The 133,316-nt window shown below is 40.2% G+C and overlaps 2 protein-coding genes across 3 annotated transcripts; one reads left to right on the top strand and one right to left on the bottom strand.

Moving 5' to 3' along the window:
• Positions 1-33,045: 33,045 nt before the first annotated feature.
• LOC126161787 (signal recognition particle 19 kDa protein) lies at positions 33,046-110,628 on the bottom strand. Its single transcript, XM_049917860.1, has 4 exons — positions 110,381-110,628; positions 76,214-76,289; positions 49,609-49,789; positions 33,046-33,256 (listed from the first exon to the last, which is right to left on the bottom strand). The coding sequence occupies exons 1-4, from the start codon at positions 110,431-110,433 to the stop codon at positions 33,123-33,125; spliced, it is 444 nt and encodes a 147-aa protein (XP_049773817.1). The 5' UTR covers positions 110,434-110,628; the 3' UTR covers positions 33,046-33,122.
• Positions 42,500-128,511, top strand: LOC126161784 (DNA-directed RNA polymerase II subunit RPB3). 2 transcript variants are annotated; one of them, XM_049917858.1, is made up of 6 exons: positions 42,500-42,514; positions 110,836-110,968; positions 115,620-115,791; positions 117,242-117,422; positions 127,050-127,256; positions 127,343-128,511. In XM_049917858.1, the coding sequence occupies exons 2-6, from the start codon at positions 110,883-110,885 to the stop codon at positions 127,522-127,524; spliced, it is 828 nt and encodes a 275-aa protein (XP_049773815.1). In that variant the 5' UTR covers positions 42,500-42,514; positions 110,836-110,882; the 3' UTR covers positions 127,525-128,511. The 2 variants fall into 2 exon arrangements, with proteins under 2 accessions (XP_049773815.1, XP_049773814.1); XM_049917857.1 differs by lacking the exon at positions 42,500-42,514 and having other exon boundaries at positions 110,744-110,968.
• Positions 128,512-133,316: the final 4,805 nt, after the last annotated feature.

Here is a 133,316-nt window from a genome sequence, read left to right as displayed (position 1 = left end):
TTTGCAACCCCCTCCCCATGAACCATGGACCTTGTCGTTGGTGGGGAGGCTTGTGTGCCTCAGCGATACACATAGCCTTACCGTAGGTGCAACCATAACGGAGGGGTACCTGTTGAGAGGCCAGACAAGAGGGGCAGCAACCTTTTCAGTAGTTTCAGGGGCAACAGTCTGGATGATTGACTGATCTGGACTTGTAACACTAACCAAAACGACCTCGCTGTGCTGGTAGTGCGAACAGCTGAAAGTAAGGGGAAACTACAGCCGTAATTTTTCCTGAGGGCATGCAGCTTTACTGTATGATTAAATGATGATGGCGTCCTCTTGGGTAAAATATTCCGGAGGTAAAATAGTCCGCCATTTGGGTCTCCAGGTGGGGACTACTCAAGAGGACGTAGTTATCAGGAGAAAGAAAACTGGCGTTCTACGGATCGGAGCGTGGAATGTCAGATCACTTAATCGAACAGGTAGGTTAGAAAATTTAAAAAGGGAAATGGATAGGTTAAAGTTAGATATAGCGGGAATTAGTGAAGTTCGGTGGCAGGAGGAACAAGACTTTTGGTCACGTGAATAAAGGTTATAAATACAAAATCAAATAGGGGTAATGCAGGAGTATGTTTAATAATGAATAAAAAAAAGTAGGAGTGCAGGTAAGCTACTACAAGCAGCATAGTGAACGCATTATTCTGGCCAAGATAGACACGAAGGCCATGCCTACTACAGTAGTACAAATTTATATGCCAACTAGCTGTGAAGATGATGAAGAATTGATGAAATCTAAGATGAGATAAAAGAAATTATTCAGGTAGTGAAGGGAAACGAAAATTTATTAGTCATGGGTGACTGGAATTCAATAGTAGGAAAAGGGAGAGAAGGAAACCTAGTAGGTGAATATGGATTGGGGGGAAGAAATGAAAGAGGAAGCCGCCTGGTAGAATTTTACGCAGAGCAATAACTTAATCATATCTAACACATGCTTCAAGAATTATAAAAAAAGGTTGTATACATGGAAGAAGCCTGGAGATACTGACAGGTTTCAGATTGATTATATAACGGTAAGACAGAGATGTAGGAACCAGGTTTTAAATTGTAAGACATTTCCAGGGGCAGATGTGGACTCTGACCACAATCTATTGGTTATGAACTGTAGATTAAAACTGCAAAAAAGTGGGAATTTACGGTGATGGGACCTGGATAAACTGACTAAACCAGAGGTTGTACAGAGTTTCAGGGAGATCATAAGGGAACAATTGACAGGAATGGGGGAAAGAAATACAGCAGAAGAAGAATGGGTAGCTTTGAGGAATGAAGCAGTGAAGGCAGCAGAGGACCGAGTAGGTAAAAAGACGAAGGCTAGTAGAACTCCTTGGGTAACAGAAGAAATATTGAATTTAATTGATGAAAGGAGAAAATATAAAAATGAAGCAGGCAAAAAGGAATACAAATGTCTCAAAAATGAGATTGACAGGAAGTGCAAAATGGCTAAGCAGGGATGGCTAGAGGACAAATGTAAGGATGTAGAGGCACATCTCACTATGGGTAAGATAGATACTGACTGCAGGAAAATTAAAGAGACCTTTGGAGATAAGAGAACCACTTGTATGAATATCAAGAGCTCAGATGGAAACCCAGTTCTAAGTAAAGAAGGGAAAGCAGAAAGGTGGAAGGAGTATATAGAGGGTCTATACGAGGGCGATGTACATGAGGACAATATTATGGAAATGGAAAAGCATATAGATGAAGATGAAATGGGAGATATGATACTGCATGAAGAGTTTGACAGAGCACTGAAAGACCTGAGTCGAAACAAGGCCCCGGAAGTAGACAACATTCCATTAGAACTACTGACAGCCTTGGGAGAGCCAGTCCTGACAAAACTCTACCATCTGGTGAGCAAGATGTATGAGACAGGCGAAATACCCTCAGACTTCAAGAAGAATATAATAATTCCAATCCCAAAGAAAGCAGGTGTTGACAAATGTGAAAATTACCGAACTGTTAGTTTAATAAGTCACAGCTGCAAAGTACTAACGCGAATTCTTTACAGACGAATGGAAAAACTGATAGAAGCTGACCTCAGGGAAGATCACTTTGGATTCCACAGAAATGTTCGAACACGTGAGGCAATACTGACCCTACGACTTATCTTAGATGAAAGATTAAGGAGAGGCAAACCTACGTTTCTAGCATTTGTAGACTTAGAGAAAACTTTCGTCAATGTTGACTGGAATACTCTCTTTCAAATTCTAAAGGTGGCAGGGGTGAAATACAGGGAGTGAAAGGCTATTTACAATTTGTACAGAAAGCAGATGGCAGTTATAACAGTCGAGGGCCATGAAAGGGAAGCAATGGTTGGGAAGGGAGTGAGACAGGGTTGTAACCTCTCCCCGATGTTATGCTATCTGTATATTGAGCAAGCAGTAAAGAAAACAAAAGAAAAATTCAGAGTAGGTATCAAAATCCATGGAGAAGAAATAAAAACTTAAAGGTTCACCAATGACATTGTAATTCTGTCAGAGACAGCAAAGAACTTGGAAGAGCCGCTGAACGGAATGGACAGTTGTCTTGAAAGGAGAATATAAGATGAACACCAACAAAAGCAAAATGAGGATAATGGAATGTAGTTGAATTAAGTCAGGTGATGCTGAGGGAATTAGATTAGGAAATGAGACACTTAAAGTAGTAAAGGGGTTTTGCTATTTGGGAGGCAAAATAACTGATGTTGGTCGAAGTAGAGAGGATATAAAATGTAGACTGGCAGTGGCAAGGAAAGCCTTTCTGAAGAAGAGAAATTTGTTAACATCGAGTATATATTTATGTCAGAAAGTCATTTCTGAAAGTATTTGTATGGAGTTTAGCCATGTACGGAAGTGAAACATGGACGGTAAATAGTTTGGACAAGAAGAGAATAGAAGCTTATGAAATGTGGTGCTACAGAAGAATGCTGAAGATTAGATGGGTAGATCACATAACTAATGAGGAGGTATTAAATAGAATTGGGGAGAAGAAGAGTTTGTGGCACAACTTGACTAGAAGAAGGGATCGGTTGGTAGGACATGTTCTGAGGCATCAAGGGATCACCAATTTAGTATTGGAGGGCAGAGTGGAGGGTAAAAATTGTAGAAGGAGACCAAGAGATGAGTGCACTAAGCAGATTTAGAAGGATGTAGGTTGCAGTAGGTACTGGGAGATGAAGAAGCTTGCACAGGATAGAGTAGCATGGGGAGCAGCATCAAACCAGTCTCAGGACTGAAGACCACAACAACAAAGAACGTATTTGCAACTGATGGGTCAGGTTGGGAAATTTTCAAATGTGTCATGTCTAGGAACCATTTCCTAATGTTGTTGAACTGCTTACGGTTTGACAACTTTCGAACTAGAAAAGTGTGTCTCAAAAGTTGACAAAATGGCAGCAGCCTCTTTTGTCTTTAGAAAAATTGTGGAAAATTCCCAAAAGTATTCCAATTTAGGCATATGTGCTACTGTATATGAGCAACTAGTATCCTTCCATGGTAAATGCTCATTTGTGGTCTAAATACCAAAGAAGCCTGGTAAATACAGGTATGCCTATCTAGCTGAAGCAACTTACTGATGGTTGGATCCTGCAGAGTAACCAAACTGTGGGGATGCCAGTTATTGCTTTTCACCCAGTGTTCCAAACAATCCGAGCTCCCTTTATGGAATTAACATCAGGTGATTTAGTGGGTCAGGAGAGATGCAACTGGGGGGCCTGAGTGTTTGTCAGAAGAGAAACACAAGCATGCAGTGTTATGGAGGTGGCTGTTGCCACATTGAGAGACATGAATATCCACAGCACACTCATCATGAAGATGTAGACGAAAGGGAAACACTTGGTCACAGAGAATGATTAAATAAACATCGTAGTTCACATTTATGGTAACCTGAACAAATGGGCCCAAAACTACATGGAACCACCTTCACACATTGTAGGTTAAATGCCTGCTCAGACCACTGGTGCACTCAGCATCTCATATCGATTGAAAAAGAGGCAAAATCACAACTCGTCGGACCATGCAATATGCTCCCTGTCAGCTCTTGTTCAGTTTCTTTGTACTTTGGCACACTGAAAACATGCAGCTGTGTGCCACTGTGAGCAACAGCTTTTTGCTTTGTCCTTGGCACATTCTCTCATGTACCATTATGGATGACATATAAATCTAGAACCGTAGGACCTGCAGTAACATTCATGTTTAATTTTATGTCAACAAGTTATTGTAATAATGTGATTAAGTTGTTGACTTGCAAAATAAAAGGATTAGAATCAAATGAATATTTTTATTCTATAATTACATCTTTGGAAAAGTAAATATCATCACAAAAGGACAAAACAAAACAATTGTTACAGGAAGAAAATATATTTCGGAAAAAAAGCAGAATCTGCATACCAACCACAGCAGTTAATGACTGTCTGGTATTTACTCAAAATTTGCGGTCATTTTGGAATCAGGAAGTGTACCAAACATATAATCAATCATTTCTTCCAAGCGCTGAATACACACAACACGAAGTTTAACTTCACAAAATGTAGTAAAAATGAACTAACTATACAAAGTACATATGCATGTGTTACAAGGCATTCAAAAGCTCTCTGTTTATGTGTTTATATTTCACATTTTAATCTAACAGTTCATGAAAAACAGAACCATAATTGAAAACATGTTTTTTTCAACATTTTTCAATAATTTATTTTAAGTGTTAAAATGTACTTAATAAAAAAAAAAACTATATGGTTTCCAAGACATTTTCATGTCTCAAACATCTATGATGGATATGTGCAGACTGAAGTGACAAATCAAAATCTGTACAAAGGTCGGGATTCGAACCCGGGTCCCCTGCTCACTGGGCACATATGCTAATGACTATGCTGCCCTGGCACATTGGCTTTGCACAAGTGCACAAACTACCCTAGCACGTCTTCCTCCTCAATCAAAATTTCCTTTCATGCCTTAGCCCACTTGGTATTTCCTCAAACTCATACAGTATTGCAGAGGCTCTCCAACTGTATTGGAATAGCATCTCAGCATTGAATGAATTGTATGATTCTGCATGAAACCCAGGCATAGGTGCTTTAATCAAATTAAACTATATGGTTCCCACTGTTCAAGGGTGGGCATGTATACATCATACATGTTTGAGACTTGAAAAGATCTCTGGAACCATAGAGCTTCATTTGATTAAAGCACCTACACCTGTGTTTCAGGAAGGATCCCCTGTTTCATTCAATTCTGAAATGCTGCAGTCGGAGAGCCTCTACAATGCTGTTTGAGTTTAGGGGGAATCCCAAGTGGGCTGAGGCATGAATGCCAATTTGAACTGAGTAGACACATGCTACAGTAGTTGATGCAGTTGTGCAGAGCCAGTGTACCAGGGTGGTGTAGTGGTTGGTGCATCTGCCTAATGAGTAGGAGAACCAAGTTTGAATCCCAGCCTTGGTACAAAGTTTCAATCATCTCTTCAGTCTGCATACGTACATCAAAATATATTTAGTTCAACTTTTCTGTTCATATTTGTGAATGCTATTATGTGGGGTACAAATGGATATCTATTTTCATAAACATCTTAGACATGTGACACAGTAGTAAATGCTTTACAAGGGCTACTGGAAAGCAATGTCCAATCAGTTGCGAAATGGAAACCACAGCAAAAATCAAAACTACCTTCCAGGTAATTCTCTGGATAAACTTGGACATCTGTTGTAGTGTTGTACCAACTTTCCAATACCCTTGTCACAGAAGGTAGCCGCATGTGCTTTCTGCCATTTCTCTATATTGGTCTGTAGCTCACTGCTTATGCCAAAATGTTGTCTTCATAGCCAAGGGTTCATGTGAGCAGAGATGCAAATCGGAGGAAACCATGTCTGGATTGAATGGTGAGTGATCAAACACTTCCAATTGAGGAGGAGGTGGAGATTAACATTTAACGTCCCATACAAGGAGGTCATTTAGAGATGGAGCACAAGCTCAGATGAAGGAAGGATGCAGAAGGAAAGTGGCCTTGTCATTTTCAAAGGAACCATCCCAGCATTTGCCTTAAGTGATTTAGGGAAATTATGGAACACCCAAATCAGGATGGCCAGAAGCAGGTTTAAACCATCATCCTCCCAAATGTGAGTCCATTGTGCTAATCATTGTACTACCTCACTCGGTCACTTCCAATCGAAAACACCACATTACCCCTGCAATGTGTGATCGAGAACTATCATGAAGAAGAAAATGCATGACAGTTATATTAGGTGTGGTTGCATGAAATCAGACGAAATCTCTCACCCAGCTTGCAAACTTGGTGGGAGACACTATTTTCTAGGCATCTTCCGTGCTCATTGTGCATCCAGAACAAAAAAAGAGTGACACGTTGCAATTGACGGTGATACTAGAGAGACTGCCCAACACAGCTGTGCAAAACTTCATCAGATTTTTGCAGTGGTTTCTGTTTTGCGACCAATCAGACCTTACTTTCCAAATAACCCTCTTTTGTATCCATTGTGCTGACACAATTTTGGAAATTACTCATCTCATGTTTGCTTGTCAAAGATAAGATCTGCAATTGAGTGTTTGGTGCTAATGAAGCAGAATGCAGTCAAAAATCTTGGAATTTGTAATAATTATATCTGGCTCTGTCTATTAACGTGAATACCTTTCAAGCAATAAACTTGTACCAAATGGTTATAATTAAACTGATGGTGTTCCAAATGCTGCAGTGTGGGCAGAAGACATCGCAGGATACTAAAACATTGTAGGTATGTTCATTAATTGGTGAATGAGGAAAAAAAGAATCGTTCCACTTCCTGCAGATACATGAAAAAATGGTGCTGTAAGCAGTCAGAATATTTTGTGGATGCAGGAGATAGGGAGGAAGAGTCAAACATGATAACCATGATTCTGGCACGTTTATTAAGATATGGTCACAAGTTACAACACATGTTCAACATGGTTTCCTGTCTCAGCAACATGCTGCACCCATAACACAACATGGTCAATAGTTGTTTGCAGCATGTCCAGTATAATCAGCGTTATGAAGTCATTTGCTAGTCTTCAGACCAGAAAGAATCTGGATACATCCCTGATAGATGCAATCTTTCAGATATCCCCTCAACCAGAAGTCACATTGAGTTAGGTCTGGGTATCTGGAAGGCCACATATCTTGAAAATGCATAGAGATGATGCAGTCATTACCAAAGGTTTCTTGAAGCAAATCTTTACTCTGGCAAGTGACATGTGACATCACCCCATCTTGCATGAAAATAGTGGTGTGGGCACAGTTGTGTTTTTGTAAAGTTGAAATCATATGCTGAACAAGGAAGTCCTTATAATGCACAGATGTCACTTTACACTAACACACCTGTGAGGTGTCACTCCCTAAAGAAAAACAGAGAGAGAATGAAGGAGCTTGTGGAAACACACAATCAAATAAGCCAAGTGCTGTGGACGTTACTGCACAAATATGATGGAGTAGAATCTCATTATGTGACAGTTCTGTGCATTCATGGCACTGTGCAGAGTCCAAAGAATACTTGTGGATACATGTCATCCATTAACATGCATGCCAAGACTGAAGGGCAAAGCCACAGTGTTGCAGCATATATTAGGGCTCCATCTGGCGCACATTCTTACTCTTGTAAGAATATCAGTGTAAAATGCGCCGCAAAATCTTTTGAACTGTTGACCACACAAGACAGCAATCTCTATGACACAATTTGAGCACTGGCTGCAGAATCTGAGGCATGTGTTGTTGCACAGTCGGCTATAGCTACAGCAGTTTCATCAACAATTGCCATGGGAATGAACTGCCTCCTTCTGCCTGCAACACTACCCAATTCATTGAGGCCTCTTTACAGCTCTTTCTGTTGGCGATATTTCTGCAAAGCACCACTGCAATTGTAGCCATTTTGATAAAATACTTTACAAGCAGTACGTGGTCTTCCTTCACAAAAGCCACTGCATTTCATATGGAGAAGTTAAACCTTCTGAATTCTTTACTCCAACAGTTACTTCACAAAAGAAATCAACATGCATCACCAAGTGACAAACAGTACGTTACTATCAAAAAGGAAATATACCAAATTTTGACTGCTTACAGTGCCACATTTTCACCTGACAGCAGACAGTGGAACACACTATTTTTTTCAGCATACTCCATGAGCGCACCAATGAATGGACATACCTACATTTCAGGGTTCTGTGACGTATACAGCCTGCACTGCAGCATCATACATACATACGTTAATCCATGTTCCACAGATCATGAATACAACATTTCGTAATGATGTGGAATCTGTCACTTTAATATAAGTTTTCTTTACACAAAATAATTAAATTAATTAATTACTTTTTTTACAGTTACTACTTCATATCTAAGGTTGGTTTGTGGGATTGAAGGGACCAGACTGCTAGGGTCATCGGTCCCTCGTATCTAAGAATTCATGTGTTGAGTAGGAGTTGCCATTCAGAAATTCTTTTAATTTGCTTTTAAATGTTGGTTGGCTATCTGTCAGACTTTTAATATTATTTGGCAAATAACCAAAAATTTTTGTGGCAGCATAATTCACCCTTTTCTGTGCCAAAGTGAGATTTAATCCAGAATAGTGAATATCATCCTTTCTTTTAGTGTTGTAGCTATGTACTTCACTGTTATTTTTGAATTGGGGTGAGTTATTAACGACAAATTTCATAACTGAATATACGTATTGCAAAGGTATTGTTAATATCCCGAGTTCCTTAAAAAATGTCTGCAAGGTGATCTTGGGTGTGCTCCAGCTATTATTCTGATTACACACTTTTGTGCATTGAATACTTTCTCTCTTAATAACGAATTGCCCCAAAATATGATGCCACATTAAAGCAGTTAATGAAAATAGGCATAGCAGGCTAATTTAATGATATATTTATTACCAAAATTTGCAATAACTCTAATAGCATAAGTAGCAGAACCTAACCATTTCAGCAGATCATTGAAGCGTTTCTTCCAATTCAATTCCTCATCAGTGCACCCACCTAGAAATTTTGAGTATTCTGCCTTAGCAACAGACTTCCATTCATAGTCTATATTTATCAATGTTGTTATGCCATTTACGGTACAGAATTGTCTAAACTGTGTTTTCTCAAAATTTAGTGAGAGTCCATTTGCAGAGAATCACTTAATAATTTTCTGAAAGACATTATTTGCAATTTTCTCAGATGATCCTTCCTTGCTGGGTGTGATTACTATATTTTTATCATCAGCAAAAAGAACTAGCTTTGCATCTTCATGAATACAGAGTGGTAAGTCGTTAACACATATTAAGAACAATAAGGGACCCAAGACTGAACCCTGTGGGACACCATTCTTGGTACTTCCCCAGTTAGAGGACTTTGCTGATTTTTGCTGACTATCTGTACTGTTAATGCCAACCTTCTGCATTCTTACAGATAAGTATGAACTAAACCATTTGTGCACTGTCTCACTAATACCACAATACTTAAGCTTATCTAGAAGAATTTCATTATTCACACAATCAAAAGCCTTTGAGAGATCACAAAGTATCCCCATGGGTGACGTTCGGTTATTCAACGCATGTAATATTTGATCAGTGAAAGCATATATAGCATTTTCTGTTGAAAAGCCTTTCTGAAAACCAAACTGACATTTTGTTAATACTTCATTTTTAAAAATGTGTGATGCTACTCTTGAATACATTACTTTTTCAAGCATTTTGGATAAAGCTGTCAGAAGTGAGATTGGGTGGTAGTTGTTAGCAACAGATCCATCCCATTTTTTATGCAGTGGTTTAACAATAGCATATTTCAGTCTATCTGGAAAAATGCCGTGTTTCAGTGAGCTACTACATATGTGGCTGAGAATCCTACTTTTTTGTTGGGAACAAGCTGTTAGTACTCTGTTGGACATGCCATCAATTCCAAGTGAGCTTTTACTTTTGAGTGAATTTATTATTTTCCTAATTTCAGTAGGAGATGTGGGTTGAATTTCAATTTTATCAAATTGCACACGTACTGCCTCTTCCATATATTGCCTTGCATGTTCTAATGAATAGCTGGATCCTATTTTCTCTACAACACTTAAAAAATGATTATTAAAAATGTTTTCTACTTCTGACTTCTTGTTAACAAACTTTTCATTGTGTTTGATAGAAATACAGTCTTCCTGTGCTCCCAGTTGCCCTGTTTCCCTTTTCACGATATTCCAAATTGTTTTAATTTCATTATGCTAATCTCAAACATAATACCCATACTTCTGGACTTTTTAATAACTTTTCTTAATACAGTGCAGTAGTTTTTATAATGTTTCACCATTTCGGGATCATTACTCCTCCTAGCTATAGGATACATTTCCCTCTTCTGTGTACAAGACATTTTTATCCCATTAGTAAGCTATGGCTTTTTACATGGTTTCTTACAATTATGTTCACTGTTTTCTAAGGGAAACTGTTTTCAAATATACTCGCAAAGGCATCATGAGATAGGTTAAATTTTAAATTAGCACCTGTATGGAGCTGTGTCATATACTGTAACTAGCTGTGCATCATGATCAGACAGACCAGGAAAAGTTTTTATTTGATTAAATTTATCTTGGTCTATGAAAACATTATCTATCAGTGTGCTGCTTTCCTGTACCACCAGATCTGGAAAATCAATAACTGATGTCACATTGAAAGAACCAAGTAATACTTCAAGGTCAAGCTTTATATCGGACCCTTTCAGAAAATCTACACTGAAATCTTCTATCGGACCCTTTCAGAAAATCTACATTGAAATCTCCACAAACAATAATTTGCTTTCCTCTGTCTGACAGATAGCACAACAAAGAATCCAAGTTTTTCAAAAATAGTTGAAAATTTCCCAATGGGAACCTACATACAGCTACAATTGTAAAAGTGCCATTATTTAGTTTAAGCTCACATGCACATGCTTCTACATGTTGCTCTACGCAAAATTTTGTATTTTCCAAATTTTTCACACTATGACTGATTTTAATATACATGGCAACTCATCCTCTGAACCTCTTCAGTTTAATTATAACCACCTGGTATTATAATATTCTGTTATGACTTTCATATTACTTATGATAATTAGTTTCTGGTAACAAAACGCAAATGAATTTTTAAATACATTATCTGCCATATTGTTCAATTATAGAACTTAAATATGAGGAAATTATAACTCTTTTTGAGGAATTAAGGGTAAAAGAAGTCATTGATGCAGTGATTACACTTTGTGATGAAGTAAAAATAGAAGATGGGTGTATGACTATCAATGGCAGGGGTGATGGATTACCAGTAGATGTAATGAATACATTTGAAATGCATGTTGCTTTGGAGAGCAAAACAGATATACTAGTACCAGGGAAACGACATAAAATACTAATCAAGGATCAAGACGTAAAAACAAAAAATACATAAAAATGGCTGAAAAAAGGAATAAAGAATAAGTTTAATATGAAGGAAGCTGGTAAAGTTTGTATTCAAACTGGGGCATATAGCCTCAGCTGGAGGGTATGTGTCAGGTTGATTCTTGTGGTGGAACTTCACAGAAGACTAATTAAAACCTGAGTTTAGGTGCGAGGGCTGTAACTAACTTGTTGAAAGTTGTTCAGGATACTGAAAATCATATCACATTTTTTGGTACAATGAAATTTTCTACAGCTGCTACAGAGAGAGAGAGAGAGAGAGAGAGAGAGAGAGAGAGAGAGTTGAAGGGTGTCCTGTCCTCTTCAAACAACAAAAGCCTTAGTGAAAGGACCAAAAGGGAACTTCAATTGTGTTACAAGTTTTATGGCAACAACAATGTATTCGCTGTTAGGGGGTATGACAAACCTGTTTAACAATTGTTACCAACTTTGTTACCCTTCAGCCAATAATGAATGTAAAGAAACTGGAAGGAAAATAAGCACAACTCAGTCCTTCCATCAAAAGTTATCTACCAGTACAACCAAGGGATAGGAGGTACAGATTTACACAGCATAAATGCAAACTACAGAACCAGAAATAAAAGCAAGAAATGGTTGTGCCTATTATTCTCCAATGGAATTGACAGTGCTATTGTCAGTGCTTGGAAAATGTACTAACTGGCAATAATTCTACCACCAGTCAAACTGATTTCAGATCCCAGATTATACAACCTCTTTTGAAAATTGACAAAAAATCTGAACTGGAGATAAACCAACAACCTCAGAGAAAAAACATCAACTTTTGCTGCTCCACCAGAAACAGATTGCCAGGGGCATGGGGAAGGACAGAGTTGACCATATTATAATCTACGAGGAAAATGCAAGGAGATGCAGGATTTCCAACAGCCGAACGATTTACATACGCAATATGCAAGAAATGTTAAGTTCTCTTTCATAAGAGTGTGTTTCAAAATTTCATGAGTGACACTATCAACTTTGGTCAGTACTTTCCTATAATGAACAGTGCAGTACATTTTGAGCAAATAAAAGTGTGTGTTTAACCATGAATCTCTCGACATTGTGCCAGCACAACATTATATATGATGCCAATGACACCAAATACTGCTAGTTTTTAATATTTACAATGTTACTTCAACTACTTTAAAGTCGAGTTGATGACAAAATGCCATATTTTCCCAATTTTCATTTTTGGGAAGAAATGGGTTAAGTACTACTATTTTAAAAAGGTAAGTAGAAAAGTAAGAGAGATTTTACATACCTATGAATTATGTCAGAGTGTAAAGGAAGGGAGTGACCACTTGAATTACAAAATGTATCAAAAATATCTAGGTGATTAAATCATTTAGCAGCAGTAGATTTGGGCCACTGCCAAGAGGAAGAGTAGGAGTGGTTTATATTTTTGTAGCTATACAGTGTTAATCAAATGTATACAATTGTATCCCTTTAAGTTAGCAGATAATGCAACAGTAATTAATTATTTAAAAAATTAGTTTACAGATGCTGGAAAACCTAAAAGATAACTTACTGTTAATGGTGTACTGTTTTCTAGCAACACTTTTAAAGAATTTCTAGCTTGGGACGAGGTGTGTCATGTTACAATTTCTGAAAAACAGCCCCAATCAAATGCTTCTGAAAGAACTGTGAAAGAAATGGGACCCCCTTCTCACACATACTGTGCAATTAAACATACTATCTGAGCACAACTTGTACTCGAATTCCAAGTATTTGAAATGAGTTACCTCATTTAACAACTGGGCTTTCACCTGTAGAAGATTTAAACATGAAGTTTAAAAGAGACACTTCATTAAAAATGTTCAAATGGCCGGATGATGTAACTAAACAGATAGATAATATTCATGCCTTGGTAAAAATGGCACCCAACAGAGTGATACTTTCTAGCATTGCAGTGATCTACAGATATCAGGTAATGTGAATGAATGTTTCATGTTGACACTGCATTAACTACAACAGTGCACCACGTCTGAACATGAGATTCGAAATAAATGTTGTCATCCAAGAACACATTCACTGGCTGTGAAGATAACATTCTGTTGCAAAGCTTTCCTCTGAATTTGACAAAAGTAATGGACAATACACAATACCACTTGGTTGTGATGGAAAAGCTCCGACAATACGGTGGAGGAAGGTGGCTATTTTTCTCTGGATACCACAAACCATGAACCTAGCCACTGGTGGGGACACTTGTGTGCCTCGGCGATACATATAGTCGTACTGTAGATGCAACCACAACAGAGGGGTAACTGTTGAGAGTCCAGATAAATGTGTGGTTCTTGAAGAGTGCAGCAGCCGTTTCAGTAGTTGCAGAGCAGCAGTCTGGATGAATGATTAAACTGGCCTTGTGACATCAACCAAAACAGCATAGCTGTGCTGGTACTGTATCGTAATCTGAGGGAAGATCAGTTTGGATTCCATACAAATGCAGGAACACACAAGGCAATACTGACCCGAAGACTTATCTTAGGAGGCAGGTTAAGGAAAGGCAAAACTATGTTTATAGCATTTGTAGATTTAGAGAAGCTTTTGACAATGTAGACTGCTATAATCCCTTTCAAATCCTGAAGGCAGCAGGGGTAAAATACAGGGAGCAAAAGGCTATTTACAATTTGTACAGAAAACAGATGGCAGTTATAAAAATCGAGGAGCACGAAAGGGAAGCAGTGATTGAGAAGGGAGTGAGACAGGGTTGTAGCCTATCAGTGTTATTCTATCTGTGTATTGAGCAAGCAGGGAAAGAAACAAAAGAAAAAATTGGAGTAGGAATTAAAATACAGGGAGAAGAAATTAAAAACTTGAGTTTTGCCAATGACCAATGGAAGAACATTTGAACGGAATGGTCAGTGTTTTGAGAGGAGGATATAAGATGAACATCAACAAAAGCAAAACAACGATAATGGAATGTCGTCGAATTAAATCAGGTTATTCTGAGGGAATTAGATTAGGAAATGAGGCACTTAAAATTGTAGATGAGTTTTGCTGTCTGGGCAGCAAAATAATTGATGATGGCTGAAGTAGACAGGATATAAAATGTAGGCTGGCAATGGCAAGGAAAACGTTTCTGAAGAAGAGAAATTTGTTAACACTAAGTATAGATTTAAGAGTCAGGAAGTCTTTTCTGAAAGTATTTGTATGGAGTGTAGCCATGTATGGAAGTGAAACATGGAAGATAGTGTAGACAAGAAGAGAATAAAAGGTTTTGAAATCTGGTGCTACAGAAGAATCCTGAAGATTAGATGGGTGGGTAATGTAACTAATGAGAAGGTACTGAATAGAATTGGGGAAAAGAGGAATTTGTGACATAATGTGACTAAAATAAGGGATCGGCTGGTAGGACACATTCTGAAGCATCAAGGGACCACCAATTTAGTATTGTAGGGAAGCATGGAGGGTAAAAATTGTACAGGCAGACAAAGAGATTGATACACAAAGCACTTTCAGAAGGATGTTACTCAGAAATGCAGAGGCTTGCACAGGATAGAGTAGCATGGAGAGCTTTATCAAACCAGTCTTTGGACTGAAGACCACCACCACCACCACCACCACCACCACCATAACAACAACAACAACAACAACAACAACAACAAAGAAACGTTTGACTCGATAAAGTTCAACATAGCTTGTGTAAGGCGAAGTTAATGAAACATGTAGGACTGTACAAGCTAAAAACTCCATGTTACCAGGTCGTCAAAATGGCTAACGCTAAAGGGCATAGTTTAATCAGGCTTCTTCCATATCATGCTCATTTAAATCTAACTGAGAATATATGGGCCTGGATGAAAAGTAATGTGGCAAAAAACAAACAGAAATTTACGCTCAGTGAGGTTGAAATTCTGACAAAAGAAGTTATTGCAAGTGTTACATCACAGGACTGGTCTCAAGCTGTCAACTATATACCAAGAATGTAGTTGAGGAGACATGGGTTCATGAAGGACTGTGTCGAGTTTTGAGCAATTCGTTACTTGTCTTGTTGCTGCTTCTTTTTGCCTAAGAATAGCAGAGTTTACAGGTATACATCTCACTAGCATTGTAATGCAGTTGAAATTGTGGCAGTGTCCTAAAACAGTGTATTATTAAACTAGCAACTGAGGGCGAGACATATCAATAGTTATGAGAAACTCCATTCTCAATATAAAAATAAATGTGCAGCTTCTTCACTTACATTGCTGCAAAACCCACAGTAATTCTCATTCCACAGGCTATTGATGGTCCTTAAAGATACATTATTTCATTTTTAAAACATTCAGTAATTGCTTTAATATCATGGTAGATACGGAGGCTTTGCATGTTAATCATATGGTAGAATTACTCTTCTCTTTGTGTGCTATCGTTTGCCAAAATCTTGTTTCGATATCTCATACCATTTGTGAGATATGAGGTATTTAAGAAAATTTCATTCTAACTTTTTCAGTGACAAATGCATTCGTGATGGAGCCCTTTATGTATATTCCATTTTATCAACATTGGAGACAGATAGTGACATCCTTTGAGGTTTAAAGTAGTAGTAGTAGTAGTAGTAGTAGTAGTAGTAGTAGCAGGAGCTTTATTCATCTATAGATCTCTTTTTCAAGGATATAGGACACGTCAAAGTATTTACATGTATAGACCCATTTAAAAAATGCTAATTCATACATACACACACACACACACACACACACACACACACACACACACACACACATATACACACAAGCAGACATATGCAAAGGCCTTTACAATAGAAGCAATTATGAAAGACAGATTAATGAATTACCTGAATAAATACAAACTTTTAAGCAAATCACAGTTTGTTTTTCGAAGTGGCAAAAATACAGTCACCCGTAGTAGAATTCACAAAAGTTGTACTTGATGCTCTTGATAAAGATGAGTGTCACAGGCATATTTTTGGATCTTTCTAAGGCCTTTAATACAGTCGACCACAAGATTCTATTAAATAAATTAGAAGTATTAGGAATAAGATGGGTAGCTAATGACTGGTTTCAATCATATCTAGCAGATAGGGTACAAAGAGTAGAAATAATATATACTTCAAATAGGTCTAAACATGTAGTAAAACACTTATCAGAACCAAAATACATTAATATAGGGGTCCGGCAAGGTAGTGTATTAGGACCAATACTATTCCTGATACACATCAATGACTTTCCCAGTAGTGTTACTCATGGTGAAAAAATTATCTTCGCTGATGACAGCAGTATTATAGTCACTGAGAAAAGAAGAGAACTCCTTGCTGAGGAAGCAAATGAAATTCTCAAGGAGGTTTGTGACTGGTTAATAAGTACTAAAGTGACATTGAACATAAAGATAACTAATGCCATGAATTTCAGTTTGAAGAGTAAAAAAGTCAATGTTAAATTAAATGTGGATGGCACCTCTGGAGACTGTGTAACAAATGTAAAATTTCTAGGAATGAATATTGATTCTCAGTTGAAGTGGTATGAACACACAAAGGTACTTCCACACAGAATGTCATCAGCATGTTATGCCCTTAGAATCCTATCATCAGTGTGTAACATGCAGTGTCTTTTAGTTACATATATTCATATGTACACTCAGTTCTTGGCTATGGCATTCTGTTTTGGGGAACAAACGCACAAAACATGAACACAATTTTCAAACTCCAGAAAAGAGCCATAAGAGTAATATCCAAATATACTAGTCGAGCTCATTGTAAAGATCTGTTCAAAACACTGGGAATTTTAACTGCTCCATGTGAATACATTTACTTTGAGAATGGTGACAGCAGGGAAATGGAAAGGTAATTTTCTGTGTTTTCTGCATTACCTTTCTTAAGCAAAGGTACAACTCTTGCCTGTTTTAAGTGCTCTGGAAACGTCCCTGATGTGAAGGATTCATTTATTATATTTGTTAAGGGGCCTTGTATAATCCCTATGCATTGTTTCAGTACACACAGTGGTACTTCATCTAAGCCTACTGACTTTATTTTTTAGTTTTTGAACAGTTTTATTGACTTCATTCTCTGTGGTTGGAAGTAACATCATTGTATTTAGTGCTACATTATTTACAGGTGTTATATTTGTTTTGGGGAATTTTTGCTGTAATTTCTCTCCAATACTAGAAAAATGCTCATTTACATAGTTTGCTAAGTGTTGTGGATCATTTATTACCGTATCCCTCTCCCTTAGCGGTATGTTTTTCTGTGTTTGTTTGCCTCTCCCCTTTTCCTTTTTTATAACATCCCAGACTGCTTTGCTTTTATTCTCTGCATTATATATTATTTTGTCATTAAATGACTTTTTTGCAGAAATCAGCACCTTCCTATAGATCTTTTTGTATCTATGATAGAAATTTAAGAATTCTGGATCATTGTGGAATCTTTCTCATGGAACTAAGGTGTTTAAGTGTTTGGGAGGACTTCTTAATACCTGCTATTATCCATCTGTTTTTGTGAGATGTTGATACAGACATGCATACTTTTGGAAATGCCTTTTCAAAGTTCAATTTAAACAATGTGGAGAATTTAGAAAATTTCATATTCACATTGGTTTCCTTATACACTTCATCCCAGCTTTGTTTTTCTAGTTATTTTCAAAAATCTTTTATTTTCATTTCTGATAGATGTCGTTTGAAGGCTTGTTGTTTAGGGAATGATTCAATGCCTGATTTTACTGTTGTTATTTGACAGAGATAGTCTGGTAGTCCAAGATCTTTTACAGCTACATCACATTTTTCCCTGTCCATATTTGTGGCCAAATGGTCAGTTACTGACGCAGTCATTGTAGTAACCCTTGTTGCACTATTGACCGACAGGGACATGCCAAAACTCTGAAGGATGTTTATGAAGGTGCTGCTGGTTTCATTTATGATATCAGTGTTGATGTTAATGTCCCCACACTGAATTATGTTAACCTTTGTACTTGAGACTTTATCTAGAACTTCTGTTAATTCATTGAAAAAAGTGTCCACATTACCACTGGGAGATCTACATACACAAAATGATTAATTTCTTGGTGATATCAAGCCCTGTTAATTCAATAGCTGATATTTCAAAGTGTTTGTCTTCACTTACTGTACTGAGGTCATGTCCTCATTTGAACTGTGTTCCTTTTCTGATATAAATGCATGATCCTCCACCCCTTGAAATAGCTCTGAGCACTATGGGACTTAACATCTGAGGTCATCAGTCCCTTGAAGTAGTTCTGCAGTAAGAGTTTGCCCTTTCATATAATGATAATAATACATGTTGGATTTCTGTGTCTCTACAACCTACTGTGCACTTCAAAGATTGGAGCTCAACTTCTAATAGTTTTATTTTATTTTTTATTGATTGCATGTTTTGATGGAGGATTGTTAGGTCTGTGAAATGCCCCATGTTATTCTTTCCAATGGTTTGTTTTTCTTCATGACATCTGGTATGTGTGATATTTGAAGTGTTAAAATCTGTCTTGTGAGTGACTGTCTCAGTATTTTTTAAACTGCTGGAGATACTCTTTAAGCAGGGGAACCTGTTGTCTGGATTTATCCTAAAAAAGACCTACTTTTCCTACCTATGACAACAGGTATTTGACCATGTGTGGCCCGAGATCCACCCCGTGTACTTTCATGAATCAGCTGTACCAATCTTCCCTTCCCAGTCCTGTTTAGGTGTAGGCCATGCCTAGTGAAATCCCATCTGTTGATAGTCCCGACGGGCACCAGAGAGACATGAGCACAGTTGGCTATCCTCAGAACCATCCCTAAGCCCACATTGATTCACCTCACAGCTCCATCAAGGTGTGGTCAATCATGACACCGGAACACCTCAACAACGTGTATGTTGGTGTCATGAGTCAGGGAAGCTACCTTGTCCAGGTCACCACCTATGTCATATGCCCCATCCCTGTCCAAACTGTTTCCCGCCCCACCCACTATCACTACATGGTCCTCTTTTGTAAAGTTCTTACATAAAGCCCTAGGTCCTCTATCACATGACTTAGCCCTGCATTTGGCTTGAAGGTACTGGTGGCCTGGTATGCTGCCCCTAAACTTTCCCGTAACTGAGGGCCTAGCCTCGCCCATGGCAACTACCTAGCAGCAGCACTTTCTTCTTCCTAACACTTTGTACATTCCTAGGCTTCTTGGCCTCGTTTGAAGTGTGCTGCACATTTCCTGCTCCTTGTTCCACCTGAGGCTCTTCTCCACTTAACTTCGACAGTGGTAGATACCTGTTTTTGGTGTTAACGATAAAACTGTCAGATTGTGTTCTCTTCCTTCCTATCCTCCTACCAGGTGCCAGTTCCCAGTCACCCTCCTCCCCGCTATCTCCCTTGATCCTTACGAGTTCCTTCCTTGCTTTCTCCAACTGTGTCTGAAGGGCACAGATTTTCCTTTCCTGATACCCAATCAAAATGTTCCTACTGCATACTCTGCACTTCCAGGAGAGAGCCTCTTCTGTTCTCCCAACAAACAATAATTTAACATATTATCTAAATTTCTTAAGCAGCAACATATGACCCTACACATAAGAAACGTAAATTCATAGCCTCCCCCTATTTTTCACTGGAAACTTTAAGAACTTCTTGCAGTAGTTTAGCTAACACCAAAATGTCGTAATTATTACTGTACAGTTTCTTTAAAATCGTTTGAAAAAGATTGCAGATACGGCAGCTGGCATGGCTGACAGATTACGCAATGTGTTCAGCACACAATGGCAACTATGCTTCCCTCCACTTGGTCCAGATCAAACTGTCAAAAGTTGCAAATAAATTTAAATGCACTGTAGTGTCATCACACCGACGTGGGGAAGAAACCAAATAGTTGACCACTAAAATAAGATATGATGTGTTAACATGACCAATAAAATAAAATTTATGATATGTCCACATTAACTATCAAATCCATGAAATGATAATATGACAAGGTTTTCTGGCTACAATGGTACAGGTGTGTACTTAGAGGGCTGATACTACCAGGTTGTTAATTTTTCTGTTTACAAGGTAAGAGTATCAGTGTCTCAAGTATAAAAAAGGGTCAGAAGGGACAGGATAAGGAGGTAATTGTAGAATTGTAGTATGTTCCTCGAGCCATCATTTAAAGCCAGTTCTTGTAACTTTGTAAGTAGAGTTCCTCAAGATAGTTTATGTCTATCTTCAAGAGTCTTCCAGTTCAGTTTCTTCCATATCTCTGTGACACACTCCCTCACATTACACAAACCTATGACCATTCGTGCTGCCCTACTCTGTATAAGTTCAATATCCCCTGTTAGTCCTACCTGGTATGGGTCCCACACACGTCAGCAATATTATACAGCTGGTCACGTGAGTGATTTGCAAGCAATCTCCTTTGTCGACTGATTGCACTTCCACATTATTCTACCAATACATCAAAGTCTACAACCCACTTTACTCACGACTCAACATATGTGATCATTCCATTTCATATTCCTACAAAGTGTTACATCCAGGTATTTGTATGAGTTGGCTGATTCCAACTGTGATTCACTGATATTATCGTCTTAGGATATTACATTTTTTTTCATTTTGTGAAGAGCACAATTTTATGTTTCTGAACATTTAAAGCAAGTTACCAATCTCTGCATCACTTTGAAATCTTATCAAGATATGACCGAATATTTATGCAGCTTCTTTCAGAAAATACTTCATTATAGATAACTGCATCATCTGCAAAAAGCCTGTTTTTATTATTAATATTGTCTGCAAGGTCATTAATATGAAACATGAACAGCAAGGGTCCCAACACACTTCTGTGGGGCACACCTTGAAGTTACTTTTACATCTGACAATGGCTCTCCATCCACAATAACATGCTGTGTCCTCCCTACCAAAAAGTCCTCTATCCAGTCATAAATTTCACTTGATACCCCATATGATTGTACTTTTGACAATTGTTTTGTTTGTTTGGTTATGTTTGAGGGAGCAAAAAACAACTGAGGTCATACGCGCCCAAGTCAAAACTATAGAACGCAAACACAGAGACAAGGGAAATGACTTTATGTCAGTTTCAATAGAAAGAATAGGAGCCATCTAAACAAGACATGTGGACAAAAAGACTAAAAAAAACACCATACAAAAATGGAGGTCCAAAACTAAAAATTAAATGGCCTTTATCATATTGCTTCAGCAGATAAAAAGTAAAACGCAGGCAACTGCCTGCGCGTGATTTGCTAAAACAGATGATAAATCAGATGGAAAGCCCAAGATGGAACGTAAATTAGTAATAAAAGGGCATTCCAGCAGGTAGTGGCAGACAGTTAAAATCTGGGTGCAATGCGTACAAAGTGGTGGGGCAGCGCGCCACTGAGCAAATGACGATGGCTAAAAAGGCAGTGCCCAATACGCAGCCGAGTTAAAATAATCTCCTCTCGGCGGGAGAGCTGAGAAGAGGTCATCAAAGGTGCCAGGAGAGGCTTAATATCCCAGAGCTTATTCCCGTGAAGGAAGGACCATTGGCGATGCCAAAGGGACACCACCTCCTGACAGCCGGCAATGCAGAGATCATCGGAGGGAATAGAGGTACTCGCGGGCTGAGGTAAAAGGACTGCAGCCTTGACAGCAGCCTCGTTTCCTGGCAGACCAACATGACCAGGGATGCAAAGAAACATGACATTGGCTCCAACAAGAGTGAGCAAGTGACAGTTTTCCTGTACCCGCTGCGCTAAGGGATTAGCAGTGTACAGCGCACAGAGACTTTGGAGGGCGCTGAGTGAGTCGGAGCAGAGGACACAATTGGGAAGGCTGTGTTGCCGGATGTAATCCGCAGCCTGATATATGAGTCGAAAAGCTCGGCTGTAAATATTGCGGAGTGGGCCGGAAGCTGATATCGAAAGACACTGGTGCCAATGGCGAACGCACATCCAACCCCACGGTCAGTCCGAGAGCCAACAGTGTATATAAAGGTACTATCGCTAAATTCCATGTGAAGGTCATGAAACTGGAGGCAATAGACCGAGGTTGGAGTAGTGTCCTTAGGAGGCAAATGAAGGCCAAGGTTAACATGGGCCACTTCACGAAGCCAAGGTTGTGAAGGGTTCACACCCATGAGTAAAGTTGCAGGTAACGTGAAGTTAAGCCGCCATAGCAAGTGGCGAAAGTAGACTCCAGGAGGTAACAGAGAAGAAGGACAAGCCCCAAAGTGATGATCGAAGGAATCATCAAAGGAGGCGACATAGGGAGGGTGGCCACGCAAGGCAAACAAACGGCATGCATACCTGCTGAGGAAAAAGTCATGGCGGTAGGACATTGGTAGTTCAACAGCTTCAGCATGCAGACTGTCAACCAGGCTGGTGTAAAAGCGCCTGTCACCAAACGGATGCCACAATGATGGGTAGTGTTAAGACAGCATAAAAGGGATGGGTGTGCAGATGCATAAAGCACCCATAGTCAAGTTTCGAATGGACAAGGAGGGTGGTTCGAGTGGCACCCAAGAAGTACCATTGAGGACACATAGGACATTGAGGGACTGTGTACAGTGGGCTCCCAGGTAAGACACATGGGAGGACCAAGAGTGTTTCCTATCGAGCATGAGCCTCAGGAATTTTGTAGTGTCAACGAACGGAAGGGCAACAGGCCCAAAAGATGTAGAGATGGTGGGAGAAACCATTTGTGCCGCCAGAAATTCATAGACGGTTTTGTCAGTGGAAAAGTGAAAGCCATTGGCGATGCTCCAGGAGTGAAAATGATCAAGAAAGTGCTGAAGACGGCGCTCAGTGAGACAGGTCTGTGGAGAAGTGCAATAGATGGCAAAATCATCAACAAAAAGGGAGCCGGAGACACCCGGCGGGTGACAGGCCATGATAGGGTTAATGGCGATAGCAAAGAGGATGATACTCAGGACGGAACCCTGAGGCACACCATTTGTTTGAATAAAGGTGTCCAACAAAGCAGAACCCACACGCAAGTTGAAAACTCGGTCTTGTAAAAATGCCTAAAGAAAACAGGGCAGGCGCCCACGGAATCCCCACATGTAAAGAGTACGGAGCATACCAGTTCACCAGCAGGTGTCGTAGGCCTTCTCCAATTCGTAAAACACGGCCACAGTCTGGGATTTCCGCAGACAGCCATTCATGACATGAGTGGACAAAGTAACGAGATGGTCAACTGCAGAATGCCACGTTTGAAATCCACACTGTGCATTCGTGAGTAAATGGTGAAATTCGAGCCACCACACCAGCTGGGCATGAATCATACATTCCATCACCTTGCAAACACAGCTGGAAAGAGAGATGAGGCGGTAGGTAGAAGGAAGGTTTTTATCCTTACTGGGCTTAGGTATGGGTATGACTGTGGCTTCACGCCAGCGTCCAGGAAATGCGCCCTCAGCCCAGATACGGTTGTATGTGTTAAGCAGAAAGTGCTTGCCCGCAAGAGAGAGGTGCTGCAACATCTGAATGTGGATAGCGTCTGGCCCTGGGGCGGAGGACCGGGATGAACTGAGAGCATGATCTAGCTCCCTCATAGTGAAGGCAGCATTGTAGCACTCACAATTCGGAAAAGATAGGGGTATCAAAGTGGCAGCCCATGGTGTTGGAGATAGCAACAGGATCCACGATGACAGCGGCACCTACTGTCAGGCTGGAAATGGAGGAATGGATCTTGGTTCCAGAGAGCTGTCAGAGGTCGGCCCACACAACAGAGGAAGGTGTGAAACTGTTAAAAGAACTAGTGAACAAAATCCAACTAGCTCTTTTGTTATCCCGAAGAACTTGACGACACTTTGCACACATCTGTTTATAATGAATGCAGTTTTCCAGCATAGGGTGGCAGTTAAAAACGCGGAGAGCACGTCTCCGTGCACGAATTGCATCATGGCACACCTCAGTCCACCAAGTGACTGGGACACAACATGGTAAAAAGGAAGTGCGAGGAATGGAACGTTCTGCAGCAGTAAGGATAACGTTTGTAAGATAGTCCACCTGGTCATCACAATTGAGGAAATCTTGTTCTGTGAAGGTCACCAGGAAGGAGTAAAGCTGCCAGTCAACCTTATTAAGCTGCCATTGGAAGTGGTCGCTCAAGTAAGCATCAGAAAGAATGGACTACTCAAGACGATGGGCCAGCTGGGCAGTGCAAAAGGGTAGGTCCAAATGGGAATAGGTGTGCGAGGAGTCAGAAAGAAAAGTGAGTGCACCAGTGTTAAGGCAGAAGAGGTTGAGTTGGTTAAGAATGTCAGTCAAGAGGGCACCTCTCTGACAGGTCCTGGGAGAACCCCTAAAGGGATGATGCGCATTAAAGTCTCCGAGTAGCAAAAATGGTGGAGGTATCTGCCCAATAAGCTGAAGGAAGTCGGCCCTGGTGACATCGAAGGATGGAGGTACATAAATGGTACAGAGAGAGAAAGTCAGGTGGGGAAGGAAGAGGCGAACAGCAACAACTTGAAGACGGGTAGTCAGGGAGATGGGTTGACTATGAAGGTCATCCCGTATAAGTAGCATGACGCTCCCATGAGATGAGATGCTGACCTCAGGGGGAAGGTCAAAACGAATTGGTAAGTAATGTGGAAGCTCAAAGCGGTCTTGAGGGCACAATTTTGTTTCCTGAAGGCAAAGTACAGGGGGATGCTCCAATGGTAGAAGCAGTCACGAATCCTCTTTGTGGGACAGGAGGCCACAAACAGTCCATTGGAGGACAGTCATAAGGAGGAAGAGATGTAGGGGTGTCAACGCAGTGGTGGAGAGTCGCTACTACAGGGCACAGAAGCAGGAGGATCGTGCTCCATGGGGTCCACACAAGCATCGGCGTGCTTGTGCGGTCGGTCAGAGGAGTCCAACGCCAAAAAACAGTTGGTGGTGCGCACTGACAGAGGCCAGCCGGGATATGTGACAATGTAGCGACACCATTGAGCAGGATCTTCTAGTTGGTGAAGGGGAAGAAGGTTTGTCTTTAGCAGACTTCTTTGAGCCCTTCAGGTTGAGGAAGGCTTGGGTGGTGTTTAGCTGGAGGGATGGAGGAAGTCTTCTCGGGAGTACTCCTTCTGGCATTTCCTGCCTGCCGGTTGTGTAGTAGGTAGCTCCACCCCTTTAGGCGAGAGTTTGACAGTTTGTTGCACAGTGGGACGGGGGGATGGTGATGCTACCTTGACACTGGGCAACTCCACAACTTCAAAGCCAAATCTGAGGTCGCACGTCAGTGTAGCCATGTCCTTCATGGAGCGAGGGGTAACAAGAACTGAACTATAAGTGCCAGACTGAAGAACACAGGGTTTGCGACTAGCCAGTAACTTGCGAGCTACTGGGTAGGGCACTTTTTCCTTGACCCAAATCTCTTGAACAGTCCAGTCATCTAGATACATGGGACAATCCCAGGAGGCAGCGGAATGGCTGACATTGCAGTTGATACAGTGGGGAGAAGGAGGTGGACATTTGCCCTTGTGTGCATCCTTGCCACAGGTTATGCATTTGGCTGGGTGTCGACATGATGTTCTAGTGTGATTGAACCGATGAGACTGGTAACAGCACATCGGATTCGGAATGTACGGCCGGACTGTGATGATTTCGTAGCCTGCTTTAATCTTGGACGGCAGCAACACCCTATCAAAGGTGAGGAAAAGAGTGCAGGTGGGCACCAAGGAGGAATCGATCTTTTCCATTAAACGATGAATGGCAATGACACCCTTATCAGAGAGGTAAGATTGTATTTCAGACTGTCAAGCAACCTGGTGTAAATTACACCATAGGAAGACTTCAAATTTCTATGTGCCTCGACACAAACAGGGTAGCCATGGAGAAGCGAGGCAGCAAGTAGTTGTTGTGCTTGAGCATTAGAAGCCGTCTCCAAAAGCAAGGTGTCATTCCATAAATAAGAGCAGGATTTCACGGCTAGCAACTGCATGAACACTTTTCTGAATAACAGACAGATTGACCGTGGCGAAGGACTGATCGTCTTCAGTACACGATACCACAAGGAACCGCGGTGCAGTGGGAAGTGTCTTCGAATCAGTAGCCTCATTACGTTTACGTTTCATCAACATCAATGGAGAGGATGAGTGATTCATCACTAGGAAATTCACCATGATTGCCAGCATCTCCGATGGCACTGTCCTTCCAACTAGGGGCCCCCTACAAAAGGGGGCGCACCTGCCTTAGGTGACTGTTCACACCTCAGGTCACACCGTCCGAACACCTGATGGAGGGATCAATGGGAAATCTCTGAAGGTTACAGCACAGGCAATCACCCCTCCATGGGCCTGGCCTGTACCAGGGGGTATGTGCGAACCCTACCTGTCGACCCCGGGCTGGGAATTACGAGTTACTCAGTCATCTTTTACGCATCAGACATGTGGGTTGGCCTTCAGGAGCGCACAGGGAGGAAGAAGATAAAAGAGGACCCTCAAACACCGAAGCGGAGGAACAAGAGGAGGGGGGAAACAAAGAAAGGAAAAAGATGCCGAAAAGAAAGTTGAAACTGTTTGTAGGTCAGCAACAGAATGCAGAACATTCCCAATAATACCCCAGACATGTTCCCCAAGGGAGGGGAAAAAGAATAGCAAGAGGATAGACATGCAGCACAGAAGGGAAAAAGTGCTGCGAAAGCTGGGGGCCCATGGTAGCCAAGCACAAACCTGCCAAAGAGTGATGAGCTCCCTGGGGGGACTTTTGAAAATAGGGGTAGGTGTGGCGCTGAGTCAAATGCTTTTTGTAAATTAAGAAATACTGCATCTACTGATTGCCTTGATCCAAAGCTTTCAGTGTGTCATGTGGGACAAGTGTGAACTGGGTTTCACAAGATCGATTCTTTTTTTTAAATCCATGCTGGTCGGCACTGAGGAGGTCATTCTGTTCAAGATACCTCATTATAGAACTTACATGAAAGTTTAAGATTTCTATGAGGGTGATCCCAAAAGTAAGGTCTCCTATTTTTTTATAAGTATATAGACCTGTTTATTTCTATGGTTTACAACAGTTTACAGCTTGAACATTTAGCTATTTTTTGACATAATCACCATTTCTATCGATGCACTTTTGTAGACGCTGTGGCAGTTTTTGTATGCCTATGTCATACCAGCTCCCCGCCATGCAGTCTCCCGCCCCTTTGTTCATCGTGAATTTCGGTCTGACCAGCTGCAAACTCTCTACACCACTTACGAACATTTTTGACATCCATGCACGACTCCCCATACACTTCCGTCAAATGGTGATGGATTTCAATCGGCACAGTGCCCTTTGCATTCAAAAACTGAATAACTGCACACAATTCACACTTGGTGGTAACATCCAACGGAAGATCCATTCTCAATGGCTGCCAAGCCAAGACTGAGCGCCTCAGCACGGCGTGCACATGTTTACACACAGCGCGTGAAGCACTCTTCATAACAGTGTAACCAACTGTCACACAAACAGAGTTCTGTACTTATAAAAAAAATAGGAGACCTTACTTTTGGGATTACCCTCGTAAGTAGTCAGAATGTAATTTCACTAAGATTAACTTTAAGGTAAAAATAAACCAAAAGCAGCCTTATCATACTGGTTGTTTTTAAGACATTATAGTCGCCAATAACTGTGGAATTTATTTATTTTCACTATTGAAATTTAAACTTTTCAAGTGGTATACTGCGAAAGACTGTGCTTTAGCACTTGCCATACCTTAAAAACATTATGAAAAAATCAAATTTCATCCCTGTATCTGAATCTTTGAACAATGTTAGCATCTTTAACAAAAATCTCAACAAACCACTGTTTCCATACACTGTTTACATGTCAGAAGATTTAAAAAATTTGACATGTTCTAGAGCACAGTCCTTTGCAGCATGCCACTTGAAAATGGCTTTAAATCAAAATTGCAATAGTGAAAATTAGTAATTTATACAGTCAGTGACAAGTATGTCTTTTAAGAAGTTTTATATGACTGTACCCCAACCATGAGGAGTTAATCATATTGGTTATGTTATGGGTATATTACCTAAGGAAATGCATCAAAAGCTTTTATTATTCATAATTGAAGAGTATAAACATTACATATTACATACAACATGTAGATATATTTAAAGTAAGATCATTTGAAAAGTGGGAGATTAAGAGGTTATGCATATCACTGTGAAAGACTGTGCTTTAGCACATGCCATACCTTAAAACATTATGAAAAAACATTGTGAAAAAATGTGTATCACTCCTTACCAACATATGACACTAAAACTTATAAAACAAGATGTCAAATGGAAGAGTACAGATATAGCATGGGAATATTATTTTTATTTTGCATGCATTGAGCTATATCGAGAGACGGTGCACATCTTCAACGTGGGATGGCGATCGCAACAACTTCACAAAGGAAACACACACTCGGATGCAGGAATAAATATTTGATACATTGTTTACCCGCCTTGGAGATGTGCAGACATCCAAAGCATAGATAAACACACAATGGAAGCTGGTTACCATAAATGTTAAATGATACTGAGTTTCATTCATAGTCTGGATATTGAACCAAGATGTTAATGTAATTTGGTTCATGTCTGTGTTGGTGAAGAGGATATACAAACTGTTAACTCAATATGATTATTACAAGTTATTGCACAAATGTGATGTAGCAATTCTGAGTTTTAAAGCAATTATAATTGGAGAAGCCTCAGAAAAAACCAAGAGCACAACAGTCACACATAGAGATAAATTAAGATCATTAGCACACTGAATGTTACGCCTCAACTGCTATTCAAAAATATATATCTACTGAAGAGCAGACAGGAGAACATGAAAAACTCTAATTTCAAATTGAATGTGCACCCGAATTGACACACAAACTATCACACTTCCACCTTCCAGCAGAATCCAAAACAGAGTATCCACTCTAGCCTCTGGCTGGCTCTTATATACCCTCCTGGACTCCTCATAATTACCTGTTGTTAGGCTCAGAATTTGCATCAGTTTAAATTTACTATATCCATATCCTCAGTGCTAACTAATATCTAATCACATAGGAAGATGTATGCTTTTGGGTTGGTTGATTTTAGATATTGAAGTAATCTATAAAATAAGGGAAAGGCATCCACTCACCTATAGCGGACTGAAGCATGCCACACGGAAGCAGGTAGCAGAAAACAGTACTCACTCTGGCTTTCAACTATACTGACATTTAAAATATTTCTAATACATTGCTTATCTTTTCAGTCTCTCAGTTGCACATTTTTTAAATACATGACTAGTTTCGAGCTCTCTGGGTCACCTTCAGATCTACACTGATGTGTGGTTCTGACACAGACACAACAGGGAGAACTAAATGTATCATATATTTTTAAAAAAAATGTATAACTGGGACAGAAAAATAAACGATACATTAAAATTACTCTTGCTCTTTCTCTAGTAAAAGTCACACACACACACACACACACACACACACACACACAACACCTGAGCACAGTCTCCCCCACTTGAAGTGTGTCTATGTTTGTGAATGTGTGTATCGTTACTAGTAAAAGAGCAAGAACTCGAACGCTAGTGTGAATACTGTTTTCTGTTACGTGTTTCTGTGTGCGATGCGTCAGTCCACAATGCGTGAGTGGTCGCCTTTCTCTTATTTTATATACTTTTAATTCAGATATTTCCAGATGTTGAAGTAAGTTGTACTATGGATAGTCCGTCAACAATTTACAAAAAGAATTGCATAATTTTACTAAATTATTAACAATCTCCAAAATGTATTATTAAAAAAAGTGGCAATCATTCCTACAGAAAATTTCCTGCTCTTTCTGTTGGTGCAATCAGTTTTCTCATAAGTTTATTAAAATTTTAAATACAGGTGATATTTATTACAAAACCATTAAACAGCTGAATATAGCATAATAAAGCAGACAAAACATGCCTCATAAAAATAGTGTATGGCATGTATGATAATATCCTTAGCACATGCCACAGTGCTGTTTTGTGGAGCATCTTACTTGATTAAACAGTTTTCTATCAAATTTATGTAATAAACGTGTTGTATCAGTGACTTGTGATATTGCCAACAAAAATTGGTACATCACATCAGCTAATGTGTATCGCCAAGATTTTTAATCTGACAAAGTAATAGTTACTGTATCATCGTAGGTTAAGTAGTTAGTAACTTTACAATATTTGACTGTTACTCCATTCCTCACCCTAATGAACCTTAATTGTATTTTTGGTAGCAGTAGAAAAGTGGTCTCAAATTGTTCAGCATGTCATTGTCTTCAAAGTGATGAATTGTGCTTCTCTATACCTCACATGGTTGACGCAATACAATCAGATAAGTGCTATGCCGCAAAAACCATCATAACATGAGCTCAGATGAACAACACACTGGAACTTTTAGTAATATCGAAGTTCAACAGAGACACATGGACACCTTTTGCTTCCAAGTGGCCAGTGTGGGATGGCAATGACAGCTGCAAGGGCACACGACAAAGAAAGATCATAGAGGAAGACTTCACACCAGGTACAAGTGGTGGCACTGCAAACAATACTGAACAGTGCACACAAATGGATGCAGAGAGGGTCACCTCAATATCATCCATGTCATTACCGTGATGCAATCTAGCCAATCAGATGCTGTCCTCTGGGCATACATGAGGGAACTTACCACCTTCACAACAGTCAAACATAGTCCCTAATTGATGGAGGCAGTGGCTTGGGATTTTTTCCAGATTTGATGCAGCAAGTTTTTATCCGAGGACTCCAATGATAAAGCCTCATAGCCTACTTTACATCACTTTAGTTTTACAGGGCTTCTGTAGCACCAATGACCACTGAGCTAACTTCAGCAAGCTGCTGGTGCAGCATTTTGTGTTACCAAAATCCAAGACACGCGTGCGACGTTGTGATGGGAGCTATGTGATGTTTACGCCATTCGCACGTCAACATATCTGACTGTAGCACATATATATATAATGGCTGCCCAGCTGGCAAGAGGCATCAGATTGGTGACCACTGTAAAGCAGGCTACTGTCATGTGGCCTAGAGATCCTGTACTGGTGTCTGCTGGTGCAGACATCATCCTTTATCGTCCTACAGGTCTGCCTCCTGTATGGTCCAGCATCAGCTCCGATGGGCCTAAAGTCGAACTAGGACTCTTTGAGATGCTGGCATGCCTAGTGTCTACCATCTACAAGCATGTGCCCAAAAAGCCATTTTGCAATGTTTACAAGCTGTGGCCAGGATACTGACAATGCATAGCTGCTTGGGACTGCAGGTTCGATGCCCACTCCCTGCCTGCTGTAGCATTGGATTTCCAATTTATGCTGAACCTAAGAAATAAGTCAACTAGTTCTAACCTGAGTGTGACTGTATATGCATCTGCTTCCACTAGAGAACATGCAACATCAGGGATGAGGAAGTTGAACTGGGTGCCTCAGGATTACAACTTTCAATGTGATCAACCTATCAAGCACTGTTCACACCATTACAGCCCCATAATTTACTATCATATACCTACTCATGGGTCAAATGAAAAGTAGTTGCTATTGCAAGATCAGAAAATGCAAGTAGAATCTGTCCATACCAATGGGCTCAAAAACTCAGACAAAACACAGATAGTTAAGGCCTTTCTGTCTGCTGAAAGTATAAGCTGAACTTGCCATCCACCTATTCACACTGAAAATGTCTTTCACTATAACTTACACTGGAATGCTGACTTACTGGTGACTGCTGTTAGTGAAACAGTATGATAATTTACACAGAAAGAGCTAGTCTTCGGATGAAGCGCAAAACTGGATATGATTACACACAATTTCACTTCATCCGTTAACATTCACATACACTGTGACAGCAGTAAACAACAGCATTCTTTGCAGAATTCTCATGGCAGTGACACAGATGTTGAGGTGAGATGAAACTGTAATGAAAAACTACATCCACAACAAAATTATAAACGCACACCATTTATGTTATCAAATAAGCTAGCTCCACAAATAGTGCAAAAAACAAAAGCAAAGAGAAATAAGTAAAATAAACACAGAGGGATTACAAAGTACTGGGCATATTAATGTTGTCACGATGTATTATCAAGCATATCAATGTTATCATGATGTGTTATCAGCTATTATGTGATCTGTGTACCTTTACACAAAAAATTTTTATCATTATATGTACCAGCTATTTAATAAGGTACTAACCGAAAGCAATGTGCACTAAATGCCAATAAAAAATAAAATACTAAACACCACTAGTAAACTATTATGAAGGTTAAATTTCTTTAAGTTTGTGAATTACGTTTATTTGAACATCAAGCATCGGAAAGCAGTGTCATAAAAAGAATCTACTTCAGATCTTCAGTGCATAGCGATTGTGATGTGAACGAAACAGTAAGAGATTGGAGAGCTGCTGAAATATGCAGGACGCCTACAGTCCTTACTGGACAAGTCAATGTTATGATGAAGTGTGTTAAAAGCAGTCCTTTCAGTAATATTTTCAAGTATGTACCACAATTTTCTATTTTGCTTCAAATCACTTAAAAGGGAAGTTAACAGAGGACTTACTAAAAAAAAAAAAAAAAATGCCAACAAAGGCTTCTGACACATTTCTGAAAATTCACTCATTCTATTAGGATATCATAAAATTAGTAATGTATTAATCTTCAATGTTCTGATAGTGTTATATTATTGTACACCTTCTTCACCGTCTCTATAACATTACCTCCAAACAAGCACAGGAATTTTAAACAAGTTATACTACACATTTGTAAACGCACATAACATTAAAATAAAAGCTATAATATATTAATTTTTATTTGTGTAGCCATAATATTAATTTATACAGCTGTAGAAAACATACAGGATGTGAAACATTATCTTCTTCCCTTTGACTTCTTTTTTGCACCACCAGAAGACTGTGCCTGATTTGTATCAGCAGCAGACTGTTTCCCAGAGCGTGATTTCAATTTTGGAATCATCTGCCCCAAGTAAAGCATGATAGAGTCTCCTAAAAAATTAAAAAAATTGTATGAGTCTAGTTCTTTTGTGTGATAAGAACGTATAACAAAAGGTGAAAACTAATTTCAGGCCAATCTTCTTAATAAACTAAAAATTATTCCACTATCTTAACAAGAGTTCAGTGAAGTTATTTTGTCTATTCACACAAGAGAACTGGACAGGAAATGCTGGGGAGGTACAGAACATCTGTAAACTGAAAAGCAAGCAGTGCTTGTGATGAGAGAAGTTGTATTTCACAAAAGAACTTTACAATTGCCAATAATGATAACTAAGAACAATTTCCCCTCAAGCAGTGTGAATAGTGTGCAGAGAATTACATAGATTCTGTCCATGTGTGTTTCTTGCATTAGTACTGTTAGTAACACAATCTGTATTCCACGTAGTATTGATGCATTTTATGGAAAATAAACACCCCCGTGCAAGTCTGCACACTGCATTACCAGCAATTCGTAAGGCGAGTCATGACGGATCAGTATAACATTATGAAGCATCCTGTAGTTGCTTCTTGAGGTGTAGTGTGGTAGACAGAGGGGGCAATTGTCTGCTCACTCTTCAGTTTGCAGAGCTAGGAAAGAGGGAAGTGCATGACCACAATTTGGCACCCTACCTTCCCTCATGGTTCTACCTCTCACCTCTTCCTCTCCAGCCTATTACACCCCTTTTTCATAGGAAATTTAATATAGTTTATGTTTTACTGAGAAACATTTTTGCTACAAATTGCAGTTTTCAATTTATTCAAGAAAATGTAAAATGTGACATTTAAATGCCCGACTCCCACACTCACCCTCTACTGGACAAGATTTTTAATGTGTTGTTCATGGCACTCCCTCCTACTACTGTACAAAAATTTGCTACAAATCAATTTTTTTTCCTCCTAAGTTTTCTTCATCGACTGGACTAATATCTGCCCCACTGCCAGTATCACTCTTCCCAAGGTGGTATTTTCCTGCTCACAGAAGTTACACAATTTCATCATACATCCCTATCCCACTTCTGTTTCTAATATCCTACCTCATGGATTAAGTCCCTACGAAAACGATTCCATATGGCTGCCCACCACATATGCAACAGTCCTGTGATTGGCATCTTCTGTCCCATCAGAAGAAGGGCTGTCTATGAAAGCATACACATCATTCACCCACACTGGATGAGTGGACACTTTTTGATTACGGTCAGCTGGTAACTGGATCTTACAATTGCTCAGCACACTGTTCAACATAATGGTTACAATATATATAAATAATCTAGTGGATAAATCTTCACAGTTAGTGCAGGGACTGACAGCTGATGAAGTATACTAAGAAATGTAATGGATGCACATTAACAGGAAAAGGGATCCATTCCTCTTTGATTATAATGTTCGCGATAAATTGCTGACTTGATGACAAAAGTAAAATACAAGTACCTAGGAGTAACTGCCCAGAGTGACTGCATAAAAGTAATTTTAAGAAAAGTGAATGCTAGGCTGAGATTAAATAAACAAATCATAAGGAAGCATAATTTATCAACAAAAGAAGTGGCTTACAAAATACACTTTTGACTAATTATTACGAATTGTTCATCAATTTTCCAGCGTTAGCAGAGCAATGTGTTTCATCACAGGATCGTTTTGTAAGTACAAGTGCATTATGGAGATGCTCAATAATCTCAGTGACAGACACTGAAACAAACGTGTTGTGCATCATGGAAACATTTACTGTTGAAATTCTAATCATGTGCTTTCCACGAAGAGTGAGGCAACATATTGTTTCTATCCATATATGTCTAACGAAACAATGATGATGAGAAAATCAGATAAATTTGAACTCGTGCACAGGCTTGTCAACAGTCATTCTTCCTGTGGTGCACCACTTACAAATGGAAGAGGATATGAGGAAAATGATAGTAGTACCAGACGTATCCTCTGCCACACATTGGAAGATGGCTTGTGGAGTATACATACATATGTGGTTGTCTTAAAATTTTCATTCCTACTTCAGGACATTAATGCCTACCATAGCACTTGATATTCTTTTGTGCTGACTGTGAAAACCTCGGTGCCTGCAGGCAATTACAATACTTTTGCTCCACAAAACGATGGGGATCTGCAAAACTGATCTTACATTGTGAGACTTCATAGCCAGATAGCAAGTGGTGTTAACTCTATAGCATCATCACTTCCTATGTTTCTCTCCACTTCATACTGCACCAACTTTCTTGCACATTAGATAACAATCCACATCTCCTCATCCCAGCTCATTATAACTTGTTGCAGACTGTAACAATGTGACATCTAAAATTTTCATGCTTGTTCTCTAATCCCAGTGATCACTGTCTGTCTATAGGTTATGGTTTGGCCTAAGGGTGGAATAAAATCTAACAACTGCACACTTTTTAAATAACATCCTGTATTTTTTCCCACAATCAGAATCTGTGTGTTGTTAAGTGATATTGCACTTGTCACTGAGTTCAAAAGATATGAGGAATAATGAATGTGCAATGCTATCGTAACCTATTATAATTAAAGATTTTGAATTTCTTAGGAAATAAGCCCAACTATATTTTAAGTTCCCTACATCAACTTGTTTACTTTTGGCTATGGCTGATTAATTTTGATAAAAAAATTCTTCTGATGCTTGACTTCATCACTGCACTTGGGAAATTACTAGTTCTGGTGTCTTCAGTTACAATAATTGTTCAGTGATACCATCAGTCAGCTACATGGATTTACACAGTTGTCAAGAAATACTGTTTCACAATAATCATTAGTTTTTTCACAAAATTGCCAAGATAAGCTTTCCATGCTTTCCATGAAGACTCAACTCATTCTGATACTACTTTTACCATTCATCTGACATACTCTTGATTTCAGTCAGTTCTATAAAGAAATGTTTCTCACCACCTGCCAAAACTAATGCTGTGTGATTTACAGGCAATACCCTCAATCTGGAGGACAGTATGTGTAGTAGTTAATGGGTCTCTAATACTTCAAATACTCTCAATCTGGAGGACAATACACTCCTGGAAATTGAAATAAGAACACCGTGAATTCATTGTCCCAGGAAGGGGAAACTTTATTGACACATTCCTGGGGTCAGATACATCACATGATCACACTGACAGAACCACAGGCACATAGACACAGGCAACAGAGCATGCACAATGTCGGCACTAGTACAGTGTATATCCACCTTTCGCAGCAATGCAGGCTGCTATTCTCCCATGGAGACGATCGTAGAGATGCTGGATGTAGTCCTGTGGAACGGCTTGCCATGCCATTTCCACCTGGCGCCTCAGTTGGACAAGCGTTCGTGCTGGACGTGCAGACCGCGTGAGACGACGCTTCATCCAGTCCCAAACATGCTCAATGGGGGACAGATCCGGAGATCTTGCTGGCCAGGGTAGTTGACTTACACCTTCTAGAGCACGTTGGGTGGCACGGGAGACATGCAGACGTGCATTGTCCTGTTGGAACAGCAAGTTCCCTTGCCGGTCTAGGAATGGTAGAACGATGGGTTCGATGACGGTTTGGATGTACCGTGCACTATTCAGTGTCCCCTCAACGATCACCAGTGGTGTACGGCCAGTGTAGAGATCGCTCCCCACACCATGATGCCGGGTGTTGGCCCTGTGTGCCTCGGTCGTATGCAGTCCTGATTGTGGCGCTCACCTGCACGGCGCCAAACACGCATACGACCATCATTGGCACCAAGGCAGAAGCGAATCTCATCGCTGAAGATGACACGTCTCCATTCGTCCCTCCATTCACGCCTGTCGCGACACCGCTGGAGGTGGGCTGCACGATGTTGGGGCGTGAGCGGAAGACGGCCTAACGGTGTGCGGGACCGTAGCCCAGCTTCATGGAGACGGTTGCGAATGGTCCTCGCCGATACCCCAGGAGCAACAGTGTCCCTAATTTGCTGGGAAGTGGCGGTGCGGTCCCCTACGGCACTGCGTAGGATCCTACGGTCTTGGCGTGCATCCGTGCGTCGCTGCGGTCCGGTCCCAGGTCGACGGGCACGTGCACCTTCCGCCGACCACTGGCGACAACATCGATGTACTGTGGAGACCTCACGCCCCACATGTTGAGCAATTCGGCGGTACGTCCACCCGGCCTCCCGTATGCCCACTATACGCTCTCGCTCAAAGTCCATCAACTGCACATACGGTTCACGTCCACGCTGTCGCGGCATGCTACCAGTGTTAAAGGCTGCGATGGAGCTCCGTATGCCACGGCAAACTGGCTGACACTGACGGCAGCGGTGCACAAATGCTGCGCAGCTAGCACCATTCGACGGCCAACACCGCGGTTCCTGGTGTGTCCGCTGTGCCGTGCGTGTGATCATTCTTGTACAGCCCTCTCGCAGTGTCTGGAGCAAGTATGGTGGGTCTGACACAGCGGTGTCAATGTGTTCTTTTTTCCATTTCCAGGAGTGTATGTGTAGTAGTTAACAGATCTCTAATACTTCAAATTTCAGTGAGAGGTCTACTTTTAGAGCAAAGGGTTGTAGGCTGGCAATTTTTATTATTTATTTGTATCAACAAATAGCATAAACTGATTTATTAATCCTAATACAATATAGTATTTACAATATAAGGAAAAGGATTGATTGCTATTCACTGCAAAGATAACACGTTGAAGTTGCGGACAGGTACAATGAAAAGACTGTAATACATTTAGCTTTCGACCAAAGTGTTCTTCAGAAAAGGAAACACACACACACACACACACACACACACATTCATTTACATGAGCAAGCACATCTACGTGGAACTAAAGCAGCACCCTGGAGGGAGTGGGGAAGGTGAAGGGATAGCAGAGTACCAATGGAGTGAGAGAAGAGTGCTCTTGGCTGAGTGTGCAGGGACTAGATGGAGACATGACAAGACTGCCATCAGGTGCAGCATCCAGAGATTGTGGAGCACGGAGTGAGGGAGAGGGGAAGAGGGAGGGGATGCAGCAAAAAAGGAAAGGATGTACTAATATAGAGGAAGAAAGTATCAGCCTTCATGCAGCCTTCGAACTTAACCTAACCTAACCTACTGTTATCCTTTAGACTGCTGCGGAGAGTGCCGCCTTTAAATACATTCTGTGTAGATCCCAAAGGTCACTTGAGAGTGTGTTATGATTTGGTAAGTCACATAGATTTCCACTGCTTTTATTTCTGTGAACACCAACCAAATTTAGGTTGGCAACAATATGTAAACATGCTGGATGACAGTCATATAATAAATGTTTTATTTATCAGAAGTTACCTTACACATAGTGTTAGAGCCTGTCAGAACTTCACGGCCAGAGACCTGGAATCAACTGCAGCTATCAAAGTCATCATATTTCACTGATAAGTTGAATTTGTGGAGTATTAGTGCTATATTGAGCAGGGGCTACAATTTATTAATTGATCTCAAGCCTAGGGAACACCATAAAGTCTAGTTTGTGACATGACTTCGATTTCTTATGACTTCCTTTTGTAGAAGTTTGTTCCAATTACTGTGGAAATTTGTCTGTAAAAAATAGTTACTTCCCTTGGAATTAGAAATAGCACAACTTGTTCTAGCATTTCTTATATTCACATAATGCTTTCTCATTAAATATCACTCTTTTGATGTACTGTATGTAATTTCTCTCTTATATTCTCAATATATCAAAAACTTTTGGATGTAATCTTCCCTAGCCAACTACCATCAGTACCCACTGATCTTCACACTCTGCAACCATGTTACTGTTCTATTTATTGTAAATAAAGAACTTCTTTTACTTCATTTTTGCATTGATTCCGCCTACTCTTATTTATTTGCCATTACACTACACTTTTCTCTCAACTCAACAACTAACTGTTTTCAAAATCCAAAATTCCAACACTGGTTTTTCACTTTTCATTTACCTGTGGAAAAAATTCTCTTGTATCAAAAGACATTCTTTACTTACTTTTTAGTTGGTCAAAATTCAATACCATTTTTTTCACTTGTTAAAAAATACACTGACTTAGCAATGAAAAATGTAACACACCTTTTGGTAGTTCTGTCACGAAATACAACAAATATTGCAAGAGAAGAAAAACATCTCAAAAAAACAATAAATGAAGCCAATAATAATGTCAGGAAAAATTCTTGGACATATTAAAAACAATCATTTTATGACAACAGTAACTGTAACAAACAAAGGAAAAGTCTGTGTGCACTGCCCCCCCCCCCCCACACACACACACAGAGAGATTTGCAAGAACAAGTGAAGAAGTCAAAACATGAAATATGAGAGCATGCTGAAAAATAATGCCTCCGAATTTCTCATTCCAATCCCAATACCAGTCGCACATCAGTACACATGCGAAAGCACATGCTACGTATTATGTTCGAAAATGCTGCACATAAAAAGGGATTGTTCCAGGGCTCATACCTTAGGTTCTGTTGTAACATAAAGGTGGGATCAAGTGTTTTGGTCAGCCCTTAGGCTAGGGACTATTTGGGTACTCAACAGAAGAATCATCCTAGTGTCACTATCCAACAGTACTGGCCAAAGTATGTAGATTACATACTTCCTCCTGCTTAGGCAAATATAGCAAATCAGTTGATTCTTTTTGCATTTGATGTGGTCTAAGGTGGGCCATAAGTGGCTTATGGAGGCACCATTAGTTCATGGGCAGATCCTTAGAAAATCCAAAAAAAGATTTTTTTACCATTTTTTGTACCAAAACTGAGCCGTGCATTCCAAGACATCCATGCACAGCAAATTGCGGAAACTTTTATGATATATTTCTAAGATCCCGAACTTGAACAACCTTGAAAATTTTCTTGATATATTTATCTGTTTCCAGTATACAGAGTTTCCAAGTTATTAGCTAATGGGCAGTTCCTCAGAGAAACTCCCCCCCCCCCAAAAAAAATGTTTTTTAACCAATTTTTCATACCAAAACCATAGCCCAGATTCCAGGAAGCCTATACACAGTAAATGACTGAAATTTTTACAACATATTGCTAAGGTCCCAATTCAGAACAACCTCGAAAATTTTATTGACTTTGTTATCAATTTCTTAGACACAAAGGTTAAAAGTTACCTTACATGTACGTGTAAAATATGCACAAATTCCAGTGTGCAGCCAAATTTAAAGAATAAATAACCACAGCAAATCACTCAAATTTTAACATTATACTCTCTATTGCTATGCATGTATCTTTCCATTTTCAAAACTCTTTACTCTTTATTGAGAAACACCCCAAAAATATGTTTTTTTGGATATCAAAACTGAGCCACGGATTCCAAGATGGCTATACTCAGTAAATGGTTGTAAATTTTACGATATATTCCTAAGGCCTCAATCTTGAACAACCTGGAAGATTTTCTTGATATTTTTATCCTTGTTTGAGATACAGAGTTTCAAAGTTACCCTACTTGTACACACAAAATTTGGTATGTAGCAAAAATATAGTTTATAAAGTGACACAGCACAGAGAAATATGCTGTAAAATGTTTCCATTATCATCCAGAGGGTTCAAGGAAACTCAATGTTGCAGTACTGAATAATATGCAAGAGTTTTGTGCACATAAAATCTGGTGTGAGTAGTTTTGCATTATTTCAATATCGCGTAAGTAAACTAACAAAATTTTATTGATTTGTAAAGTTCTTTTCACATGAGTGACATGCCCTGCTGTGGCAGGGAAAAGAAGGGTACCAGCAGAAAAATGCTCATATTGAAGCACAAAAAGGCGAATGTGCTCCTGTTTCAAACACTCTGACTGAAAAGTGCAGTACCAGCTGCTCATTCTACCTTCTTCAGCACTTTTAAAAATTATCTAAAAAATTTTAGCATGTAAACATATTCGCAATTTTTTATGCTCAGAAATGAGGAGGCAGTGGCAGTGGCAAAGAGATGTAGAACTGGATGACAGTAGACACTATTTGTGATATAAAAAAGCAAAGAAGACTGACAGTGTGAGAGAAAGAGGGCAGTGGCAAAGGAACATGGCTGACAGTGACTGAACAGTGCTAGGGAAACAGTGATGGAGACAGTGCCAGTGGGAGAGGGATGAAGAGAAGGAGAAAGTGGAAGTGGGCGAGAGCCACTGACAATGACGGACAGGCCCTATGACAACGAGGAAGAGAGAGAGAGTGACAGCAGCAGTGCAAAGGAATGAATGAAATAGCAATAAGAGGAGACAGTGACAGTGAGAGGAGACAGCAGTAGTAGGGCAGAAAAAAGAAGATTGTGGATGTGAGACATTAGACAGTGACAGAGAGATACAAAGAGATAATGACAATGAGTTGGGCTGAATGAGTGAGAATGAGCAAGTGAGAGTGGATGGATACGAGTGACTTAGAACAATAAACTAATGGGTGAGAGCAAGTTACATTAGGGGAGCTTATGGGAGTGAGACGTGGGTTGCAAGTTAAAAAGGCTGAGGAAGGTTGAGTGAGGCAGCTGGCACCCCCCTTTTCAGTCAGAGTCTTTAAAATCGGAGCATATTTGCCCCTTTTGTGCTCTGATATCAGCATTTTTCTGCTGGTCACATATATCATGCATTTTACTCGGTCGACTTTCCTGTTTCGCTGATGCAAGTTACATTCCTCTGCCACTAGAACGTTCTGAATTGTAGTGTGTAACATGATGGTGTGTAATGTAACTATGTTGGTGAGGAAAGCATGCTGTAATCAAGCCTCTAACTTTCCACAAATGGAGTACCTTTCCCTCAGCATGACAATTCCAGACCATACACGAAGGCTGTGACATCTGTAAGAATCAAATACCTTGGGTTTACTGTCAGCAATCATCCTCCACACAGTCTCAACTGGCCCCAACCGATTTTCAGCTGTTTCCAAAACTTTAAGAGCATCTTTGTGGACTTCACATTCATAGAGAGGGGGTGATGGTGTCAATAAACTGGTCTCTTGTTGGGAGAAATGTGTATGTCACCAGGGTGATTATGTTGGGAAATAAATATGCGGACATGAAGAATAAAGATGTAGAATGTTAATAAAGTTTGTTTTATTTAAAAAGATTTATGGGTTTTCATACAAAAAATTTTGAGGCATTAGTTTTCATTACACCCTTGTACATAAAGTAAGTCGCAATGACTGCTCTGCCTTTTTACCAGCACAAGTTAAAGAAACAACAACAAATACTTTCCCGCTTAATGGCTGCCATATATAGCAAAAGACTGTTAGCGCAGTCTTCCAGCACAGTTAACTACTAGCCAATAGGTCCTTGTGTTGAGACTTCATTTGAAGTTGTTATGTTTACATATCATTTTTGAAAATGTTGTTGTAACTTTGACACATATTAAAAATACTGTCAGAAGAAAGTAGAGACAACTTGCAGACAAGAATTCATCTTCTGTTATTTTGTTTGACCAACAGTGTAGTATACAATTGTTTAGAGGAAAAGCTTCAGTGGCTGGAACAGTCAGCCACGCACAGATGACAGAGAAGGCATGTGAGAAATTAACATAAACGAAAAAGTATGTCACATTCATTCAGCTTTATTCACCAAGTAGTTCTACTCAGTCAAACGTGGAGGAAGTACAAATTCATTTACAACTAAAACTTTTTGTGCATCTTGTGACCAACATGCTTCATTTAGATCAAACTTCTGTACGGTATCTTTATAATATCATCATCTTGCATATGAATTATTTAGTTTTATATTTTTCCTCCTAAGGGGACACCGCCTTAACATAGAACTATCTCTGTGGGTGAGGTGGTTTGCGTGCCCTGGATCTGGAGGGCTATGCCAGTGGTAGCTTAGCTACCAGAAGGATAACCCAAGCTTATGCTAAGTCTATCCTTTTTCTTTATCATTCTCAATCAAAATTGTAGCGGGAAAAGGGCAACAGCTTGAGGGGTGAAAGAAGATGGCCAGTCATTTCAAAAGAAGATTTGGCCAATCCCAATGGTCATCAAGGCGGAAAAACCTTCTCACAACAAAGTGGCATCTGTACTCCAGTGGAGCGGCCACAAAAGGTGTCTGATCCCAGTGGGGCGGCCTGATTACATCCTCTGGGGCTAACCACCTCAGTTGTAACCACGCTGCTGCAAATACAGTAGCCAAAGGTGAAACTTCGGCTTGTGAAGCAGTCTGAAGCATGTGATAATTACAAATATACCCCAGGGGGCTAAGCCCTTATTGACCGATGTCAAAGCAAGCAGGCTATCAGATTCTGGGGAGCCTGCATCATGTGCGAGATGAAACTGCGAACCAACTGCGAACCTACCAGTACCTCAAAATCCAATCTAAATTATGGATACAAAATCAGACCAAAACAGACTATTAAAATGGGAACCATAAACATACAGACAATGATGAAGGTGGGTAAGCTAAAGCAAGTTCTTGACAGTATGAGAGAACTTGCTACTTGCATACTGGCACTACAGGAAACAAGATTGAGGGACGAAAGCACAATGGAAGCAGAGGGATATGTAATTCTGAAAGGGAAACCCAGTGTTTGAGTGCCAAAGCAACCTTTTATGTTTGGCACAGCTTTTGTAGTAGATCGTAGATACCTGGATAGTATCAATGTGTAGAAGGGCACAAATGAGATACTGTCATATCTGACAACGAAAATAGGAACCAAAACCTGTACAATAGGTTGCACATGCACATGCACCAACAAATGATAAGAACAAAAAAGATGAAGCAGGAACTGAACATTTTTGGTCCACTTTAGATAAGGTAGTGACAGATGTGGACAAAACAGGTGTCTATTTTGCTAGGAGATTTTAATGCGCAAATATGCATGGAAAGGACATTTAGAGGTCCTGTGGGAGGTTATTCAGCCCGCAAGAGAACAAACAAGAATTGTGAGAGATTAGTGGACCTTTGTAAGAGACAAGATGAGAATAATGACCACTCATTACAAAACTAAGGCAAGCACGAAAACAATGTCGGCTAGCCCTAGAAACAGGATTGGGGAAAAACAGCTAGACCATGTAGAAATCCGTGACAAGAATCACAGAGAGATTATCAAGACAAAAGTGAGGAAAAATATCAGAATGGAATAAGATTACTATCCTGTCGAAATAAAATGCAGATGGATACCCAACAGAGCAAGGAAACGTAGGACCATAAACACTCACAGAATTGACCTAGACCTTCTGAAAAAGCACAGAGCAGAGTATGCAAAGAGAATGATAGTTCCGAGTCATTGGAAGGGAGTGAGAGATATGATGGAAGAAGAGGCAGTGCAACTGGCTACTAAGAACAAGAAAAGGAAGCATGAGTGGTGGACGACTGAATGTGAGAATGCAGTCGAGACCAGGAAGAAAGTATGGATGAAATGGCAATCCTGTAAAAAGCACGAAGACTAGTCAAAATTCCACAATGCAAGAAAAATTGCTAGAGAAATGATCAGAAATGCTGAGAGAAGTAGATGGAACGAGACATCTGAAGAAGCAAACAAGGCCTTCAAGAAACACAAATCACAAATCTTTGACAGAGAAATGAAGAGCAGAATTAAAGGCTTTGAGGCAAAAGAACCCTCTGTAATAGGACACGATGGCACAATAAAAACTGGCAAGAAAGAGGTGTGTGAGGAAATGTCTAGGTATTTTAGGGATTTTCTGAATGCAGAAGCACCAACAGTAAAGTGGACACATGCTTTAGGGACGAAATCAGGATAGTCTAGACAATGCACCCACCAGGGTAGAAGTAGGAGAGGCAATTAAAAACCTCAAAAACAACAAGGAATCAGGCAATGATGGTATCTGTGCTGAAAAGATCAAGTGGGTGGGTCTGAAATAGAATGAAGTATGTACTGTATAATAATGGATATCAGGAGAAATAAGAAAATATCCATAGACTGGAAAGAAGTCGTTATAATACCACTACACAAGAAAGGGGACAAGAAAGTACTGGATACCTACAGGGGCATCTTACTCTTGAACATAGGGCACAAGGTTTTGTCGATAAACTTGCTAAACAGAGTTGAAAAACAACTGGGGCCGACAATAGGAGCTGTGTGGCTTTAAAAAAGGTAGGAACTGTACAGAGCAGATATTTGGAACAAAAAGGATAATAGAACACAGGCACAGGAAAGGAAAAAACATAATAGTGACATTTGTGGACTTCCAAAAGACCGACTATTCAGCTGACAGAAGTACTCTGCTTGATGTGTTAGAAGATAGAGGACTGGATGTTACAACACATGCAATAATAAAGGAAACATTAAGTGACACTACTGCCAGGATCAGACATCGCAGTACGCTGTCAGACAGCTTCGAAATAAAAACAGGAGTCCAGCATGTTGGCCTGTCACCAATTTTATTTAACCTAGTTTTGGACGAAGTAGTGAGACAGTGGAGACAACTAAACAGTAACATGAAGATCAAAGGTGTGCAAACAGGGTACATCTACATCTACATCTACATCCATACTCCGCAAGCCACCTGACAGTGTGTGGCGGAGGGTACCTTCAGTACCTCTATCGGTTCTCCCTTCTATTCCAGTCTCGTATTGTTCGTGGAAAGAAGGATTGTCGGTATGCCTCTGTGTGGGCTCTAATCTCTCTGATTTTATCCTCATGGTCTCTTCGCGAGATATACGTAGGAGGGAGCAATATACTGCTTGACTCTTCGGTGAAGGTATGTTCTCGAAACTTTGACAAAAGCCCGTACCGAGCTACTGAGCGTCTCTCCTGCAGAGTCTTCCACTGGAGTTTATCTATCATCTCCGTAACGCTTTCGCGATTACTAAATGATCCTGTAACGAAGCGCGCTGCTCTCCGTTGGATCTTCTCTATGTCTTGTATCAACCCTATCTGGTACGGATCCCACACTGCTGAGCAGTATTCAAGCAGTGGGCGAACAAGCGTACTGTAACCTACTTCTTTTGTTTTCGGATTGCATTTCCTTAGGATTCTTCCAATGAATCTCAGTCTGGCATCTGCTTTACCGACAATCAACATTATATGATCATTCCATTTTAAATCACTCCTAATGCGTACTCCCAGATAATTTATGGTATTAACTGCTTCCAGTTGCTGACCTGCTATTTTGTAGCTAAATGATAAAGGATCTATCTTTCTGTGTATTCGCAGCACATTACACTTGTCTACATTGAGATTCAGTTGCCATTCCCTGCACCATGCGTCAATTCGCTGCAGATCCTCCTGCATTTCAGTACAATTTTCCATTGTTACAACCTCTCGATACACCACAGCATCATCTGCAAAAAGCCTCAGTGAACTTCCGATGTCATCCACCAGGTCATTTATGTATATTGTGAATAGCAACGGTCCTATGACACTCCCCTGCGGCACACCTGAAATTACTCTTACTTCGGAAGACTTCTCTCCATTGAGAATAACATGCTGCGTCCTGTTATCAAGGAACTCCTCAATCCAATCACACAATTGGTCTGATAGTCCATATGCTCTTACTTTGTTCAATAAACGACTGTGGGGAACTGTATCGAACGCCTTGCGGAAGTCAAGAAACACGGCATCTACCTGTGAACCCGTGTCTATGGCCCTCTGAGTCTCGTGGACGAATAGCGCGAGCTGGGTTTCACATGACCGTCTTTTTCGAAACCCATGCTGATTCCTACAGAGTAGATTTCTAGTCTCCAGAAAAGTCATTATACTCGAACACAACACGTGTTCCAAAATTCTACAACTGATCGACGTTAGAGATATAGGTCTATAGTTCTGCACATCTGTTCGACGTCCCTTCTTGAAAACGGGGATGACCTGTGCCCTTTTCCAATCCTTTGGAATGCTACGCTCTTCTAGAGACCTACGGTACACCGCTGCAATAAGGGGGGCAAGTTCCTTCGCGTACTCTGTGTAAAACTGAACTGGTATCCCATCAGGTCCAGAGGCCTTTCCTCTTTTGAGCGATTTTAATTGTTTCTCTATCCCTCTGTCGTCTATTTCGATATCTACCATTTTGTCATCTGTGCGACAATCTAGAGAAGGAACTACAGTGCAATCTTCCTCTGTGAAACAACTTTGGAAAAAGACATTTAGTATTTCGGCCTTTAGTCTGTCATCCTCTGTTTCAGTACCATTTTGGTCACAGAGTGTCTGGACATTTTGTTTTGATCCACCTACCGCTTTGACATAAGACCAAAATTTCTTAGGATTTTCTGCCAAGTCAGTACATAGAACTTTACTTTCGAATTCATTGAACGCCTCTCGCATAGCTCTCTTCACACTACATTTCGCTTCGCGTAATTTTTGTTTGTCTGCAAGGCTTTGGCTATGTTTATGTTTGCTGTGAAGTTCCCTTTGCTTCCGCAGCAGTTTTCTAACTCGGTTGTTGAACCACGGTGGCTCTTTTCCATCTCTTACGATCTTGCTTGGCACATACTCATCTAACGCATATTGTACGATGGTTTTGAACTTTGTCCACTGATCCTCAACACTATCAGTACTTGAGACAAAACTTTTGTGTTGAGCCAACAGGTACTCTGAAATCTGCTTTTTGTCACTTTTTCTAAACAGAAAAATCTTCCTACCCTTTTTAATATTCCTATTTACGGCTGAAATCATCGATGCCGTAACCGCTTTATGATCACTGATTCCCTGTTCTGCGTTAACTTTTTCAAATAGTTCGGGTCTGTTTGTCACCAGAAGGTCTAATATGTTATCGCCACGAGTCGGTTCTCTGTTTAACTGCTCAAGGTAGTTTTCAGATAAAGCACTTAAAAAAATTTCACGGGATTCTTTGTCCCTGCCACCCGTTATGAACGTCTGAGTCTCCCAGTCTATATCCGGCAAATTAAAATCTCCACCCAGAACTATAACATGGTGGGGAAATCTACTCGAAATATTTTCCAAATTATCCTTCAGGTGCTCAGCCACAACAGCTGCTGAGCCAGGGGGCCTATAGAGACATCCAATTACCATGTCTGAGCCTGCTTTAACCGCGACCTTCACCCAAATCATTTCACATTTCGGATCTCCGTCAATTTCCTTCGATACTATTGCACTTCTTACCGCTATAAACACGCCTCCCCCTTCACTGTTCAGCCTGTCTCTGCGGTATACATTCCAATCTGAGTTTAGGATTTCGTTACTGTTTACGTCTGGTTTCAGCCAACTTTCTGTCCCTAGTACTATATGGGCGTTGTGATCGTTTATTAATGAGAGCAGTTCTGGGACATAATGCAACAGTGGACTGCCTGGCATTTGCAGATGATGTGGCACTCTTAAACGAGACAGAAGAAGAGGGAAAGACAGCACTAAAAATCTAGCCGAAACAGCAGGAAAGGTCAGACGGAAGATTGCATATAAGAAGATCAACACATTGAACACTCAGTCTGACTGGAAGATTGATGGCCAAGTGGTTGAGAAAGTCAACAGTTTTTGTTATTTGGGGGAGAAGCTAATTGGTGGCATACGGAGCAACAGTAGCACAGTAGACAGGGCACAGCTTTAGCAGAAGCTTCAGCATGTGGTGAAAACAACATATGGCAAGAAAAATGCCACAGAATGCCAAATTGTGAGACTACACAGCAATTGTGAGAAATGCTGCTCTGCATGCATCAGAAATGATCACACTCGGCAAGAGAGCTTGTATACAGTTAGAGGAGGAGGAGCGAAAAATTTTGAGACGCATATGGAGCGCCAAAAAACATGGGGATATCTGGATACACACAACACGACAGGAATTGTATGAAAATATTGAACCCATACTGAGCGAGATACGGAAGAGGACGTTACAATTTGTTGGGCACATCATGAGGATGGATGAGGAGAGGTTGATTAAGAAGATATGGAATGCAACATGTCATACAGGAAACAACTGGGTGAAGGAAGTAAGAAATGACTGAAAAGCTGTAGGAATAAAAGAAATGAATCTGCAGGCAGTAGTACATGATAGGGAGAAATGTAAAGGGTTGGTGGACGGTCACAGGTGGCCGGACATCAAAATCAAAGTTGTCTTAACAAAAGAAGAAAGAAACGGAGGAAGGGAGAGTTTGAAGAGGTATTGGGAAGAAAGATGTATAAAACAAGCCACATGTGATCCTGAAGGGTCCTAATGAAGCAGAAGAAGAAAAGTTTTATGTTTTTTCAACTCGTTGCTTGTGAGCTTCAATAAAGTAGTGATGACTGCAAATACTGGTTAATAAGTGGCGAATAATGTTTTGATTCTTTCCAGCACTAACTGTATATCATTACAAAGTGAAAAGTCACCCTGTATAATAAAAGACATAGTTGGCTGCTCAATCAGGAGACTGGCACTATTAGTTACGTCGTGATAGACATATTGAATCAGAATAAGTGCTACAACAACTCTGCTGATATTATACTTTACTTTTGTTTCTAGTCTATCTGGTTTAACGCAAATTTGATATGACTCCAGTCATTGTGGTTCACATGTTATAAACTACATTTCTCAATAATTTTTCATCAATATTTTACTTTACTTGTTGGTAAGTCTGGATTAAATGGTGTTCCATCATCATTTTTAAGCTGCACTCTAATTCGGCCTCTGTACAGCATCTCTTTGCTTCGTTCTCGACAGTAGTATTTATTCTCCACTCCAATTTTTAAGCCCGCTGAAGAAAGTACATCTCGGATTTCTTGATGGGTTGGATTTTCAACAGCCTAGAACAAAAATTAAAGCACATAAGCAACCATTTGTATTTATATGATTTTCTGTCATGGCTATTCTACTCTGCACTTGGTTAATTGCTATTTACAAAAAATCTTGGTATGAATTAATAACTGAAAGAGACACCACTAGAAACTACTCAAACTAATCACACAATAAAAAAAAGACATATCGTCATATAAAACACCTTCAAACCATGTGCATAGTGTATGTGGACAGTTAGAACACATATATTTTAATAGCTGAATGACATGTTTAAGGCTGACAACAATACTCTAGGCAAAGTCGGAAGGGAAACCTCTGCATTAACCAATGTTCAGATAAATGATTTTTGTTGTGACTTGTATCTGTTACAAGAGTGTATTGGATGGTACATTTCTCTTTCTTTTATTTCCCCCCCCCCCCTTTTTATCACTGCAAAAATTGCATTATGGAGATTCCTCCAGTACTGTTCAGAACAAGTGAGCTGGAAATTTGCCATAGATTTAAGCCCAAGTGCACAACAGTTGATATGAACCACTTGTTTCTATCCAATTAGTAAACTAGGAACATAATGCTATTACAGGTTGCAACCTGCCGTAATGCAATCCTTTTGAGACCTTGATCCAATCCTATAGTGTCCATGTGTTATATTTGTCACTTTTTCATTGATTAAGCTCAACCTGGTAAACAAGTCTATAAGCAGAATTTTACCTAATTAATTTTTCATTTCACCAAGCTCTCATTTGTGTCTTTATGAAAATTCCACTGCACCCTTGAATCCACAACAAATTGTTAGTACACCTGCTGATTTATTTGTAGTATATAAGTATATGTGCCACACTTTTGTTAATGTTTGATTTTCTCAGGCTCTTCACTGCACTTAGGAAGTTGGTTAGTTGTATGCAAGATCTACAGTATTTTACTGCTTTCCTAACAGTGATGGCTTCCACGTACACTTGATAATTTTCTGTAGTATTGTGCATTCTACTGAGTTGTCACTGCCTGTCTTTGCTTGATCTGTATAAATCTTTGGTGAATTCAGAAAGGTGGAACTGAGCAAAATGTTGATTTCAGTCTTCAAGTTTGGACAAATCTTTACATAGTAGGATGTTACTGAAGGTTCGTACATTTTCATTTCAGTAGCTGAATGGCCCAAGAAATTCTGGTATGGTTTCATATTTTATTTTCATGCCAAGTTCAACATTGAAGGAATTTCATAATCAGTGGCTCTCTTCCATTTCCAGTGAAGTAGGTACTTTTTTTTGTGTTTGCCCAATACTTCATTAATCTGTTAATTAAAAGGTGTCCTATCTGTGAGATTCATTTTAATGTGAATTTATTCACAAATTTCCTCAACAAAGACAGCCTTCATAGGTGTGAATAGCATGGCTCCAGTGCGTATTTCAATACAGCAATAGTGAAGTCTGTTTAGTTAAGATGTCAAATTTCTTGCCTCATCGTGGTAAAATACACAGCCATAACCCAACACTGATCTCATGGGTCTTATAAAAGCTGAGCAGAGTTTTTAGGTGAGTTCTGCATCATATATTGACCACACATTTCAGTGCATTCCTCTTTGTTTCCATCTCAGAAGAAACCAGTAAACCCCACCCCTTGACTCCATAAAGAATTGAACTCCCACATATAACACAGTTTCAAATGTCTGAGTGCAAATGAGTTAACATGTTAAATTTGATGGTAAGCATGAGAAAGTTTTGAAAAGGTTTAAAATTACATTTTAATGTTTGTTAGAAGTCACTAAGTCCTCTCATTATTAAATACTGGATGAGACTAATTCGGATAATGTGTGTTCCATTTTAATGAAAGCTAGTTTTTCACACATCTCAATCTTTATGACATCATATCTCCTGAACTGTGTCACACAATGACATCATTTTGAAGATACATTCAGTGATATATGCAGGTATGGTCTGCAAAATGTGCTGCAAATAGAGATAGTAGTAAAGAAGTAATAAATTTAAACATCATGTGTGATGTCAAAATTTTACTACATCAACAGCGAAATTGCAGTACGCAATAAACTTGTTTCCTTTCATTAATTTGTGGTGGGTGTCATCGAGCAAAAAGAAAAGGTTTGAAATGATGTACCTCACATAAAACTATAGATAATTTTTTCATTGTTTCTTCAGGCTTATCCCTTTTTGGCCAAATTCGAAGATTTGATATGGCATGATTAATAATTTCTTTTACTGTTTCAGTGGAATAAGGTGTTGAGTACAGCGAAGATCAGTGATCTGCAGGGTAGTTACTCTTGGGGAGAAACGTTTATCAAGGTATTTGGTGTACACTACATACAGTTGGCTATCCAAGGACTGATCGTGATTTCCATTGTACTTGACATAGATTCTTCTTTCTGGAAGCAAAGATTTGAGTTCGCACATAAGTTTATGCTCTCTTCTGCATATAAAAGTATTGAATCAATGAAGATAGGTCTCAAAATATTACTATCGATTCCTTGTAAATGTAAACATCTAAGGGTTGTCCTGAAAGTTTGATCTACCTCACTTATTTTACAGTTTGGATTCAATAATCTTATGGTTCTGTCTAAAGAAAAATTCACTGGAGAAAACTAAAAAAGTACAAGGAAACAGAAAGGTTGCCCAGTACTTACTTTCAGGAGGTGAAATTCTATTACCTTCAACAGCCACACATTAAAAGTACGAAAAGTTATTCTAGCTTTCATATGTAACTGAAAACTAGGTTAAATATATCTAAAAATAAAGATGATGAGACTTACCAAACAAAAGCGCTGGCAGGTCGATAGACACACAAACAAACACAAACATACACACAAAATTCAAGCTTTCGCAACAAACGGTTGCTTCGTCAGGAAAGAGGGAAGGAGAGGGAAAGACGAAAGGATGTGGGTTTTAAGGGAGAGGGTAAGGAGTCATTCCAATCCCGGATGGATGTGTGTGTGTGTGTGTGTGTGTGTGTGTGTGTGCATGCGTGCGAGTGTATACCTGTCCTTTTTTCCCCCTAAGGTAAGTCTTTCCGCTCCCGGGATTGGAATGACTCCTTACCCTCTCCCTTAAAACCCACATCCTTTCGTCTTTCCCTCTCCTTCCCTCTTTCCTGACGAAGCAACCGTTTGTTGCGTAAGCTTGAATTTTGTGTGTATGTTTGTGTTTGTTTGTGTGTCTATCGACCTGCCAGTGCTTTTGTTTGGTAAGTCTCATCATCTTTATTTTTAGATATATTTTTTCCCACGTGGAATGTTTCCCTCTATTATATTGAAAACTAGGTTAGTGTTTTGTATTTAATATGTGTCTGTTGGCATTACTGGAGTTTCACCGCTCAAAAGTAACTATTGGCAATCATTCTGATTCTGTGTAGTAGTATAATCTTACAACTCTTTCTACCTCTCCTCTTGATTTCTCTAAATCAACGGATATTATCTTAAAAGGCAAAATGTGTCATGTGAGAGAAGAGAAATACACTAATACCGCAATATAACTCCAATTACTTTTCCTTGTGAGCACATTCTATCTGTAAAAGAAAGGATAAAATGGGAATGATGGAGGAGTAATTCCCCTTTAAAAAAATCTTGGCCCAACTGGTAGTTCTTTGTGTATCTTGTTCAAGTTACAGTGAAGGCAGTAAGGATCTGAGAGGTGATTGGGCACAGCAGCCCACGGATGTGCCTCGTGAAACATAAGTAACACCACTCCTCATTGCTAGGGTTGTACGGAGGAATGCAGCAGTTCCTCCTGTTGGTGGGCAAGAAGAAGATTGCTACAGTACGGGGAAAGACAGGTTGTGCTAGTGTGACATCAGCCCACACCTCTGTATGTGCTCCCAAGGAAGAGGAGTTCAGCATGTGACATCATCATCCTCTGTACTGCTACTAGTGCAGGGGAAGCGGTGTGTGGTATGCAGCAATTAGGAAAGACAGGAAACAGATCTGGTATTAACAACACCATGTAATACCATTTTTGCTACTAGTACAGAACAATTACATGGACATTTCCTGTTTCATTTTTCTTTAACTAGTTTACCAGTGTTTGCAATATTTGTAATTTGAAGCCTGCATGTTAGGTTGTGATCTGACAGGGTGTTTTGGAATTTGGACTTTGATAGTTTAATAAAAGGAAAGAATTGTTTGCTCACATACATCGAACCAAACATATATAATATTCATGCGCAATTTGCATACAACCTCATAAATCTGGTTTGGGTAACATTTTTGTAGAAATCAGTCATATTTTCTTTGTGATTATATTTGTCCTTCAACAAACTGCCAAATTGTAAATTTAACAGTTTCCTTTGGTACCTGGTAGGAACATTGTTGGCCACCGAATATGGGTCTACAAAGAGCTGAAACTTAACAGGCAACATTTCTATGCCTTGAAACCCAAACTCAAACTGATTACGAAGATTTTGTAGGATTTCTTCAGATAGACTAATATCTGCAGTAAGCACGTGTGATGGCTTTGGAAAATGCACAGCATTTTCAGCCAGCATTTAATTTGTCCATGTTTTGATGATGCCCTTGCCTTGGGATGAGGTGTTTAAATCATTCAAGTGACGTGTTAAATCAGCATGGCTAGTTAAGTCACAAGTCCAGGTTTTTTCCTTGCAACTTAGCAACAGGATGATTTTGATTAGACATAAGCAATGCTATTTTGACTTCCAACTCAAAGAATCGATCTAACACATTACCCCTACTCCACTAGTGCACATTACAGTGACACGGGAGATCACCATACTGACTACCACTTTCTTCAAGAAAAGTTTTAAACTGCTTATGTCTCAGGTTGCTTGACTGGATGAAATTTGTACCATGGTATCCATAATCTGGTACCGAGCGCCACAGGTTTCAAATCTGCACCAGATGACATGGAACTCAATGACCACTAGAGGTCTCTGCAGCAGTAACACCGTAGGCCGTGGCTGCGCACACTCCTGGGCCCGAGTCTACTGTGAGGGTGCCACTATGGAGCACGTGGTCCCAGCGGCCAATAGCGACATACCCTGTTGTGTATTTAGGTAGCTGCCTCTCACTCAGCGAGGCAGTCTGGTATTTGCATTGAGTCGGTTGATATCTCACTTACAGACATTGTGTTTCCATTGTGTGTGCTTACTTCCCGTTTACGAGGAAGCCCTTTGCTTAATACTCTGTGATTGATCTTGGTGTCTTGCTAGGTTTTCTGTCATCGTGCTTGTCCTTCCAATCCCATTCGGCCGTCTGGTTTGTTTGCGGGTCACTCCCAATCGGTCCCGCTGCGTTTTCGTTAGCGGCAACCCCACAACCGTTCCTGTCGCGATTACAAAACATGACATTTTTAACTTTAATGTACTTTGCACAAAGATTCTTTTGATGTAGAATACAGTGGATTCCAAGGAGATCATGTGTTGTGCCAAGAACACGTTTTATATGTTCTTTCATCTGTGTTATAAATCCAACATTGACTCCCAGCAACGCCGGTGCCCCATCTGTTGCAACAGAAACAAGCATATTCCATCTCAGGTTTAGATTAGATTAGATTAGATTAGTACTTGTTCCACAGATCATGAATACGACACTTCGTAATGATGTGGAATGTGTCAGGTTAATAACAGATGTCTATACAAGATATTACATTACACAAAATATTGCATAACACTTAATATTTTTATTTTTTTTTTTTATTTTTATTTATTTATTTATTTTGTGGGGTTTGGGGAAATTACCCACTTGCTATATCCACAAATTCATCTAATGAGTAGGAGATGCCATTAAGAAATTCTTTTAATTTCCTTTTAAATGCTATATGGCTATCTGTCAGACTTTTGATGCTATTAGGTAAATGACCAAAGACTTTTGTGGCAGCATAATTTACCCCCTTCTGAGCCAAAGTTAGATTTAACCTTGAGTAGTGAAGATCATCCTTTCTCCTAGTGTTGTAGCCATGTACACTGCTATTACTTTTGAATTTGTTCGAACTGTTAATAACAAATTTCATACGTGAATATATATATTGTGAGGCTACACTGAAGATCCCTAGCTCTTTAAATAAGTGTCTGCAGGGTGATCTTGGATGAGCTCCAACAATCATTCTGATTACAAGCTTTTGTGCAATGAACACTCTTTTACTCAATGAGGAGTTACCCCAGAATATGCCGCCATACAAAAGCAGAGAATGAAAATAGGCGTGGTAAGCTAATTTACTGAAATGTATATCGCCAAAATTTGCAATGACCTTAATAGCATAAGTAGCTGAACTCAAACGTTTCAACAAATCCTCAGTGTGGTTTTTCCCGTTCAACCCCTCATCAATGCATATGCCTAGAAATTTTGAATACTCTACCTTAGCTACCGATTTCTAATTGAAGTCTATATTTATTAATGGTGTCATTCCATTTACTGTGTGGAACTGTATATACTGTGTTTTGTCAAAGTTTAATGAGAGCCCATTTGCAGAGAACCACTTAACGATTTTCTGAAAAACATCGTTTACAATTTCACCAGGTAATTCTTGTCTGTTGGGTGTGATAGCTATACTTGTATCATAGGAAAAAAAGTACCAGCTTTGCATCTTCGTGAATACAGAATGGCAAGTCATTAATATATATTAAGAAAAGCAAAGGACCCAAGACCGAACCTTGCGGCACCCCATTCTTGATTGTTGCCCAGTTTGAGAAATCACCAGTTTTTTGCATATTATGTGAACTGCTTATTTCAACTTTCTGCACTCTTCCAGTTAGGTATGATTTAAACCATTTGAGCACTGTCCCATTCATACCACAGTTCTTGAGCTTACCTAAAAGTACTCCATGATTTACACAATCAAAAGCCTTTGATAGATCACTAAAAATCCCAACGGGTGACTTCGGGTTACTGAGAGCATTTAATATTTCATTAGTGAAAGTATATATAGCATTTTCCGTTGAAAAACCCTTCTGTAAACCAAACTGACATTTTGTTCAAACTTCATTTTTACAAAGGTGTGAAGCTACTCTACAATACATTACTTTTTCAAGAATTTAGGATAACGTAGTCAGAAGAGAGATTGGGCGGTAGTTGTTGACATCAGATGTATCCACTTTTTTATGCAGTGTTTTAAAAATGGCAGACTTCAGTCTATCTGGGAAAATACCCTGCTTCAGAGAGCTATTGCATATGTGGCTAAGAATCCCACTTATTTCTTGGAAACAAGCTTTTACTACCCTGCTGGAAATGCCATCAATTCCATGTGAGCTTTTATTCTTTAGATAGTTTATTATCTTCCTAATTTCAGAAGGACAGGTGGGTGGCATTTCAATTGTATCAAATGGTGTGGGTAAGGTCTCTTCCATTAACTGCCTTGCTTCTTCTAATGAACATTTAGATCCTATTTTCTCTACAACATTTAAAAAATGATTATTCCAAATGTTTGCGACTTTCGGCTTGTTGTTTATCAAGTTTCTATTCACTTTGATGGTGATGCCGTCATCCTGTGCTCTTGGTTGCCCTGTCTCCCTTGTAATAATATTCCAAATTGTTTTGATTTTGTAATCAGAGGTATTAATCTCAGACATGATGCACATGCTTCTGGACTTTTTAATAACCTTTCTTAATGTAGCACAATAGTTTTTATAATATTTGGCTGTTTCTGGGTCATTACTCTTTCTTGTTGTTAGATACTGTTCCCTTTTGTGGTTACAAGATATTTTTATTCCTTTAGTATGCCATGGTTTTTTGCATTGTTTCTTATAATTAGATTTAACTACTTTCTTGGGGAAACCGTTTTCAGATTCTCTTACAAGTGTATCATGAAATAAGTTATATTTTAAATTAGCATCAGGTTCCTTGTACACCTCATCCCAGTCTAGCTGCTGAAGATTTTCTCTGAAATTTCTAATTGTTGAATCATTAATTGAATGCACAACTTGGGAGGGTAGTTTTGAATTACTGAATGGAGCTATGTCATATACTGTAATTAGTTGAGCATCATGATCAGAAAGGCCATTCTCGACAGGACAAGAATTTATGTTTTTAAACCTATCTTGATCTATAAAACTGTTATCTATCAATGTGCTGCTGTCCTTTACTACCCGAGTAGGAAAATTAATGACAGATGTCAAACTGAAAGAACTGAGCAAGACTTACAGATCATTCTTCCTATTACACTCTTTCAGTGAATCAACACTGAAGTCCCCACAAATAATAACTTGCTTTCCCCTATCTGACAGATAGCACAACAAGGCATCCAAGTTTTCCAGGAATAAATGAAAGTTTCCTGAAGGTGACCCATATACTGTTACAATTATAAAAGAGCCCTCCTTCAGTTTAAGTTGACAGGCACATGCTTCTATATGTTGCTCTAGACAAAACTTTTTTGTATCTAAGCTATTCTACACAGTGATAACTTTTGACACATATGGCAACTCCTCCTCTCACCTTATTCTCTCTACTCATATGTGCAGCTAGTTTATAACCACTGATATATACCTTTTCCATATCAGACACAATGTGATGCTCAGACAGGCATAGTATATCTATTACATTATAAGATTCAGTGTCATCTATACAAACCAGGAGCTCATCTACTTTATTCTTCAGTCCCGGGATATTTTGGTGAAAAATGGTAACATTATTTTTTACTTTACTTTTGTGAGAATCTACTTTCTTCTTTAATCCACCAATATTTTGGTTAAATATGGTAACATTATTATTTACTTTCCTGTTGTGAGAATTTTGTGAGTTTTGGACCTCTTTAGCACCTGCCTGCCTGAACTTCTCATTGGACACTGATATTAGTCTAAAAAGAGAGGTACATCCATGAGTACTAGTGTCCCTCCTTATGGATTTCGCTAACAACCCTGCCGTTTACCCTTCCCTTTCCTATTGAGGTGTAGGCCATGCCTTGTGAAATCCCCCCTATCAATAGCCTCGACAGGAACCAATCCAATGTCTGACAAAGTGGCCGCCCTACGCAACTGATCCAACTCCATATTTACCCTCCTGACAGAGCACTTCAATTGGAGCTGATCATGCCGCACGAAAGCAGGCACCAGCCCAACATTGGTATGGGTTGTTGCCGAGGCTATTTTCACCAGGTCACACTCAATACTGTAGACCTGATCCCTATCAATACTGTTTCCCCCTCCACCCACTATAATCACACGATCCTGCTTTGTGAAACCTTTACACGAGGAACCTATATCCTCTACCACCTGGCTAAGACATGCACTTGGCTTGAAAAAGTTTGTGACCTGCTACCTGTCACCTAATTTTTCCTGCAAAATCTGGCCCACACCTCTTCCACGGCTGCTACCTAGCAACAGAACTTTCCTCTTACTTTCTACTTTTTTTTAAACAGTTGGTTTCCTAGTGAGATTCTGTTGCATCTTAACTACATCTACTTCTACTGGAGCCTCTTCCTTACTTTACTGTGGTAGCAAGACAAATCTATTGGTTGTGCCAATTGGGAAACTGTCAGACACTGTCCTCTTTCTGTGGCCCCTGTTCCCAGCTACCACTTCCCACCACTGTTTACCGTCCTCCCCCTTAACCTCTTCAGTTCCTCCCTCGCTCTGTCCAAATCAGCCTTAAGGGCTCTAATTCGCTCCTCCTGTTCAGCTATAATCCTATCTCTTGAGCAAACCCTGCAAAAGAATGGAAGAGTCTCGTTTGCTTCCCCAATTCCCACGTCGCTACAATTTCTCCAATGAAACCACCTGTCACAACAGCTGCACAAAACCCCTGAACTAACTTTCCTACTGCAGCTCACACACTTAGTATCCATGGTAGTTTGGAAATTAGTTACAAGATTTACTAAGTGATAATGATAATATATTAAACACAGATGCAAAAGGACACTAAATATGTTTTGGAAACCAATATGTAAGTAAACTATTACCAAATGCACTTAAATTTGTGGTATAGTGCTAAATATGCACGATCAAAAATTAGGCCTAAACAGCCGAATGTAACCAAAATGAACTTTTTGCAATAAGTGGAAGAATACGTAAATAAAAGAAAAACCTTTACTGGCTAGCTTGAAGAGCACACTAATTAACGTATTTAATTAGTTAATCTATACCAAATGCACTTAAGATTGTGGTATAACGCTAAGTATGCCCACTCGAATAGTAAGGAAAAGCCAAGAAATATAAACAAAACGAACTTTTAGGGATTACTGAAACAATACGCAAATAAAAGAAAAACCTTTAATGTTGAGCTTGAAAAGCGTGCTAATGAATGTATTTAATCAGTTAAACTACAGCAAATGCACTTACAATTCCGGTATAACGCTAAATATGCACACACGAAAAATTAGGCCTAAGCAGCAGTAAGTAAACAAACGAACTTTTCGCGATTACTAGAACACTATGGAAATAAAAGAAAAACTTTTAATGGTGAGCTTGAATAGTACACTAAAAATGTATTTAATTAGTTAAAAGTGTTCAACTACAATTAATTACAACGTAAATTACTTATCTTTCACGATAGCTCTGTCTCCGTACGTGTGGCCTTGTGCAGTGCTACCAACTCCAAGACCAGGACAGTGTTTTCAACAGCTCTTTCAACGCCCTTGAAAATGTCCAACACCACGGTGGTTCTCTTAAGGGGAACTATACCCAACAATTCCTCTGTGACGTTCAACTTCTCATCAACACACCTATTAAAAATAGCTAATTGCGTTGTATCTGATGACACCATTCTAACAGACAGCTAAGGAATAATTCACAAACCTACATGTCACAACAACCAGTTCCTCTAGCACATCTGCACCCATTTCCTGAATATGTCACATAATAAACTAAGGAGACACACTTACTCTTTCAAAATCTTCTACCAAATATGCTCACATTTCTTCAGTGGTCATCACAGTCACTTCTTTCACAGAGTCTCCTTCAGTAAATGGGCTTACTTTTTGGGCTATACGAAGAACTATTCTGTAACTCAAATGGACAGACACTTCACTACTTTTTAAGTCCTTCACATTAGCATGTTCCTTTAATTCCAATAGCACTGCAACATATTCTTCTCCTTGATATTTCTCATATTCGTTGGCATAGCACACAGAAAAATGCATTGTAAATTACATTTCATAACACTCTTTGTTACATACTAAACACTTCAAAACTTCACTGTATCGCACATATCAAAAAGAATGTTCCCATTATTTGTGCTCACCACGTTATTGTCATCGAGATCACTACAACCTGAACCTCCAGTTCAGTTACTCACAATGCCAAGCAACTGTGATGCTGCCTTTGGGTGTAGTAGGAACTACTTTATTGGCTACAGGAGTGTTATGTGGAAGACAAGTAACTACCACATTATCTTTCCTCAGTATACGCAGTTCTCTGCTAAAAATAACAATGTGTAAAATAAAATATGTCGGGATAAAATAATCCCACATTCACATTTCTATGTGGGTTTCTACTTGGGAGAAGCTGTTGAGGGGGGTGGAGGGGTGGGGTGGAAGGCTTTCTAATTAGGTTGAGCATGTTGATATCACAGGCAGTGTGAAAAACAAGAAATACGAACAGTATAAACTGGTGGGATGCAAACTGATATTTTAGGAATCAGTGAGATGCAATGGCCAAAAGATGGAGATTTTTGGAGTGGGAATTATAGGATTATTTCATACTGAATCAGATTGTGGTGAAGCAGGAGTGGGAACAATAATGAGTATGGAAATAGACAACAGAATGTAGTGTTGTGTACAGAAAAAAGAAAAAGCTTACGACAAAATTGAATGGATAATCATACAGTTATACACAACACAGACAGACGCAGGAGACAGGGAAACTGAATCAGTTTATGAGAACATTAACAAAATCATAAAATATAAGGAGCAGTCAAATGAAAATGAGACAGACAGAAAAAAATATAAGTGAATTGTTTACTTTTTCAAAAGTAATACCATAGCTGTAAACACATTTATCCCACTTTGAGACAAGATGTTCAATGCCTTTATGGAGAAACGTTTGCGGTTGTCTACTGAACCATGATTGTACTTACCCATGTGGTCACCTCTTTGTCTGAAGCAAATTGACTACCACAGAAGTCTTTCTTCAGGGCTCCAAAAATATGGAAATGACATGGGGAGAGAGCAGGACTATATGGAGGATGTGTACAGGCTTACAAGACAATCTTCTGCAGCGTAGTCAAAACAACCATGGCAAAATGAGAGCCCACTTGTTATCAGGGTTGTTTCTAGTACATTGCGGAAGTCTTGCTGAAAATCCCTTAACACATCCTCCATACAGTCCCAATCTCTCGGTCTGTGTCTGTGTTAATTTGTTTCACAGGAAGAGGTGCACACCCAATTACAATTATGGTTCTATAGACCACGGCAAACACCTTTTTGAAGGCATTGACTGGCTTGTCTCACAGTGGAATGAAGTAATTTAGCAGATATAGTGATTACTTTTGAAATAAAAAACAGTTTACTTACTTTTTCCATCTGTCTTGTTTTCATTTGACTGTCTCTTAAATATCATAAGGGGGATGACAATATAATCATAGTAGAAGACTGGAAGATGGTCATCAGTGAAGGTAGGAGACAGAAAATAGTGGGAGAGATCATTCTTGGTGAAATGACAAAGGAGAAAAATTAATAGAATTGTGTGCTGGTCACAAGTCTTTGAGAACCCTTGAGAAGGGAGTACATACATGGAAGATGCCAGTAGAAAAAATAAGATATCAGACTGATCCCCCTTGATACACAAATGGGTCAGAACCCGTTGCAGAAACAACGAAAAAAGCATGCCAAATTTAAATGAACGCAAAGTCTCTAAAACTGGTGATCTTTTACAGGAGCTCGAAATTTAGTGTGGACTTTAAAATGTGAGATGCTTATTGTAGTGTCCACAACAAAACTTTGTCTCAAAACCTGGCAGAAAATCCAAAGAGATTCTGGTCCTATGTAAAGTATGCTATCAGTAAGGCACAATCAATTCCTTCTCTGCACAATAGCAATGGAAATACTATCGATGACAGTGCTACCAAAACAGAGTTACTAAAAACAGCCTTCTGAAACTCCTTCATCAAAGAATCCAAAGTAAAAATATTCCAAAATTTGAATAAAGAATAGTTACCAACATAAATAACTTAGAAGTAGATATCTTTGGAACAGTGAAGTAACTTAATAAAAGCAAGTCTTCCAGTCCAGACTGTATACTGTTTAAATTCCTTTCAGAGTATGCTGATGCAATACCTCCATTCTTAACAATCAAAATAAAAGCAAGTCTTCTGGTCCAGACTGTAAAGCACTTAGGTTCCTTTCAGAGTACACTGATGCAATAGCTCCACACTTAACAATCACATACAACTGCTCGCATGACGAAAGATCTGTGCCCAAAGACTGGAAAGTTGCACAGGTCACACCAATATTCAAGAAAGGTAGTAGGAGTAAGCCATTAAATTACAGGACCATATCATTAACACTGATATGCACCAGGATTTTGAAACATATATTACAATCAAACATTATGAATTATCTCTACAAGAATGGCCTATTGGTATACAGTCAACAAGGATTTAGAAAACATCGTTCTTGTGAAACACACCTAGCTCTTTGCTCACACAAAGTGTCGAGGGCTACTGATGAGGGATTTCAAATTGAGTCCGAATTTCTACATTTCCAGAAGCTTTTGACACTATACCACACAAGTGGGTTGTAGTGAAATTGTGTGCTTATGGAATATCATCTCAGTTGTGTAAGTGGATTTGTCATTACCAGCCAGAGAGGTCACAGTTCATAGTAACTGATGGAAAGTCATCGAGTAAAATAGAAGCAATTACTGGTGTTACCCAAGGTAGTGTTATAGGCCCTCTGCTGTTCCTTATCTGTATAAACTTGTTTAATTGGAAGTATAAAAAAATCTACTCACCAAGTGGTAGAACACACATATAAAAGACTGTTGTGATTGGCAAGCTTTCGGAGCCAGTGGTGCCTTCTTCAGGCAGAAGGGTCGAAGGGGGAGGAAGAAGGGTGAACGAAAAGGACTGGAGAGGTCTAGGAAAAAGGGTAGATTTTGGGAAAGTCACTCAGAACTGCAGGTCAGAGGAGACTTACCATACAGGATGAGAAGGAAAGACATTGTTGGCGACTGCATCAGAGGAGATTTAAAAATCTGAGAGCTTAAAGGTAGAAGACAGAGTAATATGCAAGACAGAGATTACTCCTAAAATATCGTGCACAAGTTAATAAGAGTGAGAAGCTAAGTGCGTTGTACGTAACAGAAATGGGCGGGGGCTGTGAAAAATAGACTGGAAAGACAATGAAAGATGTAGGAGATTAAAACGGAGTGAAGCAAAGAGTAGTTACAGTGAAGAAAAGCTGAAACAGAAGAAATTAACGTAAATTAAGGCCAGGTGGGTGGCGAGAACCAAGGACATATTGTTAGTACTAGTTCCCACCTGCGGAGTTCTGAGAAACTGGTGTCTGGGGGAAGAATCCAGATGGCGTGCGTGGTGAAACAGGCGCCAAGGTAACGAATGTCATGTTGTAGAGCATGCTATGCAACAGGATATTGTGAGTTGCCAGTATATATCCTCTGCCTTCATCCTAATTGATAATTTGGTGGTAGTCATGTCAATGTAGAAGTCCGAACAAGTGTTTACATACTAGCTGGTATATGACATGTCGTTTCGCAGGTGGCCCTCTCTTTGATAGTTATGTTTTCTCAGTTACAGGGCTATTGTAGGTGGTGGTAGGAGGGTGCACAGGGCAAGTCTTGCAGCGGGGATGGTCACAGGGGTAGAAGCCACAGGGTAGGGAAATGAGTGCAGGAGGAGGACAGGGTCTGACAAGAATATTGCGGAGATTGGGAGGGCGACAGAAAGCTATTCTAGCTGCGGTGGGAAAAATTTCAGACAGAATGGATCTCATTTCAGGGTATGATTTTAGGAAATCATGGCCTTGTCGAAGTAGCTGATTAACACATTCCAGACAAGGACAATACTGGGTCACCAATGGTGTGCTCCAAAGCTGTTTTGTGGAGTGATCAGCAGTACCAGGAGCACAGGGAGGGGGGTTGTAGTATATTCCTACAATCATTTAAAACTAGTACTTGAAACTTTGTTAGGTAGGTTTTGTCAGGATAGTTTACATCCCATCTTCAAAAGTCTTCCAGTTCAGTTTTTTCAGCATCTCTGAGACACTTTGCCATGGATTAAACAAATCTTTGTTCATTCATGCTGCCCTTCTCTGCATTTATTCAATATGTCCTGTTAGTCCTATTTGGTATGGGTCCCAAACACTTCAGCAGTATTCTATAATTGGTCACACATGTGATTTCTTAAGTAATCTCCTTTGTAAACTGACTGCATTTATCAATAAACTGAAGTCTGCCACCTGCTTCACCCACGACTTAGACTATGTGATCATTCCATTTCACATCCCTACAACGTGTTACACCAATGTATTTGTACAAGTTGGCCAATTCCAACTGTGACTCACTAATATTATAGCCATAGGATACTATATTTTTTCGTTTTGTGAAGTGCACAATTTTACATTTCTGAACATTTAAAGCAAGTTGCCAATCTTTGTACTGCTCTGAAATCTTATCAATATCTGATCGATTCTTTCAACAGTACTTCCTTTCAGATAACTGCACCATCTGCAAAATGTCTGAGGTTACTATTAATATTGTCCACAAGGTCATTAATATACAACATGAACAGCAAGGGTCCCAACTGATTGTGAAGGTATCATTCTTACATGATTTTAGAAGGAATGTCATAATGGGTTCCCTCCATGAATTTAGGCATTGTCCACATTATCACATGTAGGTGTCTCCCCCCCCCCCCCCCCCCTCCCCATAGCTGACAACATTCTATACAAAGTGTCATTTGGTCCTGGGGCTGTATCCTTAGCAGCAAACAAGAAACTTTCCAATTTCCTCATAGGGAAGGCGCCATTATATTCTTCTCGGCTCTCTAAACTAAATTCCAACTACATCCTCTTCTTCCCAGTGTAAGAATGGTGTATCTTTGTTGCCATCAGATGTTATGCCATGCCACTACCATGTCAGCTGGAGTACTTAAAATAATGCCACCATTCATTATAGGAGAGATTGATGCTGATCTGCTTTTACACAAGATCACCTTGCTTGACACTCATACTCTTGTGACTGATGGGAAATGATTAATGGAATTCAGAAAGTCTTGCTACAATTGTATACTGCTCTCTTTAATTGTTCGCAGTGCTTTTGCCCTCAAACCTGAAAAGCTGTTAGGTTCTCTCCTGATGGTTTGGTTTTCAAACTTCACCTGAACCTGACCCTGATCCTGACTGCAACGCAGCATTAATTGTTTCATGAGATGACATGTTGTCTCTTACTGTGTTCTGAGCTCTTTGATATGGGTGTCTCACAGCATCCAATTCACTCTGCTGAGCACATGCTTGAGTGACTTACTTTCAGGTTATGCCTGGTAAGTGTATAAGGATAGGGAATAGGTTGTTGGCAGAAGGAAATGTCAACTGCTGAGATTTATCCTGCAGCAGAGCTAAAACGTGTCACAAGACATCTGTTCAGATGATAGAGCTCTTCTGACACAATAGGATTTTCGAGAACTCGAATGTGCGTGTTTGAAGATTACATTCACTCAACGGTGAGGTTACCAATGCCCTTACACACATATTAAAAGAAATTAATGTGAATAAAATGATTATAATTGTTGTCACATAGTGAGGAGGAAACCTACAAAATGTCACTCTGTCACTCACTCACTCACACCTCACTCATGTTTACCCACACAAGGAAGGAAAATTAGGTTTAACGTCCCGTCAACATTGAAGTCATTAGAGACAGAGCACAAGCTCAGATTGTGTCTAGGATAAAGAAGGAAATTGGCTACGCCCTTTCAAAGGGTCCATCCCAGCATTTTCCTGGAGCAATTTAGGGAAATCACGGAAGACCTAAATCTGGATGGCCAGATGTGGGTTTGAACCGTCATCCTCCTGAATGTGAGTCCAGTGAATTGACTACTGTGCCACCTCACTTAGTGACCACACAATCACTCTATGTCATACACTGTAACACAACTGAGAAAGAGTGAGAGGTGCTGCACCTGGGATTAAAACATATGTTGAATGACATTCACTGTCAATCATCTCCGGTAAGAAGGCATTGCAGACCTGTACACTCTGCACCCATAGTCCAACTGCAATCACACGATAGCCCTGTAAAACCTGAGGCGACGCAACCTGCCCACTACCCAAAACCTGTGGCTGATACACTTCAAAATGTTCAGTGCCTTCTGGGCCCTTGCCTTTTTGTGTGGTAATCATGACAGTTTGGAATCAAACATTAGGTCCAAAAACTGCACAATCTTTGAAAGGGAGAATGGTGTTCCACATACGCAATTCAGGTATGACAAGAATGATTAAAATGAACACTTACACACTTCTCTGCAGAAAATATAAAATCAGTCTTTGCAGTCCCTCCTCCACCCTCTTTACTTTAAGTTGCAACTGACAGGTTGCTGATGCAATCCTGATGGAGGAACAGAAACTGCAAGATTGTCCACGAATAAGGAACACTGTACAGGACTTCTCACCATAGATGTGATGCTGTTTTTGGCTATGGCAAAGAGGGTAACACTTAAAACATTGCCCTGAGGAACACAATTCTTGTTTTAGCAACTAATCAACAGAATGTCACCAACCTGTTACAGAAAAAAAGAGTTTTGATAAGAATTACCAAATGAAGACGGGGTGGTGACCATGGAAGCCCCATTGTAGAGCTGCCCTATAAAATTGTCACCAAGTAGTGTCGTACACCTTACTGATGTCGAAGAACATACCTGTACAATGCTATTTACATAGGAAAGCCTAAGCCTGCTGGAAAGCCACCTCTAGCAAGGTCAGGTTGTAGACAGTGGATCAAAATCTCATGAATCCACACTGACAGCATCTTAGGAGCTGCCTGGTCTCTAACATCCAGACCAGTTTTTGGTAAACAATTTGCTCCAAGGTCCCTCCTAAACAGCTCATTAAGGCAATGCTCCGGTGACTACTGGGACATGTTCAGTTCTTTCCTGCTTAGAGGAGAGGTATCAAAATTGCCTCCCTCCACTATTTTGGAAAGTAGCCTGTCTGCCATATTCAACTAAAACATTGTAAGAGTGCTTTCTTTGATGCTGGTTTCAAGTTTTGCAGCATGCTTTATTGGATTTGGTCATGACAGAGTGCAGTGTCACAAGCCACAGACAGTGCCAAATTCACAACCCATATGGAGAATGGGCAGTTGTAGGCCTCTGCAATTGTTGGACTTGAAGTCCACCTCACACCTTTCCACGGTGACACGGTTAATGACAGAATGGTGATACTGGCTGATAGTAGCAGTAGTCGCTGCAAAATGCTCTGTCACTGTCTGTGTGATATCTACAGATGTTGTTTGGAGACACCCCTGTTTCAATAATGCCATTATAAGTGACTGACTGCCTTTACCAGAAATCCACCAGAGGGTTTCCCATACTGTTGCAGAACAAGCAGAATGGTTGACAGAGTCCAGGAATGCTTGGCATGACCTTTTCTTACTCAACTTGATGATGTGTTGAGCCTTTGTCCTTGCTAAGCTAAAGGCTGCAAGATTTTCACCACTGGGTAGCCCTAATGGCAGAACCATATGCCTGACCCAGATTACTGAACAGACTCATCAGTCCATCAAGGGACAGGTGGCCTCTTAGGATGACACTTCAGGATGGAAGAGTCAGCAGCATGGTGGAGCACTAATGTGATGTGGCCCACCCACTCCTGGATGCTGTTGTTGTGTTCAAACACAGCCACCTGGCTGAACAGTGTCCAGTTGGCTCTTCTGATCATCCATCACAGCTGCACCCTTTCAGTAGGCATAAAGGTCATCAGCAACTTCCCACTGAACAGATTCCACGAGGGCTGAAGAGCTGAAAGAGAGGTCGATGGCTGAGGATGACCCAGTAGCAGCACAGAAATGAGTGGGAGCCTGTGCTGAGGATGTACAGCTTGTGAAACATCACGAAACTCTCCAAAACCCAACCCCGATGGCAAGCAGATGTCCAGCCCCACAATACACGATGGGCACCAAAGTCTCCCAGTAGGAAAAATGCTCAGAGAGATCTGCTCAGAATGGTGAGTGAGAGCCTCAGCGTCTATCACATCTTGTGGAGGTAAGAACAGTGATCCTCTAACACACAAATTTCAATTGTAACTGCTTGCAGGTCAGTAGCCATGGGGAGAGCATAGGAGTGGTATATGTTACTGACAAACACAGTTACCCCTCCCTTGGCCTCTTTGCTAGTCAGGTCATCCTTGCGATGTAGGGGATACCCCGTACAGGGGTATCAGACACTCTACAATGCCTTTCCTGTAAACACAAACATAGGGGGTGTTCTGTGCGAGGAGTTTCTGTTCCTCTACATGTGTCCTGAACCCATTAATGATCCAGTATTGTACTATGAATACAAATCGTGAAAGATGTCAGAGAGAGAGAGACATTGACACTGTCTGGCTACTTACTTTTCATCTCCATCAGCAGTTGATTCTTTGCCTTTGACTTAGATTTTACTGTCTGGGGAGGCTTCAGAGCCACAGCTGAAGGAGTGACAGTGGCAATGGCTGTGCAGGACAGTGAACCAGACTGAAACTTTGGAGAAGCAGTGAGCTCTGCAACACTGTCAACCACAACCTTTTCTGATGTTCTGGTGGGAGATACGGGCTTCGAAAGAACTGCAATAGCACGAGTGCATTGACAAATACAGATACTAGTGCTGACATTAGCAACCTCCATTTGTGCGGCAGCAGCGGTTTTCTGACCTGGCTGTTGAAGAGCTTTAGCAAAGGAGGTAGCAAACGTGGGAGGGCTGCATGGCTTTATAGATATTTTAGAGCCTCAGCATATGGAATGAGTTTTATTCTTTTAATCCTGTGTATCTTCCATTCTTCAAGGAAGACACTGCACCCCCTAATCCAGACAGGGTGATCCTCAGAACAATTCACATAATTTCGAGGAGATGAACGACAGACTCCTTCATGGATGGCCTTGCCACATTTCCCACAAATGGCTCCACCCTTACATTCTAAGATAGTGCACCCAACGTGCTGGCATTTAAAAAGCGCACTGGGTTGGGGACATATGGGCTGCATGCTGCAAATGTAAGTAAAGGAAACTTGCCTTAACATGCTCTAGGAGTTTTGTGCTACTGAAAGTAAGGATGAATGAGTCTGATTTGACCAGATCGCCATCACCCTTTTCATTATATTATGCATATCCACAAAGCGTTCAAGGGCCCACTCAGCTTTCAGTTCCTCTATAAGAATATCTACACAATCTCTGCACAACACAATATCTTTGCTATAGTTCGAGATGATGTGAGTTCTGTTTAAGTAGTATGTTCACCGAGACATCTAGCTTTTTGTTTTGTTGCGCACTGGGAATTAGAAGTTTCCACTAACAGTGTCCCACTGCACAAGTGCTTGATAGATTTTAAAGTGCCACAGATTCGCTCTAAATCCTTTGGGGTATAGAAAGGCAAAACTTCCTCAAAACTGCCCTCCTTCTGTTTGTCTATTAAAAACACATTCCGGCCAGAAGCATGCATTCCGTTACTATAAATGGCAGCACTCTGAATAATTCTTGAATCAGGTGGACTGGCTATAAGAACCCTCTTGTCGGGCTGTCAGCAGCCCAACCATTCCACTGAGAAGAGAGGAGGAGGAAATTTTGAGGGCTCCATCTTGGTCCCATGAGCAGCTAACAAAATAAGGGTCCATTCAGACAGAGCTCCATTTGCCTGAATAAGCCTTATACAACTGAGCCTTATACGAGAGAGGTTCCCGCTAATGATTGTTACACTTCCAACACACATACTCCTCATCAACAAACAGCACACCTTGAAATTGAGGGTTTTTTTAATATAGAAGGTTTTATCATCCTCGTGAACAGGGTGGTCAAGCCAAGATGCCTGTTCTCTGTTGTACACAAAGTTCCACTGCCGCGGTCACTGAAGCATGCCTACAGCCTACTGTGACAGAGAACTGGTGGCACTTATCATTCCTCACCTCAGGAACCAGAGGTTGCCAAGCCCATACCAAGCAAACAACTGTTGGGCCACTGAGGGTTCAAGAACTTAACCTGTGGCACTGTTGTTGAAACCCCAAAGTATATGGTGTGCATTAAAATCCCCAACCAGTAGGAATGGCTGAGGGCACCGATTAATTATGTCCATGGGATCATCTTTATCAACTGGATCTTGTGGTGGGAAAATGCTGTTCATACAAGAGTTTGAGTGACACATGGAGGACAACAGCTACTGCCTGCAAAGTGTTAGTGAATGTGGACATATGAGCTGTGGTGCATGTTACTAGTGAATAACATAACAGCACACTTCGCCTTTTTACCAATAAGTTCATCTTTTCTGTTGAAAGACGAGTCTTCCATCACAGATGCACCAGTAGTTTTCAAGTGTGTGTCTTGCAGGTGCAGGAGCAGATGCTTTTTATCCACTAGGAGTTTAAGTTCAACTGTCCAAGTTCTGACTCTGTTTACATTCCACTGAATTATGAGAGTCAGCAATCAGTGACGGTTTTCTTTTCCCCATTTCTGTCTAGGGTGGTGATGTACAATAGATTACAGGGAAGAAAGTTTACAGGTTATTTGATTTTGTTTGGTTTTGGTCAACTTTTGGCTGAACCGTTCTTTTCACTCTGAGTTGACAGTGTTTGTATGGACAAGGATGCTTTTTTTTTTTTTTTTTTACCTTTTGGAGACAATATTTTTGTTTGGAAGATCTGTTGGCTTTGAAGCACTTCAAGGCTCAAAGAAAATTTTCCCTTCGTCAGTGCAAGTTAGTGTATTTTGATGTTTGAGTTTAGCTGACATTTTTGAAAGGTAACATTTTATTTGTTAATAGTTGTTGCAAAGGATGGGGCAAATGCTGACGGCCTTTTCTTAAACTCACATATAGGACGCTCCTAGTCACCTTCAGTTCATCTATGCACAGACTGCAGGTCACTAGACGAATGTAACAGAAACACCAAGATTCAGCACAAGCAAGAAATGGAAACTCAGTATTTTCTTCTGAAACTTTAGTTTGATGGCACCCTACACTTTTACACTTGTTCCTGCATTCAACTTAGTTTCTGTATTAACTTTGATATAGTTTGGAATAACACTTTCACACATATTTTATTAAAATGAATATTCTATGTCAGTCACATCATTATGTTTTTTTTTTTTTAAATACCTGAGCATCTTGCCCAACACTGTACCATGAAACAAACATTTTATTTCATTATTCAGTATTTCATCCCACTGGGCATTATCAAGTTTTATTTCATTATTCAGTATTTCGTCCCACTGGGCATTATCAAGCTACATGACATTAAAAATTGTCGTACAAAAGCTCTTGCAGAAGGTAAATACTTTTGGATTAAAGAAGACCACTCACTGAAAAGTATAAGTTTGAGTTGTTGATAGCCACTCACAAAAGAAATAAAACTTGTTACACACAAATGCCTGCCTATATCCCTAGACAGTGCTGACTGGACTAAAGCTGTATTTCAACAGGTGGACTGGTTGTGGTGGGGATAGTGGGGGGGGAGAGGGGGAGGGGAGGGAGGGAGAGGGGGAGGAAGAGAGAGGGAGGGAGGGGGAGAGAGAGAGAGAGAGAGAGAGAGAGAGAGAGAGAGAGAGAGAGAGAGAGAGAGAGAGGGAGGCAGGGAGAGGGACTGGGGCTGAGTGGCTAGCAGCTCGGAGGGAGGCAGCTGGTTTGGCAGCTAGGAATGGGGGAGGGGGAAGTGGCAGGTATATGGTCTCAGCATGTGATACATGATTGTAGGAGCCAGTGAGAAGTGGCGCAACCTAAAGGCAGTGTGGGGACATGAACTGGGAGGGGGTGACAGGACAGAGGAAGGGGGAAACTGTCAGGTGGAGGTTGCAGGACCAGTGGGTTACCTGAGATTGAGGCCAGGATGATTGTAGAAGCGAACAATCCAGAGGGCCTCAGTAGTGAAGCAGCCATCGAAATTGAACATGCTGGACTCAGTTGCATGTAGTACCATTGGGTAGTAACTTTGTTCTATAAAAAGCTGTGCAGTGTTTGCAGCAAAGTTGGTAAATGACGTGGCTGCTTTCACAGATGGCCTAGCCTCTTATAGGATAGGACAAGCCTTTGGCAAGACTGGAGTAAGAGGTGCTGGTTGAGTGGTTTGGCCACGTCTTGCACTTGGTATGCTACAGGGATATGATCCCTGTGGCAAGGGTTTGGGAGTGGGAGCCACATAGGGACATACCACGATTCAGGATTCTGTGTCAATTATGTGGGCAATGGAACGCCATGATTGGGAGTGAGAAATGAATGAGCACTGTAACATTACCCTTTTACATTATTAAATAACTTATTCATAAAACAAGTGTTGTACACTAGGGATAAACTGAATAAGGCAGCGCTGCTTGAAACAAAATGGCCTTATATATGGGAGGGTGAAGCCATCCTGATTTAGCTTTTCCTTGCTTTCCCTAAATTACTTCAGGCAAATTTTGGGATGGTTCCTGCTAGACCTGAATGTAAATGTCTTTATATGTGCATTACTTCATTTTGTTGTTCTTATTAAGACATGTCCAGTATCCTTGTAAAACACATCTATAGATGAATAAAACTACTACTACCACCACCACCACCACCACCACCACCACCACCACCACTACTGCTATACTACTCTTATTATTATAATAACAACGACAACAACTACTACTACTTTAGTTTCAATGATCAGCCTTTTAACAGGAATTACAGTTTCATGATGTCTTAATACATGATATGGCAATACAGCACTCATATAAAGTGCCTTTCTGCTTTTAGATTGAGTGTATTTATATGCCAAGTTTGTAGCTGTTTTGTATAGGGTTTTTTGTATATGGTGATATGGTTGTGCTGCTAATTTCACTGACATGCATCCTACATGATACTAAGACAAAGTTTTACCAAGGAATGATTGGTTTGCAATACAGACAATAGTTTTGGTCACACTATGCCTTGTTAGATTAGGAAATGAGACACTTAAAGTAGTAAAGTAGTTTTGCTATTTGGGGAGCAAAATAACTGATGATGGTCAAAGTAGAGAGGATATAAAATGTAGACTGGCAATGGCAAGGAAAGCATTTCTGAAGAAGAGAAATTTGTTAACATCGAGTATAGATTTAAGTGTCAGGAAGTCATTTCTGAAAGTATTTGTATGGAGTGTAGCCATGTATGGAAGTGAAACATGGATGATAAATGCTTTGGACAAGAAGAGAATAGAAGCTTTCGAAATGTGGTGCTACAGAAGAATGCTGAAGATTAGATGGGTAGATCACATAACTAATGAGGAAGTATTGAATAGGATTGGGGAGAAGAGAAGTTTGTGGCACAACTTGAGCAGAATAAGGGATCGGTTGGTAGGACATGTTCTGAGGCATCAAGGGATCACCAATTTAATATTGGAGGGCAGCGTGGAGGGTAAAAATCGTAGTGGGAGACCAAGAGATGAATACACTAAGCAGATTCAGAAGGATGTAGGTTGCAGTAGGTACTGGGAGATGAAGAAGTTTGCACAGGATAGAGTAGCATGGAGAGCTGCATCAAACCAGTCTCAGGACTGAAAACCACAACAACAACAACAACATGCCTTGTTCCGGAACATAAATTATGGCAATCATTGTCTAGCCCGCAAAAGTATGCTGGAGAACTTACATGAGGTTTGGACGTTAGATAAAGAAGCACTGGCAGAAGTGAAGCCCTGAGGACATGTCTTGAGTCGTGTGCAGATAGCTCAGTTGATGGAACACTTGCCCACAAAAGGCAAAGGTCCCAGGTTTGAGTCCTTGTCCACCACAGTGTTTTAATCGGCCATGAAATTTCAAATTCACTCTGGAAACATTTCCCTAGGATAAGCTGTTCGAGCTTGTGTGCCCGGCAGAGGCCACTGGCACCCATGGGCAGAGGTGGACAGGGGTTGACAAAAGACTGATGCTCAGGCAGGCAGGCAGCTGGGCCACAGCCTATGCAACAGTTCTGCACTGGCCAAGTGCATGTGGGCACGGTTGGCCACACGGTTAGTGTGTGTGCAGAATGTGTGTAATGGGGCCACCTGGTGGAAAGACATACTAGCTGCACTTGCCTGTGAGTGAGATGAGGAATGGCTGCATCAGTGTCTGTGTCCTATGGGGCAGCAGTGGAACAGTTACCCTAGGTTGTGGCTAACCCATCTTTTTCCCATGAATGCTAGTCCCATAAGGTATGCAAGTGAACTTCTGTATAATTTGGAAGGAAGGTGAAGAGGTAATGGCAGAATTGAAGTCTTGGGGGTGGTTGCACAGAGATAGAAGAGTTGCCCACAAAACACAAAGGTTTGACGTTTGATTCCGGGTCCAGCACACAGTTTTAACTACCCAGGAAGTTTTATTTCTATTACTGGTATACATAGTATGTTTGCAGTTAACTGTTGCACTGAAGTAGTTATTAATGATTTCATGTGATGTATGAAACAGGAATCCTCGGATGTGGTGACAGACACATCTGCAGTGTCTCCTGTGGTTGGTGGCAGTTGTATTTCCCACGACCACACAACACGTTTTTCCTCCCAAAAAATTGACTTATTCAAATCCTGAATACTACTGCTTTATGTTGCAAACTTATACTTATTAGTTCCTGAGATTAAAAGCATACCATGTTGTTGTTATGTCATTCATTCTCTACTAAGAATTGGTTGCTGGTATACCATTTTAACTGTTCATCACTCCCAGTAGCTATTGCCAACATGCTCTGAGGTAAGCACATGCATTCTCTTTGATAACTTTTACCTCAATTCCCTATAAGTAGCACTTGGATGCATGCTCAGATTTTATGATCTGTATCATCAAGTACCCATGTAGCTAAATAATACAAACTCAAAATACACACTGATGATGTGCCTTCATCTGTTCTGTCTCTTATAAGCTGCTTCTTGCCATCTTACATTTTGCCATCTCCGTCACCCCCCCCCCCCCTTTTTTTTTTTTTTTTTTTTTGCTCAACTTCAAATCAACCTTCTCTTTCTACAGCAATGACTGAATACTGAATACATAGTCTGCAAACTACTTTGGGGAGCACGGAAGACAGTAATTCTCATTGTGCTGTACCAATGCCATTTGTTCCTAGTCCATGTGCATTACGGAGCAGAGGAAGAGAAAATGCTTAAAAGTGACTCCTATTGGAGTGACATTAGAAGGAAAATCTGTTGCAAGACAAACCTTTGATACAAACGAGATATATGTGGCAGCAAAGGCATTAGATGGCCAATAGACTAAGTACAGTGGATGATTTGTGAATTCATTCAAATGTAATGAAAACAAGCATTCAGTCATATGCAGTGTAAATACGCAGGCCGTTATTAATGAGGCACTCTATTATCAATAGAGAAAATGCCATCTTAACATTTACACCTTTGTGTCAATGAAGAGATGAGATAGTAATTTATTACACTTACCTTCTCCCTTGGAATTCTTCTCCCTTCAGCTCTGGTCTTCTTGCTATTTATATATGCTGGGTATATACATATCCACCTGAAATTCAACATTATGGAACATTAAAATTCCTTGTCAATGAGCATCTCTGGTCAAAAGTTACAATGTATCTCTAAGCAATTTAAAAATCTTTACATGAACTCATAAAATGGTTGGCACTTCATTTCCAAAAAACAAAGAATTATGATCAACAACAAATCACATTTTCCACTAAAGATATGTAAAAACAGAAATGTTTACTCTGGCCTTGACAGCTTGTGACTCAATCATATGTGCATAAGTTGCTTTTGTACGAGTGAGTATGTGAATGTTGTCTGTTTCCGAAAAACACCTTGTTGGCCGAAAGCTCACTTTATGAGAGTCTTTTGTGGTGCCTATGTGCAACTCAGACTCTCTGCTATATAGTGAGTAGCAATTATCCTTTTCATACTACGGATAATGGGAAAATAAAAAACACAAATATTGAATTCTACTTTCCAATTATCTTCCACAAAGATAACTCTCAAAGTATTCACAATTAAGTTGGTGTATAACTCCAAAAATGAATGATATAATGACAGAGGAGTGTGTCAAAACAAATTAGGGTGTTCTACTCATTCTGTACCACGAGACTGAAATAACATTGTGATATTAATATTCTGGTTCTATACCCCTCTTCCTCTCTTAGTCAAACACCAGTAAACCCTCGATTCTTTAAAGAATAGAACTTCCATGTATAAAATAGCTTTGAAGTCTGATTACTTTCTAAATGAGTCAGTGTGTTAAATATTTGATATTAAGCATGTAAGTGAGTAAACATTTAGAAAAGGTTTGAAATCACATTTAAAGTTTGTTGGCAGTCACTAAGTGCTGTCATTATGAAACCCTGGACAAAGTCTGGGTAATTTGAGCTCCATTTTAAGCAAAACCTAGTTTTCCTCAAACCTTAATTTTTATGACGTCATATTGCCTGAACTGTATGTTGCACAATGGTATAATTTTGCATGTTCATTCTGTATATGTGGATATCATCTGCAAAATGTGTTGCAAACAGAGTTTGTAATAAATTAAAACATCATACCTGCTGCTGAAGTTTTACTCCAAGAACAGTGAAAATATAAAAAGTGAAACTTTTTTCCTGTCATCATTTTGTGGGAAAGGTTAGCAAGACAAAGTTTCATAAAGGTCTGAAATTACATTTAAAGTTTGTTGACAGTCACTAAGTACTCTCATTCTCAAATAGTGGGCACATATAGCCAGGGTAATTTGCATACCTAGTGAACTACACTGCCTCAAGACATACACACCATTTCTAATTTTAATACTTTTCTTACTGTGCTCAACCTTTAGTGCAAGATTAAACCTCTTAGTGTTATATTAGGACAACATTATAATTATTTAAACTTGAGCTAATTTTATGAAATACTGAAAATCAAATTTTTGTTGCCCCTGGAAGGATAGGTAACGAGCAATTGGGACAATAAACCGAAAATTATGAACCAGGTTAGTCGATTAATAATATAGATATGTTACTTGCAGACTTATTTGGGCTCTCAATTAAAATAAATCACGCAATAATTTGAAGGTATTTTGGTGTGTACCTAGACAAGTACTGGACATTATGTGCCCACGTGGAATATGTAGCAAGGATGGATAGTTATATAATGAATAAAATGATTAATAATATGGGACAAAAGAGCTTTCGTTTGCCCCTGAATATAATTAGACTGCACTGCATGTCTATATCAACTGCAATTGGGGGCAAAAGAGCCAGTACTTGCATTTCAGCTAGTCAGAGTTGCTACTACAGTGAGAAAGGCACAGTGAGGAATTCTGCTACAACGTTGGAGAGTCATTAGCATTACATCTACATATGGGGTCACTATTTTAATGGGCAGATGTTCCCTGGACCTACAAATAAGAAACAGGCTGCCATCTACTGGCTGAAGAAAAAACAGTAAGAAAAATGTATGAAACTCTTGGGGAACCAGCAGCAAATCTGCTAGTAATAAGGAATTTGTTATTTGTAGTATGGCAGCAGAGATGGATTCCTCAGACACAGGAATCAGACTGTTTCAATTTCTTTGTCATGTAAACAAAATGCTTCGACTAAGTAATGGAATGGCTAACTACCTTTGCAGACCAGGCCATATCCCACATATCTACACATGACTGCTGGGAGGACGACGACTAGATGTGACTGCAGCAAAATTGGCACACCAGTCATGTCCTGTGTGGGTGTCCTAGTTTCGAGATATAGCAAGGCTTTAAGAAATAATACAGTTTACAACATAATTAAATTAAAAGAGGACTTCGATATCCTAAATATTCTAGCTGATGCTGGCATAACTAATTAACAGACACCCCAGGAGAGATAAGTACGGCCTGTATACAGCCCGAGGGAGAGAGACGAAAGCTTGATAACTCTAGGATTGTTTGGCCCATTAAAGGAAGAGTGAAGGGAAGTGGACACAAGTCTGCCTAAGAAGAATTAGTGAAAGATATGTGATGCACTCTCATCTGTTGCCATGCAATCTGGAAGCAGAAAAATATTGCTGAAACTGACAGTGTGACTGATCTGGTACAGAACATAAAGAAAAACTTGATACATTCTGATAGTAGTAAACTGTGTGTGTGTGTGTGTGTGTGTGTGTGTGTGTGCGCGGGCGCGACTACAATTAAGAGAAACAACAAAGCTGCCCAAGACACTATGATATTTAATTGGTTTCTGAGGGCCAGAGACCCTTATATTATACCTACACATAAATCTACATCTATACTTTCCAAACCACTGCAAAGTGTGTGGCAGAGGGTGTGTCCCATTGTACCAGTTATTACGATTTTTTCCTGTTCCATTCATGTATGGAGTGCAAGAAGAATGATTGTTTGAATGTCTCTGTGCATGCAGTAATTATTCTAATCATTTCTTCATAATTCTTATGTGAGTGATACATAAGGGGTTGTAGTATATTCCTAGAGACATCATTTAAAGTCAGTTCTTGAAACTCTGTTACTAGACTTCACATCTATCTTCAAGAGTCTTCCAATTCAGTTCCTTCAGTATCTCTGTGACACTCTCCCTCACATTAAACAATCCTGTGACCATTCGTGCTGCCCTTCTCTGTATAAATTCAATATCCCTCGTTAGTCCTACCTGGTACAGGTCCCACACACTTCAGCAATATTCTACAATTGGTCGCATGAGTGATTTGTAAGCAATCTCCTTTGTAGACTGATTGCACTTCCACATTACTCTACCAATAAATCAAAGTCTACCACCCACTTTACTCACAACTGAATCTATGTGATCATTCCATTTCATATTCCTACAAAGTGCTACACCCAGGTATTTGTATGAGTTGGCTGATTGCAACTGTGATTCATTGACATTATAGTCATAGGATACTACATTTTTTTCATTTTGTGAAGTGCACAATTTTATGTTTCTGAACATTTAAAGCAAGTTGTCAATCTTTACACACTTTGAAATCTTATCAAGATCTGATAGAATATTTGAGCAGCTTCTTCCAGACATTACTTCATTATAGATAACTGTGTCATCTACACAAAGTCTGAGATTACTATTAATATTGTCCACAAGTTCATTAATATATGAGGGCTGAATGAAAAGTAATGCCTCCAGCTTCGTTAATAGGGTTTGGATGGGAATATTTTAATACATCAAAGACAGAAATAACCCTTAGAATGTGATCTTTAATTACCAATATTCACTTTTGCACATAATCACCAGCCAATCGGATACATTTCTGCCAACGATGAACAAGTTTCCTGAAGCCGTCACAGAAGAAGTCAACACATTGTTTCCGCAACCCCAGTCTCACAGTTCTCTCAACATCTTCATCAGAAGCATAATGATGTCCCTACATATTGTCTCTCATTATCGGGAACAGATGGAAGTCAGATGGTGCTAAATCTGGACTGTATGGAGGATGCCGTACGGTGGGGAGATTCAGTCTCTGAAGTTCTGCTGTGGTGGCATGTGAAGTGTGTGGTTTGGCATTGTCATGCTGCAGAAAAACATTTCCCTTTTCCTTTCGGAGCCTTGTTAGCCATCGTTTCAGAGTCCGCAGTGTTGTGATGTACTGCTCTCAATTTATTGTTGTTCCACGATCAAGGAAATAAACATGGATAACACCATCTGTGTCCCAGAACACTGTGGCCATGATTTTTTTCAGCTGAGGGCTGCATCTTGAATTTCTTTTTCTGGGGTGAGTCTGTGTGTCGATATTCCATAGACTGATGTTTCGTCTCTGGGTCGTAATGGTGTACCCACATTTCGTCTCCAGTCACAATCAAATGGAGAAAGGCGTCTCCTTCATACTCATAACACGAGAGGAGTTCCTGGCAAATTTCAAGTCTGTGCGCTTTCATTTCAGGAGTCAGCATTTGGGGTACCCATCATGCACAGATCTTCTGATAGCCAAGCAAAGCAATAACGTGACCCACGTTCTTGTGAAATGCCGATTGTGTTTACAATTTCTCTCTGAGCAATACAACAATCATCCTGAATCACTCTGTCAACATTTTGCTTGTGAAACTCAGTGGTTGCTGTCACAGGACGTCCACATCTTTGTCACGCAGGTCAGATGTTCCCGCCTCAACATCTTTAAACGTACTCGCCCAATGACGCACAGTACTCACATCAACACAATCACCATAAACTGCTTTCATTTTCTGATGAATATGCTTTGGGGTGACACCTTCTGCTGTCAAGAATTCAATGACTGTATGTTGCTTAAATTGCATTGACCGGCTGTCGGCACAGGGTTCCATACTTTACACTGTAACAACACAACTGTTCAATGCTAAGGCTTTCCGCCAACTGGAGCTGTAGAGAAGAGGTTACGGAACAAGTCAGTATCTGCCACATACCAAAACTGCCAACTGTTGAAGAGTTACGAAGGTGGAGGCATTACTTTTCAGTCAATCCTAACACACTTCCCTGTGGCAACCCGAAGTCACTTCTACATCCGAAAATAACTCTTCATCCAACATAACACACTGCATCCTCTCTACCAAAAAGTTTTCAATCCAGTCACAAATTTCAGTTGTTATCACATATGATCGTACGGTATCATATATGATCGTACTTTTGACAATAAGCATAGGGATGGTACGGAGTCAAATGCTTTTTGTAAATCAATAAATACTGCATCTACCAGATTGCCTTGATCCACAGCTTTCAATGTGTCATGTGAGAACAATAAGTATTGGTGTTAAAGTTAGTATTAGTAACATAATTTTCAGTAGTAGCATTTGCTGCAGAAAAATCAAGTTGGTGGTAGTAGTAATAGGGATTTTTCATACTTGCAAAACTGTATTGTTTGTTATTGTACTGCCACGACTACTACTAGTAGTAGTAGAAGTAGTAGTAGTAGTATCAGCAGCAGCAGCAGCAGCAGCATCATATGCTGTTGTTACAGTACTGATTACACTAAGTGTGAAGATAACTGTAAAATTAATCAAAATTGTTTGAATTAATGGCTCTCTTTCTTTAACAGTAAATGAACACCTGACTGACAGTGGACAAAGATTGCCACTACACGTAGAGTAGCATATATGTAGCTATCTAAATATTAAAGTGATAGTACAAGAAAGAAATTAAGGTAAAGAAAAATATTACAATAGACACTGTACTCTTAGTTCAATGTTCAAATAGGAGGCAAAAGAGAGAGAGAGAGAGAGAGAGAGAGAGAGAGAGAGAGAGAGAATGGATTGTCATGAAACAGTGGAATCTCCAGCCAGTAATATAAACAATGTAGGAAAAGACAGATTGCAACTTACTGTGAAGAAGACACATCAAGTTGCAGACAGGTGCAATTAAAAGACAGTTATATAAAGCTTTTGGTCACAGCATTCATCAGTAAAAGAGGGACACACACCATTCACACACACAAGCAAGCACACCTCAGGCACACACGACCGCCAACTCCAGCATCTCGGGCCGGAATGCAACTATCAAGTGGGATGCAAGCAGCAATCTGGAAGAGGTGGTGAAGGGAAGGGAAAGTAGTGTGTGGGTAGGGAGAGAGACAGATACTGTCTGATGGAGTATGCAGTGACTAGACTGCCAACAGGCACAGCATCAGGCAGTTTTGCGTCAAGGATGTGGGGAAAAAAGGAGAGGAGCAGGGAAAGATCGATCGATGCATTGGCAGAGGGCTGCAAATAAACGGGATGGGAGATGAGAATGGGGAGGAGATGACAGGACAGAGGGAATGGAAACTGTTGAGAGGAGGGTGTGGAGACAGTATGTTACCATAAGTTGAGGCCAGGATAATTATGAGAGTGGAGAAAGCATTGTAAGGATAACTCCCACATGCACAGTTCAGAAAAGCTGGTGGTGGAGGGAAGGATCCAGAAGGCTCTGGTAGTGAACCAGCCACTGAAATCAAATGTGCTATGTTCAGCTGCTTGTTGTGCCACAGGGTGGTCTACTTTGTTCTTGGCTACAGTTTGGTGCTGGCCATTCATCCTGGTGGACAGCTGGTTGGTAGTCATACCATTATAAAAAGCTGTGCAATGAGTCCAGCAGAGCTGGTAAATTACATGTCTGCTTTCACACACGCCCTGGCCCCTGATGGTGTAGGATAAACCTGTGACCAGATAGAAATTAGAAGTGCTTTGGGGGGGGGGGGGGGGGTGAATTGCGCAGGTTTTGCGCCTGGGTCTTCCACAGGGATATGATCTTTGTGGACAGGAGCGGTTGCGATTGCCTGAAATGCTGGAGTTGGCGGCTGTATGTGCTTCAGGTGTGGCTGTATGTGCTTCAGGTGTGCTTGCTTGTTTGTGTGAATGGTGTGTGTGTGTGTGTGTGTGTGTGGTGTGTCTTTCTTTTACTGATGATTGCTGTGACTGAAAGTTTTATACAAGTACATTTTAACTGTGCCTGTCTGCAACTTGATGTGCCTTCTTTATGGTAAATAGCAAACTGTTTTTTCACATTGCAGATTACCATGAAGATGGACATAAATGTTATTCTATACATAAGTCCATTGTTGTCAACACAAAACCAATCTATGATAAATAAATAAATAACATAAAGTCAAATATATGCTTCAACTGTGCTTTCCCTGTAATACTGAGGCATGCACCACATGGCAACTAAGCTTGTGCTACTGGCTCTTTATTCGACGACTTTTATGTTTGGAGTGCCATCACTATACCTTTTTGTTTAAACTTAGGATGTATTTCTTCTACTACCCACAAGTACAACTTTCATGTTCAAAAGCCATCACCAAACAGACATCAGCTTGAAAATCATCATTACACATTCAACACACTATCTGAAATGCACATTGCAGCCAAAAGTGGAAGAATTAACATTTGAACCAATAATGGGACACATTTGAAATTTTATGATGATAAACAATTGTTCCAAGTTTGGGACATGATGATAAACAATTGGGAGATTAAGTCATACATACATACAATCATACATACATACAAAGTACTCACAGCAAATTTTGGAAGTTCCCTCCACCAGCATCACTGCACCATTATTTTGTTTCACCATATTCCAATATGTTCTGTGAAGTATTCTCACCATTGTTGCTTATTTTTCGTGTGTAACAGCTTCACGGAGTTGTCTGTGGTTTATTCTTGTACATGCAGCTTATAAGATAACCCCACCAGAAAAAAATGTGTATATGTGTGCGTGTGTGTGTGTGGGGGGGGGGGGGGGAGGGGGGGGGGGGTAAGTTAGGTAACCACGGGCCACAAATTTTTTGAGATATTCAGTCACCAAAGAAACTGGTTAAAAGTTGCATGGAAGCATTAGACATGTAACACATTGCTCCATCTTGTTGGAAATAACCTTCTGTAAGTGTGGCATCATCAAGCTGCTTCATAAATGTGATGTACATGCCTGTATAAACTGTGGTATCTACACTCATATCAAAGAAAATGGGGCCAACAATCCTGAAAGCTGATGCCATCCACCACACTCCAACCTTTTCGCCATGCAGTGCATCATATGCACTCTGTATGGCCACAATGCCGACTCCGTAGCAGCTCTCTGACGTGCCATATGAAATGTCTGTCTCCTGGCTCAATTGACGCAATGATTTCTTTAGAGAGTTATCCAAGCATCTTTGAACATTGTGAATAACCTCTGCATTCAAAGATGGTCTATGTTTAATACCATCACTGTTTAATACACCAGTTGTCTCCAGCTTCCTTACAATCGATAAAATTGTTGCTTTTGTTGAAACAATGTGCACATTGAATTCTCTCTGAAATGCCCATGGTGTTGTAACCAAAGAGTGCATCTTCCAATTTGTCTTCACAATAAAAACCCACTCTCAAAGTGTATACTGCATGTCCCTGCCAACTAAACATAAGCTGAACAAGCTCGCATTATACTGGACAAATGAAGTCACGCACAGAAACAACAATCAACTTGGCAATTATAGGTGGTACTTCTGATTATCCCAGAGCTACCGAGATCATTAAAATAACTTTCCTGTTTATATGATCTTTCAGAGGTAAATTATGACCCATTGGAGTGGTTCAGGTTTATATGGATCATCCTGTATTATAAGATATATTTCTTTTTGCTGCTACACATTTCTTCCTTAACTGCCTTTGTGTACGTAAATATTTCTAACTGTATCGAAAAGCAGCTTGAGTTGTTGAAAATGCACTATGACTGCAGGACCAAACAGCTCACTGTGGAATATGCAATATGCAAACGAATTTTGTAAACACATAACCATAATTTGTGACAGGTCACTTGAGCAGAGAGCAGGAACACACAGAGCCTCAGACACCAAAATAATTTTGGGTGAAATCCATAATCAGTTCAAGTTATATATTAATGACATATTGGGCAATATTAATTATAATTTCCAGCTAACTGGGACAATGCAGGCAGCTGGGATAATGTAGCCATGGCGTTGGTATTCCTGTTCTTCACAATTAGATAGCAGACAGGAATATCCCCAGATTATTTGTATTTTTGTTTCAGCTTGCTCTGAAAGATATTGTCCAAATGCACAGGAATACTTTCAGTCTTCTTTATGTGCCTTTCAGTCTCTCAGTATCTCAACTATATTTCAGTGGTTACCTTTGTTGCTTCAGTTATTCCACCCGGAACTCTTTTCTGTTTCACATTACTAACTTCAGGTCAAAATGTTGGTGACAGTATTACTTGTTCTGATTACCTACGAATACCTATGATGATCGTAGGATATTGGCACACATGTAATGGCAAGGAACAATGTAGTACCCTTCTCCCAAAGACTCTGGGCCAATGAGTTTGTGCCAAGCTTTGACCATGAGTGGAAAGTGTAACAGCATCATTATAATTTAATGATCTCAGCTAAAGAGGCAAACCTGAAATTTCTCATCTACTAATAATCTATGGATATTCCTCCCTACTCTCTAATATGGAGAACAGGAATACTGACTGCATGGCTACCTTTTTGCAGGCACCTAGATTGTCCCAGTTGGCTGGAAAATATGCCTGACATTGTCCAATTTGTCATTAATATATAACTTGAAATGATTATGTGGCTTACCCAAAGTAATTTAGGAATATGAGACACTCAGTTTCTTGATCTCATGGTGTGTTCTTATTGTCAAGAAAGAAGTCCTCAGTCCAGTTGCAAATTTAGCAACATATTCCATGTGAGTGAAATTCCTCTTGAATATTTCAACATGAAGCTGAATCAAAAACTTTTCAAAACATCAGAACCAGTGGCTGCAGTTGGTTCCTGCTATTTCTTACTTGTAATATATGCTAAAGAAGCACAAGTTCATGCTGGTTGGTTTGGAGAAAATCTTTTTGTTTATGATCATTATTATGATTTGCATCAGGTAATATCAGAGAGAGATGAGTGACAGAGGATGGTAACTCTGAGTATCACTTATCTTCTTGTACTTGTGGACTGGCATGATCTATTCTTGCATATGACAACTGGGATCTGTGCTCTGCTCAGGTAGTTGTGACAAATTGTGGTAATATTTCTACCTAATTCACCTGCGAACTGGATATTCTACTGTGTGTCTGTGGGGTCCAACACTCTTAATGTGTTTTTAACAGTATCATCAGAACATTTCACATATACAAAGGTAGTTTAAGATGAGACAGGCAGTAACAAAAGGAAATGTACCATTTAATAGATCAGTCAACAGCAACATTCTGCCACTTCTAACAGTGATGATTCCATACTGAATGGCAGCCAGAAAAACACACTGAGGAGAGCACTGAATTCAATCTACATACTCTGCAACCACATTAAGGGAAGTTCAAAAATGGCTCTGAGCACTATGGGACTTAACACACGAGGTCATGAGTTCCCTAGACTTAGAACTACTTAAACCTAACTAACCTAAGGACATCACACATATCCATGCCCGAATCAGGATTCGAACCTGCGACCGTAACAGCAGCGGAGTTCCGGACTGAAGCACCTACAACCACTCGGCCGCATTGTTAAGGGAAACTGGCTATTTCATCTCCATGTAAAAATGTGTAATATAAAGAAGTGGAAATGAGAATAAGAAGGAAAAAAAAGAGATGAGAGGCAGATGAATAAGAAAAGTACTGAGAAACACGGCAAATCAAACAAAGGCAAAAAAGTGAGGATAGGTGTTAACTGACATAAAATTTCATATTATTATTATTATTTCTTTCCTTTCTCAGACGTTATGTCTGGTTAAAAATGGAAAGTGACGCGGACCTTGATCAAGCGCGACTTCCTTTTAACTGTACATGTTACATTGCATTTAGGAACTTTCGGGTAATTGAACATGTATCAATAATTACAGATTTCTGTAGTGTATATATGCGTTTGGATGTAGCTGTATTGCTTTGATGTACTAGTGGATATTGTGTGGTATGACTCCTGTAGTTGATAGTATAATTGGTATAATGTCAACTTTATCCTGATGCCACATGTCCTTGACTTCCTCAGCCAGTTGGATGTATTTTGCAATTTTTTCTCCTGTTTTCTTCTGTATATTTGTTGTATTGGGTGTGAATATTTCGATTAGTTGTGTTAATTTCTTCTTTTTATTGGTGAGTATGATGTCAGGTTTGTTATGTGGTGGTGTTTTATCTGTTATAATGGTTCCTGTTCCAGTATAATTTGTATTCATCATTCTCCAGTACATTTTGTGGTGCATACTTGTATGTGGGAACGTGTTGTTTTATTAGTTTATGTTGTATGGCAAGTTGTTGATGTATTATTTTTGCTACATTGTCATGTCTTCTGGGGTATTCTGTATTTGCTAGTATTTGCATCTGCTTGTGATGTGATCTACTGTTTCTATTTGCTGTTTGCAAAGTCTGCATTTATCTGTTGTGGTATTGGGATCTTTAATAATATGCTTGCTGTAATATCTGGTGTTTATTGTTTGATCCTGTATTGCAATCATGAATCCTTCTGCTTCACTGTATATATTGCCTTTTCTTAGCCATGTGTTGGATGCGTCTTTATCGATGTGTGGCTATGTTAGATGATATGGGTGCTTGCCATGTAGTGTTTTCTTTTTCCAATTTACTTTCTTCGTATCTGTTGATGTTATGTGATCTAAAGGGTTGTGTATTTTGCTAGTTTCTGCTCGTTCTATAAAGAATTTTCTTAAATTGTCTACCTGTCCATAATGTAGGTTTTTCATGTCGATAAATCCCCTTCCTTTCTGCTTAATGTTAATCTTTCTGTTGCTGAATGTATGTGATGTATTCTATATTTGTGGCATTGTTATCATGTAAGTGTATTGAGTGCTTCTAGGTCTGTGTTACTCCATTTCACTACAACAAATGAGTAGGTCAATATTGGTATAGCATAAGTATTTATAGCTTTTGTCTTGTTTCTTGCAGTCAATTCTGTTTTCAGTATTTTTGTTAGTCTTTGTCTATATTTTTCTTTTAGTTCTTCTTTAATATTTGTATTATCTATTCCTATTTTTTGTCTGTATCCTAGATATTTATAGGCATCTGTTTTTTCCATTGCTTCTATGCAGTCGCTGTTGCCATCCAATACATAATCTTCTTGTTTAGTGTGTTTTCCCTTTACTATGCTATTTTTCTTACATTTGTCTGTTCCAAAAGCCATATTTATATCATTGCTGAATAATTCTGTTATCTTTAGTAATTGGTTGAGTTGTTGATTGGTTGCTGCCAGTAGTTTTAGGTCATCCATGTACAGCAAATGTGTGATTTTGTGTGGGTATGTTCCAGTAATATTATATCCATAATTTGTATTATTTAGCATGTTGGATAGTGGGTTCAGAGCAAGGCAGAACCAGAAAGGACTTAATGAGTCTCCTTGGTATATTCCACGCTTAATCTGTATTGGCTGTGATGTGATACTATCTGAATTTGTTTGGATATTAAGTGTGGTTTTCCAGTTTTTCATTACTATGTTTAGGAACTGTATCAGTTTAGGATCTACTTTGTATATTTCCAATATTTGTAGTAACCACGAGTGGGGTACGCTATCAAAAGCTTTTTGGTAATCAGTATATGCGTAGTGTAGGGACCTTTGTTTAGTTTTTAGCTTGATATGTCACATCTGCATCTATTATCAGTTGCTCTTTACAAGCCCGTGCTCCTTTGCAACAGCCTTTTTGCTCTTCATTTATAATTTTGTTCTATGTTGTATGTGTCATTAATTTCTGTGTAATGAGTGAAGTTAATATTTTGTATATTGTTGGTAAGCATATTATGGGGCGATATTTAGTTGGGTTTGCTGTGTCTACTTGATCTTTAGGTTTCAGATAAGTTATTCCATGTGTAAGTGTATCAGGGAATGTGTATGGGTCTGCAATGTAACTGTTAAATAATTTAGTTAGATGTGAATGTGTTGAGGTGAACTTCTGTAGCCACAAATTTGCTATTTTATCTTTTCCAGGGGCTTTCCAATTGTGAGTAGAATGAATTGCTTATTATTATTATTATTATTATTATTATTATTGCTGTTTGGTGTAAGTATCATTTATGCAGCACCTAATTACAGAGATGGTACTCAGATGATTAACACTTTGACTGCCATGTGGCCACAGCAGAGCCTCACACCTAACACCATTGCCTCACCCAACCTTGTGGTAATATGTCCATCACTAAATATGCAGCAGTCAATGTGTTACGCACAGGTGATAACAGATACCACAACAAATCACAGTATCTGGTACTACATACAATTTTATTTACATTACTGATGTGGAAAAAATGTAAAAATATTACAAATACACTAACCTGGTTTGAAATATAACTGCTACACAATGAAGGCTTCCATATGGTAAAGATTACACAGTGTGTAGATGGCACTGTTGCCTAACAGACAGTTCATTAGGAGTAACCATACAGTTATATGATCAAATTACAATCCATGAAAAAGTCTGCACTGACTGTTGCACTATCTAATTCAAAAATAGTGGTGGCACTTGATAGTTGTGCGACATTGTTGATTCAATTTGTTTAGTCTCCTGCACAAAGCCACATCCTGTTCATGATATCACTCCCAACACAAGAATGGGCATTTTAAATCACTTTCTTATAATGAGTTGCCTGGGTATGTTGGAAAGAGTCTGATACAATGAACAATAATGGGTGATCCAACAAACTAACATGTCTGCCCAAACTGAATGAACACTGTACAATTGCAGGAACTAGGATCTCAAAAGTTTTCAAGAAGTTTTTGCTAAGGCAACATGTTCAATAGTTTCTGACATCTGACTTATTTAATCCTTGAGATATGGCAATAAAGTTTGTATGTGATGCAAAAAGTACAGTAAAAATTAGAACTAATTATTAAAATTTAAATGTAAAATTTCAGTATATATATTTAAAAAGATACAGTTTCTTTAAAGTTTTGCAAATGGTTTTCTCTGATAAAAAAACAAATGGCACAGTTGTTTGTACACTGAACTTGCATTCAGTAGGAGCTGGGTTCATATCTCCACTCTGTTATACTAACTTAGGTTTTCCCTGGTTTTCCTAAATTGACTGCTGGGAATGGTGGGACAGTTCATTTACAAAATACGTGCCCAATTTCCTCATCATCTTTGTCCATATTGTGCTTGTAGTCTGTCTCCAATGACATCATCAACACGATATTAGATCTTACCTTCCTTATTTTTACTCTGATGCAAATTTAATAGAAGTGTTCTGCCATTGTTTGGACTACATTCTCTGAAGCAGAAATTAATGTCATTTCACACTGCTGTAGCAAAAAGACATAACTGTTCTCACCCACATTTTTTTACCTTGTAGATTCCTACACGTTGGTCAACAATGGAGTGCAGTTTATTTGGCGTAGGTACCCACACCACGAGCTCTTCTGAAAATGCCTCTATCCTTGAGCCTTGCTGTCCAAAACACTGCTACGTTTTCTGCAGACAAACTGATAAACAAATCTTTGCAGCAGTATCTACTTGTCCCTAAAGGCAGATTCACAATCACTAACCCATACAGGGAAGAGCTTTCTTCTAAAATAAACATCAGATTTCACAATGTGGATGTGGGGTATATCATCTTATCGTGTGGTTCACCTACTCCTGGACACTATTACAGTACATCATCACAGCCAGCTGGCTATAAAGCAATCAATTAACACATAACATTCATTCACTTGAATCATACCCTCTCAACTGGATGGATTAAGATGGGATATTGTCACAGAATGCAAATGGTTCACCACTTCTCATAAAGTAGCATCTGCAAGGACTGAGGAGTTTGTTGAGATGTCTAGCACACACAATGACACTGTCATAGTGCTGAAGAGTGTCACTTCACTCATATTTAGAACCAATCTTCTTATAAAAGAAAACCCTCAATAATTCAACCCCAATGATAGGTGTTTGATGAGTTCATGGCACATAATCGCCCTGACATCTCAAAAAAGGGAAAAATGGTGGAGGAGTCCTCCAATCAGTTCTCTGAGGGCATTATTGACAACATGTTTGTGAGTGTTAAAGGAAAATAACATACTATCACTGCAAAAAGGAAAATCACTGATAAAGCACTCACTTGTAGCTGAGTGCTAATGGCAACAGATTTTTTAATTCAAGTCATCCTTGCTGTACAACCTGGAACTCTTAGCATGGGTATATCAAGAGGGCTTGGAGTGTGTCTCTTGCAGGAATATACAGACATGTTTTGCCTACAATATAATATTTAATTCCTGTACAAGAGTCCAGTAGCTAATCAAATTCCATTGGAGTATGGGAGATTTCTCCTTCCCCTTTTCTCTTTTCTCATGGCAGTGACTTTGGGGAAAGAGGGGGAGGATCCTGGGGAATATATGGTCCAGTTACTAATGCAGCTATGCACATAGCTCAGTCCTCTATATTGGAGGTTGTTGGCAGTTTGTGATCTGGGTTTTGCCTCAACTTTTTGGCTGCTGCTTCCCCTTTTGTAGCGAGTGGTACACAGATTTAGTTGTGTATATGTTATATACACTAACTACTTTTCTGAATATCAGTGAGTGACAGACCACCTTCATTGTTTCCATTGGCCTGCCATCCAACACAAGCTTTTTTTTTAGCTCAAGTACGGCTCTAGATGTACAAGTATGTGTGTTATCAAAGCAGGCTTCAAGAGTGTAGAAGGGCTTCAGTATACAGTACGTGTCCCATTACTCTACTTTTCTTTTTCCTATTTTGTCTTTCCCAATGAACTTTGGGCATTCTCAGTTCCAGGCTAGATGCTTACTGACATGACAATGCATGACGGTGAGCATCAACACATCTTCTGCACATTTTATCTGTATATATCAATGTAAAATTTCCAAAACTTTGGCATTTGAAACATCATAATGAATTTGGACCACATGCTCTTACTTTCAGTTGACTGAAGTTTGCTTTAATGTTCTCAAGTAAGAAAGACATATTAAAAATTAGAACAAAGGCAGCAATTTCTCCAGCATGCCAACTAGCTTTATCATAATAATACATACTTGTGAGACACCTTCTTATTCCCACTCTATGAGCAGGTCTGCTCCGTCGGCATTCATTATATTCTGGCACTTCCCAAAATCTTTAAAGAAGCTAAGTTTTAATTGTAATTGAGCTTTAAATGCACATTGTCCCATCTTTTTACACACTCTAGGATGGTTACCTGATGCAATGTTGACATCTTGCCATTTCTCCATCACTTAACAGAATACAGTGTACAAAAAAAAGTCTCTTAAAAGTTTGTTTATCTAAACTGGAGATACTGAAACAAGCTATCTACATATTTTGTTAGTATAAAATGTACTGATTATGAGAAGTGCTTGTCATTGTCACTAAGTGACCTTTGATTGGAAGCACATATGGCTTAACAAACACCACAGGTGTAATTAATATTCCCCCCCCCCCCCCCAAAGAAGCAGAGGAATCACAGTTTAGAAAATATGTCAAGATGCTGGAGGAAGTGATGGAGTTATTTTCTTGCCAGTGAGTCTAGTTTACAAGATCCAGCATCTATTAATCTGCAAGAAAACACAAGAAACTTATTTTGGTAGTTCAGACAGGTTATTATTATGTTGTCCATGAAAATGTCGGCAAAGTATGGGCCATCTTGATTCCCATGACTAAGCGTGTGGTTTGAAACTTCATGTCATATTATAACTGTGTCCTACCTCGTAACTTAAACCTGGACTCTTGACTTTTGAAAGAAATTCTTTCACTAACTAAGCTATATAGGCACAACTCAGGACTTGCCTTCATAGCTTCAATTCCACCAGTATCTTTCTTCTACTTGTGGCTGGGTGCTGTATATAAGTAATGATCCTTATAATTCTACTACACACACATTTCTCATAACGTCTGTTTTTGCAGATAGAGTGTTTCTCCTACTTTCCAAACTCTGCATAAACTCCCCTACAAACACTGCCTGATTAACACTGATGAAGCAACATTACCACAGAGAATGGATTAATCAAAGCCTCTTTCATTCCAGAAACTGGCTGTGGTGCACTTGGATTAATCAAAGCCTCTTTCATTCCAGAAACTGGCTGTGGTGCACTATCCTCTGAGATGATGATAATATCCCATACTCCAAGGAACGTAGGGGACGATGTGAGAGACTGCACCGCTGTACTAGGCAAGGTCCTAGTGGAGGTGGTTTCCCATTGCCTTCCTCCGACAGTAATGAGGATGAATGATGATGAAGACGACACAACACCCAGTCATCTCAAGGCAGGAAAAAATCCCTGTCCCCACCGGGAATCGAACCCTGGACACCGTACACGGGAAGCGAGAACATTACTGCAAGCCCATGAGCTGTGGACATCCTCTGAGATACACTGTGCCTTAGGAGTGCTTGTCTGGCAAAGCACTCTGTAAAGCTATTGTAGAATTTAGAAAGGAGAAGCACAGCACTGGGAGAATCAATGCTGTAAGAGTGAGTCATGCCTTGATATCTCAGCCTGAATGATCATTTTCAATGAAAGGCAAGGGTTCAGATTCAATCCGAGAGTGAGACAATGTCTCAGAAACGTTTACAACAGTACACACTCCCCTGCATATTGAAGGATTTCTTTTGGGAACATCTGGTTCATAAATAGTTCTGGCCCTAGGATGTCATATACTATAAGTGATGAGTCAATTGACTAGTGTGATAAGAAAAGAGAATTATGGGACACCTTAGGGTGTGTAATGGAATAAAAATTGTCCAAGGACATTTTTGCACCACCTGCACAGCTGCAAAAGTGTGCAGTTATATACTAAGGTGAGCAGAGAATAAAAGATTGCATTATCACCTTGAAAAATGTACCTATTGCTGAAGTTCTGGCTGTTGTGCTGGACAATTGGCTGCAGGATCCTGTCCCAGTACTACAAATACATCAAATCAGCCTCCATAGCAGTGACAAGTGTCTAAAGTCTGTGCATTGTGGCTACCTCAACACTCTTTACACATCAGGCATCAAACAAACCCTACAGCTGCAGATGAAGAGAGGATGACACCACTGATCCAGGTTCCAGTCCTCGTCCCTTGCCCACCTTCTATGCACATTACAGTGCTGGGAAGGAATGCGTTGTACTGTTGTTTGTAATAGATGCCTAGAGGTCAAACTGATCATATGAAGAAGGTTGGGTACTGTCTGGGTCAACAGTTTTCCCAGCTGCCTCCAAAAAGGTTATGGGCAGTTCCTGCGACTACATAGATTTTCCCAGAATTCTGACTAAAGACATTCTTCTTGGACTTGCAGCCAAATCGTAACATCATTTAGACACAACATTACAGAGATCAATCTGCAAGCCACTGACTGTGGCCGCAGCATCCAGAGACAGTGGCCATGTATGTGTATGTGTGTGTGTGTGTGTGTGTGGGGGGGGGGGGGGGGGGGGTGCAGTCTATGCAGTAAGTAGCAATCCATCTTTGACTTTTCATTGTTTGATAATCCGTGAAGTGTTGGAGTTGCATCATTTTGCAGCCTAGTCTACATTGTCTTCTTTTTAATCAGTAGTTGTGCCCCATTTCGTTCCTTCTTGATTTCATGTAATTATATCACTTACCAATGGTCAAAATAATTGTTTATTTACGCACCTTATATGCATATATTTTTGTATGCATTTTTCTTAACTTTTATATTATGTTATGATTTTAAGTGGATATCATTTACTTAATTCTTTTATCCACTATTTTATTGGTGTGGGTTCCTGTAGTCATGTCCTAGTTCATGAACCACGGGCAACGTATGAGTGGTCAAGTAAGTGGTCCCGACAGTCGGAATACCAGTTACTTTGGAATAAGGCTGGGCATCTCGGACATATTCTGAGTCATGGTCACCTTTGTGCTCATACGGCAAAGACTACCAAATCCACCGGTTAGTCCTTCAGCCGTTAGGGGTAAAACCCAATGGGACTCGAGGCAAGTAAGGCTAGCAACCTGCTTCCCTGGTACTTTAAATATGATGCTGGCAACAATCAGAGCAAAATGTCTCGGACCTTTCGAGGTGACGGAGTCCCACCTCTAACTGACAAACCAGGGACTCCTAAGATACGACTTGGCAAGCAAATGGTAATGAGATGGGGTGCTATTAATATCAATGGGGGCTACTCTGGGAAGAAGGTAGAGCTGGCAGAGGCTGCAAGTAAGATGGGGCTGGACGTTTTAGCTGTTAGTGACATTCGGGTAAGGGGTGAGAAAGAAGAGGAAGTGGGAGAATACAAGGTCTACTTGTCAGGAGTCAAAGCAGGAATAGCACAATGGGGTGTAGGGCTTTACATCAGGAAAGAAATGGAACCCATCGTAGTTGCAATAAGGTATGTAAACGAACGACTGATGTGGATAGATTTGACAGTGTCTAGCAAGAAAATTAGGATTGTGTCAGTATATTCGCATTGTGAAGGGACAGATCAAGATAAGATGGATAGTTTTTATGAGGCACTCAGTGATGTAGTTGTTAGAGTAAAGGACAAGGACAGTGTTCTGCTCATGGGTGATTTTAATGCCAGGATTGGAAATCGAACAGAAGGGTATGAAAAGGTTATGGGTAAATTTGGAGAGGATATGGAGGCCAACAGGAACGGGAAACAACTCTTGGATTTCTGTGCCAGTATGGGCTTAGTAGTCACAAACTCCTTTTTTAAACATAAGAACATTCACCGGTATACTTGGGAAGGCAGGGGAACCAGATCTGTCATTGACTATATAATAACAGATCAGGAATTCAGGAAGGCTGTGAGGGACACACGTGTATTCAGGGGATTCTTTGATGACACTGATCATTATTTAATCTGCAGTGAAATTGGGATTGTGAGGCCGAAAGTGCAGGAGGTCAGGTCCATATGTAGGAGGATAAGAGTGGAGAAACTTCAGGATAAGGAAATCAGGCACAAGTACATAACAGCGATCTCAGAAAGGTACCAGTTAGTTGAATGTAGTCAATTACAGTCATTGGAAAAGGAATGGACAAGGTACAGGGACACAGTACTAGAAGTGGCTAAAGAATGTCTTGGAACAGTAGTGTGTAAAAGTAGGATGAAGCAAACAGCTTGGTGGAATGATACAGTCAAGGCAGCCTGTAAAAGGAAAAAGAAGGCGTATCAAAAATGGCTACATACCAGAACCCAGGTAGACAGAGAAAGTTATGTTGAAGAAAGAAACAAAGCCAAACAGATAATTGCAGCATCCAAGAAGAAATCGTGGGAAGACTTTGGAAACAGGTTGGAGACTATGGGTCAAGCTGCTGGAAAACCATTCTGGAGTGTAATTAGCAGTCTTCGAAAGGGAGGTAAGAAGGAAATGACAAGTGTTTTGGACAGGTCAGGAAAACTGCTGGTGAATCCTGTGGATGCCTTGGGCAGATGGAGGGAATATTTTGAAGAGTTGCTCAATGTAGGTGAAAATGCGATCAGTAATGTTTCAGATTTCGAGGTAGAATGGGATAGGAATGATGATGGAAATAGGATCACATTTGAGGAAGTGGAAAAAATGGTCAATAGATTGCAGTGCAATAAAGCGGCTGGGGTGGATGAAATTAAGTCGGAACTCATCAAATACGGTGGAATGTCAGGTCTTAAATGGCTACACAGGATAATTGAAATGGCCTGGGAGTCGGGACAGGTTCCATCAGACTGGACAAAAGCAGTAATAACACCAATCTTTAAACATGGAAACAGAAAAGATTGTAACAACTACAGAGGTATCTCTTTAATCAGCGTTGTGGGTAAAATCTTCTAAGGTATTGTTGAAAGGAAAGTGCGAGTATTAGTTGAGGACCAATTGGATGAAAATCAGTGTGGGTTTTGGCCTCTTAGAGGTTGTCAGGACCAGATCTTTAGCTTACGGCAAATAATGGAGAAGTGTTATGAGTGGAACAGGGAATTGTATCTATGCTTTATAGATCTAAAAAAGGCATATGACCGGGTTCCTAGGAGGAAGTTATTGTCTGTTCTACAAGATTATGGAATACGAGGCAAACTTTTGCAAGCAATTAAAGGTCTTTACATGGATAGTCAGGCAGCAGTTAGAGTTGACGGTAAATTGAGTTCATGGTTCAGAGTAGTTTCAGGGGTAAGACAAGGCTGCAACCTGTCTCCACTGTTGTTCATATTATTTATGGATCATATGTTGAAAACAATAGACTGGCTGGGTGAGATTAAGATATGTGAACACAAAATAAGCAGTCTTGCATATGCGGATCACTTAGTTGTGATGGCAGATTCGATTGAAAGTTTGCAAAGTAATATTTCAGAGCTAGATCAGAAATGTAAGGACTATGGTATGAAGATTAGCATCTCCAAAACGGAAGTAATGTCAGTGGGAAAGAAATATAAACGGATTGAGTGCCAAATAGGAGGAACAAAGTTAGAACAGGTGGATGGTTTCAAGTACTTAGGATGCATATTCTCACAGGATGGCAACATAGTGAAAGAACTGGAAGCGAGGTGTAGCAAAGCTAATGCAGTGAGCGCTCAGCTACGATCTACTCTCTTCTGCAAGAAGGAAGTCAGTACCAAGACTAAGTTATCTGTGCACCGTTCAATCTTTCGACCAACTTTGTTGTATGGGAGCGAAAGCTGGGTGGATTCAGGTTACCTTATCAACAAGGTTGAGGTTACGGATATGAAAGTAGCTAGGATGATTGCAGGTACTAGTAGATGTGAACAATGGCAGGAGGGTGTCCACAATGAGGAAATCAAAGAAAAACTGGGAATGAACTCTATAGATGTAGCAGTCAGGGCGAACAGGCTTAGATGGTGGGGTCATGTTACACGCATGGGAGAAGCAAGGTTACCCAAGAGACTCATGGATTCAGCAGTAGAGGGTAGGAGGAGTCGGGGCAGACCGAGGAGAAGGTACCTGGATTCGGTTAAGAATGATTTTGAAGTAATAGGTTTAACATCAGAAGAGGCACCAATGTTAGCACTGAAAGAGGCACCAATGTTAGCACTGAATAGGGGATCATGGAGGAACTGTATAAGGGGGGCTATGCTCCAGACTGAACGCTGAAAGGCATAATCAGTCTTAAATGATGATGATGATGATGATGATGACTATTTTATTGCATTTTATTATGCATACTAGCTGAAAAACCCACAACTGCTTAGGTATTTATTTATTGCAAACTATTAGTCCACCTCCTCCTCCCTCATGTCTCTGTCCATGTCCACCTTTGCCCGCTCTCTACCCATCTCTTACCTACCTCCTCCTCCTCCCCCTTCTCCCAACCCATCGCCTCTCTTTGTGGAACTCCTCTTGTCCTCTCTCTCTACGAACCTACTCTTTTCCCATCTGTCCACCTGTTACTTCCCCCTGTCCATCTCCTCCTCCTCCTCCTCCTCCCCCATCTCTCTGTCTCTCTCTTCCTTCCCCTTTCTCTGTCCATCTCCTCCTCTCCCCTCTTTCTGTCCATTTCTCCCTCCACTATCTCCCTCCATCTCCATCTCCTCCTCCTTCTCCTCTTATCTGTGTTCTCCATCTCCTCATTCTCCTATCTCTGCCTATCTCTCTATTCTCCCTTCTCTCCCCATATTATCACACCCAAATAAGAGGCTGATGGCTCTTACCTACAGTATTTCTTTCCAGATTGTAATTAATATGTGTAGCAAATTTGACCGAAATCATTCCAGAGGTTCAGGATCAGCTTTTTACCATTGGCTTGCTCGCATATGCACATGTTAAACATATCTCACACATATTTAATATATATCATGTGTGTTACATTTCACTTGTATGACTAGAAAATTTTGCCCTGCAGTTTCATTTTCACGCAGCTTAAAATGTTTACGATGCTGTATCTCCTGAACTATGTGCCGCACAATGATATAATTTTGCAGGTACATCCAGTGCTATATGTGCCTATATTCTGCCAAATGTGTCATGAATACACTTGTTATTGTTGTTGTGGTCTTCAGTCCTGAGACTGGTTTGATGCAACTCTCCATGCTACTCTATCCTGTGCAAGCTTCTTCATCTCCCAGTACCTACTGCAACTTACATCCTTCAGAATCTGCTTAGTGTATTTATCTCTTGGTCTCCCTCTACGATTTTTACCCTCCACGCTGCCCTCCAATACTAAATTGGTGATCCCTTGATGCCTCATAACATGTCCTACCAACCGATCCCTTCTTCTAGTCAAGTTGTGCCACAAACTTCTCTTCTCCCCAATCCTATTCAATACTTCCTTTAGTTATGTGATCTACACATCTAATCTTCAGCATTCTTCTGTAGCACCACATTTCGAAAGCTTCTATTCTCTTCTTGTCCAAACTATTTATCGTCCATGTTTCACTTCCATACAGGGCTACACTCCATACAAATACTTTCAGAAATGACTTCCTGACACTTAAATCTATACTCGATGTCAACAAATTTCTCTTCTTCATAAACGCTTTCCTTGCCATTGCCAGTCTACATTTTATATCCTCTCTACTTCGACCATCATCAGTTATTTTGCTCCCCAAATAGCAAAATTCCTTAACTACTTTGAGTGTCTCATTTCCTAATCTAATTCCCTCAGCTTCACCCGACTTAATTCGACTACATTCCATTATCCTCATTCTGCTTTTGTTGATGTTCATCTTATACTCTCCTTTCAAGACACTATCCATTCCATTCAACTGCTCTTCCAAGTCCTTTGCTGTCTCTGACAGAATTACAATGTCATCAGCGAACCTCAAAGTTTTTATTTCTTCTCCATGGATTGTAATACCTACTCCAAATTTTTCTTTTGTTTCCTTCACTGCTTGCTCAATATACAGATTGAATAACATCGGGGAGAGACTACAACCCTGTCTCACTCCCTTCCCAACCACTGCTTCACTATCATGCCCCTCGACTCTTATAACTGCCATCTGGTTTCTGTACAAATTGTAAATAGCTTTCGCTCCCTGTATTTTACCCCTGCCACCTTCAGAATTTGAAAGAGAGTATTCCAGTCAACATTGACGAAAGTTTTCTCTAAGTCTACAAATGCTAGAAACGTAGGTTTGTCTTTCCTTAATCTAGCTTCTAAGATAAGTCGTAGGGTCAGTATTGCCTCACGTGTTCCAACATTTCTAAGGAATCCAAACTGATCTTCCCCGAGGTCGGCTTCTACTAGTTTTTCCATTCGTCTGTAAAGAATCTGCGTTAGTATTTTGCAGCCGTGACTTATTAAACTGATGGTTCGGTAATTTTCACATTTGTCAACACCTGCTTTCTTTGGGACTGGAACTATTATATTCTTCTTGAAGTCTGAGGGTATTTCGCCTGTTTCATACATCTTGCTCACCAGATGGTAGAGTTTTGTCAGGACTGGCTCTCCCAAGGCCGTCAGTAGTTCTAATGGAATGTTGTCTACTCCCAGGGCCTTGTTCCGACTCAGGTCTTTCAGTGCTCTGTCAAACTCTTCAGGCAGTATTATATCTTCCATTCCATCTTCATCAACATCCTCTTCCATTTCCATAATATTGTCCTCAAGTACATCGCCCTTGTATAGACCCTCTATATACTCCTTCCACCTTTCTGCTTACTCTTCTTTGCTTAGAACTGGGTTTCCATCTGAGCTTTTGATATTCATACAAGTGGTTCTCTTTTCTCTGAAGGTCTCTTTAATTTTCCTGTAGGCTGTATCTATCTTACCCCTAGTGAGATTAGCCTCTACATCCTTACATTAGTCCTCGAGCCATGCCTGCTTAGCCATTTTGAACTTCCTGTCGATCTCATTTTTGAGACGTTTGTATTCCTTTTTGCCTGCTTCATTTACTGCATTTTTATATTTTCTCCTTTCATCAATTAAATACACTTGTAGTAAACAAGTAATAAGTTACAATACCTTGCATGGTGTGGTATGTTTTTCATACATTCAGTGTTCATGAAATTTTACCTCCTGAACTAAGTGTCGTACAATGTTGTAATTTTTCTGGTACAATCAGCGGTATATGTGGATACTCTCTGCTAAAAGTATCACAAACACAGCAAGCAGCAAAGAAGTAATAAATTAAAATGTCATGCTTCATGTGGCAGCTTTACTCCATGAACAGTGAAAATGTAGTAAGTAACATTATTTTTTTCCTTTTATCATTTTGTGGAGACTGTCAGAGACTTGCAACAAACATTAAAGATTAATTAAACCTTTATGGAAGTTTTTCACACTGTGCTTTCATTCTCAAATAATTGATAACTTAAGTACGGGTATTCTCGTTTCATGGGCTACACTGCTCTCTTACCTCCACCCCTTTGGACATGGGTGGTTCTCGCATCACAATGATTATTTCCAGACAGTAAGTGATATGTGTACCAAGTCTGGTTTAAATTAGTCCAGTGGCTTACGAGGTAATGTGGTACACACATTTTTATAATCTGTATGGATTAAATTTTCTTAATTATTGTGACTGTGTACTCATGTGCCATCTACTGCCATACTGCCTTTTCCTTGTGGGCCTGAATGAGCACACACAGCCTACTACTGTCTGTTTACAACTCTGGATGGGCCACATACTACTAAGCCCAATAGCATTCCTGTGCATGATACTGTTTGGTTAACTACTAAGTGGTGTAAGAATACTGTACACAAAACATTATATATCAATTATGGCTCTTAAGATGAGTTTGTACTCTGCACATTTTTGCTTAGTTTATTGCAGTTTGTATTTTGTTCTGTATTGACCTCTGTCTACTTCTTAGCTTCTCAATACCAAATATTTTATCTTAATGGTTTATGCTATTATTTTACCTAGATCCTTTTCACACTGTGATGCAGAATAGTGTCTTAGTCTCATTTTGCTAGAAGGCACTACACGTTTTATAATTGGTATGCACTCGACCTTTTGCTTATTATTATTATTATTATTATTATTATTATTATTATTCACGTATGGGAGGTACAACCAATCGATGTCACTTTTGATGTCTGGCCTTCCGTTGTGTCCAAATTTGCTTCATCCTTTCAGAATGAAGTCTCTTTCTTCACACCATGGTGTTCCAGTCCATTTTCTAATTCCCCTCTCACCAACTTCCCAATCAAATATCTTTTAAACGTCTGCCCGAGTTATACCGGCTACTGTAACATCCTCCTTAATCGCAGCCAATCCATTTCATTGGCTCAGTTTTGGCATTAGTTCTGTTTTCATAGTATTCTACTATTTGTTTTGTCAACATAGTGGGTGCCATTCTTTTAATGTGCTCATAAAATTTAAGTCTTCGTTTTCTTGCATCACCATGAATGTCTGTGTATTCTTCTATTTCTTTATTACTTCTCAGCCTCTACGATTCTCCATCAGTAATTTTGGGATCTAATATTTGCCTAATAACCTCCGTTTCCTTCTTTCTTTTGAATTTGTTCAGTATCCCTCTTTCTATTTAAAATTAAAGCTTCTGCTCCATAAAGACATTCGGGTTTGATTACAGTGCTGTAATGTCAACTTTACTGAATTTAGAAAGTGATTTTTATTATAAATATTTTGTGTTAAACTGAATGCAGTTGCCATTTTTCGACAGCAAACTTCGTTTGCAGCGTTTTCCAGACCATTTTCTTGTACGATTTCCTCCAAGTATTTAAACTGAGAAACCCTTTTTATTTTTCCCAGTCTTTATATCAAATGGTTCAGAAATTTCTACCATGAATTTAACTTTAGAGCTAGTGTCGGTTAACGTTTCCTTAATCAGTCTTAGAGTTTAATTATAACGCCCTTGTTCCTTTAAAATTTGGAAAAGAGATTCACAATCAACTGACTCATAGGCCTTTTTAAAATCCGCAAATGCACATATAATATTGTTTCTAGAAATCCTTTGGTGCCTAAGGATTAGTTTTAAATTAAGAATTTGTTCCGGACAGGATCTGTTTGGTACAAAGCCTGTTTGGTATTCACCAATTTTAGGTTCTAACTGTTCTTGGGCTTGATCAAGTACACACAGTGAGAGAATTTTGTATGTGACCAGAAGAAGAGGGATTCCTCAGTAATTATTAACATCGGTTCTATCCCCTTTTTTATGCAATGGATGAATTAGGGCAGTTTTCCAGTCCTCAGATATTTTCTCAGTTTGCCAGATATGTCTTATTAACTGAGTGGTCTCTTTCATAATGTTAGGGCCAGCTGATTTTAGTAGTTCTGCAATTACATCATCTTGTTTAGTTATTCCGTTTTCATCAGGTTCTTAGAGTTAGGGCTGGTGTTGTTAGTTTGCTGTGGTTGGAATTTATTCACTTATTCTGGACAGTTTAATAGCCTTTCAAAATAATTAGCAAGTACTTTACAATTTTCCTGGTTGCTAAAAGCCAAACTGCCATTTTCATTTTTGAAGCAAAGAATTTGAGGTTGGTAACTGGTTGGTTTGAATGTTTTATAAAAGTTTCTTACCTTGTTCTTTTGTGATTCAATTTTGATTTCTAAAAGTTGGGCATTTTCATAGTTTCTTTTAGTCTGTCGGGTTAATTTAGATGTTTCTCTTCTTACAGTTAGAAAGGTGTTGTATTTTCAGTTTTGCTACTATTCCAGTTTTTGAATGCCTCATGCCCAGACTTAACTGCTGTTTTACAATCTGCATTCCACCAAGGGTGTTTTCAAATTGGAATTAAATTTTATGCTGTTTTAATGAACTTTTCTTTTAGGTTTTGCCAATTGTTGGATTGTTTTTTGTCAAGTTCACTTGTTACAGTTGGGGTTATTATTATCTGGGATAACATTTTTGTTTGTTTTTGTTTTGAATAGTTTTTGAGGTTTAAGTGTATTATTACAGTCTGTCTAATCTCTTTCAGTATTCTACCTTAGTGCAATTTTCTGTTGTTATTCCAGATCTGAAGATGAATGTACAATCAGCTGAAACCAGTTATCATTTAATGTTATTTACATGTGCTCTTGACTATTAAGTAACTTTATTAAAAAGATTTTTAACTTTATGTGCTGAGAAATTATAGCTTAATAAGAATACAAGATAAACTGTGTGGGAAATTGTGGAAACCAAAACTGCGAAGAGCAGAAAATCTGACTTATAAACGTAGATAACATTAATAGTGATGAGAAAGACCTGTCAAACTATGAAGTGCAAAGTATCAACAGATACAGATGAAGTACCCGTATCATTCATAATATCAACTGCTTCACAAACTGCAAAGCCCTTGGCACACACTACTAACTCATTGTTTACTGAGTGAGTGTTCCTGAGTGATTAATTTTTTTTAACTGTTATACTTTTACTAAATAGTGGTCATAGGCATAAAGCAGGAAACTATCACAACCCATATCACTCCTCTCACCATTCTCTAAACTTTTCAAGACAGTAATGGAACAACAAATCATGACATACTCAAATCACCACATGCTACTGAATAGCAATAAATGTGATTTTCAAATTTGCAGAAAAACAGAAAAAACAATAATTGATTATGCAGAGTTCGTTTCGGTCATTCTGAAGGTACTGATCTGTTAAGTCAGATGCAAAGATGGTCAAAATATGTTGCGTCTTAGGCCCCATTCTCTTCCCTGTTTATATAAATGATAAATAGACCTCAAACACTACAGCTAAGATTATGCTGACTGTAGATGATAGTTTAATAATGAGCAATGTTAACGAGTCTCTGCTGGCAATAACTGATTAAGTCCTTACATTCATGGATCAGTGACAACAGGCTGATGCTCACTGTAAACAAAACATTACATTCAATGGGGAAAAGGATTTACAAATAGAACTGGTAATGAGTTACGAAGAATATTATATACAAAACTGTTAGCAATGTCTGTTGACCAAGACTTAAATTGGAAAGATCATGTAATGGAACTCTCCCAGAAACTCAGTTCAGCATGTTTTACTCCTGGCGAAAAGTTCAAGTTTCTAGCTGAGTGGCAGTGTTAAAGTACTGCAATGTTTTACGAGTGTCATACTCATCATCTGGGGAAGCCAGAACTCATGGTATTTAACACTGCCACCCAAATGGAAACCCGAGAGCTTTTCACCAACAAGACATGCCAGGAGAGCCTACATTCACACACATGTTTTGCTCTGTGAATCATTTCACAAATCACACAGAAGGTGCTGGAGTGGTTTATTTTATTTACTTCCAATTCCTTTGTGGTTTATGGAATAGCCTTCGTTTTCCTTGTCTTATCCTGTATCTTCATGATGGAATTTATGTAACCCACCTGTTGTCTACTGTTATTCAATGAAAAAGACTGAAAACATTTTTGAAATGTCTGAGTAATCCACATCCAGACAAGTCAGCACACTGGCCACATTTTTAATCTGCCAGGCAGATTCGATCCAGGGCTGGCGTGCCTTCCTGCATCCCAGAAGGGTATGTCAACATGTACAGCAATCTATACAAGTCATGCTTATGGAATAGTATTTCGGGGTAAAACTAACAGTTGAATAAATGAAATTTTTAAATTGCTGAAAAGGGCCATCTCTCGACACATGGTGCTATAAAGGCACATTGCAAGTCACCATTTAAAATGTTGTGCTATACATATACAAATTTGTGTTGTTGATCACAACTAAATTTAAAGACCGAAAAATTAACAGCAATTAAATTGAATGCAATACAAACAGCTGTTGGTCCCATCACTTAGAGCAAACAACAACTCAGACATCTACATTTACATCCATACTCCGCAAGCCACCTGACGGTATGTGGCGGAGGGTACCCTGAGTACCTCTATCAGTTCTCCCTTCTATTCCAGTCATATTGTTCATGGAAAGAAGGATTGTCGGTATGCTTCTGTGTGGGCCCTAATCTCTCTGATTTTATCCTCATGGTCTCTTCGCGAGATACACATAGGAGGGAGCAATATACTGCTTGACTCTTCAGTGAAGGTATGTTCTCGAAACTTTAACAAACGCCCGTACCGAGCTACTGAGCAAACTCTCCTGCAGAGTCTTCCACTGGAGTTTATCATCTCCGTAACGCTTTCGCGATTACTAAATGATCCTGTAACGAAGCGCGCTGCTCTCTGTTGGATCTTCTCTATCTCTTCTATCAACCCTATCTGGTACGGATCCCACACTGCTGAGCAGTATTCAAGTAGTGGGCAAACAAGCGTACTGTAACCTACTTCCTTTGTTTTCGGATTGCATTTCCTTAAGATTCTTCCAATGAATCTCAGTCTGGCATCTGCTTTACCAACGATCAACTTTATATGATCATTCCATTTTAAATCACTCCTAATGCAGATAATTTATGGAATTAACTGCTTCCAGTTGCTGACCTGCTATTTTGTAGCTAAATGATAAGGGAACTATCTTTCTATGTATTCGCAGTACATTACACTTGTCTACATTGAGATTCAATTGCCATTCCCTGCACCATGTGTCAATTCGCTGCAGATCCTCCTGCATTTCAGTACAATTTTCCATTGTTACAACCTCTCGATACACCACAGCATCATCCGCAAAAAGCCTCAGTGGACTTCCGATGTCATCCACAAGGTCATTTATGTATATTGTGAATAGCAAATGTCCTACGACACTCCCCTGCGGCACACCTGAAATCACTCTTACTTCGGAAGACTTCTCTCCATTGAGAATGACATGCTGCGTTCTGTTATCTAGGAACTCTTCAATCCAATCACACAATTGGTCTGATAGTCCATATGCTCTTACTTTGTTCATTAAACGACTGCAGGTAACTGTATCGAACGCCTTGCGGAAGTCAAGAAACACGGCATCTACCTGTGAACCCGTGTCTATGACCCTCCGAGTCTCGTGGACGAACAGTGCGAGCTAGGTTTCACACGACCGTCTTTTTCTAAACCCATGCTGATTCCTACAGAGTAGATTTCTAGTCTCCAGAAAAGTCATTATACTCGAACATAATACGTGTTCCAAAATTCTACAACTGATCGACGTTAGAGATATAGGTCTATAGTTCTGCACACCTGTTCGACGTCCCTTCTTGAAAACGGAGATGACCTGTGCCCTTTTCCAATCCTTTGGAACACTACACTCTTCTACAGACCTACGGTACACCGCTGCAAGAAGGAGGGCAAGTTCCTTCGCATACTCTGTATAAAATCGAACTGGTATCCCATCAGGTCCAGCGGCCTTTCCTCTTTTGAGCGAATTTAATTGTTTCTCTATCCCTCTGTCGTCTATTTCGATATCTACCATTTTGTCATCTGTGCGACATGTGACCCAAATTGGTGTCATTCTTTATACGGCACTGCAAAAATATAACAAAGGTTGAATATGGAAACTGCGGGTCGACCGAAGCGTCCGATCCCACCTGTCGGGTTTGACCCGTGACGTAAGGCTGTTGTGGTGTGTGACGTCACGATGGCGCGGAGTTTGGTTTGTGAGTGTGACGTTTTTGTAGGTATCATTGTGTTGCGGTTTGTGGAGCCCTCTGGTGGTGTGTTTAGGGGTTTCGTGTTGTGTGGTGTAATGGGTTCAATTTGGTCCTACTGATTATAGTGGCTGGTTCGCGTTTTGGCTGTGTTTCGAGCAAAATTGGTTTCAGTGAGTTAGTGATTTAGTGGCTTTGTGTGAAAGTTATTGTAGTGCTGTTCGCTGTAGGTCGTATGTTAATGTAAGTAACTGAATTTGTTGTTGGTCTTGTTAGGTACGGATATGACTGATAAAATAAATAGTGTGCGACTCCATGCTATGATGGGTGCGACTCAGTTGGAGCTGATCAAATTTCTACAGCTTTTTGGGTGATTGCGGAGGTGGTCAAGTGTGCTGTCTGTTGGAAGGAAATGACATTGGTAAAAGTTCCAGTGTCTTGGACCAGGGACAGTTATATGTAGCAGTGCCGTACGAATAACTTATGGCACTCCATATGTCGCAGTTCCTGGTTCGAGAAGTCTAGGTTGGGCATGCGCGAGATTGTGTTGTTGACGTATTACTTTTGTTATAGATCCTCTCAAAGTTTTTGCACGTGGAGGTGGACGAGTCGCAGTTTGCGAAAAGGAAGTACGGCAGGGATAAGTCTGTGGTTGATCTCTGGGTATGGGGGGCTGTTGTACCAGGGGGTGGGTGTTTGGAATGTGTTTTCAGGGTTGTGGGCGGGTCTAAGGCGGAATTAGTGGGGTGAATTGACGAGTTTGTAGAACCGAGTTCCACTGTAGTTTCAGATGCTTTTTCTACTTATAGCGGGTTGGGTCAGAGGGGTTACAAACATTTAGTTGTTAACCATAGTTTAGAGTTTAAAAATTATGAGACGGGGGCTTGTACGAATACTATAGAGGGGATGTAGGAGGCCGTTAAGTCAGTTCTTGTAGCAGTTTTTGTTCAGTTGTAGTGTGTGATTGAGATTTTTTTATTTTGTGTTTGGTTTTCGTTTATGGGTATTTTATTTTGGGGTGAGGGGGGGGGGTCGGGTTTGGGGGTGGATGGGTTGGGTGTTTCTTTTGGTTGTGTATTTTTTCGTTGGTTTGTGGTTGTGTGTTTGTGGATGGGTGTGTGCCTGTGGTGGCCGACCTAGGTTGTGGCAAGTTTTTATTTTTCTTGTTCTTAGTGTATTTGTTGTATGTTGGGGTCGACGCAAGTGTTCCATTACAATGTGTGGTTGTGGATATGGGTGTTCTGGTATCGGAAGCTGCTGCTGAGCTATATAGGTCAAGGGAAGTGTCCAATTTTAGAAGATATTGTGTTTAGAGGAATTTGGGGAGTTTTGTGTTGCCTTTTTTTTGTAATTTCGTGTAGTTTGGTATGGGGGTATGTGTGTAAATTTGTTTATATTTCCTTTTTCCCCACCCAAAAACCCCCAATTTCCCACACTTGTCCCGTTATGTCATTAGGTTTTTTGTGCAACGTGTGTGTGTTGGTTTTTCGATGTATTTTTGCGTGTGTTACCATGTTTATATAATGACATCATTGGCACCATATTGGAGTCATAGTGTATGGTTGTTCCACCATATCTGTGACGTCATGGGTTAAGGCAGATGGGTGGAATCGGATGCTTCTGTATTTCCAAAACTGCTTTTCAAGCAGAGTTAAAAACATTTCTACTTGAGAAGGGCTTCTAATATATACGTAACAAAAGTAGTAGCCTGTCTTGGCTGTGTGTGTCTATGCACAAGAGTGTTTCTGTTGCTGGTTTCCTGTTTTCTCTGTCCAGTTGTGGTGCATACACCACCTCAGTAAAGACAATCAGATACAAGAATAGTTGTGCAGGAATTAGTGATAGCAGGGGATCAAGTTGGTGTTTTCTTTCCCCTCCCAGAACTGTAATATTACAAAGTTTCATGTTCTAATAATGTTACTGTTTATACTTGTGTATCATGGAGGTTACTTACAGGGTCTCGCTATCTGTGTGGTTTTGTTGACAATTTTCTTCCCAAATAAAATACTGAGCAAGGTGGCACAGCATTAAGTCGCAGGCCTTGCAGTCCAGACAAGTGTGGTACACCTATCCTGGCCCGAGTTTTCCATGGCTTCCCCGTGTCCCTACGCTGAATGTTGCGAAGGTCCCATTGAAAAGGTCATGGTTCACTTCCTATCCCATCCTTGCCTAATCCGATCCACATTCATTTATATTTTATATATGAAGTGTATCTGACATGTCTTATACTGTTGCACTGAATGAGCAAATAACTAATACATAAATAAATAGAATAAAAATTACTCATATACAGCATCATTTAGTTATGTTTGTCAGTCTTAAATCAACAGAGAAACAATCCTTCAGTACTGACTTAATTTCTTACCAATGTAACGGAAAACTGATGATCTACTGTCTCAAATAACCAAAACAGTTCATAAAATATGTAACTGTTGGAACATGACACTGTTACAGCAGATTTTTAGCAGCAAGCAATTTCCTCTCCCAACAGTCTCTCTTAACTGATATTAATGTACAACTAGTAGAAAACGCATTTGTATGGCGAAATATCAAGCAGAATTGCACAAGAAGGCAAATGTTTTGCAAGACAATATCAGTAACACCACCTTATTCGCGCAGTAATCTATACAGTATTACTTTCCGCTACAAGTAGGTCTACGCTGCAAATCTTTTTCATATTTGTGCTTCCCATATTTGTTCCTTCATTTCCAGTTCTGCAAACTGTACAGCAATAGCACTCTGTGGGGCAGTAGTTATATAAGCAGAAATTCTGGAATGCACTCTAAATCTCGAAAACTACTGAATAGGAACAATTTCTTCCTAAAAGAAAACTAATTCTTTACCCTACAACCCAATATGTCAGTAGTTCATGTGGTTTATTAAGACTACAACGTAGCACTTTTTTCAGTAAGTTACCTATTACAACTAAAACATATTTCACGCAATGCTTCATATATACCACGGTCGCTGTAAAAACCGCTACTGTGTTACCTTTCTCTGTCACTATGTTTCTTATCCGGCGACCACGCTGTCAGCGCTGCCATTTTCAAAACAAGTGTTATGATATTAAGTTGACATATTTTTGAATTCAAAGATGTTCAAAACATCCACACGACGCTTGTAGCGTCGGAACACAAAAATGAATTGTCGATTGATAAAGGAAAGCTATATGATGTATTTTCTGATTCACATCACACATAATAGAATCACTGTGAATAATATGCACAGTTCTGCAGTGATTGCTAACAGTACGTTTTAATTTGTACGTGAGAAATATCTCAACATGTGAATAGGGACGTGCTACTCAAAGATCTTCCAAGGATATGTCATTATGTTGGCTTCACCGTGATCGATTTAAACAAGTTGAATGTGTCCGAAAGTGGAAACCCCAAAGATATCCTTGACAGTTGACAGTGTAGTTGTTGTTGTTGTTGTAACTTTAATTTTTATTGTAGTGCCGAGTTATACAACAAAGTAGTGTCTGTTATAAAAAATGCCGTATGCTAATCAGCCGACTGTACATATCACGGATCTGACTGAAGAAAATGTGAGATTTCAGATTGAGGATACAGATTTGAGGTGCGTGTAATATTATGCAGGTGACATTTATCTAATCTGTAGGCAATTTATACTGTGCGCACAACTGTTTCATGCTTACCGCATATCAAGTGTAAATCTCAGTGTTTGTGATTACTATTTTCATTTATTGATGAATGCCAAATGTTATTGCAATGAATGCTTCCGCTTGCTGGTTACACTATAAGCTTTATCGATGAGTGTGATTGCCAGTGGAAGAAACCTATAATTAGGTCAGAAGTCAATTTATATTTAATTAGTCTGTGTGGATCTTAGATCAAAACTTTTAATGATTTTCCCGTTTCGATTAGGCTAAGTTTTTATTGTATTATACAGTCAAAACATTGACAGTTGGAAAAAAATCATCAAGTGTACTTTCTGACCATCCCAAATGGGGGATTTTAAGAGTACTCTAGTCCAAAGTAGGGAAGGTAGCACCATCTTTACCTGAGAAACTTTGCCTGGAGACTATTAACATTTATATGATCCTATCCAGGAAGCATAGGTCTCAAACTTATCTTCAGTCGGTGCAGATTTTAGTTTAAACCTATGCTTTCTGTGTCTTTCAACTTCTTTCATGTGATGTTCAATTAAAAATTGCCTTTATCTTCATATTTTCCTGCGTCTTTCTATCCTGTGCTCTTTTGTTTCTTTTATGGATGTTGTATTTGCTGACATCATTCTGCAACTTTTCTCAGAGTTTTCTCATGCTCTGCTGACATTGTTCTTCCCATTTCGTAAATAAATAGTAAGTCATGTTAGTGTAAACCATTAAGGCACTAAAGTCAGATTAATCTGTGATTGACAGACTGCAGTGATGGGGGTCAGTGTTGCTGACATGCATCCAGCCACACTCCACTAGGCACTATTTGTAACAACAAAATAGGCAACACAGCAAGCGTGTGGCATGCGAGAAAGAAGTACGATTGGATCTCGGCGGAGTTTAGTTATACTAACCAATACAACCTAAAAATGTTAAATGATTTAGATTTTACGAATAATTCAAAAAACTGTCACGAGTGTGACATAATTACTTTTAAACATTTGTACAGAGTGTTTGCCAATTCATGTTACATGCTTCTAGAGGATGTGGAGGGGCTCAGTAGATCAAGTTTTACATAGGAACCCATACCCAGGGAAATACGGAAGCGTCCGATCCCGCCCGTCTGCTTTGACCCATGACGTCACAAATATGGCGGAAACAAAAGCAAACACACACACTTTCCACAAGAAGCCTAATGACACTAACGGGACAAGCGCGGGAAATGGGGTGTTTTGTGTGGGGGGGCAAACTAAATATAAACAAATTTAGACGCCTTGTGTAGCTACAACGTGTAAGTGAAGACAGCCATGTATGAATACCCACCCACCTCCCCAGGGGTCGTAACCCCAGCGACCCGTAGAAGATAAAGATGCTTCAGTAGCTGATAAGTATTTTTTGTCTTTTTTTAAAAAACAATCTCACGGGATAGAACGAACAGATCAGAAAGATAAATATAATAAACTAGAACAGAAATTGGAGGAAACAGATAATTAAAATAAGTAATAAGCGTTTTTAAATTAAAAAAAAAAGAAACTCACAAGATAGAACGAACAGATTAGAAAAGTAAATAAAATAAGATAAAACAGAACTGGAGACAGCCACACTCAAACCAAACTCCGCGCCGTCATGACGTCACACACGACAACACCCTTACGTCATGGGTCAAAGCCGATGCGTGGGATCGGACGCTTCTGTCGACCCATACCCAGATATGGTACATTTCTTTACAAGGAAAACAGTTGCTACTCAATAGTGCTCTAGGTGTCGGTTACGCAGTTCGCATGTTACGGTATGCTACCCACAATCATGAATGTTACAATGTTCTCTGTTTCCATCTGCCTTGCTTTTATGCTTCTTGGTGATGCATTGTTTCAATTGACATCATGGTGATTGGTACTGCAGTAACAGGATACCTGAGTACACGTTCACGGACTACACCGATATGTTGTTAATTTACGATGAAGCTGGCCATAATGGAAGAGAACTCAAAGTTTGTACCGAGCGAGGTGGCGCAGTGGTTAGACACTGGACTCGCATTCGGGAGGACGACGGTTCAATCCCGCGTCTGGCCATCCTGATTTAGGTTTTCCGTGATTTCCCTAAATCGCTCCAGGCAAATGCCGGGATGGTTCCTTTCAAAGGGCACGGCCGACTTCCTTCCCCGTCCTTCCCTAATCCGATGAGACCGATGACCTCGCTGTCTGGTCTCCTTCCCCGAAACAACCAACCAACCAACCTCAAAGTTTGTACCGCAAGTAATTTCCAAATCATGTGACTCCATCTCATCCCATGTTTGCCTGAGTAAAACAAGAGCTGTGGGAAAGTGGGAAATTCAAAAGCTATTGAGCAAACTATGGTTCTCCAAGAAGGCAGTGCGCTGTCCTATTTGAGGGGGAAATAAGTTAAAAAGATCCCATCAGTGAGCACATGAGCAATTGCACTTGACTGCATGTGTCTCACTCGTCTGTTGGGCATGTTCTGCATGAATGAGAACTCCACCCATATCACCCTCAGGAGGTACATGCCATGCTTCCTGTGAATTTTGTGCCACATGTCAATTTCTATAATTGGTTTTTACACCGTTGTGTGGATTTTCCTCAGTTTCCAAGGCGAATTTTATTCACCAACGAAGTACACTTCAGCAGGGAAGATGTTCTGAATGCTCAATATAGCCACGTTTGGGATCAAGAAAACCCTAAAGGCTTGTGTACATGAAGATTTTTGCTCATATTTGGCCACAGTGTGTGGGCAGGTATCTGTGATGGTCATGTGATTGGGCCGTACATCCTTCTTCCTCACCTAATGGGTGCCTGGTACTTGACATTATCTAATGGGTGCCAGGTGCTTGAGATTACGGAAAAAAGTGCTGGCGGAGTTTTTAGAAATGGTGCCATTGGACATTCGATATGAATGGCGGTGCAGCAGTACATTTAGCTTTTAGAAGTGGTGCCATTGGACATTCGATATTAATGGCGGTGCAGCAGTACATTTTACAGTTTGTCTCCAAAACAATCTGAATGTAGTTTATGGGAACAGGTGTATCGATCAAAGTGGGCCACATGCTTAGCCACTAAGATCCCCAGATTTAACCCCCTTTGACTTTTCTTGCGTGGACACATGAAGAGTCTTGTTTATGAGACACCTGTCCAGTTGGAGGAAGATCTGGTTGCACGAGTCGTGGCAGTGGCAGAAGTGATCAACCATACACCACCCATGTTGGACAGAGTTTATGTGAAGTTACTACACAGCACTGAACTTTATGGTCTTCATATTGAACAGTCATTGTAATATCACAGTAAATAGGAGTGAAATCTGTACTTCGTATTTTCCTTGAAACATGGAATGAACTATTTCGGGACATGGATTCCTACTTAAAACTTGATCTACAACCTCTGAAGTGTAAAATGAATATTGAAGCGCCCTGTATGTGGTCATTTACATATTTAACACTGCTTTAAGGGTCACTAGATGGTTTTATTAGGTTTTGTCACTCCTAACGCAAAATCAACAGAATTGCTGAGATACACAGTAAACTTTTTGTGTTTTTTTTGTGTTTTTTTGTCACAGGTGGGACACTAAATGCAATTTTTTTTAGCTGCATGCGTAGTGTCTTACTTTTGAACATCCACAGCTGTATGAAATACTTCAAAATTAATTCACAGAAAGTGGATTCCATGACATCAGCTGTATATGGTATAGATTTACTACTCAAAAGTGATGTCTGCAAATTTGTGCCAGACCAAGACTAGAACCTGGATTTCCCACTTATCGTGAGCAGTCGTCTTAACTACTTCAGCTATCTGTAATGCTCCCTGGATGAATTTGGAGGATTACCATAGAAGGATGTAGACAGTTTGTTATATTGAAGTAAGACACATCAAGTTAGAGACAGGCAACTTGGGGGGGGGAACCACTCACATATAGATTATGCTCACAGCCTTCGTCATAAAGAGAGAGCGCGAGCAAGCACGCACGTGCACACACACTCATACACACACCCTTCATGCACACACGACCGCCAACTCCAGCATCTTGGTGGGCTGTGGGCATTCCATCCCGAGATGCTGGAGTTGGCAGTTGTGTGTGCATGAAGTGTGCTTTGCTTGTGTGTGTGTGTGTGTGTGTGTGTGTGTGTGTGTGTGTGTGTGTGTGTACTGATGAAAGGTGTGACCAAAAGCTATATGTGAGTGTCTTTTTAATCATGGCTGTCTGCAATGTGAGGTGTCTTCTTTACAGTAAGTAGCAATCTGACTTTTCCTACAATGTTGATATTCCTACCTAGAGTTTCGTTGTTTGATATGGAAATTTGGGTTGGACCAGGGAGCATGCCCAGATAGCCAGAGTGGCACTCGCAATATGCGGGAAGTCCGGGCACAAATACAAGAGTGGTACATATTTTCAGATGTCACTATTGGGTCATAAATCTATACCTACTACAGGAATTCACAGTAAGTGAATAATTTCAAAGTAACTTACAACCAGCTGTGTGTGTGTGTGTGTGTGTGTGTGTGTGTGTGTGTGTGTGTGTGTGCGCGCGCGCCATGTTGAATTCTGTATTGTTATAACATTATCCAGTGTATCATATATTAGCATATTGACTTGTTTTTGCAGTGTTGCTAATAGCATGAGAAGAGTTTTCATAGCAGAAACACCAACGATGGCCATTGATTGGGTGCAACTCGAAGCCAATTCAACAGTCCTTAGTGATGAGTTTTTGGCACATCGCATTGGATTAATACCATTGACATCTGATGAAGTGGTTGACCGCATCCATTATACAAGGGTAACTTTAACATTTATGTTATATCCTTATTCAATGCAGAATACTAAACGGTCTTTCTAGAAACCACTTAGTACAGATAGTTCAGAAGCCCAACCATTATGGATATCTGTTACATGAAATGTCAACAAATAAAGCTGACCTCTTTGAGGAGTTCCTCATTGAAAATCGTTTCAGTGACCGTGAAGCAGTTCTAGCAAAGGGCAACTAAAGCGAGTAGGAAGATTAATCTCTTCATTCAGTTGCATAAAGAGGCAGTAGCGTCATATTCTAAGGAAGAACTTGAAACATATAGTTTTGGGCGCAGAAATGTAGAGTAACTTCTGGCTCATCAGTGGCACCAAAATGGATGACACAGGAACTGAAGTTGAGGGTTGCAAAGAAAAAACAGGGATATCTAACTGCTTTTTTAAATGATCCTTTACTAGGGAAAGTACAGGAGCACTGTCCCAGTTTTTCATTCTCACATCACTGTAAAAATGAATGGTATAGATATTAGTGTCAGTGGTTTGGGGGGGGGGGGCTGAAATTGCTAAAATTAAATATGCCCCCTGGACCTGATAGAATCCTTGTCCATTTCCCTTCCTGCAGTTTTGGTTGCGATCAACTGCATGCGTGCAGTACAGAAAACTGTACAGTAAACATGTCAGCTGTAGTTTTGCTTGTAGCCTTGTCTTTCATGTTCTATGTTCAGTGTTGTGGCCGAAGTAACTAGTAGTGTATGTGTAAATGAGGCAATACAGCAGGTGTTCGGCAAGGGTGATGTGATAGTTGTAATGGCTATGGAAAGCATCTGTGGGCACAGTATAGGAAGGATGTTGGGAAGAGTGTCCTATGCTCTTTCTTTCTTCTGACCTGACAAATGGCTCATCCAGCCAGTTACAGAACATTTTACAGATAAATATACTTACTGAATGAACCATGATAACAGCTTGACTTGTTCAGTCAATGTTTTATTCACATTGGTAAAGAACTGGTCATATTAACTTTTGTTTGTATTTTGAAGCTACCCCAAACAGCCACCTAGCAGTAGTGAATAATTATATCTACAGCTTCAGTAGTTATTTCATTATGGTCAATACCAATTAAAATTGAAGTACATAATCTGTTCAGTCTAATTATCCACATCATTGAGGGTTTTCAGTTTAGGAAATATCCTCCAACTGGGTTGCAAATGTTATGCATGGAAAGCTCATTGTGTTTCTCCATGGGGTTGGCATAGCCATAAATTCCAGAGACGTTGCTAATTTACAGTGTAAAACAAAGGAGGAGAAATGTGGAAGAGATGGATGGACCAAGATTTTTGAGGAGGTAACAAACCAGATAGGGTTTAATCCTTGGTAAAGTAAATAATCTGTTTTAATTGTCATAATAGCAACAAAATCTAGCATTATATTTTTCCTTAGTTTGCTCTTCTGTTTTTTTGTGTTGCCATATAAGAATATTTTTTCAGGACTGTTCGTGCATGGATTTCTGCCCGGAATGCAGTGTAGAGTTTACATTAGATGTGAAATGCACAGATGACCAAACAAGACATGTAACAACAGCAGATTTAAAATCAAGTGACCCTCGTGTTGTGCCTGTCACATCTCGACACAGAGAAGATGATGCAAATGAATATGGAGAAACAGATGGTATGTTTGGTGAATGGTGTATTGTTTGTTTTTATGAGTTTTCATAGGAATGTGAACCATATGTGTGTCACATCACAGTTATGTTAAAACATGTGAACTAGTTTCTTGAGAAAGAGACATCTCTGTTAAACAAATACTAACAAAGAGATAGAGGGGCTGGCCAGTACTTACCTCAGCTCAGTACAGCCGATAGGTACACAAAAAACAGAACCGAAAATTTACGTTCCTACCTTTCGGAACAAATGTTCCTTCATCAGGGAGGAGAGAGGGGAAAGAAAGGGAAGAAGGGAAAGTGGATTCAGTTACTCACAACCCAGGTTATGAAGCAACAGGGAAAGGAAACCAGGGAGGGTAGCAAGGATGGAGGCATAGTTGTCAGAGGGAAGCGATAATTTTGTGCCATTGGCTATCTTCCTCTGCCACAAGAAAATTTTTTGGGGACATTTCAGTGCCACCCGCGAACTTTTTTGCGGCACGCGCGATCTTTTTTGCAACACGCATGATCTTTTTTGCGGCACGCGCGATCTTTTTTGCGGTACGTGCGACCTTTTTTTCGCCACTCGCTATCTCTGTTTTTGAGCAACGTGTGTTCTTTTCCCCTGATCTGGACATACTTGCTTGGTCTGCTCAACTTTTTCCGTATTTTTCTTATTTAGTGGTCTTCCTTTGGTATTGAACATTACCAACACAATTTCTTTCTTTCTCGTCCTTCCCTCCTTGTTTTATTCCTTCTTATGATTACTATTTTAACTTTAGTTATTTAATTTCCCTACCCACCAGTTACCCACTATGTACCCTAATCCTATACCACATTATTTACATTCATTCCGGAAACATGCATTCACTGTAGTCAAACTGCAATCCCACATACTTTTCCTCCGGTCCTGCTTAACCTTTGGAATTACCCCTAAAGGACTTACCTTAAAAGTTCCCATCTCTGGGTGCAATTCCTCCTTCCACCAGTCGCTCCAGGACTTCAAAATGGCTCTGAGCACTATGGGACTTAACATCTATGGTCATCAGTCCCCTAGAACTTAGAACTACTTAAATCTAACTAACCTAAGGACAGCACACAACACCCAGTCATCACTAGGCAGAGAAAATCCGTGACCCCGCCGGGAATCGAACCCGGGCGCAGGAAGCGAGAACGCTACCGCACGGCCACGAGCTGCGGACCCCCATCCTGGGCTTCCAGAACCTTCAATCCTTAGCCCTTACCCAACTTGTCCTGAATCTCTACACTACTTCATGTAACCACCACTCCCAACAGCTCCTATCTCTCTTCAAAGTCCTCCACCTCTCAAACCCTTGCTTGGCGAACACACTCAGGAACATCATCCTAGAAGCCAGCTGCAAACTTGAGTTCCATGCCACACACCATCTGAAAAACTATCCACAGTGCTAGTGCAACACCTAAGAAGTGGGGTCCCTCTCCCTATCCCTCACAAACACCAACCACAACAGAACCTTCAACAAACCCCCCTCATAGCCAACAAACCTAGCCTATCCACCCTACTCAATCTCCCCATCCCAGCACATACCCCACACAGACCAAATCTCAACTATAACCACAGTCAAATGCCACATATCACCAGTCCCAATTCAGTTCTAAACCTGTCATCCAGATCCCTCTCTCCTCCAGCGATATATGTTCTATCAAAAGGCTTAACCTTTAGCTCCACGTCTAAATTCAACCACACTGCCGTGGTTAAAGATCTCCTTCCATTCACCTGGAACCTCAACTGGAAATATCACTTCACTACCAAAACACAGCCCCCAAATACTAGACCCAGTGTTGAACCCTGTCTAGAACAGTTCCGACCGCCTTCTCAAAGGGATCCTCCTCCCCTCCCCCAAAACCACCCCTTGCAGACATTTCAGGAATTCCTCACATCCAGTGTTGCCTCCCAGTCCTTCTTGAAGAACATCCCGACAACCCCCAACATCACCCCAGCTGAATCCCGTGCCATTAAGGAGCTGAAAACATACCACTCTGTTGTCATCCTCCGGCGGATAAAGGCTCCACAACTGTGATACTTGACCGTGTGGAGTATGTGGCAGAAGGACTGTGTCAACTCTCCGACACCTCAACCTACAAAGCTGTTACTCAGGATCCCATTCCCTCCATCCAGACTGAGCTGCAGAAAATCCTAAAAATCCAAGGTCCCTCACAAGGCCTCACAATGGCTTCCATAGACTTACTCACTCCACCTGAGCCATGTACCCCTACCTTCTACCTATTACCCAAAATCCACAAAGGGAACCATCCTGGCCGTCCCATTGTAGCAGGCTTCAAGGCCCCAACAGAACGTATCTCAGCTCTGATAGACCAACACCTCCAACCTATCACCCGCAGACTCCCATCCTACATCAAAGACACAAGCCACTTCCTAGAACGCCTCAAATCCATTCCCACTCCTCTCCCACCTGAAACCTTTCTTGTCACCATAGATGCTACATCCCTTTACACAAACATCCCACATACCCATGGTCTCTCTGCCCTTTAGCACTACCTCTCCCAATGCCCACCCGAAGATCTTCCAAAAACCTCGTTCCTTATCACACTTACCAACTTCATCCTCACCCATAATTACTTCACTTTTGAAGGCCAGACTACAAACAAATCAGGGGAACGGCCATGGGAACCAGGATGGCTCCGTCCTATGCCAACCTCTTCATGGGCTGCATGGAGAAGGCTTTCCTGAAGACCCAACAGCTGCTTCCCCTGGCCTGGTATAGGTTTATAGATGACATCTTTGTGGTCTGGACTCATGGTGAAGAAACACTCCTTAATTTCCTCCATAACCTCAACTCCTTCTCGAATCTGAATTTCACCTGGTCCTTCTCCAAAACCCAAGCCACCTTCCTGGATGTTGACCTTCGTCTTGTTGAAGCTCACATCCACACCTCTGTCCATATCAAACCCACAAACAAACAACAGTACCTTCACTTTGATAGCTGACATCCATTCCACATCAAACGCTCCCTTCCCTACAGCCTAGGTATTCGTGGCAAACGTATCAGCTCCAGTGACGAATCCCTCAACAATTACACCAATAACCTGACCAGTGCTTTCCTCTCCCACAACTATCCTGCAGACCTTGTCCACAAACAGGTCTCCCGAGCAATACATTCCTCCCCGTCCAACAACAATGTTCCTACCCCCAGACCACACAGAAGCATCCCCCTTGTCACCCAATATCATCCTGGCCTCGAATACATCAACAAATTACTCCGCCAGGGATATGACTTTCTCAAGTCAACCCCTGAAATTAGATCATCCCTTGACAAAATTCTCCCCACACCACCCAGAGTTGCCTTTTGTCACCCCCCTAACCTCCGTAACATCCTTGTTAAACCCTACAATATTCCCAGACTACCTTCTCTACCCAGCGGTTCCTACCCCTGTAACCGACCCCGCTGCAAAACCTGCCCCATGCATCCCCCCACAACCACCTACTCCAGCCCTGCTACTGGTAAAACATACACAATTCAAGGCAGGGCCACGTGTGTAACTACACGTCATTTATCAGCTGACGTGCCTGCACTGCACAGCCTTTTACATCGGTATGACAACTAAACTGGCTGAGCGCATGAACGGACACAGACGAACTGTCCGCCTAGGAGATGTCCAATACCCAGTGGTTGAGCATGCCCTCCAGCATAATTCTAGGGACCTAGGAACCTGCTACACCGTATGTGCCATTTGGCTTCTCCCACCCAACACCAGTCCCTCTGAACTGTGGAGATGGGAACTTGCACTCCAACACATCCTTTCATCCCGCCATCCCCCTGGACTGAACCTACGTTAAACAACCTCACTCCCATTTACTCTTCAGTCTTCTCCTCTTTCCCTTTCCTCTTTAGCCATTCATGCATCTTTTCATCCTACATAGTTGTGTTTATCTTTATACTATATACCTCTTTACTTCTGTGTGCATCCTCTTTAGGTTGAAGCTGGCACAGTACTTACAGTGGAATATATTTGGCTTCCCTCTGACAATCATCCTTGCTACCCTCCCTGTTTTCCTTTCCCTGTTGCTTCATAACCTGGGTTGTGAGTAACTGAATCTACTTTCCCTTCTTCCCTTTCTTTCCCCTCTCTCCTCCCTGATGAAGGAACATTTGTTCCGAAAGGTAGGAACGTAAGTTTTCGGTTCTGTTTTTTGTGTATCTATCAGCTGTACTGAGCTGAGGTAAGTACTGGCCAGCCCCTCTATCTCTTTGTTAGTATTTGTTTCACATCTTTATATGAGATTTTCCATTAATCATTTAGACATCTCTGTTACTCACATATGGCAGAATTTTATATATATATATATATATATATATATATATATTTAAAAAGAAAGATGATGAGACTTACCAAACAAAAGCGCTGGCAGGTCGATAGACACACAGACAAACACAAACATACACACAAAATCTAGCTTTCGCAACCAATGGTTGCCTCGTCAGGAAAGAGGGAAGGAGAGGGAAAGACAAAAGGATTTGGGTTTTAAGGGAGAGGGTAAGGAGTCATTCCAATCCCGGGAGCGGAAAGACTCACCTTAGGGGGAAAAAAGGAGGGAAAAAAGGACAGGTATACACTCGCACACACACACATATCCATCCTCATATACACAGACACAAGCAGACATTTGTAAAGGCAAAGAGTTTGGGCAGAGATGTCAGTCGGGGCGGATGTACAAAGGCAAAGATGATGTTGAAAGACAGGTGAGGTACGAGCGGCAGCAAATTGAAATTAGAAATTAAAAATTAGCGGAGATTGAGGCCTGGCGGATAGCGAGAAGAGAGGATATGCTGAAGGGCAAGTTCCCATCTCCGGAGTTCTGACAGGTTGGTGTTAGTGGGAAGTATCCAGATAACCCGGACGGTGTAACACTGTGCCAAGATGTGCTGGCCGTGCACCAAGGCATGTTTAGCCACAGGGTGATCCTCATTACCAACAAACACTGTCTGCCTGTGTCCATTCATGCGAATGGACAGTTTGTTGCTGGTCATTCCCACATAGAACGCTTCACAGTGTAGGCAGGTCAGTTGGTAAATCACGTGGGTGCTTTCACACGTGGCTCTGCCTTTGATCGTGTACACCTTCCGGGTTACAGGACTGGAGTAGGTGGTGGTGGGAGGGTGCATGGGACAGGTTTTACACCGGGGGCGGTTACAGGGGTAGGAGCCAGAGGTGACCTGCCTACACTGTGAAGCGTTCTATGTGGGAATGACCAGCAACAAACTGTCCATTCGCATGAATGGACACAGGCAGACAGTGTTTGTTGGTAATGAGGATCACCCTGTGGCTAAACATGCCTTGGTGCACGGCCAGCACATCTTGGCACAGTGTTACACCGTCCGGGTTATCTGGATACTTCCCACTAACACCAACCTGTCAGAACTCCGGAGATGGGAACTTGCCCTTCAGCATATCCTCTCTTCTCGCTATCCGCCAGGCCTCAATCTCCGCTAATTTTTAATTTCTAATTTCAATTTGCTGCCGCTCGTACCTCACCTGTCTTTCAACATCATCTTTGCCTTTGTACATCCGCCCCGACTGACATCTCTGCCCAAACTCTTTGCCTTTACAAATGTCTGCTTGTGTCTGTGTATATTTCCCTCCTTTTTTCCCCCTAAGGTGAGTCTTTCCGCTCCCGGGATTGGAATGACTCCTTACCCTCTCCCTTAAAACCCAAATCCTTTTGTCTTTCCCTCTCCTTCCCTCTTTCCTGACGAGGCAACCATTGGTTGCGAAAGCTAGATTTTGTGTGTATGTTTGTGTTTGTCTGTGTGTCTATCGACCTGCCAGCGCTTTTGTTTGGTAAGTCTCATCATCTTTCTTTTTAAATATATTTTTCCCACGTGGAACGTTTCCCTCTATTATATTCATATATATATATATATATATAAAAAGAAAGATGATGAGACTTACCAAACAAAAGCGCTGGCAGGTCGATAGACACACAAACAAACACAAACATACACACAAAATTCCGGCTTTCGCAACCAGCGGTTGCCTCGTCAGGAAAGAGGGAAGGAGAAGGAAAGACAAAAGGATATGGGTTTTAAGGGAGAGGGTAAGGAGTCATTCCAATCCCGGGAGCGGAAAGACTTACCTTCGGGGGAAAAAAGGACAGGTATACACTCGCACACACACACATATCCATCCGCATATACACAGACACAAGCAGACATTTGTAAAGGCAAAGAGTTTGGGCAGAGATGTCAGTCGGGACGGAAGTACAGAGGCAAAGATGATGTTGAAAGACAGGTGAGGTATGAGCGGCGGCAGATTGAAATTAGAAATTAGCGGAGATTGAGGCCTGGCGGATAGCGAGAAGAGAGGATATGCTGAAGGGCAAGTTCCCATCTCCGGAGTTCTGACAGGTTGGTGTTAGTGGGAAGTATCCAGATAACCCGGACGGTGTAACACTGTGCCAAGATGTGCTGGCCGTGCACCAAGGCATGTTTAGCCACAGGGTGATCCTCATTACCAACAAACACTGTCTGCCTGTGTCCATTCATGCGAATGGACAGTTTGTTGCTGGTCATTCCCACATAGAACGCTTCACAGTGTAGGCAGGTCAGTTGGTAAATCACTTGGGTGCTTTCACACGTGGCTCTGCCTTTGATCGTGTACACCTTCCGGGTTACAGGACTGGAATAGGTGGTGGTGGGAGGGTGCATGGGACAGGTTTTACACCGGGGGCGGTTACAGGGGTAGGAGCCAGAGGGTAGGGAAGGTGGTTTGGGGATTTCATAGGGATGAACTAAGAGGTTACGAAGGTTAGGTGGACGGCGGAAAGACACTCTTGGTGGAGTGGGGAGGATTTCATGAAGGATGGATCCTGCCCTGAAATGAGATGTACACGATCAAAGGCAGAGCCACGTGTGAAAGCACCCACGTGATTTACCAACTGACCTGCCTACACTGTGAAGCGTTCTATGTGGGAATGACCAGCAACAAACTGTCCATTCGCATGAATGGACACAGGCAGACAGTGTTTGTTGGTAATGAGGATCACCCTGTGGCTAAACATGCCTTGGTGCACGGCCAGCACATCTTGGCACAGTGTTACACCATCCGGGTTATCTGGATACTTCCCACTAACACCAACCTGTCAGAACTCCGGAGATGGGAACTTGCCCTTCAGCATATCCTCTCTTCTCGCTATCCGCCAGGCCTCAATCTCCGCTAATTTCTAATTTCAATCTGCCGCCGCTCATACCTCACCTGTCTTTCAACATCATCTTTGCCTCTGTACTTCCGTCCCGACTGACATCTCTGCCCAAACTCTTTGCCTTTACAAATGTCTGCTTGTGTCTGTGTATATGCGGATGGATATGTGTGTGTGTGCGAGTGTATACCTGTCCTTTTTTCCCCCGAAGGTAAGTCTTTCCGCTCCCGGGATTGGAATGACTCCTTACCCTCTCCCTTAAAAAACCCATATCCTTTTGTCTTTCCTTCTCCTTCCCTCTTTCCTGACGAGGCAACCGTTGGTTGCGAAAGCTAGAATTTTGTGTGTATGTTTGTGTTTGTTTGTGTGTCTATCGACCTGCCAGCGCTTTTGTTTGGTAAGTCTCATCATCTTTCTTTTTAAATATATTTTTCCCACGTGGAATGTTTCCCTCTATTTTATATATATATATATATATATATATATATATATATATATGTGTGTGTGTGTGTGTGTGTGTGTGTGTGTGTGTGTGTGTGTGTGTGTGTGTGTGTGTGCGCGCGAGTGTATACCCGTCCTTTTTTCCCCCCTAAGGTAAGTCTTTCCGCTCCCGGGACTGGAATGACTCCTTACCCTCTCCCTTAAAACCCACATCCTTTCGTCTTTCCCTCACCTTCCCTCTTTCCTGATGAGGCAACAGTTTGTTGCGAAAGCTTGAATTTTGTGTGTATGTTTGTGTTCGTTTGTGTGTCTGTCGACCTGCCAGCACTTTCATTTGGTAAGTCACATCATCTTTGTTTTTAGGTATATTTTTCCGACGTGGAATGTTTCCTTCTATTATAACTAACTATATATATATATAAATATAATAGAGGGAAACATTCCACGTGGGAAAAATATATTTTTTTTTTTTTTTTTTTTTTTTGTCTGTGTATATGCGGATGGATGTGTGTGTGTGTGTGTGTGTGTGTGTGTGTGTGTGTGTGTGTGCGACTGTATACCTGTCCTTTTTTCCCCCTAAGGTAAGTCTTTCCGCTCCCGGGATTGGAATGACTCCTTACCCTCTCCCTTAAAACCCATATCCTTTTGTCTTTCCTTCTCCTTCCCTCTTCCCTGACGAGGCAACCGTTGGTTGCGAAAGCTAGATTTTTGTGTGTATGTTATCGACCTGCCAGCGCTTTTGTTTGGTAAGTCTCTTTTATATATATATATATATATATATATATATATATATAATAGAGGGAAACATTCCACGTGGGAAAAATATATTTAAAAAGAAAGATGATGAGACTTACCCAACAAAAGCGCTGGCAGGTCGATAGACACACAAACATACACACAAAACTCTAGCTTTCGCAACCAACGGTTGCCTCGTCAGGAAAGAGGGAAGGAGAAGGAAAGACAAAAGGATATGGGTTTTAAGGGAGAGGGTAAGGAGTCATTCCAATCCCGGGAGCGGAAAGACTTACCTTAGGGGGAAAAAAGGACAGGTATACACTCGCACACACACACACACACATATCCATCCACACATACACAGACACAAACTTTGTGTCTGTGTATGTGTGGATGGATATGTGTGTGTGTGTGTGTGCGAGTGTATACCTGTCCTTTTTTCCCCCTAAGGTAAGTCTTTCCGCTCCCGGGATTGGAATGACTCCTTACCCTCTCCCTTAAAACCCATATCCTTTTGTCTTTCCTTCTCCTTCCCTCTTTCCTGACGAGGCAACCGTTGGTTGCGAAAGCTAGAGTTTTGTGTGTATGTTTGTGTTTATTTGTGTGTCTATCGACCTGCCAGCGCTTTTGTTGGGTAAGTCTCATCATCTTTCTTTTTAAATATATATATATATATATATATTTTGCAGAGATGGGCTTAAGTCCTTTAACAGTCTGCATGAATACATTGACAGTGAAACAAGAAGGGGCAGTCTGCAAGACAGCAACCAGCCACAAATTTATTTTAAGTTCCTTTATTCAAAAGGTACCATGACCGGTTTCGAATCATTACAATTCATCGTCAGACGACTTTCATGCTTTCATTAGAACATGTGGTGCATTTTTTTATTAATTAGTTGGTGTGAAATGTTGGTCTGGAGTATTTGTTTTCATAGTTTTCGTCCAACAAATTATGTTCGTAGTTTTCACCACATCCTTATCGTTGCAAACATAAATTTGTATCATTGAGCACTTTAGATTTGTCAAAGAATACATTTCTAACTTGCATCACAAGACGATGAATCGTAATGATTCAAAACTGGTAATGGTACCGTTTGAATAAAGGATCTTAAAATAAATTTGCTGCTAGTTGCTGTCTCAACACTATCAACATTTGGTTTCAAATAACAGCCACAGTCTCCAACCATGTTATCATATGGCAAAATTGCATTAAAATGTTTGCTATCTACTGTCTGTTTCTGCTGGTGAATTGTGTACTTACTGTTTTTCATGTTTCCAGAGATTTTAATAGTAAAACTGCGAAAGGGCCAAGAATTGAAATTAAGAGCTTATGCAAAGAAAGGCTTTGGAAAAGAACATGCAAAATGGAATCCTACAGCTGGTGTGTCATTTGAGTATGATCCAGACAATTCCATGAGACACACACTATTCCCTAAACCAGATGAATGGCCAAAAAGTGACTACACGGAACTGCCAGAAGACCAACGTAAGCGATATTTATACCGTTATTGGTTTCTTTGTTAAGGGCTGCATATACATTTTCGCTTTTAACAATTAATTCAATTTTTGCAGATGAGGCACCATATACATGGGAAGCGAAACCTAATAAATTCTTCTTCTGTGTTGAAAGCGCAGGAGCTTTGCGGCCTGAAAATATTGTGACAATGGGTGTGGCTGTATTAAAGAACAAGTTGTCCAATTTGCAAACCCAGCTGAGCCAAGAACTTCACATTGATGATCTTACAATCCATTGAATCTGTGCAGCATATTATTGAAGAATTCTGTTATTAGATTGTACAGAATTGATGTTATTTTTGTGGAGAAATTTGTGACATTTCATTACAAGTACTATTAGTTCTCTTCACCTTTCGGTGGTGCAAAGGGGCAGTTGCCAATAATGTAATCAGCAGGTCTTCAGCAGTCATATGGCATGTTATTTTCATTTCCACAAGGAAACTTAAATGTGATACTAAAAACGTCATTCAAGAGTTTGACTTGCACAATCAAATTGCTGGAGTATCCTTAATTCACTAGTTAAGAGTATGTTGTTTTACTGTGGATCTATGGGCAAAATTTTAGACTTTTCTTGGAAATATCTCTACTCAGAAATGATTTTGACTTGATTGCCTTTGGAGAGCTATAAATTAACAAACATACTAAATAATTAGCATGTATAGCCAAATTGAAGGATATTCTGTAATACTGCTGCTACAAGTGTTTTATCTGTAACAGAACAGTAAAAAAACATACGGAGTTTTGTAAATGATCTGTTCATGTTATTACAGCTATGAAACTTAGGTCTCATGTTGAAACCAGCAATTCAGAGACATCCCAATTAAAAACTTATTCTGTCCTGTCCTTAAAAAAAGTTTGCAGCACAAAAAGTAGAATGATTATAATTTCAGAACAAATGATGATGAGTAGGGGTAGGGAAAAAATAGCCACTTTTGGGACAATGTAATAAGATTTCATAAGGTGGATATAATTAACCTAATAATCAAGTCAGTGCAAAATATCTATAAGAGCTTACACAACTTATAGTGGACAGGTACAGTAAGCATCTCCTTGGTAAAATTCACTACTCATGTAAACTTTTCATTTCCCTCAGAAATTACCTACTCTTGTTGATTCCCAAGATGAATGCTTCCTACTTAACAAGATTAGTTATCACAGCCTATACTTTCATTGTCAGTTTGTTTTATAAAATCAAGTATTTTGTAAATAAAAGCTGTTTTTCTGAAGGATTGGATGTTTTAAGATTTTGGTATGTATTAAGGGCTTTCAACTTATCTTGTCATTAAGTTAGTAATCACATTATTCCAAAACAAGTAATGGAATTTGCAATAAGACATTAATAAATAACAGGGAATGATCTTTTTACACTGACCGTTGCAATGCTTTTATTTACATTATAGGATTAAAAATTATAAATCTCTTTCTTAAACATGCTTTCCATTCAGTGGGTACTAATTTCACAGTACTTGATGTCCTTTTTCCCTAATTTTAGTTGCCTATGGACAGAAACTTCCATTTTGTAGAAGCTAACAAATAGAGGGGAAGGGTGTGGGGTGGGGGGATGGACTGACACACTTGTAGGTCCTATGGATAGATGGCATCAACAAATGAAACAAAAACACTAACCTATGTACCACTTTTCGATTTAATTTATGACTGTATGCCAACATGAGACAGAGTGTTTAAATTTTGAAACCATTTAGAGTACCTGTGAAAAGATCTTTCATAACTACATTGTTACCACGAATCATATTTTGTAAATTATTAATCCATCATTCCCCCCCACCTCTCTCTCTCTCCCTCTCCCCTCCCCCCCTCCCACACACACACACACACACACACACACACACACACACACACATCCTCTCTCCCATCTTCATACAAAGTCACAAAATTTCAGACCTTGTGAGTCAATATTCCCTCAATAGTGACTGTCGTGTGACACCGAAACCACTGTGGTGTTCTCAGGTGTGTTTTGTTGTGGCACTTGTCGATGGTGACTGCTAGCCAGATTCTCTCATGAACACTGCTATTAATACCTTAGAGTTTGTCTGCATTCCTGAGTTGTCAAGAAGGCTGAAACCCAACAGTCCCACATGTTTGCAATAGGAATGCCTGTAAGCCTTCAAACTAGTGTCCCAACATATTTGGGGCTCGTCGATGACTGTCTACTGTCACTCGGCCTTTAAATGGAACAACCCTTTCAGAATGAAGCAAACACTCTAATTGAACTGTACCTAGATGATTTTTGGGAAAATCTCACTATGTCCTGGTGTGGCTGAAGTTGAACCCATCCGTCCTCAGTACCTGACAGTGAAATATTACAGTACATAGCTGAGAAGGCACATTAGTGATCAAAATGAGCAAAGGAAAAATCTAATCTATTCCATGTTTGTTGAAGTTTGGTTTTAACAGTACACATGGTTACAAATAATGGTGTGAATATCTTGAGACTACTAAACAAAGCTAGCTTCCAAATTCTCTGGTTTAAAAAGAGAAGTCAGAATTTTAAAAACCTTTAAATCAAGGCTCACTTATTCTTCTTTAGGTATGAACACATTTTCTGAATATAACAGAACTAGTAATACTACTACTTCATAGTCCTATGAACATGGATGACTGACTGTCCTGTCCTGTCCTGTCCTGTTCAGCATGCTCAAGACTTGAGCACACATTATGTGGTGAAGCAGTTCAAAGATGACATAGTTAAAGTTTCAAGAATCTCTTTATATCTTGAGAGCAGCACTCGAGTGCATGTGAAACCTGGTCTCAAAAGACTGATAAATTTTCTGTTGGTGCTCTCCATGCTGTACTGCTTAGAACTTCTGCTTTATTTTTATATGAGCAAACTGTCTATATGGAAAAAGGGAGAACCTAGAACAGATTCTAAGTTAGATGAGATTTAGAAGTGAAAAGTACGTGATGTGTAAAGTTGTTCCTCTTATTTATTTTTCACTTTTTATTTATAACGACTTAAAAAAAAAAAAAAAAAAAAAGGGAGAGAGAGAGTTGAACAGTTGCTTAATCTGCAGATGAACTTCTTAATGAAAATTTAAATCTCAGTTAGTCTGTATTATTCTCTAATTGCGAGAACATGATACTGCAGTTCATTCTTCTACTGTCAGGCTGCAATTATGGTTTTTTTGTTGTGTATTTGGTTTGCTGACATATCAATATGCATTATAAACAGAAGGCAAAAGCTCAACTGGTGATAGTCTGTTTTCACATTTGTCAAAGTGACTAAGACAGTGTTAACATGTTCTGTAACACGTTGACTGCCTTGAGGCAGCAGCCACAGCAGTGCCTCAGTCTCACCTGACACCTTGTGCCCGGCTGACCTGACAGTGAAACATCCATCATAACTATTTCCAATCCCTATTGCTAGATCACAATTTGTGCTCTCACCCATACTACCTAATGCATTATGTTATTCCTTTGTTTCTTGAGGACTAGTCATTGGATACAGCAGATGTACATCGTACATCACGTAAGATATCCACATGTGCAGCGCACACTAAAGCTAGAGGAAGAAAAACAGTTGTGTGTATGTTACAAAGTATTTTGATGGGGTACTTAATTGTTTTCATCAGTATTTTCTCCACACAAGAGATTTGATTACTTAAATAATACTGAACTACTTTAGCACTTGGTCATCTCTAATACTGCACTCACAATTTTGGCAGCTGTAGAAGTGTCCATGCCCTTCAGCGAGTTCAGGCAGAGTGAGCTGTTGGCAGGCCAAAAACTCAAATAGACGAGCATCAGCAGGCCAGGGCACAGTCATATCATACGAAATGCACTCTAAATGAGCTGAGGCACGTTGGTGGCATGCACAACAATAAAAAGGGTTCAAGATCTTGGCTATGTTATATGTATGTGGGAGCCAAAAGGTATTAGCTGGGAGTTTTAACTCTTTCACTTGCGACATCACATTGCAAAAATATAACACATACTCTGATTATTTTAGTCCCCATTTTCCCACTATCATTACAAAGAATTAATTGAATTTAGTGGAAATTATCTTCATTTCCATCGTACTTTAGGAACCACTACAGTGTGTCAAAGGCAGTTTCTGTTTTACAAGATACACAGGGTGTCCATAATTAAAGTTTTCATTTCAAAACTCTGTGGAAAGAGAACCACTGCTTAGAATGACGTCAAGTTGGAACAACATATTATTGACGCAAGGGGAATGTCATGGAGGGGGGGGGGGGGGGGAGACTGAAAATTTTATCAGTGGATGGCCCTGTAAGCATCTAAATATCTAAATATAAACAGGGTCGACTAAAAATGACAGATGAATATGGGAGCTGTGATTTGAGTTGCACATTGCACCATCTGTACTGTTCAATGTGCACAACACACAAGTTTTTCATTTTTCCTGAAAATTTCCATAAAGCACAAAAAACCATTCTATTTGAAAATGATCTCGGTGCTTTCACCAAGCAGAGATATACTCTTGTTACTTAGGAGTGCTGTATTTTGGCAAACCACTATGACGCAGTCAAGCTCCAATCTCCCTTCACCCTCCAATGTCATTTTATACTCTCCTCCTTTCAGTCTGGATTTGAGCTGAGAAACTTACAGGAATGCATTGGCACAAATTTTTTGGCACATTGCGATTATTACTAACTGGACTTTTGGAATAAAGAGCGCTCTGTTCGACAGAGAAGCTAGAAAATTTTATGTGGCGGAAATGCAAAGGATCTGGAATTATTCAACCCTACACTCTCCCAAATTTCCACTTCTTGAAATGTAAGGAAGATCATTTTCTGCATTAAAGAATGTTTCAGCAGACAAATACATGAGCCTAAATGAGGAGAATTTGGATTATTATTTATTTATCATATAACTGTTAGTGCTGGAGGTCTCCAAAGAGATGCTCTACTCATCTTCGATACAGCTCTTTCCATTTAAGCAGAGAGGCTCCATCTTTAAGGGAACTAAATCTGTCAGGAAAGAAAGGTATTCAGGAGAAATTGTCAGTGCCCTATAGTAAAGGACCAACTCCGGCATTTGTCCTAAATTGAAAATGGGAAACTACACCAGTCCCAGGTGGCTATGAGAACTGACCAAACTACAAATTTTTTTATTGACAAACCTATGTGTGTCCGTATTAGACCTATGAGTAATTGTCGAAAGATTACTCTGTACCAAATTTATATGTGGTATGGGTGCTGCAATGAAATTTAAATTTATTGGCGATTGAGGTGTATACAATAGTATACAGTCCCCTGGTTATCCTTAGAGATAGAAACAGGCTTCATCTCTCCACGGAAATTTCTACGGCTATTCATTGACCACTTCAGTGGGGGCAAAGAATTACAGAGTGAAAATGTTTGTCTTGCTGGCATATCAGCTGGAAGCAACTCTTGTACTTGGGTGGTTTTGTGTGGATAGTAATGCAAGATGTTTCATAGGATTTTATGCACCATGCTTGCAGACATGTCCTACATTTGGGCAATTTCCCACGCACAGCATGTCTGCAAACCACCATTCAACACTCCTGCAATGCTGTGGCCACATCTTTGACAGGAGTGAGATCAACTGCTTTCCTTTCTCTCTGTCACATTGCAATTCAATAGAACTTGTCTTTTTCAAGTTTTGTAACCATTTTTGCCAGACCTTAGCAGACATTGGACCAATGCATTTTTTTATAACGATGAGTGTCCAGGACTTCTGCAGGGCTAAGGGCGCATTGTACCATTCTTGTGAAACTTTGCGAGTAGCATTTGATTCTTCATGGAGACAGTCATGTTGAGCACCTCGGGCACAAACTGAGAAACAGCTATGTGCCGCACCGTTGGTGTGCGTACCCTGACACTTACAGCACCGTCTATTAATCAAATTTTCTATTGTTCCATGGTGTTTCCCCAGGTCAATAATATGCTGTTCCAATCTGATTTCATTCTGGGCAACAGTTCTCTTTTTACAGCATTTTAAACAGTAAATTTAATTGTGGAAACTTTGTATCTTGCAGTGGGAGCAGGGGAGTCATCATTTCTGCTGTGCAAGATGGGTCTTGCAATTT

Source organism: Schistocerca cancellata, chromosome 2, assembly GCF_023864275.1.
Source record: "Schistocerca cancellata isolate TAMUIC-IGC-003103 chromosome 2, iqSchCanc2.1, whole genome shotgun sequence".
Taxonomy (NCBI): domain Eukaryota; kingdom Metazoa; phylum Arthropoda; class Insecta; order Orthoptera; family Acrididae; genus Schistocerca; species Schistocerca cancellata.
The sequence above is the reverse complement of the archived record's forward strand: the minus strand, read 5'-3'. Positions and strand labels throughout refer to the sequence as shown.

Coding starts and splice junctions, on each gene's coding strand:
- LOC126161787 (XM_049917860.1), bottom strand. CDS start 110,433: ATGGCAGCGCTGACAGCGTGGTCGCCGGATAAGAAACATAGTGACAGA. Junction 76,290..110,380: donor AAACATAGTGACAGAGAAAG/GTAACACAGTAG, acceptor GTTGAATTTCAG/GTGGATATGTATATACCCAG. Junction 33,257..49,608: donor TAATCCAGACTTACCAACAA/GTAAAGTAAAAT, acceptor TTAATTTTTTAG/GAGACTCTATCATGCTTTAC.
- LOC126161784 (XM_049917858.1), top strand. CDS start 110,883: ATGCCGTATGCTAATCAGCCGACTGTACATATCACGGATCTGACTGAA. Junction 110,969..115,619: donor ATTGAGGATACAGATTTGAG/GTGCGTGTAATA, acceptor TTGTTTTTGCAG/TGTTGCTAATAGCATGAGAA. Junction 117,423..127,049: donor TGAATATGGAGAAACAGATG/GTATGTTTGGTG, acceptor TCATGTTTCCAG/AGATTTTAATAGTAAAACTG.